The sequence below is a fragment of the Pteronotus mesoamericanus genome, unplaced genomic scaffold (assembly GCF_021234165.1).
Source record: "Pteronotus mesoamericanus isolate MK-2021 breed Mesoamerican mustached bat unplaced genomic scaffold, CSHL_Meso_final contig_50, whole genome shotgun sequence".
Classification (NCBI taxonomy): domain Eukaryota; kingdom Metazoa; phylum Chordata; class Mammalia; order Chiroptera; family Mormoopidae; genus Pteronotus; species Pteronotus mesoamericanus.
The window spans coordinates 25,456,687-25,600,865 of NW_026555186.1; the positions used below are offsets into that span (position 1 = coordinate 25,456,687).

At 42.7% G+C, this 144,179-nt stretch overlaps 1 protein-coding gene across 1 annotated transcript; it reads right to left on the reverse strand.

Annotated features, from left to right (window-relative positions):
• Positions 1-18,862: 18,862 nt before the first annotated feature.
• Positions 18,863-77,057, reverse strand: ZNF366 (zinc finger protein 366). The gene is made up of 5 exons (XM_054578483.1): positions 76,866-77,057; positions 34,018-35,363; positions 30,909-31,100; positions 21,508-21,682; positions 18,863-19,957 (listed from the first exon to the last, which is right to left on the reverse strand). Exons 2-5 carry the CDS (start codon positions 35,347-35,349, stop codon positions 19,386-19,388), a joined length of 2,271 nt encoding a protein of 756 aa, XP_054434458.1. The 5' UTR covers positions 35,350-35,363; positions 76,866-77,057; the 3' UTR covers positions 18,863-19,385.
• Positions 77,058-144,179: the final 67,122 nt, after the last annotated feature.

Sequence of the window (144,179 nt, forward strand, 5' to 3'; positions counted from 1 at the left end):
CCTGCTGGACAGCAAAGATTTGGAAGAACTTTTCTCCTCGGTTTCCCACCCCCAAATGCAGCCCAGTTACAAGGTTCACAGTAGGTGTCCTATGTGTGTGTGTGCATGCGTGCATGTGTGTGTATTTAATGATGAGGGAATGAGTACTCATGTGTTCCCTTTGAAATTAACCACATCAGCATAGACATCATTGCATAAACTCAAAAGTAAGATAGGGAATCATTTTCTCACAGAATTATGTGAAGGGCTGTTAGCACCCCTGGTAGAGATCTCAGAAACAGGAGACTTGCCTCAGGCCCTGAAATACTGGAGTTTACCCTTTCTCAGGCAAGGCAGCTTCTTATGCCTGTGTTTAAACTGATATAAAATAAAGCAACCCAGGAACACATCCAGGATTCAGACCAAAAGACAACATTGTAGCATGTAAATAAAAGACTATGGGAAGCAGCTTCTCCCCTTGCGGACAGCTGAAGCAGAGCCAGTCCTTGTCCCTGGCGCCCAGCCCTCGGCTCACAGTCTCGGAGGCTCAGGCAAATCAGAGGCAGAGGCTGTCTTCCCACTGCTGGACTTGGGTTTATATTTCCTTTCCCCATGACACTAAAGTGATGACAGAAAGGCCCCATGAGCACCATAAGGGATAGGAGGCATTTTGCAACTTGGTCGAGCCTTTGAAATAATTTCCAGACACTTGTTTTCCAAAAGAGACAGGCAGAGTCCACGTCACGTTGGATGCTGTGCCCCTTCCGAGGTACTCAGGAAACGCATTATAGCTTTATAACACGTATGGGCTGTATCAGACTGCTACAGCTTCAACAACCCATTCTGGCCCCAACATCCCACTTGGGAGGGTCAGCATCAGTCTAATATCTGCCATTTTTCATGTTTTCCTTTACTTTTGGCGTGCACCTGGACAGTGGCTCCTCCTACATGCTCTCCAAAAATGTGTGCGCAAGTGCATTTGTGTGTGGATGTGCATGTGTGTGCGTGTCTGTGTAGGGGCCCAGTTCGCTCCGGTCAGGCTACCATCACTGGCCTTCTGCTGCACACCGCTGCTGTTGAATGCTGCCCCTCTGGTCGGTGAGGCCACTCCGGACAGGTTCCCGCAGGTCTCTGCCTCCACTGGAGGCCTGGACATACAGGCCCAGCCCTGCTCAGAAGGCCAGCAATGTCATTGGTGTCTGGCATCTGCAGGCATCTGGTCCTGCGGGTTGGACCCAGTCCCACGAGGAGCCCACAAGCCCTCGTTTCTTCTAGTAGCCTGGAAACCAGCAGCCCCAATGAGAAACACTCTCCTCTTTTATCTTCAAAACACAAAGGCTTTCTCCATGCAGGGTCATCTCAGGCCTTTGAAAATAAGGTCTCTCTGCGGTTGTCTTCCCGGGGTCTGCGGCTTTCCTTCTGTGTGTGTGTGTGTGTGTGTGTGTGTGCGCGTGTGTGTGTGTTTGTGCTTGCTTGAGCACAGAGCATTGCTAAATCATGTAAAACCACTGGTAACTCCCCCTTGACAGTAAGAATAAAGGCCCAACTGCCTAGCCTTTATTTGTTGGGTAAAGGGGGTAAAATCCCCTTTGTTTCTTTCCAAAAGTCTAGGGTAAAGAGGGGGGAAAAAAAACCAAACAAAAAGGCAACAGTTAGCATTACAATAGCCCATCTTGTTACATATTAATTCATTCCAGACTCAAAATCAGGTCACATCTGGATTCTAAAGCTGAAATAAATGTGAACCAAAAGGAAAGAGTGGAGATGGGGAGGGGACGTTTATGCTCATAGAAATGGCATTCAAGGGGAGGAGGCAGGGCCTACCTGCAAATCTACCTGCTCAAAGATCTACACTCTTAGATTCTAGAAAGTAGAAGGATTTGTGGAGACACCAGGTCCCCTTCCAATTTAGAAATCTGTTTCCTGACACCCCTTGGGAAGGCCGACCTAGTGTCAGACTGCAATGCACAGGAGGCAGGAAGAGCCTGCTTCTTCTGGAGGTGGCTCATTCCATTCCTGGACAGTTATAACAGGTTTCGAAGTTCTTCCTTATCTTAAAAACATTCCACACTCCACCTTTTAGCCTTAGTTTTGCTTTTTAGAAGTAACATGGAATGGGGCAGCAGAGTATTCAAACATTTAAAGCCAGTTAGTACACTCACCCACCTGGCTCCCTGAGTTCCCCAGTTTCCACAGTTAGAACTGCTTTCCCCTCACTGAAGGCTACTTAGGGACCCAGGTGAAAGGGTCCTTGAATTCAAACCCCTGGGCTTCCACATCAAGCAAGGTGATGGTTGGTTGTATACCCGCATTCTAATGACTCATGATAAGAGCAATGTTGGCTATCACATGGGCTAATCACCGTTCTAAACACTTTGAGTGTATGTATGTGTGAGAGTTAAGTCTCAAAACTACCTTATGAGGTAGGTATTATTTTTATCCCCATTTTATAGATGAGGAAATTGAGATCACACAGCTAGTTACTGGCAGAGCAGGGATTTAAACCCAGGCATTCTGTCTCTCAAGTCCATGGACTTAATCACTAAGCCAGTGGTTCTTCAACTTGAGCATGAACTAGAATCATAGGAGGGCTGTTTGAATACAGATTGCTGGGTGTTTCTAATTTCAGTTGGTCTGGGCCCAAGAATTTGCATTTCTAACTAGTTTCTAGGTGCTGCTTGTGCTGCTAGTGTAAGAAGCACACTTTTAGAAGCACTAGTCAGTGCTAACTGAACACTTCTCTTGATCCCCATTTTTGAGTTGCTTGCTTTGTCGTTTGCCTGGTACCACAACTCCACAAGAAATGGAAAGCTCTAAGGACCAGAAATAACTGGGCTCCACTCTCTGCTCTCGGATGCCCCTGATACTAATTCCTCTGCTGGCCCTTTGCCTATTGTTATTGGCAAGATGTTCCTATTCTCCATTTACCTTCCAGATGCTGGAAACTTCCCAAATCGCAGCCCCTGCAAGGTAGGTTTATCTGCTCTGCGGATTCTATTCTGTCCTCTCCCACTACTGAACAAGCGGTTGTTATGACAGCTGTCATCCCTGAAGTCTTCTCTGACTTAGGACAATTAAATTAGGTCATACATTCTCAGGTGATGTGGTCTTCAAACCTGTCACTGCTCAGATGACCCTCTTCTAATCATTCTCTAAGCCTTCAATGCCTACTTTCGTATGTAGAGCTCAGAACTAGACACAGAGCTATGTGGGATCTGACCACAGTTCATTGGAACATTACTTCCCTTCTCTCAGTCTTTTATACACTAGTCATACTGCCTGTAATTGCATTTGTTTACTTTCTTGGCACATACTGACTTTGGACCCAAGACTTCCAAACATTTTTCAAATAAACTATTTTCAAACCTACTGGTATCTCTCTTCATTTTATACTTATGTGTTTTTTTGTTTTTTGTTTTGTTTGTTGTTTGTTTTTTACTTTGACACAGGGCTTTAAAGTTATTCTGGTTAACTTTCATCTGGTTTGTTTTTATATTATTTCAGCCAATGGATTTTTGTTTTGTAATGAATCTCTTTATTATTTTTCTTAATATAAAAGGAACACTTGCTCATTACCAAAAATGTCATAAAATATAAACTAAAAGAAGAACATTAAAAATAACCAGGCTTCACATTAAGTTGACTATTTGTAGACTCCAAAACCCAATACTATATTATCCTACCTCTTTTCAAAAATAGTCATTTGTCTATTTCCAATTTTCAGGTGCGTTTTCTCCTTTTGTTTATTTTCCCCAAATCACTGACAGTGATTCTACACTTACTTTGGTTAGTTTTCAGTGTCTTGGGATAGAATCCATCCAGGTCTGAAGGATGAAGTCTTTGACAGAGGCTTCCTGTTCTCCCACTATCTCAGCGCCTATCTTGGACTCCAGTTACCTCCTAACCATGTTTATTCCACACTTCCAGGTTTGAATATCTTTAACTTTCACAAAGAAGATGAAGAAAAATAGAAGTTGAGAAGAAATTCTATTCCCTCCTGTCATCCATTAGCCTTAGAACATCAGCTTCAGTATACCATCCTGGCCATTCTTGCGATGGGATATCCACCAAAGGACCACTTAGATGCCTCAAAATTTTTTCATAAGCTTGGATTTATTTATTTATTTATTTGGCTCCAGTCTACCAGCTGTGATGTGTACTCTTACACCAATCTTTCTTTTTCCCCTTAGTAATAGTAATGCGCTGTTCTCTGAGCATCTGTGTGTGTGGTCTTTCATAATCTGATTTCATTGGTGGCCCATTAGTCACTCAGTTCTTCTTTACATTTCTCTCTCTTTTCCTTCACACCAAGATCATTAAATTTTTTTTCTTTTTTATTGACTTTATTGGGGTGACAATTGTTAATAAAATTATATATGTTTTAGGTGTACAATCCCATAATACATCATCAGTATATTTTATTGTGTGTTCACCATCCCGAGTCAAGTCTCCTTCCATCACCATTTTTCCTCCCTTACCCTGTTTTACCTCTCTTCACCCTTCTTTCCTTCTGAAAATCACCATGGTGTTGCTGTGTCTATGAGGTTTTGTGTGCGTGTGTGTGTGTGTGTGTGTGTGTGTGCGTGCGCGCGTGCTTAATCCTTTTACCCAAGATCACTTTTAAAAATTATATTTTCAGATTTTTTTTTGTAGAACCACTTCCTTCTTTATAGACTCTAGCTATATCAACATACTTATATATTCTGTGAGCTTTTGAAATCTCAGATGGATGCCTCATTGTGCCCCTCTGCTTTTCTCCTGGCTATGACAAGAATGATATGGAGTGTTATATTCAATAAATAGTGTATGGATATTATATTCAATATGGTTATAAGGTTAGTAGCAGAAGGAACAGATTGTGGCTAAGTTAAACAAAAATGGATTTTGTTGGAAGGGTTATTAGGAAGCTCACAGACGAATAAGAAGATTCAGAACCAGGCTCTGAAACAGACAGAACAAGAGTTGGCCCAGGATTCACTCTGCAGGAATTAGTCTGTCTTTGTGTCAGTTTATTTAAAATTAAAAGTCCTAGGAAAGACAGCGCATCTGATTGGTCTAACACCCGTGCCTTGGCTGGGAGAAGGCAGGGAATCCTGATTGACGTGTGGGGAGGTAATCTCTCTGCAGGGAGCTCGGGTGCATTGCCTGTAGTGGGCTGAATGCATGATAGGGTGCTGAAGGACAAATGCCCGCTGGCGGCTGTCTCCCGAGGTTCACTGCATTTCCACTTTACCAAGCAGTTCTACATTTTTTTTCTCAGAATTAAGCATAGGCCAGTATTGCCTTTATTGATCCATTTTCTTCTGAGAAAAGATGTTGTTAGCAATGGGCATTATGAATTTATGAGATGCTCTGTTATTAGGAAGATGAGATTTTCTGTAGGTACCTGAATAGTGGAAGTCCCTGGAATATCAGTAATCTCTGTGTCAATTTTAACAATAACTCTGAGATTCTATTTACAATATGGTCCCAAATCTTTTATAAAGATGTATCAGCAGACATTTAGCTCATATTAAAATATTGGATTACTTTAACAATCATATTTTGGGTTTATTATATAAATATTAGAAGTCATAAATATTGTTTGTGAATCCCATTATTTCCTCCTGAAAATTATTCATTGTTCCCTCAATAACATCAATAACCCGTTCTATGTGGGTACAGACTGTGGACTTCCTGATACTGCTTCATCTTTCTTTCAGACCTGATACCCTTCATAAGACTCGATGTTATCATTGTTCTAGGAATTTTTCTCCCACCCACTAATAGAGTCTATTAGTTTCAGAAATGCCATTCAATTTTATCCTGTTCAATGTTTTTCTTCATAACTTCTGCCAGGAACTTATGCCAGTCATGCAGCTAGAGGCTCATTTCTTATGACCATCTTCCTTTAAAGACAGAATCTTCAGCAAGAAGGAATTTAAAAAATTACTGTGATGCCTAGTTTTGTAATGTCCTATCTAGGATCAAATATACGTAAGCTTCTTCTAATTTTACCATGACTTATTTTATAACTAGAAGTCTGTACTTCTTAATCCCCTTCACCTTTTTCTCGCATCTCCCCAACAGCCTCCCGTCTGGCAGCCATTAGCTTGTTCTCTGTGTCTATGAGGGTTTTTTTTTCTGTTTGTAGCCACTATGGAAAACAGTTTCCTCAAAAACATTAAAAATGAAACTACTATATGACCCAAAAATTCCACTTCTGAGTATCTATCCAAAAAAATCTAAACACTAACTTGAAAATATGTATACAAGAGCCAAAATATGGAAACAAGCGTCCATTTAAAGATGAGTGGATAAAGAAGTTGTGGTACTTATATGTAATGGATCATGAATCATCCATAAAAAGAATGAAATCATGCTATTTGTGACAACGTGGATGGACCTAGAGGGTATTATGCTAAGTGAATAGGTTGAACAAAGAATGACAAATATTATATGATTTCACTTATATGTGGAATCTAAAAGAGCCCTTTTAATTTCAGAAACATGCTAATCTGGAAATTTCTAATTGGCCCATGACTCAGTTTTCTTTAGTCTTGAGTGTTTTCATTTATTTGATAAAATGCACATGTTATTTTTGTACATCTAGTATTTAAGTGGCTTTCAAACTATTTTGACCATGACCAGCAGCAAGAAAAACCTTTACATTTATATCTATCTATCTAGCTGTCTGTCTATTATCTATCTATCTATCTATCTATCTAGTAAAAGTAACACCCCAAGCACTAAGCCTTATTATGCATAATATCCTCAGATAGATTTTATTCTGGTCTATCCTATTTTATAAAAATGCAGGTCTCAACCCACTTGATTTTATGAGCCATTAATGGGTTGCTACCCATTAATGTTGTTGGGCACCCAACAAAAATTGGGTACAGCTGTAGTCTGAAAAACAGTGCTCTCTATGCCGCATCACAGGCCTGGGGTAAAATTCAGGTGTTGGCCTTGTATAATAGAAATCCTAAGAGTCTTTGCTCTCTGCTTGCTAAATTGTTATTTTAAAAGTTAAACGTTATCCTTGCTAATGTACTGGAAACAACATAAATCTGAAACTGCCTCAGAAGTTGGCATTAATGTGTTATAATTTGGTGCTGGTGACTGGAATATCAGTAAGAGCACCTGGCTCTGTCATTCTGCTTCATTGTCTCTCACAGCTGGGGAGGTGCTTTCCCTCCAGATGCTCTCAGATGCAGCTCCACGAAGAGAATGCAAATGCTAGTCAGCCCTGGTCAAGAATCTGTCTCCCTGTAGCCTATTGGGTTACATGGCAGAAAGTGGCTCTGTCACTCAGAAGAGGGATCTGTTGTGTGGGGAAACCAGGGGAGTGGAGTAAATGAGAAGGCAGGGAAAGGGGTGCAGGTGCGGGAGAATTCGCCCGTATCTTTCGCCATCACCCCCAGAGCAGCACAAATGACCCCTTGTTTGTGTTCAGGTCAGCTCAAGAGGATAGGAGAGCGGCAGTCAGTCACTGTGTGCCAGGCCCTGCTCTAGGCACATTCCAATGTGGTTGCTGTAGTAAGTGTAGTAAGAACTAATGTGTATGGAGTGCTTATTTTGCTTTAAGTCTCACAACTCTATGAAGCAAATGCTAGTGATTCCCAGTTCTGAGGATGAGAAAACTCAAGCTTAGAGAATAATTTCTTCCAGGTTATATCACAGGTGTAAGACAGAGAAAGGACCAGAGCCCAGGTCTGCCTGAGCCCAGGGCCTGTTCTTGTCACTACCACCCTGCTCCATCTCTATGTGACAGATAGGAAACTGGCTCAGAAAGGTTAAGTAGTCAGTCCAAGGCCACACAGCTAACAGGTGGCAGAGCTGGGCTTCACATGGAGCCTGTCTGGACAGCATGTTCTTTCACTAGAACTGCTCAGAACTCCTGCATCCTAGGCCCACAGTGACCTGGAGTAATGTAAGGGGAGATGGGGTTCTTCCAGGAATGCAAGCTCCTATGGTTGGGGGAGACACCCCCAGGGCCACTGTTGAGGAACTCTCATGTTGACTCTCCACAAGCTGGCCAGGGGAGAAGGGTGAGGGGGTGGGTCTTATAAATCATGCTGTATCTTTAGACAAATATCAATGTGAGCTTGGGGATATTTCTAAGTTCTTTAAAGCTCTAAACCCTACAGGTGTGAGGACTGAAAAAATGTTCAGTTCAATATAAAGACTTCGACTCTTAAATTTCCTTCTTAAAGCATGTGCTTAATGAGAAGCCAAAAGCGATGTTAACTTCATTGCTTAGATAAGTAGGAACAAGCTATGGAGGGCAGGAACCTTGCTGTGTGGTTCTTATAATAGTTAGCACTCTAGTCCTTCTCCACTGTTTCCTTGTAAAGCTCCGGAAAAAGGATTTCTAGTACCAGGGAAGACATTTAAAATTTTGTTGAAGAAGAAGGTGTCTAGATTGGCAACCTCTACCAATACAGTGTTAAAAAATAGTTTTACTAGTCGCTAATATTATACATACTTATTTTACATGAGCAGAATTCTATCATCATTGCCTCAATAGGAGTGTAATTATTTTGCTTATAATTTGGAAACTTTCTATATTACTTATGTATCGCTATTTATTAGGGTATTTATCTGAATGGCCTTTTCATATGACGGCCTCCCAGGGCCATCCCAGCCAGCGACCGTGTCTGCCGTGCCCATCCTGCCACCTCCACGGCCTCCCGGCCCGGTGCCTGTCACACAGCAGGTGCTCAGTCAACAGTCACTGGGTGAGTAAGTAAAGGTTTTGATCCCCTTTACTTTTTAATTTCAAATGGGAAAATAATGGCTGGAAAATATTTACAGGAAAATTTTTAGCCTTAAGGGTATCACGGTTTTGATGAATAAACACTGTTCTATAGTTTAGAGACGAGGTATAGGTTTTAATCACTAAATGACTCATGTTAGTACTTAACTAGCCACATTGGTTTTGTTTCTCTCTAAACAAATGGCTCATGGAGGTTTGGGGTGTATACATTTGTAAAATTTTTGCAGTTTAAAATCTGCAGGCTTGAACAAGGGGATAGACAGTCCCCAGTGATCTGAGTCCTGATGGGATACAAGCTCTTCTGCATGCACTTCCCCACCGTCCACATGGAGGAGGCACTTCTCCCCGGCTGGGTGCAGAAAAACTAACCCCGATTTTTTTTTTGGTACAAGCTTTATAAGGGCCGACCAAAGGTACTGCCAGCTTGCTATCGGTATTAGTCACTTGGTGACTTGGTGTCAAGGGAAAATAGGACCACCCCCTACAATGGACTGGCAAAACACAATAAAACAACCCTGATAAATACTTCTTTAAAAATATGAAGCCGAGTCCTTGTGCTTTGAAGGTACAAGACAATGTGTATTAAACCCAGATAAGTCACTGAGGCATTCAGTTGCTCTTTGTAAGGAAGAAGTGCCAGTCCATCTTTTATTTTTCCTTTTTTATATTCATGAGAAAAACAACAAGATTATAAAACTAGATAAGGATCTCAGGCTTAACAGCTGAACAGATTGAAGAAATTTAAAAATTATGATCAAGAGATACCACTTAACACCCATTAGAATGGCTATTATCCAAAAAATGGAAAATTATGAGTGTTAGAGAGGACGTTGAGAAATTGGAACTTTTGTTCACTACTGGTGGGAATACAGAATGGTGCTTCTGCTGTGGAAAACGGTTTGGCAGTTCCTCAAAATTTAAACAAAGAGTTAGCATATGACCCAGCAATTTCACTTTCAGGTATGTACCCAAAGAATGAAATTAGGGACTCAAACAGAGATTTCTACACTAATATTTATAGCAGCATTGCTCACAAGAATTAAGAAGTGGGAACAACCCAAATGTTCATTACATGACAGATGAAGGATAAACAACAGGTGGCTATATAGGTAGACATAGATATAGATATAGTTATAGATATAGATAGATATAGATACAGATGATGAAATATTTTCCAGTGTTTAAAAGGAATAAAATTTTGACACATGCTACAACATGGATGAAACTTGAAAACATAAAGCTAAGTAAAATAAGCCAGATAAATAGAACAAATATTCCATTTAGATTAATTTATCTAGAATAGTCAAATTCGCAGAGCCAGAAGGTAGGGTGTAAGTTACCAGGGATGAGGGGGTGGGGAGAGTAGGGAGTTATTGTTTAGTGGGGACAAAGTTTCTGTTTGGAATGATGAAAAATTCCTGGAAATGGACAGTGGTGGTGGTTGTGCAACATTATGAATGTATTTAATGCTACTGAATCGCACACTTCAAAACAGTTCAAACAGTCATTTTATGTTATGTATATTTTACCACAGTAAAAAAGAACGTATTATAAAACGTGAGAATGCATTGATTACATTCACGGTGGCATTCAAACATCACCACCAGCTGTTGCCACCTCCCCCAGACAAGGGGCTCTGCAGCACCGTCCGTCCGGGGAACGGGCCCTGCCGATGCTCCCTGGCCACTCAGCTGGCCGGGCATGGCTCTCCTACCCCAGGAACTGGGGAGGGTGGGAGCTGCCACTTGGAATATCCACTTGGAAATCCACTGCAATCGCTCTTCCATGACACGGGCCTGTGGGGAAAGGAGGGGCTTTCCTCACCAGCTGCTCTACTCAGCGCCTCCTTACTGAGCAGGGCCTGGGGTTGGGGAACTTCCCCCATGCCTGGACACCCCCCTACCCCTGTGGGAGAGGCCTTCAGCATGAAGCTGGGGGGATGGGGGTTGCCACTGGGCTGTCGAGTCCACTGGAGTGATCTTCCAGATCATGGATCTGGTCCGGCGGCCATGCCTTCTACCATCCCTGCTGGGTTTCTGTAGATGTCACTGAAGAAATATTTCTTAAACAGCTGTAAGCCCTTTGGTCAGCGTCCAGAGATTTTGGATGATTGTCTTCGCTTGTTTTAACCAGTTTCATAGCTCTGTCTGAGGGTGAGGTTTCCCTGGGATCCTCACCCCACCATTTGGGAAGCCCTTCTTTCTCCATGGAGATTTAATTGACCGTAATGGAAAGATGCATATTTTGGACAGCAGCATTTTGTACAGGTCTTCTTGAAGAATCTTTCTGGTAAGTTCATGTGTCCATCTTACACCCTTCTTCTAGTCTCCCAAGGCTACATTGGATCTCAAGTATGTCTAAAAACTTGCTGGGGATGGCGTAGTGGTGGCTAAACTCTTGGCTCAGAGTTTATCTGAACAAGGTGAAGCATTTAATTACACAAATCTGAGATCAAAAGTAAAGTGTCCCTGCAGGAAGGTAAGGAGATTAGCAGTGAGGAGGCGCACTGAGCTTTCGCAAAGTCTAGCCCTTTGAAATCCACAAAGATCACCTGTGTCCGCTGATAGCAGCGGCTTAGAGTGATTTCTGAGGGGATTGGCCCCTGGTGGCAGTGCTTGCTTCACAGAGATGCGTCATTATACTCGATGACTGTTTATGAATGTCCCCTGGGATGCGGGCATTGTAATTATCTGTTTCTAAGGCTCTGCATCGCCTTGCTTTGATTTTTTGCTTTTTTCCTCCTGTAATAACTTTGCTATTGCTGCAGAATTTACATTTCTTATATTTTCCATTGGCTTCCCATGAGTGAGAAAAGGCAGCCGACTCAATGCCCTATGTACACAGTCTTGCACAGCCACGGCTCAGGGTTTTAAGCATTTTTCTGACTTGGAGAACCTGCCACTCCAAGTGAAGCCGTTTTCTTTGCTAGACTTGCTGCAGGTTGGAAGGGAAGCTGTCCTTCAACAATGACAAATCACACAGTCTCTGCAAGCCAAGAATGAATAATAGATTTTACCTCATCCATCCCCTCATCCTTCACAGGCTGGAGACCAGTTTCATTAATACTACTTTCTAGAAGAAACAAAATTATTTGCCAGCATCTTAATATGATGAATTGCTAAAATGAAAGAAGTATCCTTGTAATCCTTTTAGTTGTCTCTTAATGTACCTCTCCATTTTCCTTCCAAAGACCACTTCAAGATCTGCCCTGTGAAAAGATTCACAGTGCGCATTTCAAACGTCGGTATAAAGTGATTCTTCAGGGACATGCCAGAAGCTGTAGCAGCCCCCCTCCACTTGCCTGTGCTCTCCAGCCTGCCCGCCCAAGCACCCCGCTCCTCTCCCCCTCCCTGCCCACGTGCATTCTGAATAGCAAGGTTTTCTGGCTGGGCTTCTTGTTTGGGTCAAGTTCAGAGAGAGTTCTTGCATTTCTTTCATCCTCTAATAAAGATGGGGGGTGGTGGTCAGGGGAAACACATCTTACAGATGAAGGGCCAGTTGAGATCTTTGATTCAAAGGCTGTGGCTCCATCACTTTCTCTGACATAGAAATTGTATTCATCCCACACTTCCTACCGCAAATCACTCTGGTACATCAGGACAATGCAGCAGATACACAGGACCTTTCCCATATCACATCACAAACACAGGCCCCCTCTCTGGGGAACCTAACAGAAACTTTTGGGCTTCCACTTCCCCTCCATTTGTTTGAAGGATCAAGAGAACACAGTTCCATTTTCAACAAAAATTAAAAAGGAAAATCATGAAAAGAGCCAACCTCCTTTTTTTCTGTCTCTTAATATATTGTTGCATCCAGGGAAGAGGAAGCAGTGAGCGCCACTGATACTGGGTCCCCAGGGACCCTCTGAGGGTCACTCCCCAGCTATCAAATGAGCACGTCTTCCTCCAGTTGTAGCATGACTTTGTAACGGGGCTGGAAGTTACTTTTGGCTCAACTCTGCTGTGCAAAAAAAAAAAAAAGAAAGAAAGAAAGAAAGAAATGACACAATGATTCAGCGAACCGGCTGTGTTTGCACCTGGGTTTTCACAGAGAGGACAGTTTTTAGCTTTAAAGTTTTGGAGATTTGGAGAAAGGAGATTTGAAACACCATGAGCCATGTTCCTGCCGGCCCCCCGAGGCCTGCCGAGAACTGTGTGTTCCTCAAGGGCGGGGACAAACTTTTTCCATGTGTTTTGTTTTTTATTTCTTCTTAAGGTGCTGTCTGTAGTGCCACGGCCGATTCACTTTAGGACTTAAAATAGGACAACATCTCATCTATTCTCTCTTGTTACAAAATAATGTGTGTACCAGATAAACATCTTCCAGATCACAAGAGTGTCACCCTTTGAGAACCGAACAGTTAAAAATGACAATGTATTTGGAGGACATCTAGTTAATAAATAAATGGTGCAGATTAACTAACAGTTCTTTGACCATGCAAGTTCACTTTCATGAACATGTATTAGTTAACTGGCTGGACTGGAGGTGCTCTTGGCCCTTAGGGATGAGAGGGATTCTGCAGCCTCACCTTATGGTCTCGGAGTCCTGGCCTCTTTCCTCTGGCTCTCTGGTCTCTAATTCTCTGCTCATTTGTTTTCACTTCTGTCATTTCTTCCCAGGATCTGTGTCTGAGAAGCTTCATAGTCCTCTTCAATCTCGACTCTTTACTTCATCACAAATTGTGACCCAGAACAAAACTGAGAAAAAACCAAGATGCACTTACTTCTACATGTATTACATACTTGGTAAATATGCCCTTTGACCACCAAGTGAAGACCATGAGTTTTACGATAGCTATAAAAATCTAAACCATCTTCTGTCATATGAGGAGATGAGCCTTATATTGTCATTTTATTTTGTACTTAGAAAAAAATATGCGTTTATCTTCTATTAAAGTTTGCCTTTGGTAGAAAAGTCAATTGGACCTCCAAAACAGATTTCGAACCACCGCCTTCTAGCTTCTTCTTTGCTACCTCCTTAAGCCAGGCCAATATTATCTCTCATAGACTATTAAAACTGCCTCTTGATGGTCTCCCAGCATCTTCCTGGCTTTCTTCCAACCCACCCTCCCCACTGCAGCCAGAAACAGCTTTAGAAAATGTCAGTCTCCTCACGTCACCCGCGTGCTCAGTGGCTTTCCATGTCAGCCTCACCTTGCGTTGGTCTCCTGCCGTGTTCTGCTGATCGTGAGGAAGGAGTAAGGCTGTCGTTGCACAATGGGTCAGGGCAGAATGCGTGTGAACCCAGTGACTCACTTGGGTTTCCTTTGGCACTTCTTTCCCCACTTGTGACTGTAAATGGACAGGTGCAGTGACTTCATTCTGACAAGGGCATGTGTCTATTTGAGCTGCTATAACAAAACGCCAGCGACCGGGTGGCTCAAACAGCAAACATTCATGTCTCACAGTTCTGGAGTCCACGATCAGCATTCCGGCAGGCTTGGTGTCTGGTGAGGGTCTGCTTCCTGGTTTTCAGATGCCTGCCTTCCTGCTATGTCCTCGTGTGGGTGAGAGAACGAGAGCTCTGGTCTCCCCTTTTTCTTATAAGAACATTAACCCCATTACGAGGGCCTCACCCTTATGACTCTCTCTAAACCGAATGACCTCCCAAAGCCCTCACCTCCAAATACTCTTGTACTAGGGGTTAGGGCCTCAACCCCTCATTTTGGGGGGACACAAACATTGAGTCCATAGCAGCGTGATGACCAGGGCTCGGGCCCCTTGGCCATGAGGATCTGGATCACGCCAACTGGAATGATGAGAGACACCTAGACAGGTAATGGAGAAAGGAGGAAATGAGTGTCCGTTGTCTCTTAGGCCAATTGCCCCAGTGGGGGCTGAAGTTTGCCCCACTCACTCTGGTCCGCTAAGTTTTCCCTCAGGAAGAGGGGCCCAGCGGACTCCCAGAGGAGCGGCGCATGCATACGCATGGAGAAGCGGATGGGAGTGAGGCAAGGGGTGGACCGGGGTAGACACAGAGATGACTCACTCAGTCTCTCTTCAAGGAAGGGCATGCATTGACCTGCGAGGAGGGCGGTCAGCAGACGGCCTCCAGCCCCTGCTGAAGTGTCACCCTTTTCTGAGGTCACGCCCTTCCGGTGGGGGTGCAGAGGTCTGGACATCTCTGTCCAATGGGGCACAGCTCTGATGAGCAGTCCTTGCCCAGAGCTGCCTGCTGAGGCTTGCTTGGGCCTAGGTCACAATCTGGCTTCTCTCTTTGCTCAGTCTTCTTTCCTGTCTGTCCTTTTAACTTGATGCCAATCCCTAATAAGCACCTTGACTCATGTTTGTCTCAGCATCAATTTCCAGAGGCTTCAGCCTGCTACAGGCAAAATGCTTTGAAGGCAAAGGTGGGACTTACAAGCTAGGTAATTTGAAGCACGCTATTTCACTCTCTGGAACCTCCATTTCCACATCAGTAAAACGGAGGTGACGATGTTTGCTTCTCAGAGTTGTGTGAGGCTTAAATGAGATTGAGTGTGTAAATCTCCTGGCACGGTGGTCGGCATATAACAGTGCACAATGTTTAAAAGGGGAGCACCCACAGAAATGGACAGTTCCCCATGCTGACACAGCTTTGTGAGTTCTGTGTTGAGGAGGGAGAGCTGAGTTCTGTTTTCTGGCCACTTTGTTGATGATAATAATGGCTAATTCTTACAGAGCATGAACTGTGAGCCAGGCACGTAAATGTCTCACACGTATTAACTTATTTAACTTCACACAACGACCTGGTGAGGAAGGTACTGTTCTTAGTCCCATTTTATAGATGAGGAAACTGAGGCACAGAGAAGTTCATAGGTTGGTCTCAGGTCCCAAAGGCTGGAAGTGGGAGAACCGGGCTTCAAACCCAGGAACCTGGCACGAGCAGCTGTGCGCTTGCCCGCTAGAAGACACCGCCTCTTGGCTGAACCTGATGCAGAATAAGGCAACCCTGCATCTAACCTCCCTCTTCCTCAGGGCATCCTTCCAGAACTAAGTTTTTAAAATAGGAAAGATGGAGAGGATGAGGAGGATGCCATCTGCCTGCCGCTGGGCCCAGGGTCATTCATGCTTTCTGAAGCCTTGGGGGCGGAGACTCCGACATCTGCGTCCCCGGGGCTCAGGCCCCGGCCAGCGGGAACCTCCCCCGCAACGGCGACAGGTGTGAGGGTGGGGGCGGGACTGATACATGGACGACGGGGGCTTCCTTGCAAGATTTTGCGTATTTACAGATAATTAACTCAGCTTTTCAACATGTCTTTATTTGCTTAAATTAACAAAATATAGGTTACATGTTCTTTTCAGGTAAATTGCTTTTTCACTGAATCAGAAAGCAATATTCACAACTTGGGCTGCTATACACCTGGAGTTTTAATTTTTAAATGGCAAGCCAGAATTCTGTACAAAATCAACATTTGGTGTAATGTTGTCCAAATATGTAGAGGATTTTAAATGTTAACTCCGTTATATTTTGTTCCAGCAAAGCAAAGATCATGATTCAAAACACTCTGTTAATATTTTATTAAATGCCTTCCGGGCTTAATAAATATATATGCACATTGAGGAAGATATTCAAATACAAATACACCAGCTACCCTTGTGGGGTCATGAAAGGTCAGCCTCAGTCTCATGGCCAATGGGGAATCAAATTTTTTTTTTAAAGAAAGAATAAAAGAATTGAAAGGCAATACAAGGGGATTGTCATGGGCCTAAATTGAAAGGATAAAGAAAAACATGCTGCTTGGCTGGTAGGTTGGCTGGTTCAATGTGACAGTGCTCAAAAGCCTGAAAATCATGTGGTAGTGACCTGCTTTCAGGGTGTCACGCTGTGACTGCTGTCATGCTGTCCCGGCCCTAGAGTACTGGTAGCCTTGGATGGGCTCCCTTAGTTCCCTGGGGGTGGCCGCAGAGGCTCTCCTTCCAGTTTTCATTCAGGTGAATGATCTCATTAGGCAGGGCTGGCCAAGCCTTCCCTGAGCTCTACATTTATGCATAGCTGTCCATACAACTTAGTACCCAAACTGGGACGTGTGGGAGAGTTCAGGTGACACTACTGCTAATTACCCTGGGACAACAGGTATAAACCAGGGTTGTCCCAGGAAAACCAGGATACTGGTCACTCAACACCATACAAAACCAACACTTGAACTTTGGTTCTCAGAAGGTCACTGTATACTAACCATGGGGTTAGAGTTAATTAGATATCTCATCCCCAGAGTTAAGAACTATAAACAGGCTTTAGAACAAACCCCTTAACAACTTTTTATTACTTGCCCTGGACCTTTTTCTCCAAATGCAATTTTACCCAGAAGGCTCACATATAAAACAGATGAGATTGGAGCCACTCTGAGTGACAGGGGCATGAGGGCTGAGAGTGCCCCCTTCTCTCCTCGCAGCACTGGAAGGGCCCTGGAGTGACCCCGGCTCCTCGATAGACAACTTGAAAACCACTCTTCTAGAACGTACTCTCTCCGCCTCAACATTAACTTGTTCCTCAAACATTCCCACATGAGCCGTTTTGGTTGGAAGGGACTTGAGCTTGCTATTCTAGATTTCCTGGCTCCTTTTCTAGCTGGCCAGACCCAGAATGAACTGGAAAGCTGCAGGCCATATAGTAGGTCCTCAACATATAACTGCTGAAAGAATGAATGCGTCAAAGGACCCTAAGAGCTGGGGGCCTCACAGACCACGCGGTCAGCTTCCTGGGTGATTTCATCAGGGCATTGATGAGCTATATTAATAGTTCATGGAAAGCAGGTTCTAGGCTGAGAGTTGTGTTTGTAATTGCAGAAACCACAATATTCCCCTCACCCTCCCTTTCGAGTGCGGTGGCAATCGAAAACCCAAGCAGCTTTGGCACTTTGTGGTGGTGAGGCTGAAGGAAGGAGCTTTAAGCACAGTGGCAGGAGAAATGTACCAGGAAATGACAAAGCAGCCGAGTGAGTGATGAGAACTGGGCGAAGCTAATGGGGAAGCACCTTGGCCAAGAGAAAAGGCCAGCGTCCAGCATTCAGAGGTGACCCAGATCTTCCAACGAAATGTACTGGGGACTTTGGGAGCCGAGGAAGCAAAATAATAAACGGTACCTAACACTACAAATCAGAGTTGAAGCTACCAACCTAAAGGCAGTTTTTACATAAACACAGACACAGTACCAGAGGGTTTCTGCTTATGGTCAGTCACATGTATGTGACATCCTGTCAGTACTGCTTAACTCAGTGCCTGTGCCTGAGGGAAGCCTACCTGCTGGGCTCAACCCACCCATTATAATCATCATCACTGGCTGGAATCATGATTCAAGTGTCTGGGAAGGAACAATTAGTCACCATGAGCTGGTTACGTATTTTGAGACATATTAAGTGACCATAAACATCACAGGCATCATCTTGTAATAAAGACAGTGTGTGTTTATAATGTGTGTGTGTGTGTGCATGTGTGTGCACATCCCCTTGTGGGGCTCTTGCAGAACAGGTAACAAGCCTAAGTCAACGTTATGATTTCGAGGTCTCCTGCTCTCCATCTTAATGAGTCTGAAGCCAGACACGGAAATATTATGGAGACCCTGGGAAGGATCCTGGGAGACACTGTCTTAGCCCAGTCAGTGTTTTTCAACCCTGGCTGCACATAAGAACCATGTGGTGATTCAGAAACGTAACCAATGCTGGCCTCCACTCTAGACAAAGTCAATCAGAATCTTAGAGGGTGAGGTCTCAGTATGGGTGTTTCTAAAAAGGCTCCCTGAGCTGATTCTAATGTGCAGGCACTTGGAGAAGCCAGCTCAGATTCTCCGTAACTAGCGAGTAGCTGCTGGTTATTCTAATACTCCAAATAAGTCAGATCTTAGGTTTCAGAGAGAAGTTGTCCCCTGCTCCCCCTGCTCCAGCCCTGAGAAAAAACCAACTCTTATTTTTGGGACACGAAGCCTCCGAGCCAGGTCCCCAGGAAGGAGCTTTGCTCAGGACACTAGGCGCGAGCACTGTTGGGCCATCTGAAAATATGCTCCTGATGCCGCACCTAGTGAAGGTAGCAGAGCAGAGCAAGGCAGGTCCAGGCAGAATTCTAAGTGTGGCTGGGCTTTCCTGAGTCAAAATTATTTATTTTATGTTGAAGTTTTGTCTTATTTCTGCAGTCTGTGTGAGAACACCCTTTTCAATAACTCACCCTCCTGTGTCATTTCTGGTATTTTTTATTTTTTTAATAAAGGCAATTTTTATATATACAATTACTCATATTTTCATCTATCTGAAAAATATTATAACTTTCACACATTCAACTAAATAGTCATTAATAAGGTAACATGTCAAGCACCATATTTTTGCAGCTCTAAAGAAATTTACCATGTATTGTATATTAGTCAAGGAAAAATAGAGCTTCTATACTCTGTCAGCATCAGCTTACAACTAGATATCTATATGTACAGCTTATTATATTGGAGGTGCATAAAATAACACTGAAGAAGACCCTGCCTGTGTGTTATAAAAATCAAGGGCCCGGGAATGACCTGAGAAGCATTCACATCACTGAGGACGGAGGGTCCCTGATCATTTAGTCTGAACCCTTTGTGAAGCTGCGCGCCATGCGCCAGTCTCCAGCAAATGACAGTTCGTGCACAAAGCTATATTTGAACAGCCTACTTCTCATTTCCCAAATGGAATTCTAAAACTGTCCACTTAGATACCTAAAAGCACTGCTTGTTTTTCCATTTTCCTCTCCAGTAATTCTTTTAAACTCTCATCTCTGTGCTTGAAGTACAAGTAATCAGAGAAGGAGGCACCCCGCCGGGAGCTCTGCAGTGCCCTGAGGCGGGGACACTCATCTCTGCGGGTGCCATCTCTCTCCTGGCCACCCTCCGCCCCAAGGCTGCCCTTGCTCTTCTCCGGGCGGTCTTCTTTCTGCACGTCGTCCTCCTCCTTCTCCTCCTCCTCCTCCTCCTCCTTCTCCTCCTCCTCCTCCCTCTCCTCCTCACAGGCTTCCCGGAGTGCCCTGGTGGGCGGCTGGGGCTTGGTGGAGAGATCCTGGGGCACGCAGAGCTGCCTGCTCTGGGGGGCCAGGCCCGGGCTGTCCGGTTCCACCTCGTAGCAGTTGTCCTCATCCTCCTCTTCGTGGCAGGAGCTGCCCCTGGCGCTGTCCCCATCGGACTGGAATGCCCGGCGCTTCTGGGACAGGTCGAAGGGCTCCTCTTGCTCCAGACTCCTCAGGACTCCTGTGGTCTGGGTCAGGGCAATTCTTCCCCTTCCAAAACCTGCGAGAGCAAAGGCAGTGGTCAGGCCCCAGGAAGAGCCTTTGAAAACGGGTGGTTGCGTGATACCCAGGGTCCTTTAGTGCAGCTGGATTTCACATTTTAAAAATAGATTGACTCCCAGAAAGGATGTGGAGATGGGCTTGTCTCAGATGGAGTCTGCACGGGTCTAACCCCCTTAAGGTGAATTTGGCAACATGCGCTAAAAACTTAAAATAAACCTAGCTCTGACTTAGCAATTACACTACTGAGAATTTAAACTGTGAAAATTGTCAGGTGCACAAAATCTGTGTGTAAGGATGTTCATCACCACAATTTTTATAATGAAACTGTGACAGGTTTGTTTAAATAAACACTAGTACATCCATACAATGAACTAAATGTGGAAGATGTAGAGACCTAATGATCATAAAAAAGTATTCTCTATATATTTTAAGCAAAAACATATTTATTACACATATTTATAGTGTAGACCCAATTCATTCATTCTGTCTTCTCTTTTTCAAAGAATGAAAAATATATGTCAAGAATCTCATAAATGAGGTAATTTTGACATTTTTCTTTTTATGTCTGATGTACTTATTTTATTCTTTTCAGTGAGCCTATATTTTACTATAAGAAAAAGTAAAACAATAATAAAGGTATTTTCATCTTAAAAAAAGGAAAGACCGTCTCTTACCCCTCCTCTCTGCCACGGCACGTAGCGCACTGTGTTGGACAGAGTCACTTACTGCCTGTTTATGGAAGGACTGCCTGATTAGGTGACTAAGGAGCTACCTGCCAAATTTAGTAGATCTGGAACATGAACTTCTCACTCCGGAGGACCCTGGGACTGAGAAAATAAATGAGGCGAGAACTTTCCATCCGTGCAGCCAGGACCCAGGGAGGGAGACGCAGGCCCCTGTTCTGGGTACAGGCCGATCAGGCCCACCAAACAGGAAAATCGTCCTTGCTTGAGATACCTGGCCTTGAACAGGTGAGAGGAGGCCCAGCCTGCTAAGATCACACTTCTGCCAACAAGACAGCCTGCAGGCCTGTTTTTCCAAAGGGAAAGGAAAGTTTGCATGACCTTAAACAGCTGTGCAATGAAGTGGATATTATACAGGCTTTAGAGTCAGAAAGGTCTGTGTTCAAATTCTGACTCTGCCACTTTTTGGTGGAGCAACTTTGGGCAAATTACTGTCTTGAAGCCTTAGTTGCCCCATCTGTGAAACATAACAGGGCTCCTCCAGCCTGAAGCCGCTGTGCAGATCCAAGGAGACACGGCACCTGACGCAGAGTCCGGAACAAAAAACTAACAAAGGTATGGACTGGCATCATTACAATGTTCCAGTTTACTTTGTGGGATTCACTTTTACCTGTTGCTTCAGATCTTAGCATTTTATTTGTTATAGTAACATAGTGTGCACCTGCTACCCTGCTATAGCCTTAAAGATTACTCACTTTTTTGACCAACCCTAAGAATAAAGTAAAGGCGCCTGTCAACAAGACCACCTCTCATTTGTTACCCGCTGGCCTCAGCAGGCTTGGGAGCTTCATGGTAGAATGATTACCTTGAGAATGGAGGCCTCGCTCCATGACCCCGTGTTTGACTTTCATGTGGCGTGTCAGGTTCCCCTTCAGGGTGAATTTGCTGGGGCAATAGAGGCACTTGAAGGGTTTGCTGTCAGAGTGCAGGTGCATGTGGCCCATTAGGTTGTGCATTCGGTTGAATTCCTTCCCACACAGCTGCCGGAGACAGTGACAAGGAGAACACAGTTACTCACAGGCAGGGGTCCCTGCCCATGTGAACCCACACCCGGGCCCTCGTGAGGCTCTTTGTTTGGATCTGGGCATCTTAAGCTGCTTCCAAAGAAAATGTCCCCATGGAAGTCAAGGAGGGGCTGGATTGTGCCCAGGCTCAGGGGTGGAGCAGGAAGGGAAGGATTTGTGAGATTTTGGTCCTGTGTCACAGTATTTTTAAACTCCATATAAAAATTACAAAGCTATTCAAACTTCTTTTGAACCTTTTCAAGAAGAGACAAGCTGATCCAAAAAGCAATTCTCAAAGTGTGCTTCACTTGAATAATAAGGACATAACTACTTGTTTAATATGTATGGAACATTTATAATACAGAAGGCACGGTCCTAAGCCTGCTGTGGACTATCTCACTTAATTCTGACATCCATCCTACGAGATGGGTGCTATTGTCACCCCATTTTACAGATGGACAGACTGAGGGATTAGGCTGAAGGGACTGGCCAAGGCACATAACTGGCGGGTACTGGAGCTGTACAGAAGAAACTCGGGTCATCAGCCACCAGAGGATGCGCGCTCAACCACCACATCATGCTGCAGCCCCCCAACAATCCCTTTTGTTAGACTATATCAGACAATACTTTCCTAATTTTTAAATTTGCTAATTGTTGGGATGAATTTCAAAGTCAAAAGGAAGAAGAAGGTATGTCAAGGAACGACTGTGTCTTTTCTTTGGTTAGAAATTTGAAGTATTGGAAATGTTATCTCAGGTATACAAAAAGTAAACAGGTTTTTATTCATTTTTTTCTTTGTCATTTCTCTTGATTTCTATAAAGTGCAAACACATGATGGGCCACAGCAGTGGTTCTCTAACTTCCTTCAGAAGAGAGACTGTTTTTCCAAAGGCCCTTGTTTGCAGATGGGGACAGCGTGAAGCAGAAGCTGCTGCTCCAGGGTGCTTTTCTTGCTCTTCTTGTCCCCACACCTTAGCAGAGCAGGGTTGGAGACTCCAGCCCTGCCTTGGCTGGGCTGGAAGGAATGCAAAGAAGGATTCCTGTGTCTGCACTTGGACCAGAGTGTTAAAGGAGAGAGGAACATTTTTCTTCCCTCCGGAGCCTCAGAAGCCCATGGCCGGAGGGCAGCGACAGGCTGAGGGAGGACACAGAGAGACTTGGGGTGCAGCACCCTCTGAAGCTGACATCAGTTTTCCTTTCTCACGGAGAGGTATTTTCAGGGCCAATGGTGGGGATTGCAGGTTCATTTTGTTTTTTTTATTAGTGAAGGCAACGTTTTCCTCAGCTGGCTGTGGAGGTTTGAGCTGAGCTGGCCTGGGAAGAAGGAGTTGACCTAACAAATGGCGATGTTAAAAGATTAGCCCAAAAGAATGCTGGGTGGTATGAGGAAGCCAGCCTGGGATTACAAATTTGTCACAGATAATCCACATATACAGGGTCTAGCAGAAGTAACGCCTGCTATAGTGTGGTTGGTAAGGTAATAATATGGGTATAATAATTTATAGTTTTAATTTGACATTTCACCTAAAATGTCTTATAGTGTGCTTGAGTGTGATATTGTTATGTTACAGAATTACATGCTTATGATTTTGTAATTAAAAAGGGGTGTTATTTGTGTTGGACTCTGTAGATAATGAGTGGTTCGTGGTGTACTTTCAAATGATTCACCTTTGGGAGTTTTAAACACTTTTTCCCTTTTTACTTCCTCATGAGCAAGCATGAATTCAGCATACTGGTGCCCCATGCTCAGTGTTCAGAGAATCTGCACACCATATTCATTTGGAGATGTGGACCCAAGGAGGGAAAGGCTGAGAAGTTAATCTAATTTCAACGTCCTTGGGAGCCCTACATGTGGGATGGATACTTGTTTTCTTTTATTTTCAACAGAGACAATTTATTAAGATATCATCAACTCTGGCTTAGTTTTACACATGTGTGCAAGTTCTGGCAACTTTTTAGCTTAATTTATGCAGTTCTCCATTCAGGCTAAAGAAAAAAAGCTTTGAATCTAAAGATTCTGCATTAGATATTTCCAGTAGTGGGTCCCTATAGAAAAAAATATATTTCACTTGCTTCCTGCTTATTTGGATCGAGGCTACAGCAGCAGATCTGAAAATAACAAAATCCAGTTCCTTCTCCCCCCCCCCCCCGCCCCCCACCACAACAAGACACGTAGGGAGACAGGAGCTGGAGCCTGGAAGGTTAGGCTACTGCACCAATCCAAGCCTAAATGGATTTCACGGTCCTACAGGCCAACAGAGAGGTATTAGAAGCTGGACTAGTCAAAAAAGGTTTTATAAAGGAGACGGAATTTTAGCCTAACCTTGTGTGTAGAGTGCCCTTTGTTTTGTTTTGACACAAGAATAAAGTATTTCCATTAAACACATTTGGATACCGCATTCCATCCTAAAGTACAGGCAAGGTAACTGTCGCTGTCGTGATCATGATCAGCTGCTACTGCTGCAACTTTGGGGTCAGAGCAGATGCTATAATTCACCGGCCCCGAGGTCCCACCTCCCCTTCCCCCTCACCCCTCTCCCCACCTCACACACACAGGTGTGCACACCTCACAATGGGTACCGCTGGGCAATTTCCAGAATGATCCTCAGCCTTAGATGAGCGATGTTTAGATGATCCTTTATCATAGCCCAGTGTGTGTATTTCTATTCTAATGTTTTTCTGGCTCTAATCATTCACTAGTGAACATCCTGGGACATTTCAGTGGAACATGGGGACATTAGGACATTAAAATGATATTGTCCCCTGAAGTCAAGGCCTATGGAAGATCCACTGTGGGACATGACTGGTAAGCTATATTATCTGTTGTGTGATTGGTAAAGGAGAATGATTTCTGTGCTGTTGGTAAAATTTGAGTTTTATATACCAGAGTTATACTTCATGGTTTATGGGGCTAACTGGGCCAGCCAATAGAGAGCTTTCCCAGGGCTGTGGAGGTTTGTCAACTCTGAAAGATGTTTGAGGCACTCAAAGGTGCTGAGATAATCTTCAAAAAGGCCAGGGCTGCCTTCTTTATCCTTGTGGCTAACCTTAGTATCAAGCAAAGGGGTACACACATAGTAATACTTATTAAATATCTAAGTATTTGGTTGGAGGAATATATAAACAAGTCAAGAAAATATCACTACCTCATGCAAAAACTCCAAAAAGCAGCTGTCACCAGCTGTCTTCCTTTCGCCACTTTAGTGTGTATAACCCTATCCACATTAGTTTGTAAACCAAAATCCTTGTTGCAGAAGAATAAACACAATTAACTGAGGCCCCAAGGGTACTTGGGTACCATTCACATCTCAGTGGTTGGCACCTTTAGCTTTTTCATCTCTGCCTCTAACCTTTCCACAAAGCCCTTCGGTTCTTTTCTAGAACACTTGGCCCCTTCATCTTTCTCAGAAGACTGCCCTCACATGACAATACATAAGTGTATGGAGAGAGTTTGTGTCTCTGAAGTTCAGAAAGAGGCCTCTCAGCCACTGTTAGTGAAAAGGGGCCTGAGAAAGAAGCCCCTTGGGTCAACTGAAGATGGTGCCCTAGGTGGGGTTTAAGATATGAGTTCTAAGCACACTCGCTGTAGTAGAGGAGGGGAGTTAGATTGGAGGGAAAAAGAAAGGTTGAGAGGGAGCGCCAAAACTAGTTCTCCTTCCGAGAAAAGCAGCCATCTACGTCAAGGCTCCCTTTAATTGTGACATGTGAGGCTAAGAGCTTGCTCAAATCAGTACTGCTGAATCACCTCCCACCCAGGTTTGCAAAGGTTAAAATACGGGCAGGTACTGGTACAGGAGGCTGCTGGAGTGGTGAGGACTCAGCTCTCGTCCTGCAGGTGGTCCTCTCAACCAGCCCACCTCTGTTGAACTCTCAGTTCCTCTAATGAGGGAGATATTAGTAATCCTGATTTAAATCTCAGCTCTTCCACTAAGACCCACTCTTATGACTATTTTTAAAAGGTAGGTGGACTTCAACATCTGATAGAAAATAGAACACATGTTTTGAAGTGTCCCTTAAGAATCAATTGCATGAGTCATTAGGCTTTGAGATGGCAGAACAAGAGGTGATGTGGAGACCCCGGATAGAGAACAAGCTCCATTTTCTCTTCAGGAAAATGTCGATGATAATCATACTTTCTCATGAAGGTTGTTATAAAGATCAAATGAGATCATTTATGTAAGGGGTTTGGCAAACAGAACTCAATACAGATGAGCTTTTATTACTATCACTGTCATGTACATAGTCAACACTTTTATATTCCAGAAATAGAAAGATCTTCGAAGATGAGGTTCCTGTCTTTTTAAACTAAATTATTTGGAGGTGCTATTGTAGGAAGTGAGGAACCCTTTGGGTAAATACCTGCCAGGTTACTTGAGGTTTAATAGAAATGGAAGCAGCTGTGCCTGATGGAAAGCGAAGGTTTGTCTTAGACTGCAGGGTTTGGGGGACCCCATTATCTGGCTTCCTCATCCTTAGCCCTTTAAACAGCTGGCAGGTGCCCTGTTTCTCATCTTCGTAGGAGTTCCAAATTTCAGCTTCCTGGTGCCTCTTCTTCCCCCGGTCCAGGGTCCAGAGATGCCTCAGGCAACTTCCCATGAGACCCAGTGACAAAGCTGACATCCAGAGTCATTGAGAAGTCGGGTCGGCTGTGTGCAGAGACAGGGTGACGGCAGCAAGCCGCTGCTGGGCTGGGGCCAGAGGCCCACAAAGCCAAGAAGAGCCACACTGCTTTGTGCCAACCAGCCCGGTCTGAGCCTGGGGACTGAGATGCACCAGGAAGCCTGTGTTTTCCTATTCTAAGAGCAAAGGTCAAAGAGCTAAACTGCCTTCCCTTACATTCTCCTCTCCCTCTCCCTCTCCCTCTCCCTCTCTCTCTCTCTCTCTCATTAAGAAGGGTGTTCCTTTCCTCAAAGGGAGAGAGAGGGAGGGAGGGAGAGAGAGACTGTAAACTGTCCAAAAGGGCCGTGAGAAAACAGGAAGCTTTGAAAAGTACAAGAGAAAGCAAGATGAAATCTATTTGCAGGCGGGCCCCTGGGGACATGTGAGGCATTGTTAAGCAGGCAGTTCATACAGCTATATCCTTCCTTCTGCTGAGGAGGGCTTTGCTGCCAAAAGGCTGCTATCTGGTCACTGCCTTAACCCCCTCAATGCCAGCCTGAGAACCTTGGTTTCAAGTACTGAGCCCCTAACACTCCCCACGTGGTTTCTTCCCTATGTGGCATCCAAGAGCTTGGAGGGGAAAATGGGGCCTGTTTGGTAGAGGTGATGGGGGCTCTTTTCAAGGAGACCTCAGCCTCTTCTATCGGCTCTGCCCTTGGCCTTTAGGCCTCTGCTTCAGACCAGGCTGCAGATGACCTGGTGATTCATAACTTAGGCAGCTCCCAGCTTCACCCATCTCAAAGGAGAATTTGTCCCGGAAATTCTGGATGGCTGCTTTTCCTGGACAGGTTTCCCAAAGACGGCAGCTGGTTCTTTGCTCTTATGGAGTGCAGCAGCTACAAGGATAACATCCAAGTGCACCCCTGCGTGCTTACGCACAAACTGGGAAGCATCTTCTGAAACATGGCTTAAGTGCACCGGCGCAGGTCTCTGGAGAAGCTCCAGCTGGCTCCAAAAAGCAAGGAGCCCAGAAGTCAAGCCAATAACAAAACAGCGCAGAGGGGCAGTAATTTTTTTTAATAAGAAAAAAAAAAAGAAACATAAAATGAAAACCTTTCCTCTCCTTGAATTTTCCATTCTATTGTTAATGCTTAATCCCACAGCGAGAGAACTTTGCGGCTTGCTGTGGACAGCTGTTTCCATTGAGCACGGGCAGCAGCCAGAGAGAACCAGGTCATGTTGCAACAGGGGGAGGGGTTTTATTTTAGGAAGGATTTTTAGTGGTGAGAGTACCAAAAAATTAGAATCTGTTACTTAAAGAATCCTTCTCGCCGTCACTTTTTTTTCAAGGTTTGCGGGAAAGGAGACAGAGCTAACAGAGTATGGCTGGAGCAAGGCCTGCCTTTATTTTTTCCAGTCATGCCAATCATGCGTAGGGAACAAGTTGCCCTGTTACTATGATAAAGCCCTGGTTTAGTTGTCTGGGAGTGTTCTCCACCATCACTATGTAGCCTGCCAGCGCTCCTCTCTGATGGATATTGATTGCATAGCAATTACTGAATGACCCTCTGTTCTTCTCCCAACTCCCAAATTCCCAACAAGCTCCACCCAGGACCAGGTTTCCAAAAATCTAGCACAACATGGATGAGAAGCAAAATCCACAGGACATCATCTCGAGATGGCCCACCCACTGTGGCATCTGGAACAGACATGCTCTCAAATTCCTTTGAAATGAAGAGGGTGATAGTAGGAAGAGGGCACCAAGCAGGGTGGCACTTTGCAGGGAGATGGGAACAAATAGAGGAACAACCTGGAACTTTCCTAGAAACAGAGAGCTCTTGATCAAGATGATTGACACCCATTTGTGCTTCTGAAATGTCTAAGAATGGAGAAGGGCTGCTTAAGTTTCATAGAAAGACCCTTTAACACCCAATGCTTTTTGTACTAATGATACATGCACTCTGCTAGGCAACCTCCTGACCCACAGTGTACTCCACTGAGAGAGCCTACCCCCGAGGAAAAAGTGACTCTGAGCATAATCAGTCCAATTCCTGCAGCAGGACCACCTCCCGTTGGAGAGTAAAAACTGTGTATCTTTAAGAGCTGACAGTTTATGCTACAAGCACCTCTCTAATGGTGTGACCAGACATCCAGAACCTAATGCACATCCAAAGAGAGGTCAAACTGAATTTCTGAACCATAAAATTGACCATAAGACACCCTTTGAACCAGGTATGGTACGCTATCATTGAGGTGGAGTGGTGGGGGCAGTTGTTCATGAAGAAAGTCCTGAAACATCAAGCAAGGCTGGTTCACTGCATTACAGGGCCCAGGTTGTACTATATTGTACAACCTTCTATGCACTGAGAGAACCCTCTAAACCCTCAGATACATCTGGGGACAAGAAATCCTCTAGGCATTTCTGAGGCCTTTGATATAGAGAGATAGGACTGTTTCTGTGTTCCCAAATCACACATAGACTGCAAGCCCTTATCCTATATTGGCCTCACCCCCTGACATAGCCCTCCCTTTCAGAGGCGGTTGCTGTCTGGTTTTACCAGTGCTGCTGAACCTGAATTGATGAGGTGAAGGTGGGAGTTGGTTGGAATGGACAGGAGTGAATTTTTAGGGGACTGCTAATTATGCAATGGTTCCCTTCATATTTTAACAACTTTATGTGCTCTCTACCACCAGTTGATAAGATAAAAACATGTAATATGTGCTCAAAATCTAAGAGGAAACTCAACACAAGGAATGAAGAGTGAAAAAGAGTTCCTGTTTGCACCTCCATTGTAGGAGACAGGGATCCCCTGGCAAATGGAAAGAGCTCCATTAAAAATGAAGGGGTCAAAGGGCTCTGTGAAGTGGGTAGGAAATCAAAGAAGTGTCTAGACTTGCGGGGGTGTCCAACCTGCGGGCCACAGGCTGCGTGCAGCCCAAGATGGCTATGATTGCAGCCCAACACAAAATTTTAAATTTACTTAAAACATTATGAGATTTTTTTTTTGTTTTCATTCAGTGTTTGTGTATTTAAGTGTGGCCCAAGACAACCCTTCTTCTTCCAGTGTGTCTCAGAGACACTAACAGGTTGGACACCCCTGGTAGACAGAGAGAGAGAAGAGTTGATCTGTGGTTGTGCATGTGACCTGGGCAGTCGTGCAGGACCCCAAACTCAGAAGGGTGCTGAGCTGGGCATAATGCCATGCATTTACCACCTTAAATTCTTCTTAACATTTGAACAAGGAGGCCTTGCATTTTCTTTTTGTACCTGGTCCTGCATGCAGCTTCCTTCCCGCTTCAACTCAGATGACTCAAGATGGACATAAATTGACTTTCAAACCACTGGAACTTGGAAGAAAGGAGGGGAAACACAAGTGGGTGGCAGGAAAAGGGCTGGAGGGAGAAATCTCCCTCCCCCACCTCCGGAGAATGCCCACACAGGTCTAGGGAAGCTCTGGTTCCTGACCCCTCTCACCCCATCCAGGAGTGGCCAACACAGGAAAGAAGTCAGCTTCACAGGGGGTTCCTTCAAGTGGGGAGAAATGCCGCAGAGGCATTAAGGCAGGCGCAGTCCCTGGAAGCAGGACACCCTGCTTTAGAAACAAGGATAGATGGAGAATCATTTGGACCCCATCAAACATGCAGTAACAGAGAGAAGGCAAACTTCCATTTCAAACAGTAACGCTCTAATGAAATGTGAACATGGTGATTCCCCTCTTCTTCCCCCTCAGCCTTCTCCTCAAGACCTGCATAACACTTGCTGGTACGTTCCTTTAATGAAACTACCCGATTGTAAGCATGATTCCTTTTCATTTTAGAAGTGAAGGGAAACAATGTGGGGTAGGTGTGGGGGACAGCCTGGGAAGCCCAAGCATTTCTGAGTGACACCACCCAGTGCCTTGGGTTTTACAGATCTCCAGTTCACACATTATCTCAGCTGACAAAATAAAAACCCAACCAAGTCAAGGTGACACAGAGATTTTCACAAAGATGCCCCATGGTTCTTAGGAAAAAATGAGAAATGTTTCAGATGACCATGCTCAGTTATTCCTTGGCCCAAGCAAGCATTCCTGAGGTCGTCTGAGGGCTAGCCTCAGAATCTCTGTTGCCCTCTCTAGAAGACCTACCCTCAAGTTACATTATTCAGCCCAAGTATCAGGACAGCAGGAGGGGGGAAGGGGGATGGGAGTGGGGGTAGTCCTTGAAACTTCTCTGACTCCATTCTATATTCTACTTACTGGCTTGTAAGGGGAATAGGGCTACAATGGATTGCTCCTTTTCAGAACAGGAGCTCTCTACATCACCTTCATCCTTTAACAACCTCATTCTCCAAATGGGCCTTCCACCCTCAGACCTTCCCCTCCTGGCTGCCTCCATCCCCTGGGCACTGGTTGCACAGCTGAGGGATGGTGTGAACGTAGGTGTGGCGGAAAGGGGGAAAGGGCAACAGGGGAGCCTGGGGTTGGCCGGGGACTTACTCTGAGTCTCAGTGGCCTCACTGATGAAAATGAGTAGAAGGTTCCCTGGAGACTTTTCCCCATTGGGCATTTGCACACCCCTCAGAGTCCTCTGTTTCCACACTCTCCCAGGGCCCCCTGCCCACCTTGCATTTGAAAGGCTTCACATCAGAGTGGACGATCATGTGTGCCTTGAGGGTCTGTTTCTGGACAAAACTCTTATAGCAGAGGTGACACTGGTAGGCGCGGATGTTGGTGTGGATCAGCACATGTCTCTTCATGTTGGCCAACAGAGTGAACTCCCGGCCGCAAATCCCACACTTGTGCTCCTTCACACCCTGGAGGGGGGCAAGGGTCAAAAACCTGTGGTTAGCAAGTAACAGGCTTTCATCAGGGTTGTCGTCTTTGTCTTTTCTCTGCCATATAAACCTATGAAGAGCTTGCTGATTGATGTTTAGTTCTGAATGGTGTGGCTTTACCTTGTTACATTACTATTTTCTTGAAAAATGATTACATAATCTCCTTTTTTTCTTCTGAAAACATTAAACTACATAAAGTTACAGGAAAAGAAAGCTATTGCTTTTGTTGCTCCTGCTGTTGCCGGAGACAATTCTACAGTGACGGTTCTCGGAGATTAACAGGATTTGGATAAGAGCACTGTGCAATGCTATGCGAAATGAGTCTATAATCTGGCTTTCATGATAACGAAAAAATTAAACCTCAAAAACTGATAATATCATTTCCCTTATGAAAACCAACATTCTCTTGAATTCTCATAAATGGACTTGAAAATCGCAGAAGAACAACTCATATCCACATGTCAATTACAACTTGATAATCATCTCTTGAGATGGGCCCCTGGGTCCCTCCGGCCACAGCGACCTCTGTGGGATTCGAGTACGGAATCCCCTCCAAGCCGGCTTCTGTCTTATAGAGAAATTTGATGGAGGATAGTTTTCTAAATTAGAAAACAAGACCTAAGGAGATTTTCTAGTTTCCTTGCTGTTTGTGGAAAAGTGTTTGAATAACTTAAACATCGATGTCCTCAGTTGAGAGCCCATGGCACTAACACATGAGTTCAGGTCTTTGCCCCGCCACTTACTGGCTGCAAAACCCCAGATAAGCCTTGTGCCTTTCCTGGTGAAGGACTCCTCATCTCAAGATGAAGAAATGAGCCATAAGAAACTGGGGGCTTCTCCCAGCTGGAATGTTCTCTAGTCTAAATTATTGCAGATGAGTATGGATTTATGCTAATGAAAAGATCTCAATTTCATTGCCCTCTTAAGAAAATGAATTTTAAAAATGTGTTGCATATGCAAACCATGAGTTTAAAATTATGAAATTAATGAAAAGTACTTTCTTGATGAGTTGTAAAATTTATTTCAACATCTTTCTTCTCAATATTGTCTCTATACTTGGCTGTGATCCAGTTGTGCTGGGACCAAGGAGCAGTATCTACTTATCACTGTCTTTAGAGAATTCCAACGTAAAACTCACAGGTGGGCTGACCCAGAACCCATGTGAATGGGAGCCTGGACACAACTATGGGGAACACAGGAAGCTGCTGTGTCTCTAAAAGGATCAGTGAAACCAGAGGGAGAGCTGCGGGGGTTGTTAGGGATGAGGGAAGGGAAGTGGGGGAGGGAAGAGAAGCCTTGTCAGTAGTGTTCAAGAGCTCAGGTGCTGGAGTCAGAGATTCTGGGTGACCTCCACATGCCTCGGCGTCTCATTTGCAATTTTCGAGTAATGATACCCGTAAATAGCTCTTAGCATCTTTGAACAGTATTAAATGCAAAGGAAAGCAGCTGGCACATAAGAAGTGTTCAATAAATACTACCTCTTGCTATTTGCTGACATCTTTTATTAAAATGCATTTTGTTTCCTAATTTAAATGAGACTCATTTCAGATACCAGGCTGTTTCCCATTATGACTTCATGTTCTACTATCTTACAGACTTTTTATGTTTCGAAAGACACTTTTGATTCCTTTTCCACACATGTAGGAGCCCCTGAAATCAGCAAATGATCCCCTTGGTGGCTGAACCTCAGTCTGGCTTCTTTGTTGGTGGGTCCTGCACTTGGCAGGCCCCTCCTCTCTGGACACGATCCATAGGTACCATGTGGAGGGGAGGGGGTGTCTGCTGAGCCCACGAGCCAGCCACACAGCCCATCCCTGCAGCAGAGCAAGAAACACCCTGCGTTTTGTCCTAACGTATCAAATGAAACCCACTATGGCAGAACATTAATGGTATCTTAGCTGGGCAAAGCCCTCCACTGACCTTTAAGAACTAAAGAAAGTTTTAGAAACTCTGGCTTGCTGGAAGTCTCTCTTGTCAAGAAAACCACTTGAGGTCAGTGGTTTGAGGGTGAGGGTCAGTGGGGCAAACCTCCCCTCTCAAAAGCTCAAAGCAGCCCCAAGTCAGCTCCGCCGGGTAAGATTTCAGGGGCATCACTGGAAAGTCCCCTGTTTTAGTTCATCCTGGGCTTTGAGTGATACCAGGGCTTTGATTACAAACTAGGCTGAATGAAGACCCATGAGCCTGCATTCCTCCTTGAAGACCTGAGCCCAGGGAAGATAAAACCCAACCAACCAGAGAAGGTGTTCTCTCATGCCTCCTAGATACAAACCACATGCCCCTTGGAGTCAGCTCGGGAGGGGCTCCACCAGGCGAAGCAGAGGCCCTGCTGGACACAGCCTTTGTGTCCCCAGAGCCACCTGCCGATGAAGCAGATCTCCCAGTTGAGTGAGATAAAAGCCAGAAAGGTAGCCCCTGCTTCAGCAGCAAGAGGCAAAGAGAATTCTCTAGAAAAAGACTCTGATTAATATATCTCAGGCACAGAGCTGGTCTTGGGTAGATACAACCCGATGACACACTCCTGCTAGTGCCCTGGATGAAGTTAACAGAAACAGAAAGGTTTCTAGGAAGCTAAGAAGCAAGAGCACAAAGACCAGCTGTTTCCTTCGTCCTTCCCGCCCTCTTCTCGAAATGGCCCACGTTATTTCTAGGCCCATCTGAGACTCCAGAAGGCCAGATGGGAAAGGGCTTGATTGCTAGTCTCCTCTAGCTCTCCCATTTCAAGGTGAGGAGGGATGGCAAGGCTCAGGGACCGGAGGCCTCTCGCCCAAGGTTACGCAGCTCCTCCTGTCAGAAGCGGGAAGAAGCAGGGCAGACCTCCGGGCCCCAGCCCCCAGGGCTCCGCTCATTCTCCCCAGCGCTGGAGGCCCCCGCCCCCGGCCGAGGCTCCCCGCAGTACCTTGTGGGTGAGAGAGTGCTGTTTCAGGTGGTGAGGCTGCACGAACTCCATGCCACACTCGGAGCAGATGTAGGGCCGGATGTCCTTGTGCTTCATCATGTGGTTCTGCAGCTGGCTCGGGTACTGGAAGGTCTTGTCGCACTCGGAGCAGTTGTACTGGATGGGACCGCGGTGCGTGGTGAGGTGCCTCTTCAGCTGGGCCAGGGTGGGGAAGTCGAGGCCACACTCCACGCAGATGTTTTCCCGCCCGCTGGCGTGCTTGGCCTCGTGGGCCTTGAGCTCGCTGGGGTAGGCGAAGCCCCGGCCGCACACGCGGCAGTTGTGCGGCTTCACCTCGCTGTGCTGCATCATGTGGCGCTTCAGGTGGCTGGTCTGCGTGAAGGCCTTGTGGCACACCTGGCATTTGTGGGGCCTCGTGCCCTGGTGGGTGAGCATGTGGGTGTGCAGGTGGCTGAGCTGCTTGAAGAGCTTCCCGCAGCGGGTGCAGGCGTGCGGCTTGATCCCGCTGTGGCCCAGGATGTGAGTCACCAGGTTGTACTTGGAGGTGTAGGACTTCTCGCAGTTGGGGCACTGCCAGCGCTTCTGCGCCCCGCCCACGTCCACGTAGTAGCTGTCGTCGATCTGGACGTTCACGTCCACCCTCTCCACCTTCTGCTTGGTCTCCTCGCTCTCCTGGAGCTCAGCCTTTCGCGGCAGCAGCGGGTCTGCGGGCTGCTTGGGCATGAAGGCGTGCCGGCTGAAGGGGAAGGGGGAGGCCGAGGGCATAAAGAAGGGGAACATGAGGCCCGGAGGGACCTTGGGGTAGTATGGGTAGGGCGCGGGCAGGAACGGAGCCGGGGTCGGCTGGGGCCACACGGCACTGGGCTTCACGGGCTCCTGCTTGACGGGTTTGCCCCCCAAGTGCTCCAGGGTGCGGTAGAACTGGAAGCCCACGTTGCACAGGTCGATCATCTGCGAGTCGTACTTGGGGCGCGGGGGCTGCGGGAACAGTAGAGGGAAGTTCGGGGGGCCGTGGGTCTTGCTCTCCTCGGACTGGAGGGCGAGAGTGGCTTCTTCAGAGGGGTGGTTATAGGGCATCTTGGTGGGCACGCTCTTCCGCTTCCGAGACCCTCCTCCTTCAAAGACTCCCGAGAATCCGTCAAGGTCTCCTGGAGGGGGTTCATAGCGGAACTGGGAAAAGGGCCCCCGGAGAGCTTCTGGGAAGGGGTGTCTTTGGGGAGCTTTCCCTCGGGAAGCCACTGGCTGCAGGCAGTGGGGAAAGGAGGGGGACCTCTTCACACCCAAACTGAAATGCACATCCTCATCTTTGATCATCTTCATTTCCTTCTGCATCCTTGGCAATTTTCCTTTAAAGAGAAATAAACTCATTGTTTAAAAAGATCCTTTTTTCCATTAAGGGTTTTGGCTAGATGTCAGTGCTAATGTATGAAGAATAACACTTGCTTAACACGGATCTTCATTTATCCTAGGGCTACTCAAAATGCTCACTTTTTTCCCCCTTTGCTAACCTGGTTACAATTGTGGGGAGCACTGGCCCCCTGGAGCGGGACCCTGGGGCTCCCTCCAGGGGAGTAAACCCTCCGCGGAGGAACCATAGCTGGGGGCTGTGGGAGGCGACTAGGTTGGGAAGAAGAACCGGGGGAAGCCATCGAGCTATTGTCCCCACTTAAGCGAGGGTACCGTGGCCCACAGAGGTGAAGCGGCAAATGCTCAAGTCCCGCAGCTACTCAGCGCAGGAGTCAGAGCTGAAACAGGTCCTGCTGCAGCTCTTCAGCCTGAGGTGGAATTACATACACCAATGGTAACTTAAACATGTTTCAGGGTGGTTCCTTCTCTAAGGGACCCAGTCAGTGATTTCCACCGCCTCTCTCTGTCTGGGGGCCTTGCTGCTGGGACCAGGGGTTACTCAAGGCCCCACGGGACAGGGGCCTTGAACAATTAACTCAGACCTTGGATTTTCTGAGTATCCGCCCCAAGCAAGGTGCGCTGCTGGGATGGATCAAGTGGACGAGACCAATGTGATTAAGAAAAGCATATAATGCAACGTGACAAAGTCTTCTTGGCATTTATGCATTTTAATCTAACGCCTGAAGCAGCTTCAGGGGAAAATTCCAGGATTGTGAGTCTGTAAAGTTGCACTTGTGTCTCCCCCTTCACAAGGGTGTCAGAATGAAGTGTGGCTTTTGGTGACGCCCGCAATGCAGACATTTCCTTGCTGAGCCAGGCACTGCCGCTGGGTTGTCTACACCACGTGTGTCTGGAAGAGGCTATGGGGCCATGGCCTAAACCAGGGGACTCCTCCTTTCACACGTCTCCATGCTGTTTTTCTGTCCTCCTCACATGGATACTGGTGGGAAGATCTAACTGGCTGACTCCGCAATTCTAGTGAGAGCCATTTCTACCTAAATCTCTTGAATTTTAAAGGGATTGGTCATTTTTGCTCATTAGAGGATTCCTCAGAGCCAGTCGCCCTGGCCAGGTGTAAGGCCTGGCCTTGGGTCACTGGCGACAGGGCTGGGATGGGTCCTGGGTTGACTCAGGGCCTTGGCCCTCCTTGGACAGGGCTACATGCTGAGCAGCACAGGTTGAGGGGCCCAGGGGTGAGAAGGCAACAACCTCCAGTGGCTTTCTGTTGTCCTTGATAAGGTAAATATGATTTTGACAAGTACCTGGGTATTCCCCAATCACTTGTCTGTGTTTATGAGATGTCTGAGAACTGCAGCACAATTTTTTAAAATGGACCTTTTCCATATTGGATTACCAGTTCCAAACACAGAGGATCCAAATGAGGGGAAAATTATGGGCCCTTATTTTATGAATACTTAGGCATTATTTAAAATTGTTATATAAAAGTGTTAGAGAACTAAAAAATAATATCCACTAATCTTTGTGTTATGTGAGTGGGAAGATAGCCCCATATTGTCTTCTTTCCTCATGTTTCAGGCTTAGGAATGAAGAGGGCGAGCTTGCGTGTCTGGCCATGGGGAGACCCAGCCCTGTGTCTTGCCCCTCTTCTGCGGCTCCTTTCTGACACTATTAGCTAAATGCTAGGTCTTCTGCCACTGCTCCTCAAACCCCAGGCATTTGTAGGAAGGGGTAAGTACAGACGGAGGACGGAATGTCTAGCTTCATGAGACTGGGAGAGTGTGGGAAGGGTGTAAAACTAAGGGGAGAGGTGCCGTCCCTCTCAAAAGGACCAAGATGGCATGGAGACGGCAGAAGCTCTCAGGTGGTTTTTCATGTTTCCTGAACTGTCACTTGGCTTGCAATTCGGCGAGTCATGAGCCCTAGATTCTGTAGAGTTACAGAAGCTCTGGCTTGCTCCAAGGATTTGTTGCGTCTATAGAAATAATTCACTTTCAGACTAGGCTAACGTGTCCTATTAAAATGGACGGAAAATGGCAGCTCCTTTCTCTGGAATTTCATTTTGGCCACAGTTGGTTTTATACCCTCTTTGGAGATAAGATCCTACTTGTAAAACAGCTGCTCAGACTGGAGAGAACTCTTCCAAGCTACTAGTGACATGGCAAACCAAAGCAAGAGCCCATCCAAGTGCAAATGGGCTCTGTCTGCTTTCTGATGTGGTTAAAAGAGTCAGTTGATTTTTACTTTATATCGGAGAGCTTGACTGGAAAATTAAGCTCTCCAATATAAATGTCAGGACATGGGCCAAAACTTATTGATTTTTTTTTGTATTTTATTTTTAAGAAGGTATTTGAAGAAAATGTGTGGCTAATGATGTCTGGTGTCTTTGTTTTATGTTTTATATCTTATACTGGAAAGCTACTTAATTGGAAAGGAATGTTATGGCTAATTTTGAAACTGAAGGTATTTCAGTTTATACACATTATTGTCACCTTTGTTTAGCTTTTTTGTTTTTAGTTGTGGCATAGTCTACTAATTGATTCATCTTAATGTATTAGGAGTGACATTTATAATATATGGTCATTTCAAAAGCATACTTATTTTCAGTGTCTGCATTTTTATTTTATCATCATTGACCTTGTAAAGCAAAGAAACATTGTTTTACTTGACAAGAGGTAAAGTAAACCATTGGGGTGATGAAAGCTTTAAAAGGGGGTGTGTATGTGAAAGTGTAGTAAGCACTTAACAGTGTGGTGCTCTTGAGCAGTAAGAAAGACTGGGCAGGAGAGGATGGCTGAGCAGATGATCAATGGAAAGATGCTGACTGACATCATCTCTGTTTTCCAAGCTGAAACTCTTTTCACCATCAACTGGCATCTGGGCTTCTGCTTGGCAAGTTCAAAACCAAGGCTTTGCCTGCCCAGAGTTAGTCTTGTCACAGCAGTGAATGTGAACCACACTCAAAAAGGCCAGTGGATTAGGCCACGGTGACTTTCTTCATTCAGTGTGGAGATCAGCCTTATAGTTTAAGGATACTCCTCATCCCTTCTCTATGGCTCTATTTCCTATTATGAAGATAATACCTCTGAGCCTTAATAAATAAGAGAAGGCTTTGGTAAGTGGGAACAAAAGGGATTGGGTGGTCCTGTGAGCTATTTCAGTCAGTTTATGGGAAGCTGAAGAACTGCCCCTCATCTAATATCAGATGTCACATTCCCAGGAACAGGAGGACCTGTTTGTCAAACCCAAAGACTCAGACACTGGGACAGTGCTAGGTTAACACTAGCTCTTGCAATTCCTGCTAGACTGTGAGGGCAGGGAGTAGGTTTGTTTTATTCCCTGCTGTGTTTCCAGTCCCGGGCGCAGTGTCTGACACAAAGCTGATGATCAGTAAACTGCTGTGGAATAAGTGAAGGAATGAATGGATCTTGTTTTTAAAGTCTCCATGGAAGTTCATGGACATGGACAACAGTGTGGGAATTGACTGTGGGAGTGGGGGGTGGGATGGGCAGAGAAGGGCAAAGGAGGAAAAATTGGGACAACTCTAACAGAGTAACAGTAAAAAATAGTTAGGGAAAAAAATAAAATATATGATATTATCTTACATTATTTAGACAGCAGGTGACTTTTGGGGATGTCCCTAATCAGATCATGGACACACTCAAATTCTCAGGTAGTTATTGTGGGGAGAATTGGATACACACACTTTGGTGTGTGGCGTTGCTTACCTTTCTCAGTTTCCAAGGGCATCATTCTCTGAATGGACCCTCAGATTCAGGGAAAGCCCCAATTCCTGGCTTCACTAATGCTAGGGAGCTATCCTTAAGGTTCCACAAGGTTCTGCAACCCAGTCATAAAACAGATGCCCAGAAAGTTCAATGGGCAGTAGGAGACAGAAAGACCCCTGGATTCAGAATGTAGAACATAAACCAAGAGTGGTTTATGCATGCTTTCAACCAAAGGAAATGTTTGGGAAGTTAGTAGCAGTTTATCCTTTGTACTAATGTGGGGGTGGGGAGGGAGAGGCCTTAGATAGAATAATCATACATTTTTATTGCTATGTTCAGAGAATGTTTTAAGTTCCTGGCGTTCTTCCATGTGTATTCAGTCACCAAACCCAATAGGCTCTACGTCAGCAACAAATTGTTTGGGGAGGAAAATATTGTGTTGATCTGTGTTAGAGGAATCTGAGATTCAGGATGTCTTCTTTTAAAAAAAAATGTTTAATTGTATTTTTTAACAGGCATTATCTATAAGAGTTACTTTTGAGGAAATGGTGATTGAATGCATTTTAAAAACAAAAACAAAATCTCCTCTTTGAACCATAATGACCAAATAGAAATGCAGGGCCTAGCCAATATGAAACTAAATTTAGGTTGTAGGGGGGGAGAAATGCTTCTAATAATGCCCTTTAATTGGGAATTCACCTATTGTACCAAAATATAAATATTCCCCAGATAAAATTTCTGGTATTTTGTGGTTCTCATTCAAATGGAAGGTCATTCCAGTAAATGTTAGTAGAAGAGTCATTGTGAGTCAGCGTGCCAGGGGTAGACCTATTTATCTCCTTTCTGTTCATCCTGAAATTCATGGGAAAAAAAATTCTCTCACGTTCTTTGTTCCTGCAATATTTCCAGGGTTTCATTGGAAAATGTTACATTTTACTATTACAGACACTGGCTTCCCTTTTAATTTGGGAGAATAGCATGTCACTTATGTGGGCTACTCTCAACAAAAATGGAAGCAAGGAAAAGGCTAGAGTTGAGGAAAAGTTTAAGAATAAGAGGCAATGCTGAGAGCAGCAAAGGTTGGGGAGTTGTGGTAGGATAACAGGGAGGCAAGATGGGAAATATATAGATGGCCTGCCAACCTCTCTGTTCAGACAAAGGGATCTTGTTGTGAGACTCCTCTGATGTGAGGTTTTATTGGACCACCTGGTTCTTTCTGAATTTGTAATAACAGAAGGAGATTTTGAGTCTTAGAAGTAAACGTTCTAATGATTCAACATAATTGTCTTAATATATACGTAGCTGTACTGCTGATTCCTTCAGCTGCAGGTATTTGGCAAAAAAAAAAAAAAAAAAAAAAATTACTCAGTCTTGAATTCCTGTGATTGGCAGGAATAGAGGATCTCTGTATGCATCTGGAAGATAGAGAAATATGTTCTCAGAGAATGGTCTGCCCTATCGTTCTCCGAGTTAGTGGTAGAAACAAGAAGTGACTAGATGCTTGGTAGCCAGACTCCAGGGCCCTTCTGGATGCTCTTGTGGGCAAGATTTAATTTAAAAGTCAAAATTATTCTCATTTTATTATAAAAGCTAATCTGTCAACCCATGGCATGGATTGGTTCCTGTGGGTGGTCAGAAATATTAATGAGACCTGTTTATAGGTGAAATAATCAATTGAACTTGAGTAATTTATTTATTTAAGTTTCCTAAATACCACCAAGACATAATGTAAAGTCAAGTTTAATATTCCATTGTTTAAATTGTCCATAAGGAGCATGCTTATATACCATTTTAATATACATAATTTTAAAGAGTCTGTATTTAACAACAGCAAAAAATTCAGCCACTAACTTGTATAGATTAAATGGATGTGTATTTCACTTAGGAAAGCTCTTAATGCCAAGGTCTAGTTTCTGGAAAGCAGGAGAGAATATAGTTACTGGAGCACTGGAGCAGCTGCTAGTGTGTTGGGGTTATCTCTGTCCTCGTGACCCATTTAAAGGAAGGAAATGAACTGGAGATATGACTTAGCAGTTCTCTTTCCCGACCCTCAGAGCTACTATAATTCTTGTGGATAGATTTCCAACTGGAATATTAGAGTTTTTCTCATACTTTCATTGGGGGAAATGTCTTTAGAATATATGTCAATTTTTTTGTTTTGTTTTGTGATCATAGATCAAGTAAATTTTGAAATACCCACTGCTAGCTTAGCAACTATCCATACACATGCGTATTAGAAAGCCTCATTTTATTCACCTCTGGGAATGACAGCATATTTGGGCTGGCAGGCCTCAGAACTGGTAGATAATGCCAGAGAATAGGACCTTCTGCAGGCAAACGTGGTAAGGATCACCACATAATAGAGGTTAGCCATCTGTACAAGGACTCTATTTTGAAAGTGAAACTCAAGGCAATATTTTTGGGGAAGGAGTAAAGAACTGTTTCATATCTTGATTGTTGTGGCGGTTTACACATCTCTCTATTTTTCACAACTCATAAAACTCAAAAGGATGAATTTTACTGTATGTACATTAAAAATAAGTTTAAAAATATAAAAGAAACTCACAAAAAATAATACTTTGCACATCATTGTAAAAAGAGTGATAGAGAATATTTAGGAAATATCCAATAACAGTCAAGGTGACCAGACTCACAGTTCGTATCTGTGGAATGCATCCAACAATACACATATGGCCTATAAAGAGGGGAACTATGTTATATAAATTGATAATATTGATTTCTGCTCTATCCAAAAGGGAATGGCAGAAAACAGGGTTTTTTTCCTTCTTGTATGTAGTCTATTCAGCAAGGATATTGTGGGGCAGGGATGGCATATTTGTTATCCTTCAAGGTCTTCTAACCTTTGGCCTTGATTGCATGCAGTGAATAATTCCTTGATATGTAAAGTAGTCTACAATCAGAGGACAAGATCATTCTGGTTATTAGAAAATACACTCTTACCCCTTGTAAATCAATAAATTGGCATTGATATTCAGGTCCATAGATCACTCTTGGAATCGTTTTCTCTAAGCCTGGTTAATTGAGTGCTCTTATTAAACGGAACTCATGAATCTCCAAACCCACAGACCAAATTCTGAATCATGGCAACCCCACCAGGCACTGCTACCCCATGACGTCTACCTGAGCAGCCAACTGCTTTCTTTCTTTGATACTTTTTTTTTTTTTTTTGTAAGGAGGAGAAGGGTGGGTGAAAGAGGAGAGAAACATTGACGTGAGAAAGAAACATGAATTGGTTGCCTCTTGTACATTCCCCAAACCCACAACCGAGGCATGTGCCCTGATCGGGAATTGAACTGGTGACCTTTTGCTTTGCAGGCTGATGCCAAATCCACTGAGCCACACCAGTGAGGGCTCTTTGATAGTTTTCATTGGATTTATCAACCAGACTCTCCCAGGATTCTACAGCGCAGTGGGTGGAGAGAACCTCATCTACTGGAGGCATTATGGAGACCTAGAGGTGAAACTTTTCTTTCCACCAGAGCTGGAAGAAAATTCCTCACTTCTCTGAAGCCTGTCACATTTGTTTGATATTCCACGCATTGATAGGGTCCTGTGCTGCTCATCACCTTTCTTTGTGGGTGGGTATCTTATATTTCTAACAGAATCTTGTTAGAAAGTCGGAAACTTGCCTGGTGCCCTATATGTTGTTGGAATCCAATAATTACTTGGGAATTTATTTGACAAATACCTATTTTCTAGCTTGTTCTCTCTCCCTGATCCAAGTAGAATTTTGGTATTATCTGGGGAAAAAAAAAAAGAATAACTGGTTGACTTGGCTGGGCTGTCCCAGTCCACACCAAGCCAACTTCACATCAATAAATGGCTAAGAACATCTCCGGCGAGGAAGGTGGTTTAGTTAAACTAAGGAATATCAATGAGTAGGGTAGAGTTCTTCAGAAAGCATGCTCCCTGCCCCCTTGCTTCATCCTGGCTCAGGACCCTTGGTCAGTGTGTGCCATATTCCTTTGGCCTGAGAGGTAGAATGTCTTGTTACACTGAAATAATATGAATAAATTTGAGAGGGCCCCAGAGGGGCAGTGATCAATTGTCACTAAGCCTCTGAGGGAGCGCATTACCATAGAGTAAGACATGCCCACATTCTAGCGAATCACATCGCTGGAGGGCAGGCCACCATGATTTTTCTCACTCAGCAACTGCATGTTCCCCCAATACCCTCCAGGCAAATGTCCGTTACCTATGTGAAAATATCCACCCTAATGAGCAGATGGATCAGTGATCTCACCATTTTTTTTTTAATGTAGATAGAATTCCTGCTCTATTTCTGCCTTCTGACGAGTGAACACTCTTCATCTTGGATACCATTTCTCCCTTATACTTTATAGTTCAAGATATTAGTTGGCCTGCTTTATGATGATTTTTTTTCCTATTGATTCTGCTGACTAAAATCATTCTTGGAAAATATATATACTTGTAAAAATATATGTACTTAGTTCCTCATGTATATGGACACATAGCCTATCTCAGGGGAAAAAAGATACAAGTATCTGGTAATACTGGCTGTCCCTGGGGAGGAACACTGTATGGCTGGGGGAGGAAGTCTTGGGATCCAGGCAGCCAAGTTCCAAACTCCATAGTCTATAGGAAGGCACCTTTGCCATTCACCGGTTCCCTGGGTGGAGACTTTTAATCGTATACTCTTTCAACTTATACTTTCATATACTGTGACTGACTTAACTATTCAAATACTTGCATTAAAAAAAATAAAAATCCACGTAGGCTTTCAAATAGCAAACATTCAGACAAAATTAGTATTGGATTCTCTTCTTTTTAAGAATGTTCTCAAAGTATTTCTTTGGACTACTTGATTTTCCTGTCCAAGGTCTTTTGATACCCCAGCAGAGTTCACTCAGGTTTGTACACTGGGCACGCAGCGTTATGACCTAGGCTTATATCATCAGGGAGATAAGTATAAGCAACTGAAAGGCCTCTGACTGGGAGAAGCCTCCTCAAGGCATTTACTTGGCAAACCACTCCAGGTGATTCCTCTGTGCCTGCACTGTGCTGGGGACCAGAAAGACAACGTCTAATAAGCCAGACATTGGCTTCAAGGAACTCACTGCCTGGGAGAAGAAAGTGATAAACAGATGTGGAGAAATATGTTCTAGGATCTACAGTAGAAGAATCTTGGATAGGTATGTTGATTTGCTGAATATGAAAGAACAATAAGAACGACATTTCTTTGACTGACAGAAAATATTTTCTTTCAAGATATTCCTTTTTCCCCCTTTTTATCATTAAAACCTAGGTTAGAACAACATAAAACAGATGAAGGAATAGCTGTGAAAGTGAGGCAAGCGAAGGAAACCTCCCGCTTCCCCAACCAGTGCCGCCAACTCCCCTACCAGTGTGTTCTGCAGAACAGAGGGAGACTTCACTGACTTGACAGCTGGGGCCAACCTTTCATAAACTGTATTAGGAAAGCCAAGTGTGTGTAAGTCAAAAATAAATTTCTTTCAACCTTGAAAATTCAGATAAATTTGATGGGAAGATTCACAGTAATTACAGAATCACACGTGGCAAATATGACTAAACAGTGTCTCTGTTCTCCCCATCCCTGAGTTTTTCTTGGCTCCTTCCCCAGCACTGACAGGGAACTCTGGGGTGCTAAGAATGAGACTGTTGCTTTGGGGACAATGTTGGGTCTCCCCGCCAGGGTCCTAAGATAGTTGGGTGGCTTAAAAATTTCCTTTGGCCTAAAATAAAAGTGCAAATCTATTTATGCCACTGCAGAATCAGAAACTGTCAAAGCACAAAGCCTAAACTTTCCTGTGTCTTTCATGCCACGTATAAGGATTGGCACTTTCATTTTTAATTATGAGTTTTCAAATTATAATAATTTTCTAGTCTGAAAATGATTTTCCATTCTTCAACGATAACTAGTAGATAAAACTACAAAAAAATCTGTAGAGTTCTGTCCTTGCCCTCCTCCTTTTCTGCTCTCCTCTAATAGGCAGAAGGCTTATTTTGTTTGTTTGTTTAGAATTAGGCATCCAAAGAAATATAATTTGTTTTCAAATATGGTTCATCTTGCTTTTTAAATACAGGTGTATTCTAGAGGCGGTCCCTATGTGTTATGTTCAGAGAATGGCCCTGGAAACCAATGCTCACATTCCCAAGACATAGCACATTCATACTAGAACCCCCTAACTTTGACTCTAACTCACCCCTTTTCTGGACCTCATGTGCCTATACGTTAAAATGTAATTATGCTCCAGGATTTGTTATTGATTCAACATGTCTCTGGTTCTTGGATTTTTCCCCTATCAATTTCTTTTTTTTTTTCCAGTATGTTCATTCCCATTCACTCCAAATGTTAATGTTATCCATAGGAAAAAAAGGGGAGACCAAAGAAAGGGTCCATTTGCCAATACTGTCCACCTTGACCATTCATTCTTGGATGGTTTTTACAAAATCTCATTCATTGTTTCTTGGAAATGACTATTAGCTCTCCTTCCTTCCATCCCCATATCTAGAACTGCAGTTCAAGCGGCCACCACTTCACCCCTAGATTACTCTCACCAGTTTCCATCCTCTCTTCCAGGTCTTTTTTGCCCTTCCTTCCATATCCTTTGAATACTAATGCCAAATCCATCTTCTGGAAATTCATCACTTTTTCTAAGATAACTCTGTTCAGGAGCCTGCAATAATAGTGTGCAGAGATTGCTACTGTCCATAGTGTAGAGATTGCTAATTGTTGCTTCAATATTCGTTTCCCCTTCTCCCTTAAGAAACAGAACCCTGATTTTGCTTGTGGTGACAATGTCCCAGCAAAGGCACTGGCTGCCTCAGACATCCTTTCAGTTAGGACTTGCCCTTTGCCACAGTGATGGCCAGGGAGATGTAAGCAGAAGACTGCTAGGGATTTCTGAGAAAGCTGTTACGTGCCTAATGCAGAAACCACCTGCTTATGCTTTCCTGCCTTTCTTCTTTCCTGCCTTGAATGTGGATATGAGGCTGGAGGTGGCACTGTCATACTGGAACTGAGAAGCAAGGCGATTAATGACAATGCTTCCCACAAGGTGTGGCAGAGGGGAAGAGGTTAAGTGTCAATATGGAGCTACTGTGTCCACTTGGTACTGGTTTGCTTGTTATTTGAGAAAATGAATCCTTTACTTGGTTAAGAAAGTGTATTCAGAGTTCCGGGGTTTGTAGCTAAATCCTCCTGAAACACAAAGCCAATCAAATGTAAATTCCTCTCCTTGACTTTCGAAGTCCTTTATAAGCAGGTCCAACTCAATTCCCCTGCTCTCTAAAATCTTCTTAACCCCAAGCTTTCACTATTCTCTCCAGGCCTTTTTGCCTTTGCTTAGTTTGGCTGGCTTTTAGTAATATATTTTCCATTGATCCATCCTATTCTTCCTGGAAGCTTCCCCTCCCTAGTCTTATGCCCAATTATCTCTCCTTTCTCTTGAATCCTATTGCATCATTTCATAGAGCCCTGGGTAAAAATAAATAGTGTTTTCCCCCATATTACCCTCTGGTTATTTCATAGTTACATTTTGTTTTCCCAACCAGTGAAAAAGCTCCCTTCACTGTGGGATTCACACTCTTCTGTCTCCCATTGTATTTTGCATGATGCTGATCACCATGAAGGTAGACCAGGAAGAGGTATTGCCTAGTGGAGATACTGTTAGTATGCATTACTATATCTGCTTTTTAAAACAGGTCTGTCTGTGGCTTTAAGAGCACATGTGAATTTAGGCATTCCCATCTGGTAAATTAATATTATCACTGGTTGCCAGTTCAGAATCAGTATGAATTAATTTGCCACAGGGAGAAATTTGCAATAGCAAAAATGATCACTGTGGTTTCTTTATTGCTGTGAGCCTTAGGTTGGATTTACATGTTGCTAGAGCATTTACTGGGACGGTAGATCCACCTCCATCCCATTAAATCTGAGTTTTCAGCATTGACAGGTTATGGGATTAAGACTCTTTGGTGCCCATCTCCATCTCAGAAGGGAGCAAAGGCCAGTTAACAGGCATGGCTTGGGCGAGGGGCCAGAGGTCTGCTGCTGAGGTCCTGCTTGGAGCTGGGGCAGAGCTGCTGCAGTGGCAGATCCAGCCCAAAAGCCTTCCTGAAGGGCAGCATTCTCCATAGAATGTAAAGGAAGAAAGGCCACTGCTGATTAAACCTCTGAGGCTTTAATCACTCTTCTATGAAGTGGAAATAATCACAGGACTTACATTCAGACAGTTTTGCGTTCTTCCTTAGGCAATGAACTGAAAATCAAAAAGGACATCAGTGTAGGGTGGTGATATCCAAATTCAGAAATGGAAGTTAATGTAAATTCTTGATTTTCTCCCTTAATTTTTCTTCAGTGAACTATAACTACATTCATATCCTTGCTTTTTTCCTTGGTCTTAAGCATAAATACACATACATGCACACACACTCACAAGTATTACCATATTCTTTGTCTGTGTGTGTGTTATAGTTAAAAAAAAAAAAAAAGAAGAGTTATAGCCTCTATAGAAAACAGTATGGATGTTCCTCAAGACTCTGAAAATAGAACTGTCATATGATCTAGTGACCCCATCTCTGGGTGTATATCCAAGGGAAATGAAATCATTATCTCAAAGAGATATCTGTACTCTCATGTTCATGGCAGCATTATTTCACAATAACCAAGGTTTGGGAACAACCCAAATGTCTATCAGTGGATAAATGGATAAAGAAAATGTGGAGTGGTTGTGTGTGTGTGTGTGTGTGTGTGTGTGTGTACAATAGAATATTATTCAGTCTTTAAAAAGAAGGAAATCCTGCCATTTGCAACAACATGGATGAAACTTGAGGGCAGTATGCTAAGTGAAATAAGCCAAACAGAGAAAGACAAATGCTGCATGGTATCACGTATATGTGGAAATTAAAAAAAAAAAAAGAGTAAAACTCATAGAAACTCATAGAGTAGAGAAGTGATTACCAGGTACTGAGAAGCGGGGCGGGGAATAAGAAGAGATTATTAAAAAGGTACAAAGTTTCAGTTTAAGATGAATAAGGTCTGAAGATCTAATGTATAACATGGTGACTATAGTTGATGACACTGTACTGTATGGTTGAAATTTGCTGAGGGAGTGGAACTTAAATGTTCTTACCAAAAACAGGGAGTGGGGAACAAGTAGGGTGATGGATGGGTTAACTAGATGGGGGGATATTTCCACATGTATATGTGTATCAAAACAGCACATTGCACACTTTAAATATCTCACAAATTTGTTTGTCAATTGTACCTCAAAAAAGTTAAAAAAAAAAAAAGAGAGAGAGAGAGAGAATTCTCTTCAGAGGTTTAGTTTCTCCTAATACCTTAAATAGCACGAATCTGCCTTGTGGAATAATGACCCTTAATCTAGGAATTGCAATGACTTCCTTATTTGGTGTTTTAATCTCAGCTTTAAAAAATTTAATTAGTTAAACAAACAAAAAGCCAAAGGAAAGCATTAAAAAAGGATTTAAAAAACCATAAAAAAGCAAAAAAATTCTTTTGGATTTTCCATGGGATAGACCTTGGGGCAAACACCCACAGGAGCCACTTAGAAATGTCTGTAGTTTCTTTGGGAGCCCTCTGAGGAATCGCAGAGGTGAGGACCCCACTGAGCAGTCTTGAGGCTGAATGAAAAAGAGCCCGAGTTTATGAGCGACAACACTGAGGCCTGCGGGCCTTGAAGGTGTCCTCGAAGCTTCAGTGGCTCAGGAATGACAGCCGAGTCGCCTCTACAGGTAGATTCTGGTGTGTTTCTTGTCGTCCCAAACAAGGCTTATGGGGGTGAGGAGAGAAAGGTGTGTAAGGTAAGTGCAATACCTTTCCTCAGGGAGCTTGCCATGCCATTGGGGAAATGAGCTAGACAGCACAAAACAACAGATTCTCTGAGTTGGAGAGGACCTAGAAGGTCTAAAAAGGTAAGCTACATTATAAATCTCTTAACCTTCAGAGTCTTAGTTTCCATATTGATGGGGCCCATAATGCCCTCTTTTAGTGGATTAAATGAGATAGCATACCTTGCAGAGGGCCTGCATGTAAGAAGTCCAGTTCAATTGGCTGTTACTGTTATCATTATGACAAGTCAGCAAATTGTGTTTGATAACTGCTGCTGACAATAGGATATCATTTCAGAGTGAGGTAGTCACTGAGGTCAAAGGGAACGAAGATGGCGGCATTCTAGAGTTAAAGCACTGAGGAACGGGCGCATCCTATGAGGTGGTTTCTGGTTACAGTGGTTATCTGGGCTATCTGATCAGGGAGCATCTCCCACGTTCCATCAGCCTCTGGAAACTGAGATTAGGGAACACAGCGACCAAGGAGCAGGAATTCTTGTTCATAATGAGCTTATGAGCAAAGAAGGAAGTATGACCCCACAGCACTGATGGCCTGACCGCTCTATCTAAAGTTATGTAATCTGAAGTTACAGACCTCCCCATCCTCCAGCTCTCTCTTTCCTAGCCCTGAGTGTATTGTCCTGGGAGCCACAGTACAACATATCTTGGCCATTCATTCATTTATTCTCCTTCTTGCCCTGCTAGACCCTGACCTCCATGGGACCAGGGACCTTGCCTATGCTATTCACTGCGGTACTCACCTAGAAGAATGCCCTGAATACAGTAGACCTGTGCACTGGAATCACTTGAGAAGTTTTACACATACCACACTTCCCCCCCACCACAAACATACAAAAAGTGATACCTGGGGGCCTCCCCAAACCTAAATTACATCAGCATCTCTGGGGGTGGGGCCTAGGTATTAGTATATTTTAAGAGCTCTGTAGTGTTTATCATGGCGACTCAAGGCTATTTAGGGAGGTGCTCAGTAAAGCTCTGTTGAACATAAATGACAGAGCCTATTCACTAAGGGGAGCATGAGTGGGCATGAGGTGGGAGAGGCGGGGTTCTGATGGAAGAAGCTCTGTGACTTGCAGTCGTCCCTGTCTTCCCACAACCCACCCAGAGTACTAATAATGGAGTATGGGGGTCAGGAGAAGATCCTCCTCCATCCCAAGGCTGAATTGATGAAGCATGGCCTGTGGAAGTGGCCATTTTGGGGTTCAGGTAATCCATAAAGGGAAGCATCCTGGACAGATCATGTTGTACTCTTGTGGTAGTGGTGGGGGTACCACCAGCACACCATTTGCATGCATATGCCTGGAGACCTCCCCACCTCTTTTTCTCCTCCCAAGCCTCTAACACCTCCCTCCCCTGGCAAGGCCCTGCCTGCAGTGCTTGACAATGAGGAAGAGGATGCAAGAAGGTTTTCTTCCTGCATGACTATGATACTTCTGAAAGGTTGAGCTGTGGGATTTTTTTTCTTCTCACTTCTCTCTTGGAAATCACCTCCATATGCTGATTGGACTATAGTATAAGACTTCTTCTTTACATTGAGAAAGCATTCCCCACTATATTTAGGAGGTAAAGGGGAGCTGCTATTACTTCAGCTTCCTTAATAGCTTTCAATGCCATTTTACGGCATTGAAATTTCTTTTAAAAGTTTTTTTTCCCAAAATAAACAACTAAATGCAAAATATTCCCTTATACTTTGACTGATGGTTCACATCTTTTGGAATATCTAGCTCATATTTTTAGAAAGAAGCAGCTGGTTCTCTTGACATTTAATTCCATCAAAATGCTTCATTCAATTTTCTCTCTCCCAGATAGGGTACACAGACTATTGGAAAATATTCGATGACACTAATCCAAATGTCTACATTAAGTGTGGAGAAAAGCTGGAGTATACTTGTAATATCTGCGAATCTGAGCTAATGGCATTGAAATGGCTGAACTTCAGAAAACATGGTTGTGGCAGGAAAGGATCTAGCTACTGTTGATAAACACAGGGAGGAACCTTTGAAACTGGGGTTAAACAATCAGGTTTTTGCCCCTGGGTCAGGGTGTTTTAATCAAAGGGCCTTGCTATAAATCAATGGCATTAGTAGTAATCGTGATACCTATGTTAACTGAGGACTCACCATATGCAAGGCTTTTAGATGGATAATCTCTTTCAATCTCTACTACTAGTACCCCTATTTTATAGATAAAGAATCTGAGGCATAATGATTATAAATGATTTGTCTAAGGTCATATAGCTTGGAAGTGGCAGCTCCCAGGGTTTGGCAAACTCTTGATAAAGAGCAGAAAGTAAATATTTTTGGTTTTGTGAGGCCTACAGTCTCAACAGCTACCACTCAACCCTGCTGTTGTAGTGAAAGCAGTTATAGTTGCCAGGTAAACAAAGGAGAGTGTCTGTGTTTCAATAAAACTTTACTAATGAAAACAAGCAGTGAGCTGCATTTGGCCTTGAGACTGTAGTTTGCTAACTCTTAGCTGTGACACTTAGTTCTCTCTTGAGACCTGTTGCTGGACTCTTTTATTTAAATAATCTCTTTTCAAGATCTTTTACATTTACATATGAGCTATTGCAAACACTCATTGAGCCTACTTATACAGTAGCCTGCAGAGTCAATAATTGAGTTTTTAAAAATTCCTCAGTGCTAGTAACATGCTAAATGTTATGATGGGAAAGGACTTTGAATGAGCGGGATTATAAACCACAGAAAAAGGAAAGCCTCCGGTGCATCTTAGCTCTCAGGAGTCTGTACGTTGGCATGGTGGAGAAGGAGTTAAGTTTTTGCAGAACCTGCTCAATGCCAGGCCCTGTGAAGGCCTCTCCCATGTCTTGAGTCTTTATATGCCACTCCTTCCATGCAAGTTTCAAGGTGGCACTCAAAAACACACCACAAGCTCAAAAAACTTAAGAAAATGGAGCTTTATATTCAATCCCTATATCAATCCTGCCAGGCAGGTGCCATTATTCCATTTTATCGATGAAAAAGAAAAGCTCAGAAGGGAAGTCACTTGCCTGAGGTCAAAGAGCAAATGAGTGGCTGAGTTGGTATTTCATTCCAGATGTGCCCAATTTATTGGCCTGCACACCTTCTATTAGGCCACACTGCCCTTCATAGTAGACTGCACACGTCATCTTGCTTCATAACTCAATCACTAAATGGGTTTGGAAAGTCAGTTAAATTTGAAATTCTATTTAGTTCTACTCTGTAAAAAGGAGAATAAGAAGGCTTGGCGTACCCTACTTGATTCATATAGTTGCTGTAAAAATCAGCCAAGGTAGATAGAGTATGTGAAAGACCCTTGCAAAGGTGAAACACTTCTGGGCACATACAGTGCTGGCACTGTCAGGGAACTGGTCGGAGTTGTGGTGAGGCAGGCCCTTTCACCTCGTCACCACACTGCTGGCCACGGAAAGGGTTCCCCTGCACCCAGGGGACCCCAGCCACTGAATCATTCAGATTGACCAAGTCTGGGAAGGAGTTGGCCCCCAGAAATCCCCTGAAATCAGACCAAAGCTCAGGAACTTGGAAAAGGTTACAGAATAGTCATCCAATTTCTAGTCACATAAATGACTCTTACAAACACACATGTAAGTGTCATCGCTGTCTCTCCCCACCTCCCTCCCAAAAGACTCTCCTACTTCTATCCTTCTAGTTTCAAATGAACTTTTTCTTCTTGGGATGAGATTAATCCAGCCCTTTCTCCCTGACCTAACTCCTGCCCAGCTGTTTCAACAGTGTAGTGTAATAGGGAACATGGTACCAGTTTCATTCAAAGGCCACAGCTCCACCTCACTGGTTGTGAGGGTTTTTGTGTGTCTTTGCCTTAAACCTCTAACCTTTCAAAACCCTTGTCTAGAAGTTAGAAGGTAGAAAAGTTGAATTGCTTGGTTATGTAAGGAAAAAATTCCCGTATATAAAAATTACATAAATTAGAAAGGAAATGGCAAACTAGAAAAATGTTTGCAACATATCACATAGATATAGTATTGTTCAATATCTAAGAGCTTCTACAAATCATTCACAAAAGTGACTACTTGATGTGGAAAATAGAGCAAAAGCCATCAGAAGGCAAAGCACAAGAACAATTCTAAAGACAAAAAAACTTTCTTGGATAGTTTCAAGTAACACCTGACACCCAATTCTCATGGAATCACCAGTAATGAAAATGTTTTGACAAAAAATGCAGGATTATATCTGGCATAATTAAAATATGTACGTGTGTGTGTGTGTGTGTGTGCGCGCGTGTGCAATCTCTCTATATAAATAAACCTGCACCTGCCTGAGACATTTAGAGAGTGATAATGGAGGTGAGGATTGGACTGAATGTCAGATTTAAAATTTGTGAAAACAGCATATACAAATATAACCAAGATTTTAACTCTGAGAATTTGGACAAAGAGAGAAAAAAATATACACAGTTGACCCTTGAACAGCACAGCTTGAACTGTACTGGTCCACTTATACGCGGATATGTTTTTCTTTCAATAAACATAGTTAATGTGTTTTCTTTTCCTTTAGATTTTCTTCATAGCATTTTCTATTCTCTAGCTTACTTTATTGTGAGAATACAGTATACACATAACATACGCATAACATACAAAATATGTGTTGATCGACTGTTTATGTCATCGATGAAGCTTCCAGCCAACAGTAGGCAATTAGCAGTTAAATTTTGGGGGAGTCAAAAGTTATATGTGGGTTTTCAACTGCACAGGGATGGGATGTTTGCACCCCTAAACCTGGCGTTGTTCAAGGGTCAATTGTATATATATTTAGGAAGAAGATGGAAGCAGTCCCACAAACTCTTGTTTTGCAACACTGTCTGCAATGAAGTATACAAGGCCTGAGGCTCACCTAAGGCAAAAATCACCCTGGGGAAAATCCATTCCTGAAACTAAGTCATTCAAATGCAAGTGACATTCCATGAATGGAGACAAAAAACAAAGTGTGAAGGACATTTTCCCAATCAATGTAAAAGTGTGTAGGAATAGCTGGATCTAAACTAAGTAATTGTGTGACAAATTGAGGAAGTGGTAAGGAAAAGCCAGTGACAACACTGACGGGCCTGCCCTGAGTCTGAATGCTACATTACTGTGTCGTGTGCGTGGTGTTGTGGTTAGCAGAAGGACATGAGGAAAGTCATGAAAGCAGTTGAGAAAAACTGGCTGTTATTGATCGAGAAGGGATTAAAGGACAAAATGAGTTGGCACCAGAATTAGATTGAAGTGACCTACTCTACACAATTTATTTTTAATGACCTTTAGATAATATAAAATCATTACACATGTAAAAGTTAATACTGAAATGTTTAAAGAAGAAAATGAAAATAATCAATAATACCACCCCTCCCACCAAAAGTAACAGTTAATATTTTGGTTTGTTTCTTTCAAGTCTTTTACATGCATACATGTTTTCTTTTATAACCCTATTTACTATCCATCTCTATGCAATACACAAGTAATACTGCAATAGACAACTTTATATATAAATGGTTGAGCCTCTATTTCCTTAGATTAGATTCTCTAGAAATAGAATTACTAAATCGAGGGATATGAATTTTCAGGTCTTAATACATGTTGCTAAATTGATTTCCATAAAGGTCACCTTAATTTATACTTAAACTTCTCATTTCTTTAAACATATTTTTTACCTATGTTTTCCATCTGAAATTAAATAAACTCTTAAAGTTGAGCCAACATTTTTGTAATAGGAATAAAAAACAATTCCAGCCCTTCACTGAGAAAATTATTTTGTGATATTTGTGGTAACTTACACTGAGATCATTCTCAACGTTTTCACAAATGTCTCATACCCATTATTACATTTAGTCCCCACAAAAACCTCATGAGATGAAGAGAATTAATTGTAGAATGTTTGGCGCATGGGAGAGAATTTCAGACATCATCTTGTCAGATTTTATTAATGTTTCAATCTGACAGAGGCACAGGGAGAGTTTTAAAGTTCTAGAGCCTAAGTGTCTGGGATCTCGCTTCATATGTCCCTTTCCCACTGGTTGCTTTGAGTCTGTACTGGTCCCTGTAAGGCTCTGACTCATTCCCAATTGCCTCCTCCCCCTGCACTCTTTCATCAATCTCTTGGCAGTGCACTATTCAATCTCTCCCTGTCATGGAGATTTGAAATAACTGGAAATCTGAACTCAAACTCATAAGCAGAGACAGAGCAATCTTGAAATGAGCACTTTATCTGTGACATGTATGATGACCCAGAAAAGAAACCACAGGAGCATATGGATGACAATGAGCCAATGAAGTTGAAAGAGTCAAGTCTGAACTTGTAGTGGACTTAATAAACTGAAGTAAAGAAAAATTGGGAAGAACAAATCTAGGACTCCAACTCAACATATCTTACCAGACTATTCTGACCATGAGGATGGCTTCATGCTGTAATATGTGAGACACAGGGGGCATCATTTTCCCTGGATAATGCTCACCTGCTCATGTGACTTAGGTAGCATAGTTGAGTTCTATCAACAGACAGGAGGAATCCTCAAGGAAAACTGTCAAGACTCTTTCCACCCCAAAGATTTGGATATTCTTGGAAGATTATCATCTGGTTAGTGCACTATGGAATTACAATAAATTGTTTGGAAATTAAAATGCACTGGGCTGATGTTTGATGGTCAATCAACAGTCCACCATGGCCTCTGGTCAACTGTGGCCTCATTTTCCCCCAGGGGTCAAATCTATTTTATTTAGAAACATCTCAGTAACATTTCCATTTATTTTTTGTGTGTATAATTTTAAATTCAGAGAAATCATGTCTTAAAATGCCTGACATTAAAGAAAATCTGGCACTGTATTGCTGCTACTGAGGCCAAGCACCACGTGTAGAAAGTGGCATGGTTTAGCATGTTGAGAGGGCCAAATTTTCCTTAAAATTAACATTTGTGCCATATGTTGGTACCCTAAACTCATTACTCCTTTGGCTGATGAAAATTCAAAAGGAAAACATTCTCAGACTGAGTCCTGTTTTCTCTCTTTGTAGACACTGTTTTACCTGGACATTAACAATGATCTTCCTTTGGGAGTGAAAATGACTGCCTACTCTCTAAGTCTTGGTGAGAGATCAAACATTCAAATTTAAAGGGTTCTATTTAAAGTGTACTTATCTTTTAAATACAGAAGGATCTATATTTCCACTGCTTTGTTCAAGGCTGTGTGTCTGCTTTGATAGTTTAGAGCTGCGCTGCCCAATTTAGTACTCACTAGCCACATGTGACTTTGAGCATAGGAGATTTGGCTGATCTGAAATGAGGCATGCTGTGCATGTAAAAAGCACAGTAGATTTAAAAAATTTATTTAAAATGTAAAATACCTCATTGATGATTATTAGATTGATTACATGTGTAAATAATCTTTATTTATTGGGTTAAATAAAATAGATTATTAAAATTAATTTCACCTGTTTCTTTTTACTTCCTTAATATAACTACTGAGAAATATAAAATTACATTTGTGGCTTGCATTATATTATGTTTCTATTGAACAATGTTGGTTTAGAGATAAAAGCATTATACTGTTTTTGATGAAGGAATCCATCAATTTATACAGCCAGGCCATGAAGCTGGACAGGACTAGGGAAGGTCCTCTATCCCACCGGCTCTTTCCAGTAAGGTTGGACACTAACTAGATCACCCTACAGTAAATCTTATCTTTAAGGTTTGTAGAAAAATAAATTTTCTAACTTCTTCTGTGCCTTGATCAAATACAAGCAGTAGAGAGTCTTGGATCTGCTTGTTCAAAGATTTTAAACCAAGCACTAGAAATTATTCTTGAACTCATTGACCCTCATGGCCAATTCAAAACCAACTTATAGTTACTAAATACCTCTCAGATCTCTACATTCATCCTTACCAACTGTATGGTCCAAGCAATCGGGATCTCAGCTGAGATGCAGCATTTGTCTAAGTGGTCTTCCACATCACTCTTACTGTACTCTTGTAACCTTTTCTTCCCAAAGCAGCCATAGTAAGCTTCTCAACAATTGTGTGTGGCTGTGCTGTTTCCCTTCTTGAAGGCCTCCAATATTTTCCCAGTGATTTCAGGATGAAGTTCAAAATTTGAACATGGCCCACAAGCCCGACATGGTCTGCCCCTCATCCATTTCTCCAGATGCACCTTGCCAACTTTTTCATCCATACTATGCTCCCCCTCCCTCCAGAACCTCCAGACATACTGTTCCCATTTTCTAGAATACTGTTCATCTCCTTCTGCTTTCTCTGCTTGGTAGACACCTATTTATTCAGATACCTGCTCAAGTGCCCCTTCCTCAGCACCTCCTGACCAGGGAAGATATACCAATTTTGACACTCAGTGCATATCAGAGCGATCATTTTACATTTATTTGTATGATTATTTTTTTAAATACCTGGCTCCCTTTATAGATGCTTTGCTCAGGAACAGCAGCAAGTCTGTTAGTTCACATTCACTATTGTCTCCCAGCATAGTGCCTGGCACATAACAGGGCCTCAATTAATAGGAAGGACAAAGGAAGAAAGGTGAGGTAGTTTATACCAACAAGAATCTTGCCTCTTCATCCTTTACCACTCTTGAGAGAAGAAGAAACACCCTTCATCATTCCTTCACAGCTCACTAACATACCCTCGACAGAGTACCTGAGTAACCCAGTATATGGGTTAGAAAATTCTGCGGGTTCTGCTTTCATTGTCTATCCAGCATCCAACCATTTCTTACCACCTCCATTGCCTCTATCTTGGTCCAACCCACAAAATCTTTCTCCCAGGAACTTTGGTTTTTCTCTGAAATCGATGGAAAACCACTTCCTAATAGCCTCCTAATTCTTCTCTTACTTCCACCCTGGACTCCTTTTAGCCTATTCAACGTAATAGTCAAACTGATTTTATTTAAATGTGAGTGACATTTTGTCACTCCCTTGCCTAAAACACTCCAGTGGTTTTCTGTTTTAGAGTAGAAGCCAAAGTCTACCCAATAGTCTACAAGGCTCTCCATTAGAGAACTACCCCTCTGACCTCACACCCAACCACACCCTCCCTTGTTTACTGCACTCTAACCCCTCTGGCCTCTAGTGGATTCTGCTCACACTAGGCATTGTCTCCCTCAGGGCTTCACACCTGGTGTTCTTTCTGCTTGGACAGCTCTTCCCCAAAGTACCTACATGGCTTTCTCTTTTCTTCCTTCAGGTTTTCACTCAATATCACCTTTTCTATGAGGCCACCCTAACCCTGCTCTTCCTCACCAGCACTCCCTATCCTCTCTCCATCCCTACTTTGTCTTTTGTTCCCTGATACATCCCAGGGCATAAAACAATGTCTGCCAGGACTTGGTTGTTTGATATATGCTTATTAAAGAAAAGACTAAGGCTCAGTTCATGCACCCCCAAAATGGGTGTGCTTGAACCTAGCCATCAAGCATGAACATGCAGACTTGACCTGTATTGTCAAGGGGTAGATTGGGCTCCACCTGGAAGCTAGTTCAGGAGACCCCTAGTCTCTCTAAGCCCTGACCAACTGCTCAGTCTCCCAGCTCATTTCTGTAACTGTCTGTGAGGCCCAAGGTAGCAGTTTGGTTCCAGAGAGCATCTAAATGGCTCTTCCCAGCATCCTCCCTCTATTCCCTCTTGCACCCCCACCACACACAAATATACCACACAGCCCTCTCCCTTTCCAAGGACACAACTCAGGCTATTTCTAAAACTGAGTTTCTGATCCAAAACAGTAGCCAACACATAGTGCTTCTGAATGGGCACAGGAAAAGACAGAAGACCTCTGAGCAATTTCCTGGCCCTATATTTTTCCATTCCCGTAAAGGAGGTCTTCTTTAGCTCAGGAATCTCTCTGAACCAAGCCAATGCCATAATGGTGCATGCCATTTTTTTACTGCCTAGGCTTGTTTCTTTGTTCTCTTAGTTTCTATTTTAAGTGATCAACACCTGGGTCTTTTCTGTCAAAAAAAAAAAAAAAATTGACAACCAGCTCTACCAGGTGTCGACTGCTAGTTAAGGCACATATAATGCTAATGGTGAGTTCCCTTCCTAAACAGGTATTTTATTTAATAATACATAATACTTAAATTGCACTCTCTGCCTTCAAAGAGTTTTGCAAATTTTACACTCCTTTAAGCTGAGCAGCACTTGAGTTCATGCCTTTTGGCTGGGAAACCAGGAAGGTTAAATAATTTGCCTAAGGCTACAGCTAGCTCTGCTTGGGACAAAGTACTTTGTCTCTTTTAATGGATAGGAAAACATAACCAATAACAACTGCCTTCATCAGTAAATTAGTTCCTAGTTCTTTCTTTGTGCTTTTAAAGCCATATTGTGACTTGCTCCCTTGGCTGTACTGGCTCCACACTGTCTCTGGATACAATTTCCCGTTCCTCTTCTCCCTTCTCCCCTACCCCTCCTCCTCCTCCTTTTCCTCTTCCTTGCCTTCATCCTCTCCCAGTTTCTTGCGTACTCTACTTTCCAAGGGGAACTCACCATACCCCCAACCTGACAGGGACCCTTATTCCTGCCCCTCTGGGACCCATTCTCAGGTGCTGAGCATATTGTTAATGGATGGGAAAGGCTTGAGATCAAGTTTCTAAGGGAGCTGAAAACCTTAGAATAAGTTGGCGTGTCTTCCTGGCCTATCAATTTTAAGTACTGGTGAGTTACAGAAAACATTTTAAATGCAAACAAATATAGATATGTTCTGAAGCAGAATGCCAAAACAAAAAACAAAATCAAACAAACAAAACATACTCAGGACAGGTTAAAGTCTGAAATTCCACCTCTGGCAGGCCACTTAGGATTTCTTTTCTAGATTTTTCTGTCCCTCTAAGGATTCTTAGTTGTAAAACATCTGAGAAGGACTGAAAAAATCGTCTTTCCTTGGGGCTCTGGGGAGATGAAATATTGGAATTTTCTAAGGGCTGGTGGAATCAATCTTGTTACTTTATTATTTCTTTGAGCAAGAATTTCCTGGAGACTCTTAGTAATGGAGGGAACCTGGACCATCCTCCTCCCTGTCTTGGAATATCCACCATGCAGCAGCCTTACCAAACCAAGGGCAAAGCAGACCTTTTATTATTATTCAGCAAATACAAGCAATAAGCAAGAAACCTATCACACTTGAGGCTATGATTAAGAAGAAAAACCTGGCATGTGTTCAAAAATGAAACTTCTATTACATAATGACTTCATGCCAAATGTGTTGAAGACCTTTAAAGAGAATAGAAATGGGTAAAATAAAGAAAAGGCTGAGCCGCGGTAACTTTGATTTGGCTTTACCTGTCCTCACCCAGGTGCACCTGACCTCATCCTGTGCATCTCCTTAAGCCCCGAGGACACTTGAGCCCAGCATAGCATTTGGAGAGAAGGTACACCACCATGTGTGTACCATGCTTATAGAATGTACTCAGCATAGGAGAGCAAAGAGCTCAGGAGACAAAGTCAGAAAACTAGGCTTTGAGTCCCAGCTCCACCACCTACTGACTTCCCTAAGCACCCATTTTCTCAGGCCTAATAACACTTTATTTTTCAAATATTTCTATCTGTTGTGGGCACATGGTTGGATTGCATTTCCCTATTCCATTTATATGTAGACATGGCCATGAGACTTTCTTTGGCCAATAAAATGTGAGCACAAGTGACATGTGTCACTTCCTTGTGGAATCTTTGAGAAGCGATCCATGATTCTACATCATTTTCTTTCCCTTTGCCATAGCAACCTCAAGCATTTCCAACAATCGCTGTTCTGTGAGCCTGGAGCCTGAAGTTAAGATGGCCAAGTCAAAGCTACAGTTGATACCTGTAATAGCTATGTAAGGAAAGTGAGAAATAAATCCTTGTTTTTTCTTTCTTTTCTTGGAGGCTGTTTGTTATTAAAGCACAACCCAGTCTATCCTGACAAATACACTACTTCATGGATCTAGAAGAAGATTAAAATGGGTTTCCTAATAGATTATATGCATTGCACGCAGTAGGTGCTAAGTAATGTTAGTTCTTTCCTCTCTCACGAAATTTCTCTGCTTTGTGATCCTTCCCAGCCCTTCCTTATCAGCCCTGAGCTATGCTACTCTTCAGAGAGTTTTTCAATGACAGGAAAACAAAAATGAACTTTATTTTAAGAACTCTCAAAGTATTCCCTAATATTTTTTTTAAAAAATGAGAGAGTCCCCCGTGCCTCCCTCCCCACACCTCACGCAGCGAAGCTGAGTTGGGAATTCCTGTAACGAGGAGAGAATCTGATTCTCTGAAATATACAAAAGAGAAAGGAGCTAAGGGTCTTATGAGAGAAATCAGCCAGAAAGCAAAACCAGTGAACCCTGAAAATTTCCAACCACAGAGAGCACTCCGCCCCACAGCACTGTGCTGCTGTAATAACGCTGGGATCAGGGCCCAGGGATCTTGTGGGAATCCAGTTCTGACTCTCCAGTTCTGACTCTCCTGTAGCAGGTCATCTGTCCTGGACAGAGGCTCGGTTCTGTTCCACTTAGTACCAGCTCTCGTTTCAGCAAGAATGACGAAGATGGTCAGACCTCAAGCTTTAAGCTTTTTCCTCACTGGCCCCTTAAGAAGCCTGTCCCTTCCTCCCCGTGATCCAGACTGTAGCTTTGTGGGTCTGAGAAAGGGAGCCAACTAGGCCATTGTGGCTGCTTTAAGTAAATGCTTGAGTTAATCACTTAACAACTTGTTCAATTGGGCCACCCGCCTAATACCTTTTTAGGGTGGTTAAGTTTACTTCGAAGGAGAAAAGTTCCTACCTAAAATTAGTCTGGACGACCATGTCTTTGAGCTTGACTCTAAAAGTAAATCCCAATTAATCAATTTAGAAGGCATTTATTACACCTGTGAGTCCCCAAATTGTTGAAAATTTTGAGAAGAGGGGAAGGAGAAAGGAATGGAATATAGATGAGACAGAACTATATAACCTTTGAAGTTGCTTTAACTGTGACATGTTACTTAATCTCTGAGCCTCGATTTCCATATAGAAATGGCAATAAAAAGTAATTACCTGTCTCACAGGGTTATTATGAGGTTTCATAAAATAAAAATTAGAAAGCCTCTGATGTAAAAAAAAAAAAAAAAAAGGATAAATATATAGTACTTTTACCAGTATTTGGGCTTCCTCACAGCCCTGGTAAGAAGATATTCTCATGATTGTAAGAAGGAGAGAGGGAGATCTAAGGCAAGATTAGAGATGGGGAGATGGAAAAGTAATAAGGCAAATCAATAATTCTCATTTCTTTTGCAGCAGCACGGATAGTCCTGGAGATTATTATACTAAGTGAAATAAGCCAGTCAGCGAAAGACAAATACCATATGACCTCACTTGTATGTGGAATCTAATGAACAAAACAGAAACAGAAGCATGGACACATGAAACAGACTGCCAGCTGTCAGAGGGGAAGGGGGGCAGTTTGAAAGAAAGTGAAGGGATTCGCCAAAGAACATACATGTATAACACAGAGACAGAGACAACAGTCTCTGGGCTGGACGGAGGTGGGCAAAGTGAGGGAAAAGGGGGACATTTGTAATAGTGTCAACAGTAAAAATAAGGTTAAAAATAGTTAAGATGATTATTTAAAAAATAATTCTCATTCCAAGTTCCTTATTTTACTCCAGGCCCCTTCATGTGGACCTTCTGAGGAAGAATCCCAGCAGCTTTTGTGACCCGAAAAATGGGCCTCAGAGAGCCCAGCTCTCTGGTGCCCTGGTCAAAGCATCGGGATGGGGGCAAGGGGCCTTTCTGGGCCACACCTATGGGGAGGGACAAACTAGAGAGAATGCGGAGGAGAGGAGACATGAACCCAGGTCTTACTGAGGTGGCAGAAGGAATGTGGCATGTTCTGAAGAAGGTGTGTTGGAGGCCTGGGGCCTTGATAGCTTGTGTTTGAATACTTCAAAGAGCTGACATTTAGATGGACTGGATTTGTTTTCGTGATCCCAGTGGGGAGAAGCAGGGCCAGTGGATGGAGGTGACAAGGGAAGCTTTCATCTCCATACAGTATAACCATTAATTTACTGGAAACTTCTGGAAGGCTTGAACTGGATCTTATTCTCTTTGGTTTCTATAGCACCAGCACGGGACAGACAAGGAGCAGTAACTGCTGGAATTTTCACTGGCTGGTCTTGGGGTAAAAAAAGCCAATTCTAAGAAGCTGATTAACTTTTCATTGACCCATCTGCCTGAGACCTTGTTAAAACAACTGTGTCAGCCAGCACTGAACCTCAGGGCAGCCTGTCCTGTAAAGCCTAGAAACTGGTATTCTTCTTCTGCCTTCAATACCACACTTTGAAAACACTGAAGAAAAAATGTTTCTACAGGGCTCAAAGGTTGTTTATGTAATAAAGCTAAAAAATTATCTGCGGGATGATCTGGAAGTGAAATTGTAAGCTAGATAAACATTGAACCTGCTATAAAAGGTCATTCTAACTTCCTTTGACCCTCCTATAACTGTGGTCCTCAGCATTTTGGTTTGTAGCAAGAACACATTGCTTCTCTCTGCCTGTCTAATGGTCTACTGGCCTTATTTCCTCTTATAGCTTTTAATGAGGAATAAAGCCTGTACTTGACCTCAGTTCTAAGCCCAAGCTCTTTCTGCCTGATCCCGTAAGCACATGTCTTCATGAATCTAACACATATAGTTGATAGACTGGGAAAGTCTGCTGGACCAGAAGATGCACAAACATTATCATCTCTCTCGCTTGAGCTCACTGCAGCGAATATTCCCAAACGGAGCATTTGGGTAAAAGCAGCTGCCCTAACTGCTTGCCCATGACCAAGGAAATGTCGCTGAGGAATTACATATCTAGAACTGCCCTTTGCGTGCAGATCGCATTTTCATTCATTCACTAATTGACTCTAAGAGTGTGGATCTTGTCCCAGCTCTGTGTCAACAACAGCAGCAAGCGGTGCAGCAAGCGGTGCCTAACACAGCATTCGCTGACGGCTTCCTACGTATTGGCTCACAGGACGGTCACAGTAACCCTGTGAGGTAGGCGCGACTCTTTTTCCTCATTTTGCCAGTGAGGAAACTAGGACACAAATGGGTTAAATAAATTGCGCCTGGTCACACAGATAATAAAAGAAGGAACCAGGAGGGTTTTTTGTTGTTGGGTTGTTTTTTTTGTAGATAGTTATTAGAAGGAAGAAATTAAACAGTAATGATGTATACTTCCAGATACCTTCTAGATTTTTCTCAAATACACAGACTTATTCTAGGAAGCAGTTTAAGAATGGAAAAGTTCACTGCCACCAGAAGGCCAAGATTATCCAAAGCACCTGGCTGCATGTGCCCGCGAGCGCCGGCTCTGGCCCCTGTAGTGGTCCCCGGGCTCCTCAACGTGAGGACTCCCTTTGAAAATTTTAAAAATAAACTTACTTTGTGAATCTCCAGTAAGTTATACAAAATACAAAATAACCAATAGCTATTTTGAATTCAGTAACACATTTAAATTAATTACTACACTATAACCAGATTGGAAAAGCAGAGATTCACCTGCTTTCAAAACACTGTTTTGGTCAGTATGCAGAGCAGGCACTTGACATCTAAATACAGACTCCTTGACTCTTTGCAATAACTCCACAGACCCCAAGAGACCCCCAGAGCTGTATGGCTTCAGTCGTATTCTCTTTCTTCTCTGAGCCTCAGTCTTCTCATCTCTAAAGTGGAGGTAAAAGAGGTTGTTCAGAGGACTTCAGAGAGAATTAATGTGAGACCAGAAAGGACTTGGACAGCTCTTATCCTGGAGAGTACAAAAATGGTGAAAAACACAGTCCTTGACAAAAACTGTTCCAATGTAGTTAGAGAGAACAGATACGCATGAAAGGATTAGTAAGCAGGGTGACCCACTAAATGAAACAATGCCTCGGGGATCTCGCTCTAGAACGTGAACTGATAATCTGTAAAGCAGGGAGTGCATGCAAAGGGGCTCACTGCCACCTTACACACAGGGAATTCAGTTTACTTATCACTAGAAGCAAATATAGATATATTTGGGGGGAGGGGGCTGCTATCAATGGCTGAGAAGCTTGAAGTCACAGGTAACCCCAGGTTGCCAGGGTAGATACATCCCTTTGGTCCTGCACTGAGGCTAATGTTGGAAGAACGGGCATGTGCACATCATGGTGATAGAAGATTTTGATTCAGTTTGAAGCCGCAACTCATAGTTATTAAATGGCTACCATGGAGAGGAAGTTATACAATGGCCCTAATATTAGTATTTAATGCTATTTTGATTTAAATGTAATTCAAGGCACATTTATCATGCAAAAAGAAACTCTCTGTTTAACTTAAATGGTTCAATCCCTGCGTAATGTCACAATCTTGCAATTTTACAGCCTGCATCCATCACATTTTCAGGATATAATTGCCTCCAGGGGATGAAATCTTGGAAGAAGTTTCCCTCAATGATATTGGCAGTAGAAATTACTCCAGCATGTCTTTTTTGGTTTGTTGGATTGGAAAAAGAAAAGCCATTTCATCGCTAGGACCCCCCAGTTCATGGTGTTAATGAGTATGCAGCTTGATAACTCCGATTCCTCCAAGAAAGCCCCAGGGCCCATGAGCAGGAGGAGGAGTTAGATTAATAATTAAAAGGGGTACCATTTATCGAATATTACCAGGCACTATATTAAGCAATGACATGAAATATCGCTGTTCATCCTCAAAACAAAACCTTAGAGGGTGGTGAGATTTCATACCTGTTGTGTAGATGAAGAAATTACAACTCTCTGTGGTCACACCATGGCAAGTTGTCACCTAAGACATGGGTTGTGACCACTCCTCTGTGCTCTCTTGCCTCTGCCTCATAGCGGGTTTTCTGGGCTGCTTTCTCACCCTCGTTGACACGACTATTTTACATGTTGCTAAGTGGATGAGGGCCCAATAAATTGAGAGGCAACTGAGTGAGAAAAAACGAAGCCCTTAATTGTGGCTTTCTAGGTGGCAGTTGATGACATGCTGGCAGAGAAAGGACGAGAGGAATGTAGACAGGTGCGAGGTAATCATCCTTAACTAAGTTCTCAGAGTACAAAAATTAAAATCACAAGCATCCTTAGAGATCACCTGTCAAATCCCGTCATTTTACAGATGAGGAAAGAGTCTTGGGCAGTTGCCCATGATCTCAGAGTTAGTGTGGGACTCACAACTCTCCCCTCTCTTCTCTCTCAATAGTTCTTTTTGATCAAGTACAAAAAGATAGTGGAAAATTTTTCCTAACACACCTTTCCCCAATCCCAGCCATCTGATCCCCTGCCCAAAGGCAAATTCTGTTAGTATATGTATTGTGTCCTTCTAAACATATTCTATGAGTCAAAAATAGGCTTCTTTTTTAAACACAAAAATTATAGCATCCTACATACTGGCTGAATCTTGCTTTTTAACTTAACTGTCCAGGATAGAGGTTGCTCTATTATCTGAACATATAGAGCTGCCTCATTTTTTTTAAATCGTTTTAACAGCTTTATTGAGTCAAATTACATAGTATAAAATTCATGCATGTTTAAGTGCCAGTGTGATACATTTGAGAAAATGTATACAGTTGTGAAGTCATTACCAAAATCCAATTCTGAAATAATTTTATCACCTCTTCCCCCCAAAGTTCCACTATGCTCATTTGCAGTCACTCCCGGCTTCTGCCTGAGCCCCAGGCAACCGCTAATCTACTTTCTGCCTCCATAATTTTGTGCTTTTCAAAATTACATATAGATGAAATCATTCAATATTTATTGTATATCTGGCTCCTTAAATAATACTGTGTAGGGCTTAGCATGATGTTTTTGAGATTTACTCACAGGTTGCATGTAACAGGAGTTTCTTTTTATTGCTGACTAGTATTCTGTTGTAGAGATATACCACCTTTTGTTTATTCACTCTCCAACTGATGGACCTTTGAACTGCTTCCAGTTTGGGGATATCATGAATAATATTACTGTGAACACTGGTGTAAAAATCTCTATGTAGATATTTGATTTAATTTGGGGGAATTAGTTATCCAGAAGTAGAATTGCCATGATACATAATATATGTATGTATAACTATTTAAGAAATTTCAAAACTGTTTGCCAAAATGGCAGTATCCTTTTACACTCCCAACAGCTCCGTATTACAGCTCTAGCTTTTTTACATCCCCCCCCCCAACATTTTGTATGTTCAGTCTTTTTGGTTTTACAGATTTTACTAGATGTGTAGTGGCATCTCATTGTGATTTTGGTTTACCTTTTCCTAATCTACTGATACTCCATATCTTTTCATGTGCTCATTTGCCATTTGTATATCTTCTTTGGTGATGATATCTATTCATAATTCTTTCCCAGTTTTTAACTGGGGTTTGATGATGATGATGATGATGATGTGCTCTTTATTCTGCAAACAAGTCTTTATCAGATTTGTTTTGCATATACTTTCTCCTAGTTTATGGCTTGTGTTTCCATTTTTATAATAGTATCCTTTTTTGAAGAACTAAAGTTTTTAATTTTGACAAAGTCCAAGTCGTCAATTATTTATTTATTGTTTGTGTATTTTGTCATAACTAAGAAATTATTGACTAACCCAAGTTTACAAATATTTTCTCCTATGTTTCCTTTTAGAAGTTTTATAATTCTAACTTTTACACTTAGGTCTATAATCTACTCCAAATTGATCTGTGGTGTGAAGTAAGAGCCCAAGTTCATTTTTCCTTTTGCATATAGATATTCATTTGTTCCAGTGTCATTTGTTAAAGACGATTATTCCTTTACTTTTGTAACTTGTCAGAATCCGTTGAGCATATACCTAGAGTCCATTCCTGGACTTTATTCTGCTCCTTTATTATTTTGAGGGGCTGAATAATATTCCATTGTATAGATGTACTTTACTTAATTTAACCGATCCCTTATCAATGGACAGTTGTCCTATTTCTGATTTTTTTGAAACCATGCTGTAGCAAATATATTGCATGTCTTTTATATATACTTGTAAAGTAAATTCTAAGAGGAATCAGTTTTACATTTTGATAACATTCACAAATTGATGCCTATGGAAGTTTTACTAATTCACTATTATACTCTCAATGTATGACAGTACTCGGAAACAAACATGCTAATAAATGTTTCATCTTTTGTTTCATCAAGTAGGTAAAAGATGGTATCTCAGTTTTAATTTTCATTTTTTATGAAGTGGGATGAGCATCTTTATTTTTTACACATTTAAAAGCTAACTATATGTCCTTTTATGGGAAATGTGTGTTTTCATGTCATTTGCCTATATTCTGTTCCTTTTAAGTTCTTTGTGATATACATTACAAATGTTTCCTCCAGTTTTGTGTTTGTCTTTTGACTTTGTTTATTGGGTTTGGGTTCTGTAGAAGCTTCTTATTTTAATGTAATAAAATATATAATAAATGCTAAGCCTGGGTGAAACTAGAAAGAATTCCCCTGCTCCAAGATTCAAAAATAAATCTCCCACTTTTGCTAGTATTTTTGTGATTCTATTTTTAACATTTTAAATCTTTAATCTGGAATTGATTTTAATTTAAAAAATAAAGTCGGGATATGTAAGTTCATTTTTTCCCAGATAGCTACCGAGTTGTTCCAACATCAATAAATTACATAATCCGACTTTCTCCTTTGATATACAATATTTTCATTATATATTAAATGTCCATATGCATTTGGATTCACTGATTTGGCATATTTTTATGTGTCAACAAGCACACTCAGACCTCTAAACTGAATCCATGTTTAGCCTTCTCTCCTGCAACGTTCTCCAAACAATACACAGTAAGTGAATGAAGCACTTATGAATTGCCTGCAATAACAGTTAAATCGTTGCTCACCTTCTACCCCACTGCCATTAGCTAGCAAAATTCAAGCTCTTTTTAACATTGCTAAGAAATATATAATTATGACAGTAAATCTGTTTGGAAATACAGGGGACTGAAAATCAGGTAGCACATTCTTAAGTCAAATAAACAATTTGGTGCTAACTTATGGTTTCCTTCCATAAGAGCCAATAATTTTGGATAGGCTCTGTGTGTGTGTGTGTGTGTGTGTGTGTGTGTGTTTATAACACACATGTGTAAGGCAGATGTGCCACATACAGAAGAGGTAGCACTTTATTTAGTTAACCACCTCTCCCTGCCCCCAAATCCATATTGGTCCAAGAGCAAATAAATTTGGCACTTTATGTCCTGATCCTTCTGGGGTAAGATTTGCTCATGGTTCAACGTCCTTTCTAATTGCAGGTATTAAATAAATGATGCCAAAATGCCTCTTCTAGGGGGCTTAGAAGGAGCAGAAAGGAGCCAAGGTAAGCCATGGTAGAGTGGGATGTATGAACACTGAGAGGTCGGGAAGACACACCAAATGGAATTGTCTTCTTCAAAATAATTTCATATTGGGCTGCACGTTCTTTTCCAAAAACTGGGCTCTCCACTCTTTCTCTAACATTCCCTTTCAGACCCAGGGCCTGGGCTGCAGCCAGGAAATAAGAACTTTCCATCTCTGGGGATTTTAATGGAGCCAGAGGTGGGTGATTGTGCCAGGACGTGCCTGGGTTTCAGGAGGGCTGTGGATGATGTCGGAGAAGATGCCAACTTGCTTGCTCCATTATGGGTATCTCCTGATGCTCATGAGAGACAATTCTAATATCTCTTAAAAAATCTTGTAGGAGTCAGGATTCTCGATATACCTGGTAGTAACCATGTAGAGTTTTTTGTATGGTCCTCATCCTGAGAGTTCAAGTTCTAGTCATTCAGAAACGCCATCTTTATGGATTAAATATAACGCTCCTTAGCACCTCATGAGTGTTCAATATACACATTTTTTTTAGGATAGTGCTGGAAGACCTCTCTTTGTACTTTTTTTTAACTGAGAAAGTCCATGTGGGGCGGCGGCGGGGGCGGGGGTTGGTGGTGAGGGGAGGAAGTTCCGGTATGTTGTGGGAAAGAAAACTACCTGAACTAGAGAAACAGCAAGGAACAAAGTGGTGGTGTATTATGGTGGGAGTTCCATAAAGCAGCGCTGAAAACCTCAAGTTTTTCCTCTCCCTTCACTTCCTGTGGAAGAAGACCAGAGGGCCTCCACCGAGGGGGGATGCCATCGTCTCCATCCAGGCAGAGGCCCCGTCTTGTCTAGGCTGAAGCAAACCAGAGGCGATTCCGGTCCTCTCCCTCACTCTCTTCCGGCCCTGCTTCCTTTCCCCACCCCTCCAACAATAGCCCCCTCTTGATTTTTGTTCCAAGAGAGAACGGTGAGTCCCCAGTGCAAAGGAAACTCCAAGGATTCTTTCCGTAGAGTTTCCTAACTAAGGAGAGTGAGGTGTGAGCTCTGGCTTCTGCTCCTTGGCCGTGATGCTGGAGACCCAGGCCCCCTCCCTTCTTCCCGAAACAGGCACAAGGCAGGTAGGTAGCAGGGTTTCTTGTCCCCATTCTTTAGCATTCAAAGGAAAAGGCTGGCAGAGTATATTTTCCTGGAAGGACTCTGAGACACTCTCTCTTACACTATTGCTTTTAAATATTTTTTAAACTACTGAAAAAGCAGAACGTCTTTTTGGGGTGATATCCCCAACATACCTGTAACTGCCCCTGCTGGGATTTTCTTACCCTGAACCAATATTTTGTGCAATAGACACAGACTTGGACCCTTCCCCAGGTTTATTAGATCTGGGGAAAGGCCTAGGAATCCTCCTGAGGAGATTCTGAAGTTTGGTGCTCAGAACACACTTGAAAAACAATACCCCAGACCTTTCCTCTCTGAGGTGATCAGGATCCCTCAAGATGGAGTGAGCTTGCTGAGTGAGATCCCAGAATCATGCCTAATGTTGCTCAGAGCTGAATAGACTGGAGATGGGGCCAGCAACACCACTATTTGGGAGGGAGTACTGTGTTTCTGGACAAGGTCGAAGTTAACCTTGTGACTCTTTGGAACAGAGACCTACATTCCAAAATTGACCTGTGTATACACAGGGCAAAACCCTAAAGTAGTGCTGCTGAGGCCTCAATCACATGCAGAGCATCTTAAAGTGCTGCTTCTGATGCAGGAGGTTTGGGACGGAGCCTAAGACTCTAACAGATTCCCAGGTGATGCTATGCTTTTGGTTCTTGGACTGCTTTTGAGGAGCACTGCCTTAAGGGACATTTGATTTCTTTTTTTAATGTTAATTACAAATGACACATTTTTCTTAACAAGAAATCTGTAAATGAGCAACATCGATTTGGTGACCTTGAACATCACTTCTAGTGTATCTGTTAAACAAGGTGGTTGCCTTTCGTCATCTCTAAAATGGGGCTAATAAGGCACCTACTTCTTAGAATGGGAGGGATAAGGGAAGTGATATATGCATGTAGAGTTCTTAGCAGGCCCCAAACTTGGTCATGACTCCTCTGTAAATGTGGCCGTTGGAGGTGGCAGTACTCTTCTGGTTATCTCATTCCCACACTTAGTATCAGTGGCCATCCTAGGATGAGGCTTACAGGAGGCCAGAACATATCAAAGGAAAATAGGAGAATGGGTCAGAATTGCCTTTGTGGGCCTTGGTGCTTGGAACCAAAGGGATGGGCTTTATCCATGTGAACAGAGAGTGCTTCTTCTGTTTCTACCACAAATAACAGAAACCTTAGACCCCAGTGTTGTTGTGGCATTTATATTCACCACTGTAAATTTACCAAATAAGTGAAAAACTGCCTCAATCCAATATTTGTTCATTTGGCTATCTCCATGGCCTAATTATATAAAGGAAAGGGTATTGTGCTCCACAAGGATATCACATTTCCCTCCTTGAATTCACCCCCTCGTGTTTGTGTAAACTCAGCCCAAGAGGCATCCCTTTAACTTGGATTTACAGCCCTGCCTAAAAAAAATAACAGGGACCGCTCAGCATTTCCGACAAACCTGAATCCTGGCTCACAGCTCTTTGAGTCAAAGAAAAACAAATGGCCGCTCTCTTTCTCGCCAAAAACAATCTGCTAACCCATCATCTGCCCAGAAAACAAATGAAAACTAAATTGCAACCAACAGCCTTTTCCGTATATCTGATAAGTGTTTATCTCCATAAGCAAGTGGGTGGCATCCTTTCCAAGATGACACAGTCATATATGTGAAGAAGCTCCATGCACACAATGGTGGAACAAGCCGTAATTCCAGCCAATTCAGAGGGAGATAAATATGCCAAGCTGGTAATTTGGCATTGTCCAGACCCGCCCAAAAAGTTTGACTCACTTTCTTACTTATTAACAGTTGCATTTGACAGTATATAAAGGTAGCATGTTTTACTCTACAGCCCACTTATTTATGACACCATTTATTCAACAAATATTTATTGTGAATCTGGTATATGTCATGTGCTATTCTAGGCTCTGGGCATACAGGTGATTGAATGAAGTCCCTGTCCTCATGACGCTTACTTTCTAGTGAGCTTATATATTACACATAATTTCTGATGCAGACATATTCTTATTCTTTTATCTAAATGTCACTGTTTCATCTAGATGTATCTGCTATTTGGCCAGCTGTTTCTGAGAGTGTGCATCAAAATAGTTGTTGCTTCTCTGTGCCTGTCAGATGGAGACCCATGGCCACTGGTGCTGTACTTAATTGGCCATATAAACATAGGAGGAAAAATAGAGTGATTTAGGTAGAAATAAAATCAAAACAATTTTTTTTCTGTAAGTTACAGATTTGCCTTATGATTAAAGCAGACTTAACATGATGAGTGTTGGATTTACAAACACACTGGAAGTTTCCACCAATGCCACCATTAACTTAGGGACAAGGATCTAACTTCTAAAATAGGCTCAGCACAGCACACATTGTAAAAAGTTAAAAAAAAAAACAAAACAAAACCAAAAGAAACTTATGAGACCGACTACACCATCATTTTTAAAAAGTGAACAGAAAATTTTAATATTTGTATTTCCCTTGATTAAGAATGCATGTTCACTATAAGATGCAAATAACCTAGAAGCACATACAGCAAAAAGGGCTATTTATACAGCATTATAATATTTCTAGATCTCAGTAATTGCTTTTTTATGATTTATATATGGTCATAGAACACTGATCAGTCTCATCAGATTGCTTGACTATTAGCATATGCCTTGCTCCACAATACTTCCAGAATAACAATTGATATATTCAAAACTAATTTCTAAAGAGAATATCCAAAGCTGAATGGGAATGCCACTTAAAAGCATGGTTCTTAAGATGTACATTTTAATTTATTGCCAGTACAACCCTGAAGAAGACAGAGCAAGACACTGATCATCCGTTGAAGAGCGTCACAGGATGTTGGCGTCAGAATCTTATAAATCTAGTGCAGTGGGCAGAAGAGGAGGAGTGTAAACAAGCCCGCAGGTGAGTTCTGATACACAGTCACCCACGCACCACCTTAGGCATCACTGATTTCGTCCAACCCCATCATTTTATAGGTGAGAAAACTGAGGTCCAATCAAGTAAAGAAACCTGTCAAGCCTCTCATATAGGGAGCGGGCAGAACTGCAGAGCAACGTTCTGACGCCCAGTCTGGTGTTTGTTCTACTGCACTAAGCTTCAGTAAAAGACACCTTTTGCATATAAGTGTACAACCCAGCTTCGATTTACTCTCCCAATGTTAAGTTGCCCAAACAAGTTTCGATTGTATCAGAACCTCTTATTCTAACTAAAGAACTTGAGAGGTTTGGTTAGTGGTGGTCGATTTTGGGTGGTTGTTGGTAGCTGTGTGTTTTGCTTTTGGAAAGTGAAGAGGGAAGTTTAAGTAAGACCCAAGTAAAAGTACCATTATTACTTGACAAACTAACCAGCATGTATGTTTTGAAGTTTAGAGTAGAAAAGAAGCAGTTGGATCACACTCCCCATGCCACCCCCACACACTGTTCATTGGTGTGGTGGTAAGTGGTTCCATAGTAAATGTTCAAGGAGCAGGATCTCCATGCACACTTAGCCCTTGGTGGTGGGAGAACACATTACTTCAAGTCCTTTTCTCTCAGGTTCTCATGGAACGGCCACGATGGTTTCCAACAAAAGTGCTTCCAGGCCTCCACAGCCAGGGAAAAGGTCACCAAAGGCAGAGAGCTCAAGGGTTTGGGAAATTGGGTGAAAGGGAGAATGAAATGTCCATGGGATGATTGCAGTCTCTTTGAACATTCATCTAAATTGATAACTTTTATACCAATACAAACTTTCCCCTGCATGGAGCTCTACTGAACACAGCTGGCGTTTTAATGAGACTGAATCTGGCATTTCTGCCATTATCGGAGATAAGCATCAGAATATTTGTCTCAACCTTCCTTTATTTTACAAGAATTTGGAGTTCAGGATATTTTCACTCAATGTATGTCCAACTCGTAAGAGGAATAATTTTTGTTCTGATAGACCCTTGGTATAGTATTGATTAAGAATTATGGCACAAATTATAAGAGATGTGTTCTATTCCATACATTAAAAAAAACACAGTACCCTTAAGTATTAATGTGACTCTTAAAAAATTACAACCGACATTGACTGATTCCTCCTACTTGCTATACATTGTGTTAACTGCATTGCATAAATAATCTTATTTAATCTCCACAACAAGTCTATTATGCTGATGCAATATTACATTTGGGGAAACTGAGGCTTAAAGAGGTTAATTACCTGGCATAACGCCCAGTCAGTAAGTCACAAAACTAGAATTCAACTCCAAATTTGTGTAACAACAAAGCCTATCTTTTTGATGCTCTGAGTCACATCCCAGCATGCGTACCTACAGGACACATCCTAACATAACATTTATATGACAAACTTATAATTTAGTTAGAACATGCGTACAATTTGAGTGCAAATTAATTAATACAATCTTCCGTTTGTCAAATTCTGGATCGTTCCAAGCTGGAGTTCCCCTCATGATATCACAAAAGAGCCTCTGATGACCCCAAAGAAGAAGCACACATCGGAAGTTTCCACCAGTGCCAGCCAGCTCACTCCTTGGAATTGAATGAGGGCAGATGGGCACTAACCAGACTAAACTAGGCAATGGCTTTTTTCTATGGGTAGCTGAAATTTTTTGCCGTCATCAAATATTGTCATGGCAATGACTTCACTTAAGTGGAAATATTGAATATGCATTTTTTTCTTTAAAAGAAAAGAGCACACCCCGAGCTCGTTCCCCTCGGGCCGCAGGGAGGACCCGCGCCGGCAGCGGGGCTGTTCGGCGCTGCTGGCAGAGCTCCTTTCGCCTGATTTGTCTTGAGTCGGCGGCCCCTGCTGTCAGGCTTTTTTCCCTCTGTTGTGTTGCATCTGATGCTTTTGTTCAATAACCAAAGCTGGAGAGTGTTCTGTGATGTCGTTTTAATTGGGCATGAAATTAAATACATTATCAAGGAAAAGTGAAACTGAAAGAAGCAAGTCAAAATCGCAGCCCCGAGTTTTCTACTGGGGTCATAACTGCTGATAACACATACAAAGTGCCCAACCCAGTCAATTCCTGCTACCTTTTGACCAGAAGATCTACGAAACGGGTGACTAGAGTAGGTGGTAGGGGAGCTGGAAACCACCTTCACCTGTGATTAGAAGGATTTTGCATCCTCAAGCAGACAAACGTTAGTCCTGTCTCTCCTACTGTGCTCATTTTATAGTGCTCCTAAGGAAAGTCTCTTGAAAGAAGAAGATACTAGAAGTCTGCAATGGAACAAAACCTACACAACAATCCACTTCCGTCATCTTTCCTCACTCTTATTAAGATGATGGCTCAGTTGTGAATAAAGATTAATTACTTCATTGTGGTTAATGTATAGTCTGGCCAAATTAATTTATAAATGAGAGGCTGGTTATTTTTAGTACACTTCACATCCCAGCTGACCTAAATCAGTAAATTTCATAGACATGAATATTTAAAAACTCTGCATGGTTTTTGTCTTTCACCCATTCAATGCCTCTTTCAATTATTAATATTAGTATATTTACACAGTCTGTCTGAGGGAGCTGGCTGGCCCATTTTTGATAATGTGATCTTGCCCCCCTCCTGGCTTTCCATGATGAGTCCATGGTAACATTACCCTTTCTGACAAATTTATTTGAAAAATTTAGACTTTTAAAAACAAGTTGTATGTTTTTAAGCTTGACTCATTTGCTGTGTCATAATTGGTGTGTGGAAAACCAGGCTCTGTGTGAATGTTTCTCAATTACATCTGTAACTTAGTTTTTCACTCCTCCTGACACAAGCGATCAATCTCAATCCCCCCATTACAGTTGTATGTTGTTTTCTGAAACTAAAGTTGTATGCCCCCAAATCTCTGCCACCTTCTGTGTGGCAGATGACATCTTCCACTGACAGTAGATAATAAATGTACACTCAACCCATCTATGAACCCTTGACACAAAAGCACTCTACACGCAGTACAATTCAAAGTGACATTCCCTTCTTCTTTTCCCTCCTTCCTCAGCGATGCAGACTAACAGTCAAAAATTAACATTTCTCTTTTAGAGGGTGCTGAACGAAAAGAACAGAACAAGAGAAGGGCACCTCAATCCAGACAATGGGTAACAAGAGCCCTGAACAAACCACAGTTCTTAGCAGACACCCTGATAAGAGTCCCAAGACAGAGCACTGAGGAAGAGGTGAATTCTCCAGTGAGACACATCACACGCTCCAGTGGCTCCTGGTTGACCCAGCCACATCATCTATGCCAAAATTCAGATTTAACACAATGTCCTCCTTAGCCCCAGTGAGAGTCTATTTCCAGGTCTGCCAGCCTCAGTTCTGCAAAGCATCAGTATTCTCTTTTTAAAAAAAGTACGAGCTTAAATTCTGGGCCATCCATCAGTCATACCCTTTGATTAAAGACTACACCCAGTAAAGCATTTTCTGCTGAAGATGCCCACAGCAGGACCCATCCCAGGGACACAGAGGTGGAAGCAAAAACGATGGCGTGGGTAACTTACCCGCTCCTGAGTGAGTGGCTGCAGCAGCCCCCGCGCTTTACCTGATCCCTCGCTCTCTCTGTGCCTCTCCCTCTCTCTCTCCCTCTTTCTCTTGTGTACAGATTGCAAGGAACTTAAAGAACTCACAGGGACAGTGTTTCAAATGACTTAAGAAAGAGAACAGGAACAATACTTCGTTCTCTTTTTCTCAGATGAGTACCTTCGGGAAGAAGGAAGGAAGGGAGGGGAGAGGGAGGAAGTCAACAACCCTTTGCTTTCCTGAAAAAAAATAAGGAAACAGAAGATAGACATCTCATTTTCTCTTAAACAAAATGTTAGAGGGGGCAAAAAAAAAAAAAAAAGAAAAAAAGAAAAAAGAAAAAGAAAACAACTTTGAAAAAAGGAATTCCTCAAAAATGCTCTCTGCCCTGGGAACTTTAAAGAGATGAAACGCCTTACTGGTCTGCCCTGTCCAAACAAATGGTGTTCCAGAGAGACAGGCTCTCCTGAACTTGCAGTCTCTGGTATCTGGTTTGTAGAACTGACACAGCCAAAAGGGAACAAATCATGTCATGTCAGCTCTGAGCAAAGGAAAGTGGGGTCTGTTGTGCTCACTGAGGCAGACCTGCAGCCTGCAGGGGCAGGAGGTGGCTAGTCGCCTGGCCGGGATGCGTGGCCCCTCCTAGGCCTCTCAACGCCAGCGCTGCTGCCCGCCCTCCAGCCTGGCCCTAGATCCTTCGCATTCTTCCAGGATCAAATAGCACGGTTATGCACTGGTCACTGAGCTTTATGCCATGGGCCAGACCAGACTTCAGTCTTTGCTGATGGTTCAAAAAGCAACTTACCACACTGGGTGCTAGATATAGTTTTCTCAGCAGTGTTGCTTATATTGTCCTATTCTTTACATTCCTAGTGCTTCTTAGATTAACAAAATACTGTGGAGCAGCGTAGGTCTTGGATTGGTCAGCCACAGTTTTTAAAAAAGAGATGAGGGTGCTGAGGGAGAAGAAAAATGGAAAGAATGTTCTTTATCAAGTTGGGGGTACTTGGCAGTTCAGTGGGCAGGCATGAGCTCCATTTAGGGTTAGACATTAGAAATAAGCTAGATTTAAAATTCTCTGACTTGTGCTGTGTGTCTTATGCCCTTCGTTCACTTGGTTAAGACCATTTCACCATGAACAGGAACCAGCAGTTATGTGGGCCTCTGTGGCAGCAAAATAAAAACCAGCATTAAGGTAGTTCCTTAATTTGCTCAATTGTGAAAAAAAGGTGTGGAGACTTATACCTGATGACAAATAGCAATTCAAGAAATAACAAGGAACGAGCAACGCTGATTTAGTCTCTCTGTAGGACTTTTATAGGTCCCGATGGTCTTTAAGATTATTCTTTTATCCCAACAATTTTCTCCCTCCAGTGTTGTCTATCTACCTACCTAATCTGTATATCAGAGAAAACATAAAGATGTTGTGATTCAGTAGGTTTGCAAGAGCCAGGACAGTCTTGTTCTTTGTATTTCCTATGGCACTACCACTGGCACAACACATGGGTTTCTGGCATGGGTGACCCAACCCCACCTACAGATGAGAAAACTGATGCCCAGGAAGGGGTCCGTGCAGTTTACTCAAGGTCACACACATCAGGGGCAAAACCCCAAACGCTCATGTGTCTCCTGGTGCAGCTCTGGTGCTCTTTGCCCTCTGCTGGCCTTGCCCTGTATCCTGCCTTTGTAGACAAGGGGAGGAAAATGAAAATGAAAATCTAAGAAAGCAAAAGAGCGTGAGAGGATGAAGTAGCGCCGGGAAGGAACAGGAAGGAGCCCTTTGAAAGGAGCAGCGATATTGGGACAACCCTCGGGGTAATGGTGAGGGCAGAGAAGCACCCGCGGGGAAAAGCTGCTGGGGGCAGGGCGCTTGGGTGAGGGAGAAGCAGGGAGAGGCTGCCCTGGGTTCTGTGGCACCAGCAGCAGAGACAATGAGGGGACGCGAAGGAACAGAGACGCTGGGGCTACAAAACCCTCGCAGGAGTGGAAAGTCTCTGATCACCTGGAGAATCAGCGACAGACAGCAGCACGGAGCCCTGTCCGTGTTTTCATTCCTGCTGCAGCCTCAGGGCAAGGCCAGGCTGAGCCCCAGGAGCCCAGTCGGAATCCAGAGGATTTCCCTTTTAAGTGTGCAGAATGTGGGGACTGTCACGTTGAGGCGTGTTGTTTTCTCCCAGCCCGCTGTCCCGCCCGAAGCAGGCCTGCACGGGGCCATGTGCCCTCTGAGCTGCGCAGCTTTGATGTGACGGAGTGGCATGTGGTTGGGATCTGGCGACATCACCTCCGGAAACACTGGAAGGCGATTTCTCGTTTTCCAAATAGCGCTGTGGAGCAGCGTGGGCCTTAGACACTAAGTCAGCCGCCGTGTTTCACAAGGATTCTCGGCCCTGCCTGTGCGAGCCGTCCCGCTCGTCCACGCCGTGGTGGTGAACAGGCTTCTCCCGCTCTCCCTGCTCTGCCAATCACAGGAAAAGTCACCCTCTGCTGCTTGCCAAGTCACCCAGTGGGTGTCTGGAAGCTACAATGCCTGAGTCCCTCCCACTAGGTTTCACACGAGAGATTTCTAACCAGGCTCCTCAGGCTGGCGAAGCTCACTCTCCAACTCTGTCCTGGGTCCTTCAGATTCTGCCTGACAGTGGAGGGAAGGACGTCTGCACTGAGGGCAGCAGAGGAGACCATGTGTGGAAATGGAACAGGGCCCCACCTCTGACCCAGCGGGGAAGCCACACATTGCATTGCACATCGGATCAGGGGACGGGGAGAAACACCAAGGTGTAGAATTTGGTGCAACCAAAGCAGTGGCCCAACTCAGAACCACAGAAATATAAGCTTTACTCAAAATGACTCCCCACTTCTCCAGAACCCTAATTGGTTCTGATTATCCAGAACGCTAGAGCCATCTGTTTACCCCAGAACTAAGTTAACCCCTGATTATGGCGGGTGGTGGAGCGAGGGTGGCTTGAAATATACGTTCAAAACAGTGTACAAAAAACTAAGTGTCTGTGCCAGTGACCTTTCACAGAATGAACACAGGCGAGTAACAGAAACAGGACAGAACACCCCCTGTGGCCCTCTAACCACTGCCCTCTAAGGGGTCGCAGGGTCTAAGCTCTTACATGTGACCCAGATGTGTGTTAATTTCCTATTATTAAACTTACATGACAAATGTCATCTGATTGTACTTTTTGTTCTGGATTTCTTTGCCTCAGTATTATATTTGTGAGATTCACCCTGTGGTTGAGTGTAGGTGGAATTCATTCACTCCCATTCTGTGACTCTGTCGCCATTCTCGCATATGCCCTGCTGAAGATGGACATGCAGGTTGTTTCTAGCTCGAGGCTGTTTCACACGGGCTGTGGGGAATGCTCCTGCTCCTGCCAGATGGCTTTTTAAGTCTGATGCAGGGCTTCCCTCTCTCCAGGAAGACTGTCCATGCCAGTGATTCGCAACCTTTTTGTTTGATTTCCTCTGGCACACACCTCCGCTCACATGGCACACCTAGCATACATGGATTTTTAAAATTCAAATGGCTTTGGTTTGAGAACATGCTGATGCCCTTGGAGATATTGGCAGAGTTCCTGAGGAGCTTTGGAAGAAGCTGGAAGCCACTGTTCTCTCTTCCGGCCGCAACCTGGAGACGCTAGTTCCTGCTGCTCTGAGTCATGCTCCATCAGCTCTCCATCTCGCTTCCAGATTCTGTGGAAAGTGGGTCTCTCCTCCCTCCTCTGAGCTTCTCATGGACAGGCTAAGTTTCATAATATTAATGTGCAGAAAAGATGGCCAAGTCTTGGGCCTCAAACTGCTGTGACACTTCCTTTGTTTCTTTGATTTATTCTCTTCATCTTGCCAAACCCCAATATCCTCCAAGTCCCAACCCTCAAAACGTGAGAACATACATTTCTTTCTTCCTTTTCAGCTCTCTTTTTTCAGCATCAAAAGATGTCATGAAGATTTCATTTAAACAAGTTGTTGAAGAAAGTCTGTTTTATGCATCTAGTTTCCTCATTTCACAAGTTGGGTAATAATGTAACACCTATTTTCCTCATTTCACAAGTGGGGATAATAACATAACACCTATTAGGAGTAAAGAATAAGAACAGCTAACATCTTTCGCATACTTACCATGTGCCAGGCACTGTTCTAAACACTTCTACATGTCATGCCTTATTTAATCATCACAATAGCCCTATGAAGTAGCTATTATCGTCCTCTACCTCCTTGCCTTTTAGATGAGGAAACTGAGGCATGGAGAAGTTAGGCTACTTTCCCATTACTACACAATTAGTAAAATTTTGAATCCAGGGAATTCTGGCTGAGAGTTGTGATTTTTAACTGTGAAGCTAGCTTGCCCTGCCCCCTAAACAAACACTGCCTTTCACACAGAAACAATGGTCCCTTGAATTGGGGAACAACATCTTTTATAATACCAATGATAAAGATGTATAGTGCAAAGGCTCAGTCTGCAACCATGTAGTACACCTGTCTAATGCACCAGAAGGCCCTGTGCGAGGTGTGGTTAATGTACTTCTGGGTTTCAGTGCCTGGTAGAGGGTATGCATTAAACGAATGATACCCGAATATCTAAGCAATTGTGGTGTGTGTTCTGAAGAGGGAATCTGGGAGTTAGGAGAGCTTGTGGTGAGGTACCAAATCTGGACAAAGGTCAGAAAAGATCTTCCTAAGAAAATGACATGCAAACTAGGGCATGTCCCTGGCAACAACGGGAAGACAGCGGCTTATGCAAGGGGCAACCTGGTGAATCCAAGTTCAGATTCTGAACTTGATCCTAAGATGCATGAGAAATCATTAATGATTTATACAGGAATGGGACATGATCAGATTTGCATTCCAAACGGCCAATTTTGATCATTATGTAAAAAAAGTGAATTGTGCAGGGGCAGAAAAAGAATAAGATAAAGAGTTGTAAAGCCTCATCTAAATTTGACCATGCCAGAGAGGGCTATCAGGAGATGCAGGTGGACATGTTAGTTGCCTAGAGAGATCATGGGATGACACAGTTTGAGAGTTATGCTAATAGGCTGTATGACAAGAGTCTGTTAGACAATGAATATAGCCAGTGCCTGGCACACAAACAGCTAGCCCATGGAAGTTCATACTCTTGAATGGCAAACTCTCTACCATGCCCCCACCCCATCCCCAACTCCCAGAGCCTCCAAGGCTGAGTATCTATCTGCCTTCACCCCACCCCAACCCCCTGTCTACTTGCCTTGCTGTCACTGTCCTAATGTGTATCTCCATGCCTAAATTTCTTGACATTCACCCAACAGAGTTTGCATTCCTTTATTACATATTAAGTGTATTACTGAAAAGTTAGCAGCATCCTCAAAGTTGGTCCAAGTTGTGAGTCTGAGGGATGGAGTAGAACTCAGTGTTTAAACTACTAGGGTTGAAGAAAATGTGCCCTAGGCATTCCATGTTAGATGCCATGCAGAGATTTTCTAAGGAAGGTCTGTTACATGTGGTGGGTTGGTAGTGTTATAATTTAGTTGCAACATATTATGGGTCTTAAGGACTGGCCTGTCGATGTAATCACCAAGGAACATGTGGTTTGTACAAAAAAAAAAAAAATGCATTCTGGGCTCCAAATGTCTAATTGAAACAAATGAGCATCTTAACATTAGGGAATGGCAAGAGTTGTATTAAAAAGCAACTGTGGGTTTATTATCAGCTCGGAGGGAAGTAAGCATTCTCCTGCAGTATTCACATTCATAATTCAGTAGAGCTTGTCTCCTCCCATTCTTCCTCTGGGGTGGCTTTTTCTTACAGGCTCTCTCCAAGCATCCAAAGATCGTATACTTGTGTGGCACAAAAGGGACAATAAATAATTTTATACATTAAATCAAATATGATTAGAGTCCCCTTCCTTGATAAAGTCAACCAACAGTTCTATATCACCGATCACTGTCTCTCTTGGCTCTCACAAATTCCTTGGGTTGTACCAGACCCAAGACTTTCACAGCCATAGGAAATCAGCCCTGAGCCTTGACCCTTGATGGCTGACTCCTGGTCTCCTCAAGGCGGCTGGCTCTGCTTATGGCTCTATACCCTTAGTACCAAATTCTGTCTCGGAAATGTCCACCAGATCCTCCAAGACCATACTGACTCATGCCAGACCTCTGCCTTGTCATCTGTACAGCACTATATAGAGGCCCAAGGTTTCTGCTACTCTAAGAAAACCCCCGTCTGTCTCATTTCCCAGTCTTTTGGGATCCAGCTCACACAGGCGTTAGGCTTTTCCCTGCATCAACCCCGATGCCACAGCTTTCAGTTTCTTTGTACCTCGACCAGCTGTAAAATTCAATATTAAATGAACCAGCAACACAAATCAGTGCCCCCTGTGCAATACAAGAGAGCGTGGTGGGGCACATGACAAATTGAAGAGTCCACGTTCTCTCTAAAGTGACTTGTGATCATGTGGGAACACAAGCCTAAGGTGATCAGATCTTCTTATTTTTAAAAAATAAAAGAAATCTGGATTTTTTAAATGTGAAATCTCTTGATTTTAAAATTTTAGAATTAAGAAGACTGTTTTTCAAAGATACTAAGGAATTATTATTGGTTTGAGGGGGGCTTTGCTCTGAAAATATGTAGTGAAGTATTACCAGAAAAAATGTGATGTAAGATTCTACACAAGAAAAAAATACATTTCATATGCAAAGGGAGTCTAAATTTGATGGTTTTAAAATATGTCTGTATATTTTAAATTCTTTGATAGCCCTCTCCTTGAGAGATTGTCTCTATTTCCTATCCCTTGAGATCTAACGACTTCGACTTAGTGAATTATTCCTAAAAATAGAAGAGTAAGGTGGGGAGTGACTTGGGAGACTAGGTCACAAAAGGCACTAAGGTTTCCTCCTTGCGCACTCTCACTCAGTTGGCTTGCTCTGGGGGAAATTAGCTGCGATGTTATGAGGACACTGAAGTAACCTGTGGAAAGGGCTGCGTGAAACAAAACAGCCCTGCTGCGCCAACCCCGCAACCCTGCGAGGGCATCATCTTCCAGCCCGGCCAAGCCTTCCGATGCCGGCAGCCCCAGCCACATTCTGACGGCAACCCCGTGAGAGGCCCGCGGCCAAACCACCCAGCAAAGCTCTACCTGAACTCTTCACCCATAGACCCTGTGAGATAAATAAATGTTTGCTTTTTTTAACCACTACACGTTGGGGTAATTTGTTACATACCCCAAAATATAATGAATACATTTGCATTCAGGAAGCTGCTTATTTACAACTTTTGATCTTAATTTTCAAATAAAAAAAATCCCAGGTGGAAATATTTGCTGGTAGCAATTACAGTTTAACCCTGAAAGTCAACAAGGCTGTTAACCGCTATACCCATCCCCCCAGCATCACCAAACAAAGGGGGTGGACTTGAGCGTATTCCCATACCTATCCTCTCCTACATGGAATACCTGGGAGGGAAGTGCATTAGTGACCCCTGACACGGATATAACAGACTATGAGTTCAACTCGTCACCTATACCATTGATTTGTTTCTTCTTTCTCTCCCACGTTTGTCAGGGAATGGAGGTGATGCTGTCTGGGGCAAGTTCTCTTTTTAAGTATCTTTATTTGATAGATTTTAAGTTGCCAGGGGTCAGAAGATCAGTAGCTAATTTGCTTTATGTGGTGGTAAAATCTCTACTTAGTGTTGTGAGTGCTTGATGAATACCAGTTAATCCTTGGAAAGCTAAATATTGGATTTTATTTAAAAGAAAGGACATAACAGAAACCTTTTGCCAAAAAAATAATCCTACTCAGAAACTAATACAGACAACAAAATGTAAGTTTCACAGGAACCCAGGCTTTGCTGGTTGATTGCTGTATCTCCAGTGTCTGGTAGTGACCTAGCTCATGGAAGTTATTCAGTAGGCATTTGTTAAGTGGACAAATGAGTGAATGAATGAATGAAACCAAAGATAAGAGGCTCCATTGGAGAAGGAGAGTAAAGTACTATTCACTGGGCATTTTCCTCCCCCCTCCCCCATTCCCTCTTAAATATCATCACTTCTGAGGCACCTTCAAGGAGGCTAAGACTCATTAAGAAACAGTTTTACATGCAAGGACCAGAAAGAACTCTTCAGGACTAGAAATGAGCAGACTTGGCCCTGCCCTTCCACTTACTGGCCACAAGGCCTGGCAGGAGGCTTCACAGTTCTTTGGTTCTGATCGCTTCTTCTGCAAAATAAGCTTCAAGCCTTAATTCCAGAGGTGTCACAAGCTGTCCAGGCTTCCCCTTCCTTTAATATTCAACCCAAAGGAGGCAAGTCACCATTCATGAGGCACTTTGAAGCTGACAATCCAGAAGCCTCAGAGCGATGTGACCTGAGGCGCACAGCTTGGCAGATGACCTGATGTGACTGATGTTCAAAGCAGCTGTCAGTGAATAGAAGGCGATCTGTACAAAGGAGCCAGCCAAAAATAATGGGGGAGGTGAAAATAAAATTTAAAAAAAAAGGAAAGAAAAGAAAGAAAAACCTCACAGGGCAGGACTCAGGGTCACTTGTGTTTCCTCTGGTCTCACCTCCTCCCTCCTCTCCTCCACCCAGTACTCAAACAACCCCCTCCTGCTTTCTCCAAAAGAAAAGTTAAAAGCTTTCTTTTGGAAAAAGAGTAGTTTGCTTAGACTGCTGCTGTTTACCTTTGGTAGGACAGCCATTGGTGGCAGAGTTCAAACACAGGAAAAGGCCTCTGGTTACAGGAAGAGTTGCAGACAGGCCTGGAAGACTTGCCGAGATGCTGCTGGCGTTTGTACCCTTCCCCGCTGGTGCTCAGCCCTGGGGCCTGCCGCTGGGCCCTGGCCTCCATTCCGGTAACCAGCCTCCAGCTATTTCTTGGACTGTGCTTGCTTCTCCCTTCCCTTAGGGATATTAATCCTAAAGCATAAAGCCGGTGAGGGATGGAGAGTGGATGGGCAAGGAAGGGGGGACAAGAAGCAGAAAAGAGGCTTACATTAAAAACAAAAACACCATGACCTATTTTCAGTCTAGTATGGAAAATATAATTACAACAAGTAGCAAACTTTGGGTTTACCTTTGGGAATTTTATCTCTTTGTTTTCAACCATTAAAATCATCTTCCATGAACTAAAGAGGTCACGTTTGCCAAAACAGAGCCACAACCAATTTCTCTGTAGCTGCTTGCCAGAACCCTGCAATTTCTTTACAAAAAGCGAGGGAAAGAATCTGCCTTCTTACGTTTCAAAGCACTTGCTCGCGAGGTCTACCCACCCTGAGAAGGGGGTAGCCTAAATGGTGAGAGAAAGGAAGAAAATCATGCTGAGAAAAATTTGACCTGTCAAAATAATCAAAATCTCCTGGGTCTTCCCCATTTTCCCCAAATTTCTTTCCTCTAATTCTACTTCAAAAACCCCCCTGGCTCCAAGGAGCACTATACTTTCTGGTCAGGCCATTTTCAAGTTTACCATGAGGATCTCACTTCTCTCTTTCCCTGATTTTAGGGTCATTTGTACAAAAATCTTTCTGTCTTCCAGAGAGCCTATAGCATCGTGTCTCTCCCAGAAGACCTTATCCAACCAAAATGGAAATGAAGGGCTGCAAAGTCCAGCAACCACCTGCATTTACCGGATTCTCCTTGTCAATGAGCTCCTCACGTACAGGGTGTGCTGTGTAGTGAAAAGCAGCAATTTCTCCTCCATTGAAAATATTTTCCCAGGACTTCAAGCTCACCAAACTTTGGCTGCAGTATTTCACTTGGTGTGGAATGAGTCTGTAACAAAATCCTTTTGAATTCTTTCAAGATTTTTCTCCCTTGTACTGATTTTTAGCAGTTTCATGTGTTTGGCCATGTGTGAGTGTGTGTGTGTTTAAATCTATACTGCATTTTGCTCTCCTTCCTAATCTGTAAACTTATCTCTTTCTCCAAAGCTGGAAAATTTTCATCTATTTTTTATATTCTTTCCTGGCACATTTTTCTCTCTTCTACTTCGGTGACTCCCATTGAACATACATTAGACCTTTAGATATTGTCCACAGGTTTCTGAGGATCTGTTCATTTTTTTTTAATCTCTCTTCTCTCTTTTTTCCATATCGGATCACTCATATTGAACTATTTTAAAGTTCACTATTTTTTTCCTGTTCTCTCTATTTTACTGTTAAGCCCAACCAGTAAATTTTTTTTTAGATATTGTAACTTTCAGTTCTATAATTTTCATTTAGTTCTTTTTTTTTAAATAGCTCTTTAGAATCACTTTCTAATCTATTACCACACTCATCTGTGAAACATCCATATGAAGAATGGTGAGATATTTTTCTTAATCCTATTTTATATCTTCAGAAACCAAGACATTTGGAGGTTAAGATGATTTATCAAAACTAGAGAGGCAGTGATAAATAGAGCTAGGATATATAATATTTAGTATGTAAGATGGTGGAGGATGTAAAGAAAAGGATGGGAGGGGGTTAAGAAATATGGAAATGAGGGTGAGTTTGCAATTCAAAAAGGATGTTTAGGGAAGTCGTCATTGAGAAGGTGAGCATAGAGAAAACATCTGAAAAAGGCAAAGGAAAGGGAAGAAGCTTTCATTTAGTAGGAAGAGCAAGTGACCTTAGTAGGATATGATATTATGTATGTAGGTGATTATATGGATCATAGGATCTTGCATTATATTTTTATGAGTTGATGGGGTACAAGGTTATCACACTGAATCCCAAAATCCAGAAGTAGTCATAACTTAAAATTATCTTATGAACTATTTTATATCATACCAGATTGGGTCCTTTAAAAGGATTTGATGAGTGTTACATAACAATTTTTGTTCTGTGGGATATATTACATCTTTGGCAAATGTAAAATGCTTATAGGGACTAACAGTTGAAAAACATGAAGTAGAAATAGAACACTATGGAAAATTTCCTTTCCTCTGATGAATATATAAATTGTCATATCTATTCCCAGTAACTGATGACTAGGAAATTTGAACCAATCCTCCCACTAAGGAAGCCTAAAGAACTGGACGAAATATTTAAAAAATCTTCTTAAAAACATCAAAATGTTTACAAGGTAATGAAGAGTTTAAAAGCCAAAATGAAGAAGAGCAGAACCCAGAGAACAAGACTGATGGTCAAATCTGATTTTGCCTTAAGAGCATTTGCCAATCCCCAAAAAAGAGCTGCAAAAATGAGCTGTACTTTGGACAACAAATTCCTGGGGCCGGGAGGGCGGGGTGAAAGGCAAGACCTGCAACCTACCAGAAGTGGGGATTCCAATAAACCACCTCTATTCATACTGAGATCCAAAAGAGTTACAGCTTCCAGTAAGGTCAATCACTAGCAATTCAATCCCTGCGAAGAATTTTCTTCTGGCTTTATATCATCTGAGTGGTCCAGGGAACCTCAAGCCTCGAACTTGGTTTGAGGTAACCCTTCAGATGCCCTTCAGAGGCAAGTAAAAATCATCCTTCGGAGAAGATGCTATCATGCTAAGCCTCAAATTATTCTCACAATACTTAAAATGCAATGTCCAACACAGTACCAAAAATCATTAGTTGTACAGAGAAACAAAACATACTGAGCAAAAACCAGCAGAAACAACAGACAATTCAAATAGTCCCATAAGCACTGGGGATACTGTCTGTTGGGATTATTAGACACAAATTATATGCCATGTTTGGAAAAGAGAGAGAGAGAGAGAGAGAGACTATTATTTGAAGGAAAAAGAAATCCAAACTTAATGTTTTAAGATGTATTAGCTGAGAACATTTAGAACTAATGAAAGATATCAATCCATAGATTCTATATAGTATAACTATGTAACACTTTCATACATATCATAGTAAAACCATAAGAACCCAAAGAAATTGAGCTGTATATATACTATATCTTAAAAGCAGCCATAGGGAAAAAGACATATTACCTACCTTCAAGGACATAAAGTTAAATTGACAGCTGATTTCTAAAAATCAATAATATATGTTAGAGGACAGGAAAATGTTACTGTCAACATATTGAAAGAAAACAAATGCCTGGTTAGAATTCTATTTCCATCCTATTATATATTTTATATATCAATAATAAAGAGGAATAAAGACTTTTGTTTTAAATGAGAGACCTTGGGAAGTCCTAATAGATATATTTCAGGATGAATTAAAATGATCCAGATGTAAATTCTGAGATGCAAGAAGAAATAAAGAGCAAAAAAAGAAGTATCTTGTGAAATTCAAAAGTTGTGCAGAATTTTAAGTTTTGCCACCAATAACAAGTGAGATGGGTTGTGGGTAAGTGGGATTAAAGTGTTTATATTTCTGAATTGTACAGTCCAATGATAAGGATCAGCATTTATATTAGATTTGGATCAGTTAACAATTCAAGGTAAAGAATAAATTAATAATAATTTAATAGAAAAATATAGTTTTTAAGCTAACTATTAAAAGAAGATATAATAAGTGTAAATCTTTCAAAATAAAAAAGGGGAAAATGGCAATAAGTAAATCTTAGTCAATCCAAAGGAAGTCAGAAAACAAAAGAAAAAGAATCACAGAAGAGGTAGGACATATTGAAATTATAAGACAAGGTGATAGATTAAATCTCAAATATGTCAGTAATTACATTAAATGGAAATGGGTTAGCCCTACTGTTGCTTGTATATCAGAAAGCTGTGAGGAATGTTAGAGAGCGCACTGAGCCAAGGGGAGAAGGCCGGGATTCGGGTGCTGGTTTAGTCAGTCATCAGCTAACCATGGAATTCTGAGCAGGTCTTTGCACTTCAGCTCCCCCAGGAGAAAAGCCCATTAAGTTAGATAATGAGTGAGTGAGTGAGTGAGTGAGCTTCATTCAACACTCACAGACATAGAGCCTGCTCTCACGACCTCTTTTCATAGGGACCAGGTCTTAAGACCTCTAGTAGCTAAGGGTTTGTCACATTCCTAGAAGGAAGGGACGCCCTCTGCTGAGATAAAATTGAATTATCTTAAGCCTCTGTCTGCTACTGGGCAGGAAACCGAGATGGCATATGGAAATGGTATATGTTAGATGTGGAGGGGCGGTAGTTAAAGGTAATATAAACACTCTTTAAATAAGTGTTCATACTCATGTCATTATCTTCAACAATGATTTATTTGAGTTAGCAAATGAAAAATGCAACTCGTTGGCCTCAAAAGAAAGGTGCGCAGAACTTTCAAAGCTATTTATATGCATTTCCCTCCCATAAAAAATTTAGATTTATCAACATTTCATACACCTAATGACACTGGTGCCCTCCCTCATTTGGTCCATATGTAAGATGGTCACAAATCACAAACAGAGGAGAAGTTATCCTGAATGAAAAATGGGAATTCCACACCGGGAAGTGGTAGACCCTCATATCATAAAGTCTTCATTGGTTTTCAACGTATTGCAGTGAAATACAGCTTATATTTTTGCCAACTAACAATTTAGACAATTGGCTTAAAAAGATTCCTGCCAAAATAACTACAAGTTAAATAGACTATTAGTAGTGCAATCTCAAGGAAAGAACAAGAAAATAGCAGACCTGACATATTTCCTACTCCTTTAAAGCATATTAAAAAGGAAAAACAATGATAATCTAATCTGGCCTGCAAAGAAGCCTGCTAAAAGTACTGACCACTATCAAGAAGGCTTTTTGATAAACAAAACAAAACTAATAGGCAAAGAGAACAGACTGGTGGTTGCCAGATGGAAGGGGGTTGGGGGTTGGGTGAAAAAAGGTGAAGGGATTAAGAAGTACAAATTGGTAGTTACAAAATAACCATGTTATAAAGTACAGCAAGGGGAACATAGTCAATAATACGTACGGTGCCAGAGCAGCACTAGGCTTATCGGGGGGATCGCTTCATACCTGAAACTAATATAACATTAATGTGAACTGTAATTGAAAAAAAACTAATGCAAAACAAAGAAGGCTTTTTGAAATATAGATTTAAACCCTATGCCATTAATGAAAACCTCAATACCAGCTAAATATCGGCTCATGATAGAACAGGGCCATTGTAATTAGCGAGAAACCTGAAAATATGGTTTATAACATTTTTTCACTCTTAAAAACTTTGTTTTCTATAATGAACTAATATGTAGTTTGTGTATATAATTAGTAAACAAACAATCAGACAACTATTTTGGAGATGTTTGCTCAAATGAGAGCAGGAGTACGTTACGCAAAGAAATCTGGAGACCCCAGGCCTCATTAAAAATCAGATCCCTGGGGATGAGCTCAAGAGTGGCATGAATCCTAGGGCTACCAGGACCTGAGCAGCCAAAGCTGCTTGGACTGGAAGCGTTGGGCACTGTGCTGCAGTGGCTCTGAAGGCAGCCAGAGGCTCCAGTTCCAAGTCTGTGCCTCTCTAGGTAAGTGCAACATGTCTAGCCACCAGCGGATGGCCACGTAGAGGTATTTCGGTCCCAGTTCCCTGGTTGAAGTGCTGTCCCAGCTTGCTGCTCAACTCAGGGAACCTGGCCTGCCACAACACATAGAGCTCACTTGGCTTCTATTTTCAAAGGAACTTTGACAGAACCTACTTTCCACATGCCCCATGACTTCAACCTTCCAAACATTTGCTATTTTTAATTTTAAAAAGGGATTTTTTTTTCCTTTTGATTCTGAGTGTGACATGTATTTTTAATGTTTTATATTCCATTGATATCACCATTCCTATGTGCTTGTATTAGAGTTGGGAGAAGTATTCATGTGATTACTTTGCCATCTTGACTCAAAATCTTTGCCCATTCATTTGAAAGTTTCACTGGCTGAAGCCCAGATGGGTTAACTGAGCTTCCCAGGTGCCAAAACAAGGTGTTATGAAAGCCCAGTCTCTCAATTAGAATACAGTGTTCTCTTCATTTCCTACATCGAGATGTGAGATTTTACTTGCTTTGTTTGTCTATTTATGTAAAGTTATTTATATACTAAGTTTCTGTAGCCTGGGTATACGAACATATAAGATATAATAACATCTCTTTTGTATTTCAGATGAAATCAGCTCAGCTGCAGTAGTGGCAGGAGTAGTGGCCCTTGCAAGACCTGTGTCATCTCTCTGAATTGTTCAAGAACATCAAGGGTTATCTGGTCCAAAATAGCCATTTCTCCTATCATGGTGCCAGTTCTTCTCTGCCTAACACATGTCTCACTCCAGATTACTCCAAGCCATTCAGTATCCAAATATGTTGTCAGTGAGCAGCTCAGCATAGACCATGTGACCCAATTCTGGACAATTGGACACGAGAGCAGGAAGAGATACTTCTTAAAAGATCTCCCCACTCTTAATAAGAGAAATAATAAAAGGCAACTCCGGACATCAAAAATGTCGATGTGACTTTTGGGACTTGCACAAATATATATTGACCTTGAATTGAGTCACATGAGAGTAGAATGGAAGAGTGAGAAGCACCAGGTCCTAACGATGTCATTGAGCCAGTGTATTAACAATCCTGATTCTTCCCAGCCTCTGATGGCTTTCTCTGTGAGATAGTGCATTTCTTTATTATTTACACCACTTTGAGTCAAGGTTTCCATTATTTGAACATGAAAGCATCCTAACTGATAATACCAAATGGCTCCAGCAGTGGGAACAGGACCATGTAGACCAGCACCATCTGGTAGAAATACAATGCAAGCCACAATACATGCCACATATGTCATTGAACATTTTAGTAGCCACATTAAGATAAAATTAATTTCAGTAATGTATTTTTAACCTACTACATGCAAAATACTATCATTTCAACATGCAGCCAATATTAAAATAAGGTATTTTACAATTTCTTTTTTTATATGAAATCTTCAAACCCAGTGTGCATTTTATACTTACAGCACATATCTCCATTCAGATGAGACACATTGCAAGAGGTCAAAAGCCACATGTGGCTAGTGGTTGCAGATGTAGAGGGTTCCCAGAAGGCTGCTGTTCTCCCTCTCACTGATGTATTCAGGGTTGGAAATGCAGGAGGTAGGGCCTCCTGCTGGGGCTTCTGAGATAAGCATTTTCTTTGAGCCTCTTAGGCCTGGAGAGTGGGGATGTGGTATTCGAGCTTGCCTGAGCCTCCTGCTGAGCTAGACTACCTCTGCCCGCAGAGACATCCAGGCCCAGTTCTCAGCCCACGCCCTGCGCCAGGCCACCCTTCCTCCCTGTGAGGAATCCTGAGAGGGCCCTCTGTGTCCTTTCCTGCTGGTGAAGCTCAGTCAGGACCACACTGAGCTTCAAAATAGAAACCATCTTATCTCCTTCTTCCCAAAAGGCTTCTTCACCTCCCTCCCTATAATTTTTTACCTCTTTATGGATGACTGCATAATACTTTAATGAACCTCTGCATAACAAAGGCCAATGAGATGAGCAGTAAACTATTTTTTTTGTTTTAGGCCACAAATGCCATTTTACCATAAGGTACATAGGTATTAAGTGCCTACGTACCTTACGTTTGGATAATTGAGACGGGACACTTGAGTCCCAGGCAGGCAAAGAAGTCAGTAACAACTTTTAAAAGGAAACTTTTGTGGCTCAAGTTCTATCTAACCAGTTAACAAAAGTAAAAGCAAGCAAACAAACTACAACAGCAAAAACCTTTCATTTGGAAGAGTGAATAAATAGACGTAGGGGGTGCCTGGTGCATATAACTTTATTATTTATATTATAGCTGCAAAGCTATTGCAGTTGCTTTCAGCAACTGTCCCCATGTAGCAGCGGACAGTGCGCTACCTTAAATAAGGCTCATCAGGTGGCAATAAGAGAAGTAATGGCAGGAAAAAATGGAGGACCCCCTGCAGGAGTGAAAAAATTCCACATTTCTCTCTCCATGGGATATTTAGAATCAGGACTGGTCCTTCGGACAGAAGCTGCGGGGGTTTTCTTAGACAATCCCAAGTTTAGAATGAAGGGGAGGCCTGCAGAGGAACGGAGGATTTTCTATGAATTAGTGCTGGTTAGGTTGGGGGCCGGAGGGGAGGAAGGGCTCAGACGATTATTTTGACACTACAATTGAGTTTTAGCCTTGTTTGCGCACATGGCAGGCTGTACTAGCTAACAGCAGGTTAAAAAGCGGCAGTTATTGACAGTCTGGAGCTATAGACATTAGCTCTTAATTGCAACTACATTTCTAGTTCCCTTTTCTATATGGAATGTGTAAAATAATGGTAGACTATGATGATGGTTCTCAAATTTTCCTTTTTCTAGGATCACCTGAGAGCATTTAAAAATCCCAGGGCTCAGGCTGTGTCCCAGACCCATTAGATCAGACTGGAGGAGGGACCGAGGCATAAGCATTGTCTGAAGTCCCCAGATAATTGTTATGTGCAGTCAGGTTTGAGAACAAGTGTATCATAAATTTCATGGTGTCTGTTAACAGGGGCGTCCAACTTTTTGGCGTCTCTGGGCCACACTGGAAGAACAGTTGTCTTGGGCCACACATTAAATACACAAACACTAATGAAAACTGATGAGCAAAAAAAAAAAGGTTTTAAGTAAATTTATGATTTTGTGTTGGGCTGCATTCATAGCCATCCCTGGCCATGAGTTGGACACCTCTGCAAGTTTGAAACATATTCATATCTAAATATGTTTAATAAAGAATATCCAGGTGAAGTTGATGCTGTTGACTGATCAATAATTCTTTCCCCTCTGTTAGGGCAGACAGAGTGTGGGCAGCTGAGTAGGGTGAGTGTGGCCTGGCTGCCTACTTCCGAGAGGTGGGCCACGGGTGCTGCACAGAGGATGTGGGTCCACTGGGAGTCAGGGATGCTCAGGGGACTCCAGCCTGCTCCCTGGGATGCATGGCACCGTGTGCAGTGTCGGGAGGGAGCTGAGGGCTGCAGCATCTCCAGGCTCCCAGACTGGGTCCAGCAGCATCTGCTTCCCGACAAACCCTGACATCCAAGATAGTCAGAAAGCCCAAGGAGCTTCACCTATTGGCCAAGATGGTACAGGGGGAGGTACTTACACTTTGCCACCACAGGCTAGAAAGATGAATGGATAGGGTCGACACACAAAGCTAGCAAGAGAATTAGATAGAAATAAATGTCCCCACCCCCATCCCTATAAGAACCTGGAGCTTGAACAGGAAGATAAGATGGTCTTTGAGGCGGGAAGCCACAATTCTCCCAGGCCATATGCCACCTGAGTAAAACTTTCCTTTTGCATCAGCACCTGTCTTGTGAGTTTGGGTTTCATTGCAGAAGGCAGCTGAACCTGTTTTCAGTTACACTTCTTTTTTAATAAAGCCTCCATTTTGTTCAGCCTCCTCTGAGTGGCCATGTGCTTCAAAGAGTAAATTATATTGGCCTTTGTCATAGGGATGGAAGGACAGGAGGTTACACATTAGAAATAGCAATGGTATTCCTCAGTGTATTTTCTGAGACCTGACCTTTATTAAAAAGCAAATAATGCTCTGATAGGAGAAGCAGAGGAGAAGGTTGGGAGAAGGAAGTGCTGCGTTGTTCATTCTGGGTAGAAGATGCCAATAGGGCATACTGAGTGGATTCTTTGCAGTCTAATGGTATTGTACATGAGAACCTTTCTCAAAGGTATATACAGGATCCTGGGAAGGGCACGTACTCCCAGACAGTGGTTCTGTTAGCTCTATTAGCTTTGTCCTTTCCCTCTCTGATGCCTGTGATGGTTGTCAACATTCCTTGAGCAGGAGAGCTGTTTTGAATTCCTGCCACCTTGGAGTGAGCTTGGATGCTTCTGCCAGCAGGGTGAACCAATTACCAGGCAGCAGAAACGGGCCCAGATAAACAAGCTTCCTGGGGAACCCAGCAGCCACTGAAGGGTCTGGCCCATCACATCGGAGAGGCAGCATTTGGGTCTGCCTTTGGGGATACTCTTTCAAAGGACTGCTGTTCTGGAAGGCTGGCTGGCTGGCCAGCCCTAGCCTGTGCAAGGACTCGGTGGGCATTCTTCTGCAAGCAATTCAGCAAGGAGTCTTGGCAACAGCCTCTGAGAGGAAATCAACTTAAGTTTAAGGTGTTCTCTAAAAACTACTGGGAAAGCCGTTCTCAAGACACACCTATACGTGAGTTATCATATGATCTATAAGAAAGACTAACATGTCTCTTTGCCGACCCTCTATGAATTGTTGTTGGAACTGGACATCTCCCAGGAGGACAGGCTCCACTTCCAGCAATGTCCGAGGAGCTCCCATTGAATCAATTCTTCTGCAAATGACTATAAACTCTGGACAGTATATTAAAAAACCCACTACCTGAAAGCACTGAAGTAAAACCGAGCAGATATTAGGGAGGATTTGAAAAAGACAAAAGATATGCAACAGCTCTATACCGAAATCTAGAAAATATGGCTTATGAAAATTAAACACCCAAATAAATAGAGCAATATGCCATACTCACTATTGTAAGACTCAGCTTTGTTGTGTGAATTCTCCTCAAATTGATAGATTCAATGAAATTTCTATCAAACTGCCAACAAGCATTTTTTTTTTTGTAGAAATTGATAAGGGGACTACAAAAACCTAGAGAAGCCAGAACATTTTTGAAAAGGAAAAACACAGCAACACAGCTTAAAGATTTACACTGCCTTGTTTCAAGACTTACTATAAAGCTACAGTAATTAAGGATGGTATCAGAGGAACAATAGACATATAAATCAATGGAAAGTCAGCTATGCCCCCACATAGACAGTACATAGATTTTTTTAAGGTGCCAAGGCAATTTGATGGGGAAAAATAATCTTTTCAACAACTTTTGCTAAAACAATTGGGTAGACAAAATATGAACTTCAACCTGAACCTCATATGATACACAAAAACCAACTCAAAATGGGTCAGAGATTTAAATGTAAAAGCAAAACATATAAAACTAGGATAAAACACAAAAGTGAGTCATTGCAAGCCTGTAGTAAGCAAAGATTTCTTAGGACACGAAAAACACAGTCCATAAGAGAAAAATTTATTAAGTTGGAATTCATCAAAATTAAAACTTTATTTTCTTTAGGAAATATTATTAAGAAAATGAATAGACAAATCACAGACTGGGAGAAAATACTCATGATATGTGTATCTGATGAAGGACAAAAATAAAGAAATGATACAATTCAATAATAAAAAGACAAATAATCAGTTAATTATGGGAAGATATGGATGGTTGCTTCACAAAAAAAGACATATGAATAGCAAGTAAACACATAAAAAGACATTGCTGATCAGCAAGGATTTTCAAATTAAAACCACAATGAGATACAACTACATACCCTCTAGAGTGGCTTAAATAAAAAGGATGAAAAATTACTGTGTATTGGTAAGGATATGAAGCAACTAAACCTCTGAAACATTGTTGAGTGCATTTTATTATATGCAAACTATATCTAAATAGAGCTTTTAAAAATGAGTTAAGCCAATAAAGTTTTAAAAACACTGGTAAATGATTTACAAGAAAAACAAAACAATGGAGTAATTGCTAATATTTAAAAAGACACTATACTAACTCTTTGCTATATACATTTCCTCTTTCAACCTTGACAAAGAGCCTATGAGGTTGGTATAATTATATATTCATTTTAGAGTAAAAACTATTACTTCACAGTAGTATTTACTACTAAGATGACCCAGCAATAATGTGGACATACAGTAGCAAAAAAAAATAATAATAAGCCTGAGTTAATATCTTCATTTCACCAAAATAGAGTGTGGCCAGGAGCTACTAAAGTGACTCAGAGTTAAGAAACACTCTGATCCAGTCCTTAGGATGTGCGTGTGCATCTGTGTGTGTGTCTGTGTGTGTGTGTGGGAGAGAGAGGGGGGGAGGGGGGAGAGAGAGAGAGAGAGAGAGAGAGAGAGAGAGAGAGAGATTGACTCCCTGTGGCACCAATACGGGCACAGGACATGGGTTTCTGGCATGAGTGACCCAAATAACAAAACCCCAAACGCTCATGTGTCTCCTGGTGCAGCTCTGGTGCTCTTTGCCCTCTGCTGGCCTTGCCCTGTATCCTGCCTTTGTAGACAAGGGGAGGAAAATGAAAATGAAAATCTAAGAAAGCAAAAGAGCGTGAGAGGATGAAGTAGCGCCGGGAAGGAACAGGAAGGAACCCTTTGAAAGGAGCAGCGATATTGGGACAACCCTCGGGGTAATGGTGAGGGCAGAGAAGCACCCGCGGGGAAAAGCTGCTGGGGGCAGGGCGCTTGGGTGAGGGAGAAGCAGGGAGAGGCTGCCCTGGGTTCTGTGGCACCAGCAGCAGAGACAATGAGGGGACGCGAAGGAACAGAGACGCTGGGGCTACAAAACCCTCGCAGGAGTGGAAAGTCTCTGATCACCTGGAGAATCAGCGACAGACAGCAGCACGGAGCCCTGTCCGTGTTTTCATTCCTGCTGCAGCCTCAGGGCAAGGCCAGGCTGAGCCCCAGGAGCCCAGTCGGAATCCAGAGGATTTCCCTTTTAAGTGTGCAGAATGTGGGGACTGTCACGTTGAGGCGTGTTGTTTTCTCCCAGCCCGCTGTCCCGCCCGAAGCAGGCCTGCACGGGGCCATGTGCCCTCTGAGCTGCGCAGCTTTGATGTGACGGAGTGGCATGTGGTTGGGATCTGGCGACATCACCTCCGGAAACACTGGAAGGCGATTTCTCGTTTTCCAAATAGCGCTGTGGAGCAGCGTGGGCCTTAGACACTAAGTCAGCCGCCGTGTTTCACAAGGATTCTCGGCCCTGCCTGTGCGAGCCGTCCCGCTCGTCCACGCCGTGGTGGTGAACAGGCTTCTCCCGCTCTCCCTGCTCTGCCAGTCACAGGAAAAGTCACCCTCTGCTGCTTGCCAAGTCACCCAGTGGGTGTCTGGAAGCTACAATGCCTGAGTCCCTCCCACTAGGTTTCACACGAGAGATTTCTAACCAGGCTCCTCAGGCTGGCGAAGCTCACTCTCCAACTCTGTCCTGGGTCCTTCAGATTCTGCCTGACAGTGGAGGGAAGGACGTCTGCACTGAGGGCAGCAGAGGAGACCATGTGTGGAAATGGAACAGGGCCCCACCTCTGACCCAGCGGGGAAGCCACACATTGTGCATGATTTACACTTTAATTAAGAACCAGGGGCCTGAAAAACTTTGTGAAAGGGTGGAGAGAAGGAGGAGAAAAACTATGGCTTGCAACTGATAGAATGAATAGAAACAGTAACATCAAAACTGAACATCCACACAAAATGTTAAGGTCTATTCAGAATAGCATCCTACCATTTGAGGCATCTTTCTTCCTATTTCTCTCTTCAGATCCAATTATTTAAACAAAGAAGAGCTGCCCATGTATCCTAGGACTAATGTAACACCAGAAGACTGCTATTTTTTGTTGGTTTTTTCTTTTGTTGTTTATTTTAAAAATATTTTGAACTGTAACATATTCACAGAAAAATGCACAAATCATAGTGAGCATTATACACAGCCAGATCCAGAGATGGAACAAGATCAGCACCCAGAGCCCCGCGCCTCGCATCCCTTTCAACCACTGGCTCCTCAGGTATAACCATGACCCTGTCTAACTTCTAACCATGACCATTCAATTTGCCTGTTTCTGAACTTGCATAAAAAGTTATCATACAGTGAATACTCTTTTACATTATTTAGTTACCCCACCTTGTTTGTGAGATTTGACCATGTTGTATATAATTGCTGTTTGTTGACTCTTGTGCTCATTGTTATAAAGTATTCTGTTGCTTAAATATATAGGATTTGTACACACATGGTACTAAAGAGGGTGTTTGGGCGGGGATGGTTTGGGACCACATGCCTGGTGTTGCCGTGAACATTCTTGCACATGCCAGATCAATTTTGAAAGTTCATTGCAGGACTGCCCATCGGTGCTCTGACTCTTTCTACCAGGAAATTGGTTTGCTTGCAAGATTCACAATGTTTTTGTAGTTACTATATCTTGCTCTTATTTCATTAGGGCACCTACTTCCTCCTAAAGTTATATGTGGCATAGATTTTTTAAAAAATAAAAATTAACCTGGCTTAAGGACATGATAATGTCATCAGCATTGACTCACCTCTGTGTGCCTATAGCGTCCTGTTCTGCACAAAAAAAGTGATCACGAATTTTGTTTAATTGCATTAAATTGTTTGGGAACAACCCTCCACCCTCCACAATACCCCCTTCTCTTTGCTAAACAAACATCATCACTCCCTCCACCATTTGTTATGACAGTTGAACCGTACGCTTTTGCTCGTTATCCCCAGGTTGGAATGGTTTTTGGGAAAACTCTATACTCATTCACACATTTTTAAGCTAGCATACTAAATTTTTAACGCTAGTTGAAATAAATGCAAAGAGTGGAAGCTCTGCCATATTTTAAGTTGTTTGATACTTCCATATTTTTAAAACTTTGAAACTGTAAGCTTAGCTCATATCACTTATAGAAAAGGTCTACTGCATTACCTTAATTAGCAAAGCTGTCCTCTTTGAAAATTAATTAGCAACATCAGACTTACTTTCATTCAGACATGCTTTATGTTTTTTATTTTTATCATTTCAAATAAATATGTTAATACATATCCCTTGGCAAAAATTACATCTGAATTTTTATTCTAGATGGATAGATGATGGATGGATAGATGGACGGATGACCTTTTCCCCTGAATAAAAGCACAGTGCCCCAACTTCAATATTTCCTCCCAATGCTTTCTTTGCTTTGCTTTCATGTGACTCTCTTGCAGAAAGATTCCACACTTGAATTGTTTATTTGTTCAGTGCCTAGTCTTTTACACTCCTAGTCTGTAACAATGCTCCACAGTAAGATCCAGGATGCACTGAGAGGGCTGATTTCTACTTTTTCAGGGGGGCAGAAAAGGGGAGATAGAAAACTGTGCTCTGTCTGAACCAGTTTGCTACACACTTTCTAAAACTGTGCACAGAAAGTGATGTTTTAAAGAGGGTGGGTTACTTTCTTTTCTCATGCTATTAGGCCAACCTCTGATTCTTAGTTCCACCTTTATGTCAGATGTGAAAGACCCATGGGCATCTAGAAACTAGGCAAAGAACAGGTTTTCCAATCTCTCAAGGAAATGAACTGTAAGAAATTTCCTGATAGGATAATTTGCTTAGTTGGCATTTGTAAAGTTGAAAACTCTCTGAATTATTCTGTTTTGCTTGTTTCTACTGTGTTCCAGTGTTTTCTAGCTAATGTTAGAATCAGCACTATCATCAGTTCTTAATTATCTAACTTTTTTTTTTTCTGTTCATTACCTGAGGTCAATTTTTAATTCAAGTTGACTTTTTCCTGAATTTAGTGCAACAAACATCTTGGCTCATTTGCCCCCCACAGCTATACTAGTTTGAGCTCATAGGATGCAAACTAATTTTAAAAATAGGCAAAGGATTCCAAAGGCAAGACTTTACGTCCAAAATAATAATAATGCACTGAGAGTCAACTGATATTACTCTGACATTGGCACACCCTATTCTCCACAACAGCTGCAAACCTGAAAATATCCCCAAACGCTTCTGGGAGTGAGCACTCTGGGAAGATTAAAACCTGGAAGGTTACAGAGGACACCAGGCAACCATTTCTCCCCTGAGACAGCAGCGTACACTCAGAGCGAGTAGAACCTAAGAAGGTTATAAAAGCTAACCATTGAGAATGCCAAAAGCTAGTTGTCCAAAAGAATTAAGTGGGAGGAAAACAGAAGGAGCAAAAAAATAGTGATGAAAAATGAGAAGCAAGTGGCAAAAAAAAAAAAAAAAAAAAAAAGGAGCCAGAGCAAAGCCTAGAAAAGTTGATGATTCAGGAAGAAATAGATCCCCCAGGAGTAAGGAGAAGGGACGTGGAGAAACCCAGAGAACAACCAAGGACAAATAGAGCAGCCCAAAGGGCAGAGCAGACTGGAAACCTGTAGTGTTGGCCCCCTTGCCCTAGACACCTCATAGCTGTGACGACCTAGCTACAGCATTTAGTAAGGGTCCTTGTTCTGTGACCATCTGTTTGACTTTAAAGGACTGAGATTCACTCATGATCCCATGGGAAAGAATCATGTGTATTGGAACATAATTTAGAACTGGAATGCTATTGGGAAGTAAGGTATCTCAAGAATTCATCTATTCCTTCTCTTCCTGGATCATAGGCTCCCCAAAGACCCTGATACTCTCTGCATATGGGCTCCTTGGCCCTCCCTCAGCCAACTCGAGCTGCTTCATCATAGTCACTGCTTCCTCATAGCTGTGTGTGCTTCCAGACCATCATCGGGTCTTCAGCCCCAACTGTTACGTCACTCATTTTGCCAAGGATCAGCTTGCCAAGGATATGTCTGCTTCCCTATCTGTTTATACCAGAAGTGCTTTTATTATAATTGAATAATTTAGTTAATCCATAGATCAATTCAAAGCCTGTGAATAGGAAAAATAATATGTTTCTATAAGAACTAATTTGAATGCTTTAAGAAGACTCATAAACTTGAACTTCACACAGACATAAAAACCTCAAATCAGGTGTGTAAAGGCAACTCTAAAAAAACGAGGAAATACCTGAAAAATCTAGAAGTTTTCTGCACTGAACATACTTGAAAATTGTCCTGAAGTTGATTCACTTGAAAAAAACCAAAACTGGAAAAATAGTAGATGATTCACTACTAAGTCAGATGAGTCTGACTTATTCCAGAAAGATAATACAGAACTCCTGTCAGCCAATCCGTAATCAAAGCAAGTCTTAGCCTTACATGAAAAAAGATGGCAAATGAATTTACCTTTATATGTATTTATATGAATTCCTATATTTACATATTAATTTACATGTATATATACAAGTAAAATAAAGCTCCTGGGGCAGTGCCACTTTTTTATTGCTCTCCTCAGGAACTGCCAACCGCCAGAGCAGTCGGGACGGCCAGGGGATTCCCACTGCAGTTCCGTCCTTCCTGCTGCTCTTCCCACTTCGGGACTCGCTGAGCCCCAAGAGTGCACAGCAGGCACTACCGCGACCTTGTTCCTTGACAGCCTTAGAGGAGGTAAACAGGCGAAACAGTGATAACCTAAACCCTGCTCCCAAATTCCATTCATAGACCAGTACTCCGCAAGTAATGAGCCAACCCTAAGCAATAGTGAAGTCAGCCCAGTTCACTGTTCATTCCAAGAAATAAGGTAATGCGGTCAGTCTCTTGCTTCGAATTCATTGTTAAAGGATTTGGCATGCTTTGAAATATATCCTTCAGCAGCAAGAAACCTGCCCTAAACGTGGTCCTACCCCTGGAGGTGGGGTAAGCAGGACAATGGAGACAATGTGAAATAGTCCAAGGCTCCTTGGCAACCACATAACCTTTCCAAGTCTAAGTCTCCTCTTCTGTAAAACAGGTTGTTATAAGAACTAAATGAGGTGATGGATAAATGACAGGATAAAGTTTTCCTTCCCCCTCATCCTCCCTTTTCTCCCTCCCTTCTCATCTATCCTGGGGAAGAGGAAAGTGGAAAACACAGTAAAGAGAAGAAACATCACCCTAATCAGGCCTGTGGTCAAATGCAGAGTGGTTAAAAATAAGGAGAAAAAAGATATATTATTATATTTGCCACACTCTGAAGAATATGAAGGGCCTGAAACCTCCTCTGGATCTTGCTGTAAGGCCCATGGCAATCATTCATTCATTCACTGACATCGATGTGTCAGACATTGTTTCAGGCACAGCAGTGAAAGAGATCAAGTTCTTCTCATGGAGCTTACCTGACTTTTGTATGGGAGGAAGAAACTTCCCTCTGCCATCCTAGGTTCTTTTGATGGGTCTCATAATTAAATCTTCACGAGACAGGTTAGATTAACAAGAGAAAATCACCAGATTTTCTCACGTATGTATGGGAACCTCACACACATCAGAGAGTCAGAGCTCACACATACAGGAGAGGTTCAGATGTAGCAAGGGAAAATGAGGCATGTATGGCATTCTGAGCTAAGGATGAGGGAAGGGGCTTCGGAGGGGACGAAGGTCATTGCAGAATGATAATAAGAGCATATATTCAGTAATGGGAAGTTTGCCCTGCCATTTAGGTAGGTCAAAAAAAGTTATTTCTGATAACTGTTGTTATGAGCAAGATCCTACATTTAAATTCTTTAAGGAAGAGGTAAAAGTTTCTCTTGGGGCCACAGAGTCTTGATTACCTTCAGGTCAAAACAATGTACATGCCAACGGGGCGCTTTGGAGTCGGGGGAGGGCTGTTCTGAATCCCGTCACATTCTACTTGAAGAAAAGTCGGTGACTGAGAGGTTACCTATAAAACCTGTGCACAATGCCTGTGGCATCATAAGCACTCAATAGTAGCTATTTTAATTATTGGTGCTAATATCAACCCCAATGAAAAATCTAATTTAGGATTATTAAAATACGTTCCTTGACTTTGCGCCACGTATAGCTATATCCTGCCCTAAAGCTGGGCCCAGCTGACACTAGCCCTCTCAGAGGAAGCTGGCCTCTGCGCCCAGCTGAGCCCAGAGCTCCTTGCGTTTTATGATCTTTCCCCTCCCCCACCTCTCTACCTATTTTCGAAAGTCACACCCTTTTCCAGATCTCCAGAGACTAGGAATGGAAGCTGGGAAAGTCAGAGCTATAATGCTCTATTAAAAAATGAATAATTGATGTTCTACCTCTCATTTTATTCTAGCAGTAAGGATAGCTACCCTTTCAAGCCTCTCCAGCTTTATGCAAATCTGTGAACACAAAGACCCCCTGAAGGGCTGCCCTGGGGTGGCAGCAGCTAATCCGTGGATGGCCTCGTTTCTGTCGGGTCGATTTCCATTGTGTGCTCCTCTGAGGGTCTGCTCGGCCACCTTATTTTAAATGGGAACCCTCCACATTCGGATCCCCTTTACTCTAACCTATGCTTTTAAGTCACCCTCTAACATATAATTAATTCAGTTATTTTTTATTTTCTCTTTCTTCCATGAGAATGTAAATTCTTATGAAGCCAAAGATATTCAGTTTATTTATTAGAACAATGCCTCACCCCTATTAGGCACCCAGTAAATATTTGTGGAACGAATGAATGAAAACTTCAGGGGATGAAGCTGCCTATCCTGGAAGGGTCTTTCGCTACTAGCGAGAGCTGCAAAAGGCAAAGTGAACCAGAACTTGGACAACTAAGACTCTTTGAGGAGGCAAAGGCGGCGGCTGGGGGAGCACAGGTCCCCAGCGCTTCTCCCCTGCAGGGGAGGGCCCCGGCGGCACCGCGAGGGCAAGGCCTCTTACCCTTCTGGAACATGGGCTGTTTCCTGCTGGCCCTGTTCCCATTCTTTTGACAGCCCCGTTCCTGGATTTTGTATTGTGTACCTGTTCTTTCCACATCATGGCTACTGTGAACAAATAAAGTGAAGAAGGGTGCCATTTTCCTCCCTGCAGCATGAACAGCAGTGGCGGATCCGATGGCTAGGAAGCAACAAATACATAATGGAACAAATATTTGATGGCACAGGAGCGCACAGGAGCTGGTTCTGAAGAGCAGAGGCTGCAGCCCCGGGCCCGGAGCGCGCGGAACCCGCAAAGGCAGCGGCGCGCGGCGGAGGCCGCGGGTAGAGAAGGACCCTAGGAGCCGACTTCACGCAGGCGGGACGGGGAAAAGCTCCTCCTGGACCCCGAAGCCGCTCCGTTTCCGAGGACTTGCTTGCACTCGCTGGGAGAGCGAGGGGTCCTCGGGCAGGGCCATCTTCCCGGCTTTGTCCATTTTCCCTCCAGAACCCAGGGTTTTTTAGCTCAGGGGTGGGTGGCAGCGCGGGTTCCCCCGCCCCCACCCCTGTCCCGGCTGCTCCCTCGGCTCTCCCCACGCCGGAGCCGCCTGCAGCCTCTCCTTGCAGCCCCTCACTTCCCCCGGAGCCAGTTCTGACTCCTTCGTGGTGTCCTTCACCCTAAATTCCTGCAGCTCTTTTACAGTTCTCATCTCTCATCTCTCAGTATATCTCCCCAGTTAAATTGCAGAACACATAAACAGCCTTATGTTCTTTCTGAAGCTTTCTTTTTCTTTCTGATCATAAATTGCTTCTGCAGTTTCTGTTGTGCTCAACCCAAAGCAATGGACCACCTCACCAGCCACCAATTGCATTACTTCAGGAAAATCCTTCTGGACTAGTTTTCTCACTGCAAAAAGAGATATCTAAGGTTCCCGCAAGCTTCTCAATTCAGGGACGTTCCAAGGAGAACTACAGTTGGTTTACTGGACAGAGATGCACCATTACCTTGGCTTTGGGTCTAAATGCTTTGTGGAGGTCTCAGGTGGGTGGCATCTGTGAGCAGCCATTGGGAAGAGGAGCCAACAGTTTCTTCCCTCCTGGACACTCACGACCTGCTCCAACTTTCCTAAAACTGGGTCCCTAGGCCATACACGTATGACCCTTTTAACACTGGCTGATGTGTGGGGAAGATCTCTTCTCCTACAAGTTCAGTGCTGAAAAGGAAGAAATTTTTCAGTAAGACTTTTTGCTGGGAAATCACAAGATACGAAAACACATAGAAGCACCCAGTCAGAGCCCACCTCCTTTGAATAACTTCAATGAAAGGGAGACATCTGTTAGCGAATTTTAGGCAGCCTTGAGCCCCAGATCATTTCCCTTGTCTAAACCATGAAAGGGATGGACACCAAGCCAAAGACATCCAGACATCCACTTTTCAGCATCTGCGGCCCTTTCCTCGTCGGGGAGGGCATGGGCTCTGAGGCTGTTCACATGGGAATCTGACTTCAGTTTTGTGCCTTTTTTTTTTTGGCTGTCTGGTCTTGGACAAGCTTGTTAAGGTCTCTGATTCTTACTTTTCTTTTTACTAAATAAGAATAATATCTTTCATCTCATAGAACTGAATGAATATTAAATAAAAACATATGTGTATCATTCAGAGTCCTTCATGTAAACGTGCGCTTACCCCTGTTGGCTTCAGCGCTACACTGATTTCCTGAAGGGTGCTGAGGGCCAGAGTTCCTAGGAGGGCTGGGGGAGCAGGTGTGGAGGGAACGAAGCCAGGAAGGCCTCCCGAATTACACCAGCAGGCGCTCCCCTGAGACCCTCCCGCTGTGGCAGCAGGCGCAGACCCCGGAGTTCACAGCGCCGGTCCTAGGCCCGCAGTACCTCATTAGGGCTTCTGCTGCTGTGGCGTCTAAGAGACTTTTCAGGGCGACACCTTCACAGCTTTGCCATCCGAGCCAAAGCCTCACACAACCAGATAGTTCTCTCTGTTGTCATCCCTGTAGGTCTCTCTCTGGCTCTGGCAAGGACCACCCTTTTTGACCCATTTTCCTGTTTTGTTTAATTATTTTGAGATAGTCATCTGCCTGTGTTTAAGGCTGATTCCACTCTTGGGAGAAATTCAGCTTTTTTAACTGTTTTGGGGGAATACAAACGTGTGACCTTGTCAAGAATCGCCCACTTTCCCTGCAAACTCACCACTTCATCCCCTCACAGCCCCAAGTTAGTACCTTATCCCTCCCTGCTGTGAAGCCCATACTATCTTTAGACCATCAGGTACATTCCCATGTCTGGTCTGAGTCAAGTTCAGTTACCAGCTGAGCCACCACCTGGATATTCTTTGATTCAATATCCAAATGCTTCCAAGGTCTAGAACAGTGGTTCTCAGCTTCTGGCTGCATATTAGCATGAAGTGGGCAGGAGGCTGGGCCTTGGAGAGTTTGATTTAATTGTTCTTGAGTGTGCCCAGGTGTAGGCATTTTTAATAGCTCCCCAGTTTAGTTTATCAGAAACTTTCTTCTAAAGTCTCATCAAGGTTTTACTTACAAAACAAAAAAGTTTAAACAAGGAGTAAAAATTGAAGGCATAATATCAAACAAGCATGAAAGAGGGTAATGTACTCCCGATTTCTAATACCTATGTGCAAATATTAACTTTTAACAGTTTTGCAAGTAGAGATGAATATTAGCCCTTGGGCTTTTTCAGCTTCTGGGTTTGAAAATAATATAAATTGTTCCTGGGTCATTGTGTACCTATTAAATAGAAAATGGGTGAGGGGAGAGAAGGGGTCTTTAAGGAATGTGATACTATGCCTGGTTGTCTGGTCTCTCTAAGATAATTAGGAGGCAGATTCTAAATTCTCTTTCTCTCGAATGTTTGGTTGATTCAATGACATGAGTCAACGGATGACAAAGTGGTTGAGGTCACAATATGGACAGCTGTGAGAATACCAGGGTGTTTATTACTCATCCTTGACTCCATATTTCTACAATTTCCCCATGTATTCGCCACTCTGAATTGTTAATTATAATGGTAAGAAAGGAACGGAAGGAGGCGATCAATATGCCTCCAATGATGGAATAGATAAAATGCTACAGAACAATGGAAAAGTATGGAAGTTACATCTCAGCAGGACTCACATTATACACCTGAATTACCGACATTGAGAGGGTATGGTGTGGATAACCACGGGAACAGTGATACTCCATTGCTGCTGCCATTGTGGAAAAACCATGAGAAAACTTCTCCCAAAGTGTCATTTGGTGCACAACCAGGCAGAAGTACAAAGGGTAAGGAACAGGAGGAACCCACCCGTGTTGGAGTTGTCATTCCTTTTGGCCAGTTAACATTTTGAATCCCTGTTCTATAGTTGGGAATCTCCCACTTCCCTCTGTAGAGGCTAAGAGTGTCATATACTCATTTTGCCTGCCGTCCTTGTAACTAGGGCATGACGTAGCTACCTGACCTAGGGTCCACCAGTCAAAGGTAACCTCCAGACCTCGAATCAGAAGGCTGGTCAATGATTGGAAGTGACATGTGATAGCACTAAGCAGTGGTTCTAGCAGATGGGCATGGGGGTGCGGGCTAAGCTCATGAGGGTGTGGCGCTGGCTGCGGAAGGGCATTGCAAGGCCAGTTCTACACTATGATGAGCTGGCTTTCAGGTCACTCAGATTTTTGATCAGCTACCCAATATCCTTTTAATAAAAATTTTCTTTTCTGCTTAAGTGAACCTGGACTTTCGTGAGTCATATAGTTGTTGCTCTACTCAATCCTTGCCCTTCTGTAGCCTATCATCAATAGAGGAGCTAATATGTTCCTGTGGAAACATCATGATGGCATAACATTTATCAGTTCTGAACCCTCCAGTGGCATCCCTTCTCACTCAGAGTAAAAGCCAAAGACTTTTACAATGGCTCAAAGTCCCTACATGGTCCCTCTAACCGCATTGCCATTACCCTCTCCTACATTCAACCTGCAGCTGCTCAGACATACCTGCGTCAAGGACTGTTCCCTTGCTGAAATTCTCCCTGGAAAGTTCTTCCCCCAGAAATCCACATGACTCACTCCCTCACCACCTTCAAGCCTTTGCTGAAATATTCCCTTCTTGGTCAAGGCTTCCCTGGAAATGCTGTTCAAAACTGCATCCCATCATCCCTGGCATTCCTTATACCCTTTCCCTGACCAACATATAACTATTTTATCCTTGCCTTGTTTGTATATGGCAGTCTCTCAGCCCCATTAGAATGTAAGCTCCAAAAAGTCAGGACCTTTGTTTTATTTACTGCAGCATCTACAGTGCCGGGAATAGGGAGGGCCTGGTACAGAATGGGGCCTCGATGAATATTGGATGGATAGATGGATGGATGGACAGGTGGACAGATGGATAGAGAAGATGTTCATGATTAGTGAAAAGTGGAAGTTTACCTGACGAAGGGACGAGAAGGTGAACTTGCACATGCGTAACCAGAGCTCTCGTGGCCATTGGAGGGCTCTGAGCTGAGAAACATTGCGCCAGGACGGATATCTTGGGAGGGGTATCTGAGGACTCTGTTTTTGCTTTTTAAGATTCAAAAGAACCAAGAGGAAATCAGCAATTAGTCTTGGTTGTCAGTAATTCTGATCACAGAACAATTGTAGAACTTCATTTGATGAACAGTTGGACAGCATAATAGCAGTAATAGTAACAGCAGCAACATTTACTGAGTATTTACCAAATGCTGGGTACTTCCCTATAGGCTTTACATAGGTTTTCTTTTTTAATTCTTACAACATTTTATAAGATAAGCATTATTTTCCCCCCATTTTGCAAATAAGAAAAGGAGAGACTAAACAATTTGCCAAAGGCCTTATATCTAGAAAGATTTTGTTTAATTATTTGGTTATGTTTTGAGATGAGACAAGAGAAATAAGAAAAATTTTTTGAGGTTGAGCTGGCTACCATGTATTCTAAAAATGACCCTACAGAGTTATTGATACCAAGTATATGATGTTATGGAACATGAACAAGCAAATGGGGTTTGAACATCAGTTCTTCAACTCTCTGTCTGTATGACTTTAGACAAGTTACTTACTTCTTTGAGCTGATTACCTCATTTGTAAAATGTAAAATCATATGCTTCATGCAGAGTTACCAAGATTAAACATAATCACACATGGACACACCTAATATAATGGCTGGCCCAGAGAAGACACTTGAGAAATGACATTTATTATAATTATTTTACTAGTATTATTATTTTATTTTTGTTATTATTGAAGAAATTCAGAGTTTGGCCTCTAGGCTTCATACCTGCAAATGCCTACATCTGTGTTTTTCCAACATTAGCAGATAGCATTTAGAATAACTGAACAACAATATAAAAATGCAGATTCCTGTGTTTCACTCCTAGAAATTCTAATGGAGTATATACGAGGGGCCTAGCGATCACACTCTTGGATGGAAAATTGGCATTCCCTTAAAGAACTCCAGAAAGAGAAAGAAACGCCACCTCTTCTTTCTAATGCTGTGCAAGGTGAAGTCCTTATGTGACGCTGACCCTCTAAGCACTGTGGCCTCACGCTAAAGGAAACGGGCTCCGGAGTCCACAGCTGTGGGCCGTGGGTAAGCATGTGGACCCTCTGTGCCTGTCTTTATGTGTAAAATTGGGGAAACAACAATTCTTACCTCATAGAAATGAAGCAAGCTTAAAACAAACATGTAAAACAATTAGAAAGAGCCTGGCATAGATAGGTTCAATAAAGGTTAACTATTATCGCTTGAATACACTTCCCACTCTTTGGGCTCCTGTTGATGGAAGGATTTTTTCTTAAATAGCGGAGATTTCTCTAGTCCCGAATTTGTTTGGTGTTCGCACTGAAAGAGACAACACACCAGGCCCCCTCCTTCGGGGTCCCATGCTGAAGAAGGTCAGGCCTGCTGAGCTGTTCCAGACCCGTCTCAAGGAGCCTTTGCTAATGTTTCATATATATAAACCTCGGAAGTTGTTCTCAACAGCTAAATTAAATCTTACAAATGAAAGTTCCACACACGTCAGTGTGTAGAGAAGAGAATGTGCATCCATTTTCCCAGCTGCCCTAGGGATCCATCAGTTCCTCCCATTAATCATCCTCACCTGCCGGAGGCCACAGCATTTTTCTTCTGCCTAAAATCAAGTGTGCGCTCTTGGCATAGCTGCTCCCCCTTATGAAGTTTCAGAGGAAATGTCTTCTCTGCAAAGAGACCTTCCCTGATCACTCACTCAGAAGAGCTCCCCTTGCCCCTTCCCAACACACAGCAGGGCACACCATCAGCTGCCATTTGCTGTCCCTCTGCTCTTTGTCTATTCACAACCCTCACCGCAATACACAGCTACCTAACTTTCTGCTTTCCTGTTTCCAGGCTGTGGCCCCTCCACACGCACGTGCATCTATAGGTACTGTGGAGACAGGGGTCACATCTGGTTCCCTCCTTTGTGACCAGTATCTCAGTACTAGCTCTCAACAAATACTGAATAAATAGTGAATGAATTTAACATCTTGAGTCTAAAAAGGCATTTCCCCTGGGCCCTTCTATTTGGAAGAAAAGGTGAGGGGGTGGATCTGAAATAGTAAAGAGACAAAAACTTTAACACAACTTCTATAATATCCCAATATGGCCGTTAACAACATTCCTACCAACACTTTTAAGATTATTAAATGAAGATCTCTCATCTTGTATGTGAAAACCAATAGCTACACAGAGGCTGGTAAAGTATTAAAGTCACTGAAAAGGATTATGAGTAAATTAAGTGTAGTATGATTTTTTTTTTTTTTTGAGAAAAAAGAGAAAAAATTTTGATGAGATCAGACCTAAAATCTCCTGATCTTTCTAAGAGGAGAGAAGTCAGGTTCTTTCTTCTCTTTACCATTTTTGCCATTTTGATGTTCAAACTTAAATTGTTCCCTCAGCTTCCAACTGAATCACTCTCTATGCCTTGTGGTCCCCCCACCCCCCACCTATGTGATTGAATATTACAGTTGGAAAGACTTTGAAAATAATGTTGTCCAATCCTTCCTATCGTTAAAGAGGAAAGAGAATTCCAGGCCACTGTGAAAGGGCCTCAGGATCCTGAACGGGTCCCAGGTCTCTTGCCCCTCCAGCTAACCCTCTACCCTTTCACATTCAATTCAACACACTTTGCCTTGTCTCTTCTATTCACCAGGGCCCGACCTACTTTTCAGCCCAGGGACAATGGTTCAGGAGGCAGCTAGTCAATATTCTGTCTGGTTTGAAGACAAGAACAACCCCACAGATGTTAGCCAAGACCTTTCTTTTCTGGCAGCACTAAATGAACCTCCTTTCTCCAGTCAGCAAGTCCAGCCAGAATATTTCCAATGAGGGAAGTCGCCCATCCCTGAAGACAGTTACTTCACTCCTTAATCAGTCTGGGTTCACTCTATAAGTCTGACAAGCAGTGGAAATGGGGCTAGGGAAAGCCCGACAATATACATGCTAATCCTCACAAAACTTTGCTTTTGTCTCCCTGAGACTGCCAAAGCCAGACCTTTCTTGTTTCCCTTTGCTCTATCTATCCCCCGCTCCAGAAAGAGGGCCCCCCAATGCTTTGGTGGAGAAAGTGATAGGTTTAAGTCCTGACAGGCCATAGAGAAGTTGAGGAAAGACTGCACCCTCATTCACCGCCAGTCTGGAGCACTGCTCCGGACCCACATAGTCCCTGAAGCGTGGGCAACTGAACTGAGTGGGTTAGGCCCACCTCTCCCTCCTTCTTGTCCACCTTCACTGTGGAAACTGAGATGTGCTGAGAAGCCCTTTGCTGTGATCTTTTTCCCTCTAGAAACTCTATTTACTTAGCAATAAATCCCATATGCAGCTCATTTTTTTCACATGGTTCCATATATTTCTTATCCTGGTTTATTCTTTTCTTAATAGTTTATTTTTTATTATATTTTTCTGTTACCATTTATCCCCCCATACCCTCTTCCGCCTCCATCCCTGCCTTCCTCCCCATTGTCACCGCACTGTCGTCTGTGTCCATGTGTTCTTTTTCTCTTTTGATCGATCCCTCCACACACACCCCCACCACAGCTGTTCTTGAGTTTTTGTTGTTGTTGTTGTTGGTTGGTTTGGGATTTTTGGCCAGTGTATGGTGGGGAGAAGTGAATAAGATTTGTTGATTTTAAGATGAAATGTCTCATCCTCTTCATCTCATTTCTAAAATTGTCTTTGAGCTCATTTTCCCTTCATCACTCAACATATCAACTTATGCACTTTATATTGATTTTATTATTGTTTATGGGCTTCTGTTTCTGGTTTGTTTTTGTGAGAAGGCTATTGATTTTAAGATAAGGAGTCCTTATTTATCCCGCTCTCCAAAACTGCCTGTGCCTAAAGTTATATTCCTCACAGCACTCTAATTTTTCAGTTGCCTTCGGTGACATTAATAGTTGCATGTTCTCTCAATCTGTGAGCTAGATTATCTTCAACTCTTTCCTCTTTTCTCCACTTGGTCACTCATTCTTATTAAAAGAGCTTCTTGTAAATACTTAATTTTGATAACTCCCAGCTTTGTATTGGTCATAAGTTTTAGAAATTATTGGCATGGATTCTAGTCAAGATGGTGTTGCAAGTTCAAAATCCGAGGCTTTGTTTTGCTCCCAAAGTACTGCTGTGATTTGTAAAATTAAAAAAAGAAAATCAAAAGGTATGGCCACGTGTAAAACAAGATAAGTATCTCTATGTGCTAGAACAGGAAGACGAAAAAATGGGAAGTGGGACCATTGGGGTCTGAGCCATAAGTAAGCAGAGGTGGCCAGGGGTTCTAACTCCTGTGGGGCCGTGGGAACCAAAATACCCCAGAGAAGGAGGGGGCAGATGTGAAACCTCAGGCTATTACTTATCCACAGCCCCTTCTAAGGGGACAGTGCTGGGAAGCCACATTCTAGACCGTATCACCCTGCCCTACTCCCTCCAAAACTGCTCACTGGACCAAGGGCCAAGGCATCCGAGCAATAGGGCTCCTATGGGGGCCCTGGAATGAAAAGTTCTACCAAGTGTAAAAGAACTGTCCCCAAATTATTCTTTTCCAATCAAATTTAGATCAGGAAAAGTGTTGAGAAGTAAACAGTTTTCGGTAAAAAGTGAAGCTGAAAGATCCCGAGGCAGAGAAGTGTAGAGGTCTCTGATGAATCACCATCAAGACAGTTGGGAGGAGGCAGAAACCCTGAGACCACAACACGTGTAAGCTTTCAGGTAGAGGGTGCAGATGCCGCCTGATAGCTAAGAGAGGAAACCAGACCCGTAGAGAAATTCTGATTGACATTAACATAGAAAAGAAAAGTGAAAGTCTAAAATATCTACCGCTGAGCTCCTGAGGACGTGAAGGTCTTTCCGATTTCAGCTGTCAGGAGCCCCAGCTCTGCAGTCACTCCTGCCCTCCCTCCCAGAGGCTGCTGGTCTGACTCCTCATCGGTTACTGTTAAGCTGGGTCCTGGGCTTGGACCTCTAGGTCTTCAGTCTCACTGGAATCTTTTTAATTGTCTCCCTTCCTCCACTCCAATTATTTGAGATTCTTTGAATGAGACTGTTCTTACAACCAAGAAAACCCAACTGAAAAATGTTAAATCATTTAATCTTCCAGACAACTCTAAGTAATAGGAATAATATTCCCATTTTACAAATGGGGAAACTGAGGCTACAAGGCATTAAGAAGCTGAATTACATAGTTCCTGAGCTGATCATTTGCTTATTTGCTCTCACATCTATTTCCCAGCCTTCCTCTGCTTTGCTGTCTGCGCAAACTGTATTTCCCAGGCTCCCTTGCCAACTGGCTTCTGTCTCACCATGAGGTTTATTGGCAGGAAATTAAATAGCAGGATAAAGGGAGAAGCCAAGATATTTTTTCCCCCTGTGCTTGATATCTCTGGCAATAACTGCCTCTTCTTTATGTCCCAGATCCCACGAGAGTGCCTTTCCTCCACACTCCCAGCTCCCACCAGGAATCCCCATCCTCCCTTTCACCCTCCAGGCCTAGGGGTGAAAACAGCTTCCTTTTTTTCTGGTCTTTGGGTGGTCTCACTGTCTCCTGTTTAGCTTTTTAGCCCTTTCATTCCATTTGTAATTAGTTCTCCACATTAAATTTCACCTAGTAGCTGGCATCTAGTAACTGGCTCTGTTTCCCTGAACAGACCCTGACTTACGCAGCATTTAATAAGTGGTTGAGTCAGGACTAGAAGTTCAGTCCATTTGGTTCCAGAACCTACACTCTCAAGACCACATTACAATTGACAGTTAAGTCAAGAAAGATTCTCTGAACTTCAACTACAAACTAATGATGTTTGTTTCCCCCAGAGCAAGCCCATGAGAAGGCACTACAATACTTTACACTGTTTGGACTCTGCTCCCTGGACCCTCACAGTCAATATAGTAGAATTGTATTTTCTATGAGATGAGAAATTCTATGGCACTGACTGTACACCATTTAAGGCCAGTTGAAATCGCATGTTGCTCAGCAGGCTTCCAGTGCTTGAGAGCTATACAGCCTCTTCCTACTGCTCTTGGTCTTTTGCCCCTCCGAGCTTCAAGCCTTCGAGACCCTATCTTTTCATGATAATCCATTTTACTTACACACCCAAGTATTTTTTGCACTCTCTCTTGCATGCATGCTGATCTCTCTCTCTCTCTGGCTCTCTCTGCTAGATTGCTACATATCTGACTATCTGACCTCGCAGACCAGGAGGCGCCTGCTAAAGTAAATCATTTCTCAATAATGCTCTATTTATTGGTCAATCATCAAACTCCATGTCACTCTTAACAAGCCACCATCATCTGTTTAATGATGCAGTAAGGTTTGGCTTACTGTACTATATTACATTTAGGGGAGCCTAGAAGAGAGTGAATATCAGATTTCTCAAAACTGTATTTTCTGCCAGAGGGAGAAGAATGTTCATATCATCTTCCTTGAAAATCTTTTTTTAAAAAAATCAAAGAAAAAATCCTCAACTTTACAGTCTTTAAATAAACCCATAATCTCTCCCCTAATTGTGAATGTCTCCTGCACCTGGTCTCAATCCTTTAAACACTAAGTTTAGTCCATTCATGGGTGAAGGCAGATAATTTCAGCATTCAATTAACAAATGTATGATGGGAAATATGGTAAACTCTTGAGGTTTGTACTATACAATATCCTTTAACTACTGACGAGTGACAGTCTATGTTTCATAGACCACAGTTGAACAATCTGTACAATTATCTGTAAAAATAACCAAGTCTTGTTATAAAAATGGGTGTTATCTTTGGCATTTCCCTCCTCACTGCCTCCAGCTACCACCTCCCACCTCCCAGCTGTCTCCTAATCCTTTGAGGGTTTTTGTTTACCCAAAAAGCTTTAGTGGTTTCTCTGTTCCTTCCTTTTCTCTCTCTAAGGAAATCTCAGTGTTACCAGAAATTAAAAGGGATGGCTATATGTTAGAAAATAAAATCTTTTCTGAATCCTTGTCTTGTGAGCAGACCTATAAACCTAGAAGCCAGTCCACTGAAAGAGAAGGAGGGAGTGCAAGGCCTAGGGAAAGCTCCTCACCCCACTCCACCCCCACCAGCAGGTAGCTGTCTCCTTCACCATTCAGGTCTCAGCAAAAGACTGCCATCCTTGGGAAAATATTCTCCAACCCCCAGCCAAAGTTGGGGTCATAATGGTAATTGTCTCATTTGTAAATACATCCTCATCTATGTTATCTGGATAATGACTGTTTACCCCATGCAAGATTAATGAATATTCATGTCCCAAACTGTACTTAATGAAAGTAGTGGGAGGTGGAGGGGTCTGTGATGGTCTGTGGCAAATAAATTTGTGAAATGCTGGGTTAACCCAAATTAAGCAAATTTCTTTACTGTAGGACTTCTTGGAGCCTTTAAAATGTTAATGCTCGTAATAATCACCAGTGTTACGCAAACCATAGTAATCATAGAGCCTTTCTTCATAACACATGTTAGCATCTAGATGAACTAGTGTTGTGTGGAATATGGTTTGAGAAAGGCCAATATAAAATGAGTTACAATTTTGCCTTTATTCCACATTACAGTAGAACGGTAATAATCACCAGCACACAGATTTCAAATGACCTTGGAAGCTGCAGTGGAAAACTGTAACAAAACCTCAGAAATAGTTAATCACATAGAAGGAAATAGTTGAGCTAAAGTTAAGTATTAATATAAGGAAGATACCCATAAAAGGAAGGGACAATGAGAAAAAAAGCTGGCTTATAGAGTATGCAATTAAGGAGTTCCAATTAAAGTAGAATCCATGCCAACCAGCTGAATAAAAAGACAACTGATAAGGCTCTCCTCAGTACTTGACACTATTAGTGAAAACCAATATGATACCTGCTGCTGGTCCGTGACAATAGGGGAAGGAGCGGGGACCTTGGGTTTTCTGGCCGGCTTTCTCATATAACTGAACCATATAGTCAACTTATTCATGATAATGTGAAATTCAAACATTGTCAATGTCAAATTCTATGGAGTTATAATATTCAGGAACACAGCAATATACAAAATTATAATTGATTCTTTTAAATAATTTAAAATGTATAAAATATGTAATTTTTTAGCTGTAGATAAAATCACTTAAGTATCTCTTCTTAAAAAGATTTTATTGATTTATTTCTAGAGAGAGGAGAAGGGAGGGAGAGTGAGAGGGAAAGAAACATCAATGTGAGAGAGAAACATCGATTGGTTGCCTCTTGCACGTGCCCCAACTAAGGAATGAACCCGCAACCCAGGCATGTGCCCTGACCAGGAATGGAACCCGCGACTTTTTGCTTTGCGGAACTATGTCCCACCTACCAAGACACACTGGTCAGGGCAGGAGCTTTTTGAGTTTAATTACATAACAAGGCATGTGATCACATGTGAACAATGGGGAACCCACCGCAGAAATCTTGTTTCAGAGATCAAAAAAATTTAGTTTTTCACTTCAGTCCATCAACTGAGATGACAGTTTTTTATGGAGAAGACTTAAAACATCAAATAAAATTTTTAATATATGAATAGCAGAAAGAAGTTAGTTGTTTGAGAGTCTGAAGACTTTCAGACACTTGCACTATTGCTGACAACAAACTTAATCCATCATTTAAAGTACAATACTTCTGGATGACATGTAAACACAGGTTTATACTGCAAAGGGAAAAGGAGGAATACGACTTTGGAAGGTGCTAGCCAGTGAGAATTTGGCTTTCCTGAGGCTATGTTTTATTTTGATGCTGGACTCTTTCTTCAGTTTAAAAGATTATTATTCAAAGAGGCTTAATTCCAAAGGATGGCTACTCTTGAAAAAGGTTCTTGTGTTTTGACACTTAGATGCACAAGTAGAGCTTACAGTCTAGACAAAGGGATGGTTAGTGATGATTGTTGTAAGCCCCTGTGTTCCTGAGATCATGGTTATTTCACTAAGTTCTGAACCTGAGGAATCTGAATGCTTGGTGAGAAGTGAGAGACAGAGTTAGTGTGCAGCGGGAAGTGGATGTGTCCCTAAGGGAAGAAGGGTGGACCTGGTGGCCAAGTGCAAATCCAGTTCACTTTCTTATACTGCAGTCCCCCCATCTGCGCCTTCCCCCTCTTCCCAGTGTCAGAGAACTCCCCCAGCAATACCTTTTAGGTCTCTGACTAAAGACCTACCCTCTATCACCCATAAGACCCCCACTGCCTGAGAAGGACTACCCAGTTTATCTTCCACAAGGGGCTGGAAAACATGAAAGTTCTTCACTTACCCTCCCAGAGCTGTGTGTGCCTACATATGCCTGTGTGTGTACCTGTGTGTGGGGAGGGAGGATGTCCTTTGGATACAGTCTATAATGTGAGGCCTTCTTAGACTTTAGAAACGATGCTGGCCTCTCTTTCCTGAAGGGAGGGTAAAGAAACACTGAGACAGTAAGGTTTCTCCTTAACACTTCATGCTACCATGTGAGGATTAACAGCCCACTGCCTGTTTGGTCCCTAGCTTTTAATCAGACTGCCTGCCCACTTAGGCAGGCTTTTGGGAGCCTCAGCCTACTGTCTCGCTCCACCTGCCGGCTCACATGTTTCTTGTTCTTGCCTCCTCCGTCTTTTGGACACTCCCAGTTTGCTCCCATATATGCCTCGGGTCTGCTTGCTGAACTTGTCCAGATATACTCTTCTGGCTCTAGCCCCAGGATGCCAACCCTAAAACAATGCCAGAAAGGTCTCTCTCAGGAACCGCAGCTACCTTCAGACATTCAGATATAGCCCCCAAAACAAAAGATATCTTTAGCCTGTGTCTTCAGGGACAGGAAATCTTGCCTTCTTGGGGGTGATGTATGAATAATTTGATTTTGGGCTTTATTATCAGTACCAGTGCATCCTAGGTGCTTCCTGTGGTCACATAATCCACTACCTCCTAGCCCACTGTAGGCCATGTGGAAGAAAGTCAAGCTTCTTTCTCTTACCTCATAAGCTCAGCCTGACTCAACTCAACAGGAGAAGCTGGGTTTGAGGCCATAGAGCTTGAACCCAAACTGGGTTTTCCCCTCCCACGTTCTGTCCTTCTCACTCAAACCAGTGAGCTGCCATAGAAATTGCCCCAGTGGTTTCCAATATCCCTTCAGAGTCATCTAGCCTTTCTTTTTGGCATTTCTTTGTGTAGGCCACGTCCCCATGGCAAAGTCCCTTTACTTCAGCTAACAGTGATTTTATACATGCTGTACACAAGCTGTCAATGAGGATCAACTGGTATCCTACTCAGCCCTCCAATTAGAGCAGAGCTGGGCCCAGTCAGCCTCTTGACCACAGTGGTGCTAATGGCCTGGCAGGCTGCCTTTTGCTCCACGTTGGACCCAGGACACTCTGAATCTCCCCAACTTACCTTCAGGGCCTTTGTTTTGTCCCAGAGTGAGCAACAGATTTTTGCTCAAGGTTCAATTCAAGAAAGTTATATATCTTTACAACCTATGTTCTATTTCATTCAAGGTGAGTGTGGCTTCATGGATTCCTATGGGACTGTGTATTCTTTCAACTTAAGTTTATACTAATGAGTAGAAAAAAGCCAAAGAAAAATTGCCATAATCTTTTAGGCACCAAATGTTAATATTCACATGCCTGAGTACAGTAATATGGAGCCAACTTTCTGATCTTTCATTCTACATGGGATCATGGGCACCATAGAAAGGACAGGTGGGCCACTTCCTCCCCATAAGCTGCCCATCACTGGTCTGCGCTCAGGGACGACAAACCTAGATCTAACGTGGTTCCCAAGCTCTTACTTTGACCTTCTTCCTGTTCCTCCAAAACGCCAAAGTCTGAGGCATGCAGGGGGTGACTTTGAGAATCAGGTGTGTCTTCTGGGACATCTGGAGTCGGGCCAGGCCTGATTCCTTCTGTTCTTTAGAGGTCCCGAGCAGAAGCAGCTTCATGCTCACCATTTAAGAGGAATAAAGGTAATGTGTTTTCGGGGGAGCTTTGTCCTCCCTCTGTCCCTGGAGGCCCTACTGTGCACAAAAGGAAGAGGCCCAGGACTGTGAATGAATCCTCCAAAGTGAGATTCTTGGAGGTTATCTTACTTTTCCACTTCCAATAATCCCCAAACTATCTTAATAAGTTTTCCAGTATTTCAATTCATTTGTCTTCTTAAGATAAGATGGAAAAAACTTTTTAAATTACTTCAAGGCACTTTGCATCAACTAGATAACTGGTGGGGTCTGCGAGAGGTTAATACCTTATAGCATAATCTTCCTCTGGTATCCACCAGGGCGATTGTGATCTGTTTAACATCAACAGGATGACTATTGGTCTCCTGGAAGGAGTCGCCAACCAAGTTCAGAATAGAGATAAAAGCCTGTGAGGTATGCAAAAGCTCTTTTCTAATTAAATAATTCACTGAACAAAATTTGTTAAAATTTAGTTCCCCCATTTAGAATAAGTGCTACCCAATACCCCCAGGAGAGGGCAAGGTGTGTGATGAATGATGTTTTAGTGATCGAATTTGATGATTATCTGCTCACAGATGGTGTGGTAACCATCTGTGGGATTATTAAAAGAGAATGTTAATAATGTTTAAAAAGATTTTATTTATTTATTTTTATAAAGAGGGGAAGGGGAGGAGAAAGAGAGGGAGAGAATCATCAATGTGTGAGGGAAACATCAATCGATTGCCTCTTGCACACCCCCCTGACTGGGAATTGAATGGGCGACCTCCATGTTTGCCAGGTGACACCCAACCCACTGAGCACCATCAGCCAGGGCTGTTACCCTGTTTTGATCAAGTTTTGATCTGTGCCCCTCCATTCCACAAGCCCTCTACAAAGGCTCTGTTCCAAACCACACCAGAGTATTAGGAGGCTCTCGCTGCCTCCACGCTGTCCAGGCTGCCCTGCCACCTTTGCAGATCATTGGAAGTACCAAATGGACTGCCTTCTTCTGTCTTTCTCTGCCTGTGGTGTGTTCTCAACACAGTGGTCCGAGTGATCCTGTTAAAATGTGAATTAGATCACAGAATTTCTCTGCTCAAAACCCTCCAAGAATACCCCAAAGTAAAAGTCGAAACCTCCCTGGACTGCGGGGAACTTCCTGATCTGCTCTGTGTCCCACAGCAGTCTGACCTCACTGCTACTCTCCCCAGCCACCCTACTCTCTTTGTTTTTTCTTTCCTTCTGGCAGATTTTCTTACAGTCATTTCAGGGAGCCCTGGGCCCTTCCCTTACCACCTTGCATAGTATCAGGTCCCTCTGATTTTCCCTATCCTTCCCAGCGTTATTTTCTTGGAACACTTTTAACTCTGTGACATAATATACTCTTAACATATTCACCTTCTTTATTTTTATATCTCCCCTTTATCCCCAACCCTCCACCCTCAGACACATATTCTCACATAAGCTTTAGAAAAACATTTCTGTTGGCTTTCCTCACAGCTTTACTCACAGGGCCTGGCACATATAGGCAATTATTTAATGCTTGCTGAATGACTGGGTGACTTGGGACATGTGTCAGCCACTTGGAGGCAATAGGAGCAAGCAGAGGAGGACAGAGGAGAATAGACATGGAAGTAGGGTGGATAGGAGAACAAAGAGAGACAGCGAATCCCTGAGAGCAGAAAGGGCAGCCTTGATCCTTGAGCTAGGAACTGACAGAATCTGACTTTCATTAGGCCTCTGACAGGTAATTTGTTTCTTGTCTTTGTATTCTCCATGTACCTCCATGACATAGCCCACTCTTTTGTTACAAAAACACTCTTTAACGTGTCCAGCTTCAAAGGGAGAATAGGAGGAAATATCATTAGAAAAGGGCTGTGGAGGTCAGAGCACCTAGGGCCTCATAAGCCACGTAAATACTTGGCTTTTGTGCTGTTTGAAATGGGAGGCTATTGGGGTGTTTCTCTGATCAGAGGAGTGGCATGCTGATTTTCATTTGAAGGTCCTCCCTCTGACTACTGTGTGGAGAAAATCATTGTTGGGGGGCGTATTAGCCGGGGTTCTTCAGAGAAGCATGACCAATAGGATATATCTATATATCTATATCTATATCATCTATATGTGTGTGTATATATATAAATATATATATATAGAGAGAGAGAGAGAGAGATTTACTTTAAAGAATTATCTCACAGAATTATGGCAAATCCAAAATCCATACTGCAGTGTATACCACCTCACATTCATTAGGATGACTACTATAAAAAACAAACAAACAAAAAAAAGAAAATAACAAATGCTGATGAAGATTAAAACCCTTGTGTGTTGTTTTTAGGACTATAAAAAGGTACAATCATTGTGAAAAAATAGTATAGTATTTCCTCAGGCAATTAAAAATAAAATTATAGTTTGATCCAGCAATTCCACTTCTGAGTATATACCCCAAACAATTGAAAGCAGAGTGTCGAAGAAATATTTGTATACTTATTCTCACAAGAGTCATTCATGACAGATAAAATGTGGAAGCTACTCACGTGCCCGTCAATGGATGGATAGGTAAGCAAAATGTGATATATACATACAATAGAATATATTATTCAGCCGTTAAAAAGAAGGAAATTCTGATACATGCCAGAATATAAATGAACCTTGAGCACATTATGCTAAGTGAAATAAGCCAGTCACCAAAAGATATACTGTATGATTCCACTTATGTGAGGTACTCATTTTGTGGACCAGGGCCTGCTGTCTGGAAAGATCTCAGCACTCCTTGTCAAATGATTGATTGAGCCAATTAGATAATGCCGACAATCCCTTGTTCTCAAAGATCAGAGATTCTCAGTGAAGGGGAGGTGGGTCCCCTCCACCCCCCCCCCCGCCCACACTCACACCCACCCACACATACACAGGGACATCTGGCAACATCTGGAGACATTTTTTTGTTGTCACAACTAAGGTTGGAGGTTGCTACTGGTGTCTGGTGGATAGAGGCCAGAGAATCTGTTCAACGGCTTACTCAGAGAACAGTTCACCACAACAAAGAATTATCTGGCTCCAATGTCAACAGTGCTGAAGTTGAGAAACTCTTTCATAGGATAAAACAGAAAAATGAAGTCCTGAGATACATACCAAAAAGCACTTCTGTTATTTTTCTCATTTTGATTATTCCAGGCTAAGGTGAGATGAGTGCATTATTTCTTCAGATTGTGGGTTCCTTTTCCAGCAGCTACAAGACTGAAACAGTTCCCAAAATCAAGAAGACACTAGCCCATTTCCCTTAAAATGAGGTTACATCTCCCCATATCCAATACTGAAAACAGCTCCTAACTTCTTGTCTTTCTACCCTTCCGGATTCCCTCAAAACTTATAGAACACAACAATAAATACATCAAGGCTAATTTCAAACCCATTCTAGAATATATGAGGTCACTACTGCTGGTAATCTCTGCTCCAGTTCCCTCTAAAACCATCAGATCCCTAAAATCTATAGACAAAAGTTTTTCCTAAGCTTGCTCACATTCCGAACTGGAGAAATGCAAAACAGAGAAAATACTCTGTGGATTTAGCTCTCTCCTTCACAAATACACAGAAATATTGGGTAAATATTTTTTAAAAGATTTTATTTATTTCTTTTTAGAGAGAGGGGAAGGGAGGCAGAAAGAGAGGGAGAGAACATCAATGAGCAACAGGTACATCCATCGGTTGCCTCTTTCACACCCCCAACCGAGGGACCTGACCTGCAACCCAGGCACGTGCTCTGACCAGGAATCAAACTGGAGACCTTTCAGTTCACAGGCCAGTGCTCAATCCACTGAATCACACCAGCCAGGGCAGTTTGGGTAAATATTTTAACAATATTTGTCAAGTTCAAAGACAAGAGAAAGTTCTTAGTGCCAGAAATGAAGAGGGGTCCATTGGTGCTGAGTGGAATTGGGGTTTCATGACCTAAGGAGTAAGCAAATCTGACATCAGGTTTTCTTACAGTTTACAGACTGGGTGATGTGGGAAAGGCAGACAAAAGCAGAGATCATAGTCCCTGCACAACTGGGGGGAATTGAAGTGACTCCCTGGACAAAGCTGGGAGTTGGGGAAATCTTTGTAGTTCAAGGACTTGGCTTGGAAATAAGAGCCAAACCCTGTTATTGGGAGGAGAGTCAGCCTTGAAAAATCAGAACTCCCACACTGCTCTCCATGCAGCTGGGTGGCCAGACTTTGGCAAGAGAGAGAGTGAGAGAGATAAACAGATACAGACAGAGAGAGAGAGGGGGAGAGAGAGAGACAGACAGAGAGACAGAGAGAGACACAGAGAGAGAGCTAGAGGAAGAGAGAGAAACGGAGTTGAGGAATTCGCAAACCTCTTAATACCCTATCAGAGGTGAGCTCAACACTGAGCTACAGGGCTGTCTCTACAACCCAGGTCTGCACAGGACACTTGAAGAAGATCATTTCCACTGCAGACGATCTGAAAGCAAATAAGGATATGCAATTTGCTCAGAGATGATCAAATGGTGCAAAAATAAGAGAAATTATACCCAAAGAACTATAAATATTAGGGTAATCCAGAAGCAATTTTAAAATAAATATGTTTAAAATGTTCATCAAGATGAGATAGAAACAGAACGCACCAGTCAAAATAGGGCATTATGAAAAAAAGAGCAGAGAGAGTTGTAAGATAACCAAATAGAAAGTCTAACAGTGAAAGCTTATTCTAAAAATAGAATCTCAATGGTGGAGAAAGCAGCAGCTAGGAACAGTTTAACAGCCACCAAAACAATAAACTACCAATCAATCACTGATATAACTGGATTGCTGAGAAGTTAAATGGGGTATAAACATTTAACATTTTTAAATTCTCCTCATCATTCCTAAATAGGCTCTCCTGACACCTTCTTTTCCCATCAGGTAACTGGTCCAAAAAGACTTTCAGGGCAGCTTCTCTTTCACTCTTTCACTTAACACTCTTTCACTTAAGGTTATTGGAACCATCTCACTGTGATTGAGTCCCCCTCTATCCATGGGGACACATTCCCAGAGCCCTAGTGGATGCCTGAAACTGAGAATACTATCAAACCTTATATATACTATGTTTTTTTTCTGTTCATGCACACTTATAATAAAGTTTAATTTATAAATTAAGCATAGTAAGAAGCTAAAAACAATAACTAATAAAATATAATAATTATACCAACATATTGTAATAAAGGTATTGTGGATGTGTTCTTTCCCTTTTTCTCTGATAACCAATCTGATCATGGAAGATGACAACTAAGTGACTAACAGCAGGTAGCACATACAGGGTGGACGCGCTGGGCAAAGGGATGATTCACATCCCAAGCAGGATGGAGCCAGACGGCACCAAATTTCATCACTCAGGACAGTGCACAATTTAAACTGGACTTTTCCATTTACTATTTTCAGACCTTGGTTGGCCGCACGTGACTGAGCCCACAGAAAGCGAAACCATAGATAAGGGGGGACTACTGCCTTGAAGACGCAATCTTCCTTACTTTAAAACTTCATTCAAATCTCAACTCTTCCCCTCAGTTCTGGGATGAGAGTAAGTGATGTCTGCTCTTCACACTGTTTTCCTTATTTTTCCCTTAGAACTTTGTTCTCCACTCTGCAGACTCTGGGCCAAACTCTTGCCTACTTGTGGTGGCCTCTGCTGCTGGCTGTTCCACTGATTTCTACTGGTGGTGCTCCTGATTTTCTTAGGGTGGTGTTCAGCTTCAGGCCTGCCCCTCTGCTGTTGAATCCCTTTCTCCAAGGGGCAGCTCATTTCCCTTGGGACCCACGCATACTCTGCGATTCTTATGCTGGGTTGGGCACCCCATAATAGAGCCCAGAGGCCACTTGGCAGCCCCAAAGCTCCCACCTCTCCACTATGCTTTGAGGTCCTTCATGTGGACGCAGGGATCCACTTCTATATCCTTCCAGGCCCATAGATGGGGTGGAGGTTCCCTCTCTTTTCCTCTCAAGCATGCTGGCTGTTCCTTGAACTAGGAAGGCTGAGTGCTTAGTGCCTGTTGTGCTCACCTTTGGTGCAGCCACGATTCTGAGACAACAGGAAAGTCCCATACTCTTCCATACTCTGCCCTGTTTCCATTGGCAGGAAACTGGGGCTCAGGGAGGTCAAATAACTTGCCCAACTAGTAGCCTGGAGAGCTTGGATACAAATATAAATCTTTCTGATTCCAATGCCCATACTTTCCACCACGTTTTGCTGTAAAAGAGGGTATTCAAAGTCTAGAAAAGATTGGAGGAAATTAAATAACTTCCTACCCTAGGAGAGCTACCACTAAACTGCAGCAGGAATGGAGCATTAGTGGGAAAAGCAAAGGTCTTGCAAGTCATGGCTGCTTGTGGCCCTCAAGCTTACCACTCAGAGTTCTCTGATCTGAGGGGTTTGGGGTAGTGAGATGATTAAAGGCAGAGGCGCAGGGGCTCCCGGTGGAATGAGAGCAGGAGGAAAGAAGAGAGGACTCTCTTGTGCCCCAGAGGAGAGGAGGCAGGGAACCACATCCTCCTGCTGTCTCTACGAGTAAAGAGTCCTTCTAATTATTTTCCAAGCTGTCCACAAATCTCAGGGTACCAGCACAGTAGCTCTGCCCAGGAGCAAACACTGTACCTTAGGTTGACATATCTTTTAAACTCTCATCCAGGAAGCTGAGTGCAGTAGACTGGTTCCAGGAAGGTGAAAAATGGCCCTCTTCCTTAAAGCCCAGAGCCCTTAGGTAGAGTAGGTATTCATATCCACAACTTGCTGATAAGGAAATCCAGGCTCAGAGAGTGAGCATGACTTGCTCAAAGATACACTGCTGGTAAGAAATAGTCAGGACTTCACCCAGGTTTTGAGGACTAGTGTTTCACCCACTTCTCTACACTGGCTGCTTTCTCTGCTCTTCCTTCTTTCCTGTGTCCTTCTTGGGTTTTATTTCTTAGAAAACAAGATGGGAGCAAGGGGTAAGGAACACATGTGGTATTTAAAGAAAACAAAATATGCAATAACATTTTGAAAACTTTAAAGCCACATTAATGCAAGGAATAATTGCTATGAAGTAGGGAAATGGCTTATAACATTATCCTTTCCCATGATGATTAATAGTTTTAACTTCCCACCTTCCTTGACAGTTGAGCATTAAGACGAGGTAAATGTGATCCAAGGCTAGACAGAGGAATGCTTAAATTCAAACATGATAAAGAAAGATTGCAGAGGCCTTCTGGTAATGAAATTGGGGAAGAAGCCCATCTCTCTAGGTAACTTCTCATGAAAGAAAAATAGACCATGAAAGCAAGTTGTGGAAGAAATACTGAATGAGAAACCAACAAAAATCATTTTCTGTAAAGACAACTCTGATATTTTTAAAGTGATCTGGTTGGAGTATCACCTACCCAACCAAGAAGCAATATTGGAGGATGAAAAGAAATGTAAGTTTCAGGAAGAATTCATCTGTGCCCATGAGTGAATGATTGGCCTGCCTTAAGGTCATGTGTAAAAGAAAGAAAATAGTATTAACTTAAAGGGAAAGTTCTGAGTCAGAAAAATCTGTTTCTCACTTTCCCCCAGAATCCTAAGCTGATCAGAAAGGAAAACAACACAATTTCATTTAAGGATGTTTTTAATGATAAACTAGACCAGTCATCTTCTTGCTGCTGATGGCGCTCCCTGTAGAGAACCATCTATTGAAGGAAATGGGGCATGTTGACCAGACTCTGACAGATGTCTTATGAGTGGTTATCTAAATGGGACTTCTAGTGTCCAATGTGTGTGGCACTGACAGAGGAAAATCTAGGTGATTTGATGGTCTGGAAATCATAGAACCATGAAATCTTTGAGCTGGAAGGCATTAACACCTGATCCAGTTTCCTATCTTACCAGTGAGTGATTTAGGCCCAGGGGAAGTTAAGTGACTTGTCCAGGGTCAGTCACTTAAATCCTGGCAGAGCTGGAGTTGAATCCACGCCTTCTAAGCCCCAGTCCAGTTCTTTTTCCTATATTCTTGAAACTATTTCCCATAAAATGCAGTTGGTTTTATGTAGATCATTATAGGACCTATCTATGGAAAATTATGGAAACTAAGTGTTTGTTTCCTGTGGGCTGAATTATAAAGAGGACAGTGACATCATTCATTTGATCTGAAGCAGCACTAATCAGTAACTGAATCTTAAACGGTTCATGTTAAGAACTGTTAAAAAGATTTGAAACTCTTCATATTTTCCCCATTACACACAACACATTTAAGTGACAGATTATGCCATTTCTTCTCAGCCCAAAGTTCATAGTGATTTTCAAAGGAATGAAATTACCCCACGTAATGAGAACAATCAGTCAGAGTGGAAATCAGATGGCTCAAGCCTCCTGAGATTCCCTGCCATGGCCATTTGTGTGGACAGCTGTTATTTTCTACTTCCTGTCCTCCAGCTCACGGCCTGCTGAGTGAAGCCAGAGGGCATCATGCCACCGTGCAGGCTGGCTTTCCAACAGACCCAACTTGCTGGGGATCCCTCCCTCTCAAATTGCCTCCCACATCTCTTCTACCTTCCAGTGTCTTCTTACTTGAATGCTCAAGGAGTGTCAAAGTGTCTGCGGAAGGGCATGTCGAACAGATTGTGACCTAGGAGATCATATTCTATAAGAGTTAAGTTTTATCATCTTCTCACGCTCCCTTCTTCTCTGTCTTTGAGGTCTGGATTTATCTTTGGTGTCATTACTTCATTTTCCAGGATTATATAAAAGAACCAAAACATGGCAGGTGAAAGCAGCCAAGAAACCCCATCTTCTTTTTATACCTTTAGAAAAACCTGCAGCCAGGCATCCTGATTCTCTTCCAAGCAGGAAGAAGACAGAAGAGCAAAGGAACAAAAGACAGGCTGGTCAGGCTAGTCACATCTGTCACTTTTGAAAAGGTTTCCCAGCACCTATATCTAGTAACCTACTCACATCTCATTGGTCACATGACCATACCTGTAAATAAGTCTATAAATGTGAATTTTATGTTTTCTTGCCTCTTTGAGAGAAGAAAGCAGGGAGAAGAGCTTTGCGAGTCTGCCACACATAAGTCTACTAAGAGACCTTGGATAATTCTGTGAATCTGTCCTTTTGCCTCAAGCAAGATTATTCCCCAAACATAATTCTTAGTATGTAGCGAATATGGGAACACAGAAAGAGGTTTTGCCCCTCTCTTCCTTCACAGCAGAACAAAAGAGCAAGTTTTGTCTGTTAGAAAACAGATGTCTTGGGAGCTTCCTGGGGGGTCAAACCTATACTCTCAACAGCAAAGGTTATTATTTTCCTTAATTACCATGGCTTTCCATCTTGTTATGTGAGCTGTCAGTGTCTTAATATAGCTGATGACTTTCCACAATCATTTTAGATTTATCTGGTACCTAATTTACTTAACATAGCTTTTGCTGTGAAAGCTAATCAAAAGCCCAAAAACTCTTAATAAGCTCAATATTTTACAGTGAACACTACCCATAGGAATGCTTTATAAAAATGATGACAAGGCACAGGGTCTGTAGCTTTCAGAATCAGTAAGTTACTGACTAATGAATTAAGAAGGTCTTGAACGTCCACTTCACTACAGGCTTCATGAAGCAGACGCACAAATGAGCACTTATAAATGTAGCTGGTCCCTAGTAGAAAATCTCCATTAACCCAGCAACTGGGTGTTGAAGGATCTGTGTGGTGTTAGAAATAATGACTTAAGAACCTATACCATTCAACAATTAAAATGATCTTGGTTTTGTCACCATTTATTCAGTTATTTCCTTTGTGATGAAACTGTTTTGTTTTGTTTGCATCTTTCCACCAGTCCTGGCTTCTGATATCCACAGAAATCACAGTTAGACAAAAATGCCTTGTTGAAGTACCTCTCTTCACGTACCAAGTTGGGGTGAGTTCAAAATGCAAGGATCCATCCTTGTGTAATTTACAATCCAAGGCTGAAAATTCAAGTGTAGAGAAACACAGGGAAATCATAAAATACAAACCACTTAAAAAATGCAAATAGCTGTCCCCACCATTTGTATTTCTACTTTCACTAATAAATATCTAAATTGTTCCCTGCAAAAAGCAGGAAGCTTGAGGCATATTTGCTGAATAAATAGATGATTTTCATAGTTATGGAGAGGAAAAAGGAAGGGAAGAGGGATGAAAACGGGTAGAATACCTTAAGTAAGGTAGGCAGGCAATATATGCTTTTAGAAAAGCTAGGACTTAAAAGGCACAAGAGAAACTCTTGTCTGTAGGGTGGAGTGGGAAGTCCAACCTAAGCTTTTTGGCTCTAATCTGGAAGGCACAGAGGATAAAGAAGGATCTGAAAAATTGACCTGTGAACCTTATGGGAAGAAGAGAGAGAAGCCAGGGAGTTGGTAGGATTTAAAAGATGTGAAACACTCCTGGACTCTGAGCCTGGGTTCTCTCATCCATAACATATGAATAAGAGTAATACTTGCTCTGCCTATTTCAAAGAGGTGTTAGAGGGTTAATGGAAACGGTGTGTGTGAAAGCGTTTTTAAAACTTAAAAACATTATGCTAATGCAATAGGTCCTTTTAAAGCTCACTTTGGCCCTGGAAGGAGTGAGCAGGTACTCTCCAGGATAAGCTCAGCTCAGAGGCAAGTCTCCAAGGGATTAGGACCCTCCGATATAAATAGCCCAGGGGCACTTTAAAGGGTCACAGTAGGAGTCTGAGGTACCCTGTGTTTTTTAAGGACCCAAACTTCCTGAAATATTTTTGCATAAAGTGTGTTTATTGCCAGCAAGACTTTATAAGAAATCAGGAGCCTTGGACCCAAGACGTTAAGGGGCTTATTAGGCACACACAACAGCGGAGCTAGGACTTAAGTTCAGGAAAACCCTCCAGCATGATTTAAATCCTTTAGCACAGTTTCCTTTGTTAATGAGCAGGAACAAGGAGAGATAGTATCACTTCCCTGGACTTCTGATACCTTAGCTAAGAACACGTTTCACAGGGAAAGTAATGAGCACCATGTTTCATCTAAATTGGTCTTTCTGCAAAGCTGACTCCATCTATTTTTGGGTGAAAGAAAGCTGGGTGCTTGTGGCTCCCTGTGGAACTCTGCGTGGGCATTTGACAAGAAGGGAGGCGCACCATGTGCCAGCCTGCCCCAGGCTTCGTAATGCAAGAGAGAGACCTATATTAGATTGGGGTGGGGTCCCATCGTTTGAGAGTTTCTCTGCTTTGCACTAGATTTCTTTATCTGGAAGCTGGGAAATACACTGATTTAGGTTGTTATGCTAAACAGTTTGTCTTAATTGCTATAACAAAAATAGTATAGACCATAGCTGAAACAACAAACATTTATTTCTCATAGTTCTTGAGCCTGGGAAGTCCAAGATCAAGGTGCCAGCAGATCTGGTGCTCGTCGAGGACCCACCTCCAGGCTTGTAGATAAGTTGCCTTCTCCCATATCCTCATGTGGCAGAGACAGAGATCCTCTCTCTCCTGTCTCTTCCTACAAGGGTACTAATCCAATTCCTGTGGGCTCCACCCTCATGAACTCATTACCCCAACTCCAAATACCATCACAGTAGGGATTAGGCTATGACTTATGAATTTGGGGGGAAACAAACGTGCCGTTTATAATACAGTTCTGTTTTGTTTTTTTCTTCCTTATCTTGCCTGTCTGACCTAATGTTGATTCTATCTGATTTATATCCCCCAAAAAGTATAAGCAATGGCCCTTTTTTGGTTTCAATTACACAGACCATTTTCCTTCCTACTGAAATGAGAGTAGGATGAATATGCAATAAAATAAGTAGTTTTGTGAAGTAGCACTCAAACTAATGAAAGCTTGTTGCCTGATAAAGGTGACCTCCTTCCCTCTTCATAGTGTAAATCACTAGCATTACCAAGGCAAATTTGTATTATAAACTTCTTATCAGGGAATTACACATGCATAATTGATATGCGTGCATATATTTGTGCATTTTTATGAACCCTAGAAAACCAACCTGGAAATATACTTTATTTGCTTTTGTATTCTATATTACTACACAATTAAGCACTTAACTATATAATAATTATTTTTACATGTTTGTTTTTGAAGCCCTTTGAGATAAGGATCATTTACTAAACTTCTTTTATGTCCTCTGCAAGACCTAACACAATCTTAAGCATGTAGAAGGTGTTCAAAAAATATTTTTAATTGGTTGATTTCAGCAGATAAATTATTAATTCTTAGACATTAATACACAGCTGAGGGATGGTCTAGCTGAAGAAGAGCTGTGAATGCCTTATCAAAGAAGGTAACGTTTGCAGCTTAGGAAGAGGGCTCTGATGGTCACGCGGAGGATGGGGCTAGAAGCTGGGAAAGGTGGAGAGATAAGAGTAGCAGGGATAGCTTTTGTAAGCTATTGAATGGTCCAGGTGAGAAAATGTCTAAATAATGGCAATGACAGGGGGTATGGAAAAGATGAGACAGATGCTAGAGATACATAATAAATACAACCAGTGGGACTTCACTGAAGTGGAAAAGGCAGTTGGCAATGATTTTTAGGTTGCAGGCTTGAATGGTTGTTATCCAAAATAGAAAACACAGCATAATGCAGAAGTTGGGAATGGGAAGAAATAAAGAATTTCTTCTTGAACATTTTGAGTTTTGGGGCCAGCAAGAAATCCAGAGAAAAATATTTGGTTAGAAGTTAAAAATGTGAGGGTCAATATCAAAGAGAAGAAGGACATTTGGACTTTGGATTTCAATTTTGGGGCTGTCAGAGCATGGACAATAGTTAAAGTCATGGATGTCAACGAGGAGGTAAAGAAAAGAAGATGTTAAGATTCAAGGCAAGCCCATGAAAGAATTGCAGAAAGAGCTACTAGAGGCACAGGAGGGTGATGCCTGAGGCCTTGTGCAGGGGAGAGCACAGGATAGTGACTGCAGCTAATAAGCCCAAAGGCCCAAGGTCTCAAAGAGATCAAAAAGCTGGAGAAAGGGAATCCTAAGGGGTGATCGGTAATAAGGACTCAGAGAAAGCTAATGTCAGAGAAATGATGGTGCCCAGAAAGTGGCCATAGGAGAAGCTTATTCAAGTTGAATCTTTTAAGTCATTCCTGCATCATGACCCTTCACCAGAGTCTCAAACTTCCTCTTTCTTCTTTTTATTGTTACCTTCCTCCTTTCCCATAATTTCACAGTTCAACCATAGTCTCACTCTAGCATACAATCTGTCTATCAGTTCCTAACATAAGTTCTATTGTTTTTGTTTTGAAATTGGGACAATGGGACAGTATTTGGACAAAAATTATGAGACTATTTGACCAAAAGACAAAACTGGATTTCTACAGACACAGAAGAAACTGTAGGATGCAGCCCTATTTTCTAGTCTTTTTGTAAATGTTTAAATTTTATGCCATTTCTGATAATAATTGATATGTGAATGACTGTGAAGAAAATTAGAAGGATATACTTTACTGAACCCAGAAATGTTATGTTGCATAGTCCATGTATAGAGAGGGCAGGATGATGGTCACACTGTATTTGCACAGGTCAGATTCTAGATGGAGATGGAAACTTTACTATGTATGCTAGAAGAAATGGATGTTTAGCCTGAAAAAGAGAGGAACTGGAACAAAAAAAATAATTGACGAAGTATTTCAATAATGCTGCAGTAAAAAAATAGTGGCTAATATTTATTAAACCCATATCAATCACTGAGCTCTACATAAGCTTTACATATATTATCTTGTTTAATAACTACAGCACCCCTAGGAGATAAAATAATAACTAATACTTACCAAATGCTTTACAATAACCCCCTGGAGTAGGCACTATAATTATCCCTCTTTTGCAGATAAGGAAACTAAGGCACAGAGAGGATGAGGAAACCCATTCTAAGTCAAGCTAGTAAATGGCAGAGACTGAATTTGAACCTAGGCAGTTGGAAATCAGAGTCCAGCTCTTTTGTACTATGCTATACATCATTTTCATAAGCATTTTACAGGCAGAGAAAATAAAACACAGAACTTGAGCCACTGAACTATGAACTACTCATAGTGATGAAGCCAGAATTTGAAGCCATTGGAAACCAATGAGTAATTGGGAAAATTTTGCTTCAATATTAAAAGAATTGTCTAACTGGCAAAAATGCACATAACACCACATAACAACGAGATGGGTGACCCAGTGAAGTTCTGAGTCTCCCATGCCCAGGAACATCCAGGAAAAGAAGTCATTATAATATCTTTTTCTTATATCTAGTTTATAATCCCCAAGGTACTTTATAGGGAGACTCCCCTTCTTGATTTGAGTTTGATAGCCTTGCTGTTCCTCCCCATCTACGCTGGTCAAACTGAAAGCAGATTATCTTGACATACCCACTACTAAACACTACCATTGACATTTGCGTTGTTTTCAAAAGGTCCCAAATGGTTTCTGACAATTGGGCAACATTTGCTGAACCATTAAGCTATATTTGTACACATGTGTTCCTCACTCATGCATCTGATTAGCCACCTAAAATTTATTGAACATCTGTGAAGGGCCAGGCACTGTGTAGGTGCAGAGGGCGCAGAGAGGAAGAACACAGAGCCCTGCAGCAGAGGCTGTTAACGCCACATTCATAGTCTACCCATCCTGAACGTCACCTGCAGAGAGTGCCTGTCCAGGTCAAAGACATTCAGCGTCTCAGGGCCTCAGGGTGTTCTCTGGCCATGATGTGTTTGGCCCATGCACAGGAGAGTACCTCAGCCCACAAGCAGGGGAAATTAGTGAATAAATACCTCAGCTTCCTTGCTTTTATGTGGAGTGATGCGAGGTATGCTCTTTACAAACTGTCCAGGGCTCCCCAACAGAACTGAGCCCCACTTCTCGAATCCACAGTAGGAATGTGATTATTGCTCCCTCTGTTGCCTCTCCTCCACTCCCTGCCGTATGCTTCCTTAGCCACTCGCTGTGCTTCTTGGGATCATTTCTAAAAAAAGACTACTTGTACCCAAATGCTTGTATCAGGATCTGCTTTTGGAAGAACCTGTCCTCCAGGCCTTCCAACCTAGGGGTTGGGGCACATGTATTATTACTGAGGCTGCAGATTCACTTGAGTAAATCTCACTGAGAAAAGCAGAAGCACCTTTCTTAGGAAGGACATGTGTATCGTGTGATTATCCCTTTCAGTACTTTTAAGTTGAAATTTAACATGGAACAAAGACACCTGCAGGGCGAAGCCAAGCCAGAGCGCCTGTGCTGAGTTCAAGCGAAGTTCTGGCACATGGGGATGGAATGTCTTGAGTGTTCTGCAGGCTTCATTACCTATCCCCTATGTAAGAGCAGGGAGGGAAGAGCACAGTAGGAACAACAGAGACCGTTGCAGAGTGCCCTGCAAAGGCCTGGCTTTAGCCACTGGTTTTCTGTCTTCAGTGGGAAGTGCACACTCTGACTCAGCAGAACACTTTACCCCTTGACACAGGATCGCTCCTGCAGCAGCTTTGCTTGTTGGTCTAGTTAGGGGAAACTTGAAAAATCTGGGACTTCATGTCCCCAAAAAAGCAGCATCAAGGGGAAGGGAAAATAGTGTCTATTGTACCAATGTCCTAGGAATATGGATTTAAGCAAATTGGGATCACAACCACTACCATCTCTGAGGTCATATAGTGTCCCCTTGTCAGACATGGTTTATGGCAAGAAGAGCTTTAGCGTCTGATCCTTGTTGAACTTAAGTTTAAGTGTGGCTAGCAAGTTGCTGGAAAATAACCCAGACCAGTCCATATCATGAGGTAATTTGCCTGGAGACTTTATTGTCATAGGGAGGAACCTTTGAACCCTCTTCTCTGGAGGAGAGACAAGAGACATGGGTTGTCTGTCCCCTGCCAGACCCCAAGAGAGAGGACTTCAGGAAGAGGCAGATGGAAATAACAACTTGAAGTGCTCTGTGACTTATAGAGACTGAAGCAGAGTTGCTTTGGGGCCACATGTTGCAGTGGGACAGAGTTCAGGAAAGATGATCCTCTCCATTTCTCCCTGGAGAACAGCAGGATGGTGAGGCCAGAGGAAATGAGAAGCTATGAGGTCATCTCATGGTGGTTCTGGCTAGGGGGTCCAGGGGCAGAGGGAGCATCCAGCCATGCCCACTTTCCTCTCTGACTGTGCTGCTGCAGCCAGGCACCCCATACAAATGAGGGCAGCAGACCATGATGAGGGGGCTGGGGGTTGGGGGGCAGGAAGACATGAGAGATCTCTGGAAGCTTCTACAAATATGTCCAGGTATCCCAGAAGTAACTATATTTTTGACTAGGGCAGAGAAAGAATTTGGCCTCTTTCCTATTGAGGTAGAAGTTAAATTTTCAATTTAAAAATTACAAAACAAAAGTTGGGAAAACTTGCCAAAACTTGTACTGGTATACGGTGGAGAGGCCAATCTAGTCAAGCGCTGCTTGACAGCTCCTGGGAAACCATAAGCAGGTCCATGTGGTCTTCAAGGTCCCACACCTAAGTCAGATCCAGCCTCAGTAACACGTGCCTCTGGGTGTGGACAATGAACTTCTGGCTAGTGACCCTAGACATTTCCGAAGACCAGGTGATCAAAACTTGACTTTAATTGTGTCCAGCTCATCTTCAGAGGTTTTAACTATAATTATAATCTTGTTCTAATTTTGTACATTTATCCTTAGCTACTTTATGCATGGGTGCAAAAAAGCAAGTTACATATCTAGGATCTTTGTCACTCTGATTTACAGTTACCAGATGTAGCTGATAAAATAAAGGACATCCAGTTAAATTTGAATTTCACATAAACTATGAGTAATTTTCAGTATAAAAATAGTATACAATATTTGAGATATATTTATACAAAAATTATTCATTATTTATATAAAATTCAAACTTAACTGGGTTTCCTGTATTTTACCTGGCAACTCTACTCTGACTAGAACTTTCCCTAGAGAGCAGAGCACAACAACAAAACATCCGGAATAAAGGAAAAGTTCTGCAGTCCTTTTCCCTCCTGGATAAAATCTTCGGTGGCTAATTGGTTTTTCTTTCTTAAAATGTAGTCCCCATTTACTTGCCTGAAGGATTAAAATGGCATAAAATAAAAAGCACAAACCATCATACAATTAAAATAGAGATAGAAAATCAAAATAAATACAAAGGGATGGGGAAGTTTGAAATCCAAAAGCCTAGACTGATATGGTTTTGTCAGACCAAAGCCAAAAGAAAAGATCAGCTAATACAAGGTCACAGCTGATTACAGCTTTTTTCTGGTCCTAACCCTCAGAGAACTTTTCGTATAGAATAGCGTGCTTGTCAGCATGGTCTGACGGCCCGGTGGGCTGTGGAGCTCGAACACCTGGGACACCTGGCTGTGAGGCTCAGCTCTGCCTCCTACCATCACTTCAGATCTCTCGCCTCATTTGTTTACCTGTAACGTGACTTGCCTTGTGAACACAACACAAATGTAAGATATTGTTACTAAGCTGGGACTGAGGAGATTAACACCGGCAAAAATAATAATGTGTCCTGCGAGGGTTTTATAGGAGACATAAACATTCTTCAAATGACGGTTATTACATTAGCCCTTGATTTTAAAAGACACAACATTAGTAATAGTGCAGTAATTCAGCAAAGGCCTTTCTTGTAACGTGGGTCACAGAGCCAAAGTCATCTTGGCTGACGTTTCTCCTCTTGAATTTGCAGACAACACGAAGCTCAGAGCTGGTTATGGGAGCTGCAGCTTCACGGAGTGCAGATGTGTGTACACCATTTGCTAATAGTCTTCACCATTGGATAATAATCTCTCCAGCCTAAAACCTGAGAATGAGTTGCCTTGACCAAAAAGCAAGCCAAAAGCAGTTGGAAGTACCCATCCTAACCCAAGGCAGCACTGCAGACAGTACTTCTCTCAAGGAATTGGCAACACTTGGCCAGAGGGGTAAGAGAAGGAAAGATATGTGTCTGTGGATTCCACTGGATTTGCAGATGGCCTATGGAATGCAAATGCTTCCTCATTGAGAAATGGCTGCCAGGAGCCAATGGAATATCAGTGTGACTACTTCTAGGTTCCTCCTGCATCAGCCACATTTGTAGGGTGCCCTTTTCTCTTTCAAGGGGAGAGCCAGAAGGCTCCCACCTTGCTCACAGAATTTCTAGAGAAAATATGCATCATCTTAAAATAACAATATAATAACAATAATAATAGCAATCATTAAATGCTATGCTGTTTTCTATGCCTGACCTTATGAAATCCTTGTAAGAGGGTTCTATTATTACTCCCATTTTAATATAGAAAATAAGTTTGAAGAGAATCCTTTCTACTAGGTGAGTAGTGGGACACAGGAAAAAAAAATTGTTCCGTTTTCTGTTCTTATTTGCAACACTGCTTTGTTGTAACTGAGAAAGGTGCAAGACCTGAGGGCCAATATTCATGAAGTTAAATAACAATTAAGTACCCACTATGAGAATAGCCTTAAGCTAATCACACAAGGAGTGCACAGGTGACTGCTGTCCACACACCTTACAATCTAGTTGGTCTACAAATTAAAGGAGGTAGATTATACATGCCATCGGAAAGGTACCTAGAAGACCTTGGGTCACACTATGTCCCTTCTTATTAGTAGCCTTTCAGGTGGTGTATGTGAATATCAAAGGCAGCCAGAGGTGCCTGATGAGGACACCTTGCTTTGTAGCTCACTGCTTCCCTGAAGAGAGGGAGGGTTGAGAGGCCAAGCGTAATTCTTGGGGCCTCAGATAGTTTGGCCCAGATGGCAGGCCATTCTGCTGGCACCTTCAGAGGAGGTACCTGATTCTTTTAGAGGCATGAAGGCCTTTCACACTTGGAGTGGGGTGGGCGTTCAGAGTGATTGCATCCCATTGGAGACACTGAATACCTTATTTCCATCACCAAATACTAGCATCGCCCCTTGTAGAGAACAGAGGAGGAGGAGCTGTGAGGGTGGGCACTGTAATTCATTCTAAAAGTGGACAGCACCGGTCAGTGAGGAAGAGGAGGTTGGCCGCAGAGGTATGGAGTGGGGCGGTGCTTCTCTCCTTACAAAAGATACTCCTTAGCTAGATGCCAGAGCCAGGGACCGTCGCCAAGAGCCACCGCTTTTGAGGAAAGACACACCGGCTCTCCCTGGGACAGCAGGGCTCCATTGCAGGACTGAGACAACCAGAGGCTCTCTCAGCAGTGCCTCTCTAGTTCACCCTGCTTGCCGAGCCCACAGCCAACACTGTGGAGAATTTGTACTTTGCTTTGTGTACTTCTTGCATTTTTAAAGAGCAGTTTCTCAGAACAGATGCTCTATTCCTTCCTTCCCAGTGGCCTTTCTGCACAAACAGCAGATTGCCTGCTTCTGGAAGGAGAGAAACATGCTAATTGTGTTATTTTTCTCTTCCTTCTGCTGCACAGAGTGAAGGGGGCCAAGGGTCCTCTCTTCTCTTCAACTTCTTCCCATGCTGACACCCCACACAGGTGACTTTCCGCGGCGCTTCTCACCAAGCCTGCATCCCTTTGACTGAAGGGCTCCTTTGAAATATCTTCGTTGTTTTTTTGGATCTCTACTCCCTTTGACCTCCTGGGAGTCAGGGTGCCAGGTAATCACTGGTAATGTCTCAGTTTCTACTTGTCCTGTATATTAAACAGCCCACACCAGGGTAAAATCTATGGAGATCACCAGCATCAAAATTATGCCCATGCCTATTTTTCCCAGGGCTGCCGCCCCACACAACTCCCCAGGGTATCATCACACAGGACTGTATATCCATCTGATAGTCACACAACCTGATGCACAGATGTTATGAAAAACAAACACAGCCCTAGGCCGTAAAACAAATGTAATGAAGGGCAACAAAATCCTAAGGATTTTTCCTCATGATCATTGCTGTAGTGCCTTATTTGAAATATCACATATAGGTTCCCACCCAATACTCTTCATTTGGTGCCATACACTCATGTGTAGTCCACCCACTGAGTAACCCAGCACCAAGCAACCCACCACAAGGCTCCTGGCAGCTCACTGCTCTGGCACGTGCCTATGTACCAGAGAACTAGAATGGGCTTATTTAATCAGAGAAAGAAAAGAATAAGATGAGCATTCAAACTTCACGTCTAGAAGAGTGAATTACCACAGAACAGTATCTCAAAGAATCTGAAATCAAAACAGGCCAGATTCAAATGTCTTCCATCAGCCTTGCAGAGTTGTTAAGTGATGCCATACACGATAATAATGGGGATTCTCTGTCCCTGTTAGATTCTCAGTTTACGTTATTTGCTCCAGACCTACTTTCGGGGGTTGCTCAGGTTGCTCTGAGGAACAATGGTCTGGCAGGTCTCCTCCTCCTTCCCAGCAGAGTAGAAAGGTAGGCTACGGCAGGGGTCGGTCCTGTGTCAGAGAGCAGGTGTGTCAGTTGGTACCTACCAAGGAAAACAGAAATCATGCAAGTATTTAAAGCAGAGAGAATTTAATGCAGGAAATAGGTTACACAGGTTTCTTGGTTGGGGTCCTCAAAGGACCCAGAGACAAAGATTCAAAAGCAATTAGTTTAGCTGGGAGGTGATCCCAGAAACTTAAAAGCAGAGAAGTGACATAGGTGGGCAAGAGAAGGAAGCCAACCCAAAAGGTTCGTTACCAAGCATATTCCCAGTGTGGAACAAGTGCTCAATCCTGCAGAGAACCTTGGGAGCCGGTGTAGAACAGCCTTAGGATATTTATCTATCAACAGTCCTTCTGAGTTACGGCTGCTTCTTGGAACATTAATTCTCCAGCTTGCCCTAAACACAGGCTGAGTGTGCTCCCTTGGCCAGAACCAGACTCAGCCGGCAAGTCTCAGGTGTTCCAGAAAACAGCCGTCAGCTTGTAAAGGTAAAAAGCTAGAGCAGTGATTTTCAACCTTTTCCATCTCATGGTACACATAAACTAATTACTAATATTCTGTGGCACACCAAAAAATACATTTTTTGTTGATCTGACCAAAAATATAGGTATAATTTTGATTTATTAGCACTGGATAGTTATTGATGTATTGGCTGTTGTCATTTTTTTAATTTGACAATCTAAAGGTAAAGAGGTCAGTGCCTCTGACTAAACAGTTAGGTGTTGCATGTTTTAAAAATTCTCACGGCACACTGGTTGAAAACCACTGACCTGGAAGAGAAGGGCAGAGCACCACAGTGTCTGCTGCAACTGGTAATGAAAGACCGAGAAGTCAAACAAAAGAGAGTAAGGCCACCAAGAGAGGAACAACAGTAGAAAGTGTTTACCAATTCTAGGCCAGAAAGACAAAGTTAGGAAGCCATTATCCTGGTTTGGGAACCATGTGATACTAGCTGGAACCAAGAGAAAAGGGATGGTATTACAAGAACAGAACAAAGGAGAAGATGCACCAATTGCCAGAGACACACCAAAAGCAGAAGTAGGGACAAACACCTTGGTGTCTTTCTTCCTCCTTCCTTCCAGTCTTTCACCAAGGACCAAACCTAGCTGGGAGCCTGCTAACAAGGGATCTGGATAATGGGGCCTTCGGAGGTTCATGGAGCCAACCCTCTGAATGGAGCCTTGCCCTCTCTTCTTTAGCAACACCACCCTTCCCACCATGATACAGGGCAAAGGACAGGAAGGGCAAGGTTTACAAGGTCTGTCTAGAAGGTATCCAGCCATGTACTATGAAAAATAGAGACATTTATTAAGAAGACATAAGGTACAAGATACATTGTACATAGGACAATAACATCTCAGTCCCCTTCAAAGTAGGCACGCTGGGACCTCACGCAGTTCTCCCAATCGCCATCAGCTGCCCCACAGTATTTTCCTGAATCTCATCGATGATCTGAAATCTCTTCCCTTTCAAAGGTCACTTTAGTTTTGGGAAAAGCCAGAAGTCCCAGGGTGCCAAATCTGGGCTGTGCTGGGGCTGAGTCACCTGAGAGATTTGATGTTTTGCCAAAAAACTCAGCACGAGATGTGATGCATGAGTGGGTGTGTTGCGTGATGAAGCTGCCAATCACCAGTTGCTCATAGCTGCAGCCTTCTGAATCATCTGAATGGTTTCCATGGAGGAATGTTCAAGCTTAACACAAAGTTTGATGCAGATTTGCTGTTCAGTCATTTTGAATGTTGACAGCCACATAGCACATACACATCCTCACTTAATAGCATCCACCACCTCCCTGACTAGTACAGTGAAATTATCATTGTTCACCCATAGGCATTCCAGTCCACTCTCCTTGGCTACCAGGTTATATCTATGTCGTGCAAACCGTTCTGTTATATTAACAATGGTTGGACTTTTTCCAGACAGATCTCATACATCTGAAAGCAAACTGGCTTAAGATGACACAGGAGGGTATAAATCATTCTCCCTCACCACCTCCTCTATAAATGCTCCCCTTACAGTAATAGCATGAAGAAGAGTTCTAGATAAGAATGTGACAGTCCTTAAGCAGATACAATGACCTAGGAACCTATGTGATACAGGCCTGTGAATTGAGAGGATAATGAAGGCTGTAACCCAAGTGTTCATTAACCATATGATCCACATAAGGTTGACCTCCAAATCTCTAAGCAGGGCAAAGGACCATAATGTGGTGTGGGAATCTCTAGAAGTGGAATACTGATCTCTACTGTAGGGACTTGGAGGCCTCAGCAGTGCTGGGGGAGATGTACACAGACGGCTATTGTGAAGCTGTAATGTTATCACAAGTCCCTTCATGTTTTAGTAACATCTTCTAAACCATATTCTGCTAAATAAATATAATATCTGAATATTATATACTTTTCTGGAAGATTCAAAATGTGTACTCAGCATATTATAGGCTCTGAAAAGACCTATGACATTTCTCAAAACTTCTTGGAGTCTAGAACACCACCCCTTCCCATTTTTCTTAACGTGGAGTCTTAGAGTCTCAAAGAAAAAATCTTTTCTAGCATAACATTTAAGACCCTAAACTAAAGAATTTGCCATTAGAAGAGTGTTGAAATCTCTAGGAGTGTATGTTTATAAAGTGTCTGGTGGGGTCTTGGATTAAAAGAAAGTATGATAAGCCACTAAATATTGTAACATCTACTGGTGTGCTCAAGCCAACTTGCAGTGGCTCATGAGAGCCAAGATTAAATTTCCTGGAATTTTAAGAGCTGGTTGCTAAACACAGCCATTATTAATAATTAAATCCTATGAACTTATAATTGAATATATTTTATTAAAAACACAGCTAATAAATATTCAAAACTCATCATCATGCAATTATTTTGCTATTATCTGTATTCTTTGGGTGATGCTGTCTATTGTATCAGTGGAGTGGAAATACTATGTGATGCTAGTGCTATTGTGCTTCTCTTCCCAGCTCCATGTTCAGTGATATTACCCTGGTAGCTTGAAGTCAGTCGTGACGGGAGGATTTCCACCACAGAAATCAGAAAATGCTATACCTCAGGGCTTGGTTCATTGTTGTATTGTTCGTCTAGACTTAAAATATAGAGAGAAAATGTTAATGTTGCTACTTGTTATAATAAATATGTAATGATTGTTATAATAAATATGTTAATGATAGTTCATTATTCACAAAGTGTTAATAATAGAGATTAAACTTAAAAGTTGTCATTCTGTAGACATTGTTCTGTGACTAGCACACACACACACAAGTTGATGAAATATTCTTGCAGTATTCAAAAACTACGGTATAATCCAATTCAGCAAACAAATGACTAACACCATAGACAAATAAATAAAGTTCTGACATGAACAGTGCCAAAACTGAGAGAGGTTTCAGCTTAATGGGTGTCACCTGTACAAGGGTAAGAAATACTGTAACAATGGATTTCATATCAGAGT

Bases quoted from the DNA above. Each gene is read 5' to 3' on its own strand.
- ZNF366 (XM_054578483.1), bottom strand. From the start codon at position 35,349: ATGCAGAAGGAAATGAAGATGATCAAAGATGAGGATGTGCATTTCAGT. The intron at 21,683-30,908 runs GTGGGCAGGGGG...TGTCTCCGGCAG, and splicing joins TGAAGCCTTTCAAATGCAAG to CTGTGTGGGAAGGAATTCAA. The intron at 19,958-21,507 runs GTAATCATTCTA...TTGCTCTCGCAG, and splicing joins GCGAGGCCTCCATTCTCAAG to GTTTTGGAAGGGGAAGAATT.